Below are 144,179 nucleotides of genomic sequence, written 5' to 3' on the forward strand. Positions count from 1 at the left end.
TTTTTGTTTGTTCCTTTGTTTTCTCTCACCTTGGTAACTTTGACGTTTTTTGGAGCTTTAGAGGAAAGCAAACTGTCCCCAGATCTCCCTCTCAAAGAGAAGCCTCAGTCTGTTCCCCTCTGGGTGCTCCAGAGCACATAAATTCCCTCTCGGCTGCTGGCAGAGGACATTCCCAGTCATGGTTTCTGGGGTCACAAGAACTCCTGCTTGTACCCAAAACCACAAGAGCCACAGCTTTCTGGGCAGCTCCAGATCACCAGAGAGGTTCCAAGCAGTGATAGCGCACTGAGATTTTCTTGTTGGCCCTGGCTACAAGTGCTCAGACTCTCCAGGTCCAAGAGAGCATCTAAGAGAGCTCCAGCTGGTGCCTGCATACACCTCTCTCGGGGGGAGGAGGTGTTTATATAGTTAATTTTTTAACCTATTTACCATCACAGTGAGATGTCCAGTACACCAAATTCCATAATAACCTTTTAACCTGAAATTTTTGATACATATATCTGTGTTTTTCTTCTGCTTTTCTATTTTTTAAATTTTTTAAATTTAATTTTACTTTAGTTTATTATTTATTTATTTTTATTTTTTAATATTCATATAGAGTTGAACTTCAAGGTAATCCTCTTCCCCCAATCAATGCTACCCCTATAGGTAAACCAGTTTTTAATCCCCCTTTATCTTAGGAAAAGTGGGTTCTTTAACAAAGATATCAAGATACATCCAGGAAGAATCAAAATAACCCTCCTCGCCCACACTGAGAATTTACAACCACTCACCAATCTGTTTCCTCCACCAGTGTTTCTATGTATTTGTTTTTGTCCTGGTAGTATATAAATCTTACACTTGGGGTTCTTTTGAATAAGGTTCTTTTTCTTTCTTTCTTTCTCTTCTCATCTACGTTTATCAGTCTTTTTATTTCTCTATTTTTGTTTGTATACTTCATAAATTTTACCTTGGGGCCCATTTAGGCTGGGCCTTCTCTTTATTTTATCTTTCTTTTCCTGTATCCCTCTCTCTCTTTTTCTTTCTTTTTTCCTTCTTTTGGGTGGGGACACGTGATTGTTCAGAAGTGTTCCAGGGTACACCTTGACAGCACCACAGTCAATACATTCAGCTACATCTGTTCAGTCATCTCTCACCAAAATGATTAGGAGGAAGAATGCCCAACAGAAGAAAAATTCAGAGACTGGGCCTTCTGCAACAGAGCTAATGGCTATGGGCATAGGCAATATGTTGGAAAGGGAATTCAGGCTAACAATTATCCAGGCAATAGCTAGGTTGGAGAAATCCATGGATGAAAAAAATGGAATTGATTAGGGCAGAAGTGAAAACCACCAGGGATGATGTTCACAATGTTCTCAAAGAGTTCCAATGAAATCTAAATTGTCTAAAAGCTAGGGTAACAGAGACAGAAGATAGAATTATTGATCTGGAGGACAAACAGATAGAGAAAAAGGATCAGGAGGAAGTCTGGAACAAACAGCTTAGAAGCCATGAAAACAGAATTAGGGAAATAAATGACGCCATAAAACGTCCCAAAGTCAGAATTATTGGAATCCCTGAGGGGGAAGAGAAAGAAAGAAGACTAGAAGATATAGTTGAACAAATTCTCCATGAAAATTTTCCCAATCTTGCGAATGGAACCAGTATTCGTGTACTAGAAGCAGGATGGTCTCCCCCCAAGGTTATAGAACCTAGAAAGACCTCAAGACACCTGATAGTGAGAATGATGAATCATAATTGTAGACAGGGCTTTTGAAAGCAGCTAGGACAAAGAAATTCCTTACATACACAGGAAAGCCCATCAGAATAAGGTAAGACCTGTCCACAGAAACCTGTCAAGCCAGAAGGGGCTGGCAAGGCATATTCAGGGCACTAAATGAGGAGAACGTGCAGCCAAGAATTCTTTATCCAGCAAGAATGCCATTTTGACTGGCATTCAAAATGGATAGAGAGATAAAGAGCTTAAAGACCCACAAGTTTTAAAAGAGTATGCAGCCATCAAACAAACACTGCAAGAAATATTAAGGGGGGGGGTTATGAAAGAGGAAAAATCCTAAGAATATCATTGAATAGAAATATATGGAGGCAATCTATAGAAACGAAGACTTCACAGGTAAGACGATGTCAATAAAAACGTATCTCTCAATAATCACTCTCATGTGAAGGGCCTAAATGTGTCCATAAAACGACACAGGGTTGCAGATTGGATAAAACGCCAGGACCCATCCATATGTTGTCTACAAGAGACCCATTTTGAACCTAAGGATACACACAGACTGAAAGTGAAGGGATGGAGAAGCGTCTCTCATGCCAACAGGCCTCAAAAGAAGGTTGGGGTAATGATTCTCATATAAGATAAATAAGATTTTAAACTAAAGACTATAGTCAGAGATACAGAAGGACACTACATCATTCTTAAAGGGACTACCCACCAAGAAGATCTAACAATTGTAAATATTTATGCCCCCAATATGGGAGCAGCCAACTGATAACTGTTAATCAAGATAAAGAGTCATGTTGATATGAATACATTACTAGTAGGAGATCTTAACACACCACTTTCAGCAATATACGGATCATTCAAGCAGAAAATCAATAAAGAAACATGAGCGGGACGCCTGGGTGGCTCAGTGGGTTAAGCCGCTGCCTTCGGCTCAGGTCATGATCTCAGGGTCCTGGGATCGAGTCCCGCATCGGGCTCTCTGCTCAGCAGGGAGCCTGCTTCCTCCTTTCTCTCTGCCTGCCTCTCTGCCTACTTGTGATCTCTGCCTGTCAAATAAATAAATAAAATCTTAAAAAAAAAAAAAGAAAGAAAGAAACATGAGCATTGATCAACACATTGGACCCAATGGACCTCATAGATATATACAGAACATTCCACCCTAAAACAACAGAATACTTATTCTTCTTGAGAGCACAAGGAACCTTGTGCTATGTGGTCACATACTGGGACAAAAATCAGGGCTCAACTGATACCAAAGGATTGAGATTATTCCCTAAATATTCTCAGATCATAATGCTTTCAAACTGGAGTTCAACCACAAGGAAAAATTTGGAAGAAATGCAAACACCTGGAAGCTAAAGAAAACTTTGCTTAAGAATGCTTGGATCAACCAGAAGATCAAAGAAGAACTGAAACAATTCATGGAAACCAATGAAATTGAAGACACTTCAGTCCAAAACCTATGGGATACAGCAAAGGCAGTCCTAAAGGGGAAGTACATAGCCATCCAAGCCTCCTTCAAAAAAACTGAAAAATCCAGAATACACCAGCTATCTCTACACCTTAAAGAACGGGAGAATCAACAAATTAAGCCATCTCCACACACAAGAAGGGAAATAAGATTAGAGCAGAGATCAATGAAATAGAAGCTAGAGATACAGTAGAATAAATCAATAGAACTAGAAGCTGGTTTTTTGAAAGAATCAATAAGATCGATAAGCCATTGGCCAAATTAATCCAAAAGAAAAGAGAGAAGACCCAAATTAATAAAATTATGAATGAAAAGGGAGAGATCACAACTAACACCAAGGAGATAGAAACAATCATCAGAAGTTATTATCAACAGTTATATGACAATAAGTTAAGCAACCTAGATGAAATGGATGTATTCCTAGAAAACTATAAACTTCCAAAATTGAACCAGGAAGAAATTGACAACCTGAATAGACTGATACCTAGTAATGATATTAAAGCAGTGATCAAAAACCTCCCAAAATACAGGAGCCCAAGACCTGATGGATTTCCTGGGGAATTCTACCAAACTTTCAAAGAACAAATAACACCTATTCTCCTGAAGCCGTTTCAAAAAATTGAAGCAGAAGGAAAACTTCCAGACTCTTTTTAGGAAGCCAGCATTACTCTGATCCCCAAACCAGGCAAAGACCCTACCAAAAAGGAGAATTTCAGACCAATATCCCTGATGAATATGGATGCTAAGATTCTCAACAAGATCCTAGCAAATAGGATCCAATAGCACATTAAAAAGATTATCCACCATGACCAAGTGGGATTCATTCCTGGGTTGCAAGGATGGTTCAACATTGGCAAATCAATCAATGTGATAGAACAAATCAATAAGAGAAGAGAGAAGAACCACATGGTTCTATCAATTGATGCAGAAAAAGCATTTGACAAAATCTAGCATCGGTTCCTGATGAAAACGCTTCAAAGTATAGGGATAGAGGGAACATTCCTCAACTTCATAAAATCTATCTATGAAAAACCCAGCAAATATCCTCCTCAATGGAAAAAGCTCACAGCCTTCCCACTGAGATCAGAAACACAACAAGGATGCCCACTCTCACCACTCCTGTTCAACATAGTATTAGAAGTCCTAGCAACAGCAATCAGATAGCAAAGTGAAATAAAAGGTATTCAAATTGGCAATGAAGAAGTCAAACTCTCTCTTCGCAGATGACATGATACTTTATATGGAAAACCCAAATGACTCCACCCCCAAACTACTAGAACTCATATAGCAATTTAGTATTGTGACAGGATACAAACTCAATGCACAGAAATCAGTTGCTTTCTTATACACTAACAATGAAAACACAGAAGGAGAATTTAGAAAATCAATTCCATTTACTATACCACCAAGAACTATAAGATACCTGGGAATAAGCCTAACCAAGGAGGTAAAGGATCTGTGTTCGAGGAACTACAGAACATTCATGAAAGAAATTGAAGAAGACACAAAAAGATGGAAGACCATTCTATGCTCTTGGATCAGAAGAATAAACATTGTTAAAATGTCTACACTGCCTAGAGCAATCTGTACTTTTAATACCATTCTGATTAAAATTCCACCGCTACTTTTCAAGGAGCTGGAGCAAATAATCCTAAAATTTGTATGGAATCAGAAGAGACCACAAATCGCTAAGAAAATGTTGAAAAAAAGCAAAAATGGTGGCATCATGCTACCTGATTTCAAGCTTTACTACAAAGCTGTAAAAATCAAGACAGCATGGTACTGGCATAAAAACAGACACACAGACCAGTGGAACAGAGTAGAGAACCCAGATATGGACGCTCAACTTTATGGTCAAATAATCTTCAACAAAGCAGGAAAAAAAAATCTAGTGGAAAAAAGACAGTATCTTCAATAAATAGTGCTGGGAAAATTGGACAGCTATGTGTAGAAGAATGAAACTCGACCATTCTCTTACACCATACACAAAGATAAACTCGAAATATATGAAAGACCTCAACGTGAATCAGGAATCCATTAGAATCCTAGAGGAGAACATGGGCAGTAACCTTTTCGATATCAGCCACAGCAACTTCTTTCAAGATATGTCTCCAAAGGCAAAGGAAACAAAAGCAAAAATGAATTTTGGGGACTTCATCAAGATCAAAAACTTCTGCAAAGCAGAGGAAACAGTCAACAAAACAAAGAGGGAACCCACCGATTGGGAGAAGATATTTGCAAATGACAGTACAGACAAAAAAAGCTGATATCCAGGATCTATAAAGAATTTCTCAGACTGAACACACACAAAACAGATAATCATGTCAAAAAATGGGCAGAAGACATGAACAGTCACTTCTCCAATGAAGACATACAAACGGCTATCAAACGCATGAAAAAATGTTCATCATCACTAGCCACCAGGGAGATTCAAATTAAAACCACATTGAGATACCACCTTATACCAGTTAAAATGGCCAAAATTAGCAAAACAGGAAACAACGTGTGTTGGAGAGGATGTGGAGAAAGGGGAACCCTCTTATGTTGTTGGTGGGAATGCAAGTTGGTGGAGCCACTTTGGAAAACAGTGTGGAGATTTCTTAAGAAATTAAAAATAGAACTTCCCTATGATCTTGCAATTGCACTACTGGGTATTTACCCCAGAGATACAGATGTAGTGAAAAGAAGGGACATCTGTACCCCAATGTTCATAGCAGCAATGGCCATGCTCACCAAACTGTGGAAAGAACCAAGATGCCCTTCAACGGATGAATGGATAAGGAAAATGTGGTCCATATACACTATGGAGTATAAGGCCTCCATCAGAAAGGATGAATACCCAACTTTTGTATCAACATTGATGGGACTGGAAGAGATTATGCTGAGTGAAATAAGTCAAGCAGAGAGAGTCAATTATCATATGGTTTCACTTATTTGTGGACCATAAGACATAACACGAAGGACATGGGGAGATGGAGAGGAGAAGGGAGCTGAGGGAAGTTGGAGGAGGAGATGAACCATGAGATACTATAGACTCTGAAAAACAATCTGAGGGTTTTGAAGGGGCAGGGGTGGGAGCTTGGGGGATTCTGGTGGTGGATATTATGGAGGGCACATGGAACACTGGGTGTGATGCATAAACAATGAATTCTGTTACGCTGAAAAAAATTAAAGTAAAGAAAGAAAGAAAAAAGAAAAAGAAGAGCCATTGATATGCTGATTACAAGGGACTCATTTTAGACCCAAAGACACCTCCAGATTGAAAGTGAGTGGGTAGAGAGACATTTATCATGCTAATGGACATCAAAAGAAATCTAGGGTAGCCATATCCATATCAGACAAGTTAGATTTTTAAACCAGTCCTGTAATAAGAGATGAGGAAGACCTCTGTATCAAAAAAGGGGGCCTGTCCAACAGGAAGATCTAACACTTGTGAATATTTAAGCCCCTACCTTTGGAGCAGAAAATTAGATAAACTAATTAAGAACTAAATTAAAGAGACACATTGAAAATAATCCAATAATAGTTGGGACTTTAAAACCCCACTCACAGCAAGGGACAGATCATTTAAGCAGAAAATCAACAAGGAAACAAGGGCTTTGAATGACCCACTTGACCAGAAGGACTTAACAGATTATTCAGAGTGTTTCATCCTAAAGCAACAAAATCCACATTCTTCTTGAGTGCAGATGGAACATTCTCCATAATAGATCACATACTAGGTCACAAATAACGTCTAGCCAATACCAAATGATTGGGATCATTCCCTGCACATTTTCAGACCACAATGCTTTAAAACTTGAACTCAATTACAGGAGAATATTGGAAGGAACACCAATATATAAAGGTTAAAGAGCATCCTACTAAACAATGAATGGGACAACCAGGAAATTAAAGAAGAATTTGAAAAAATTCATGGAAAGAAAATGAAAACACAAGAGTTCAGAACCTTTGGGATGGAGCAAAGGCAGTCCAAATAGGGAAGTATACAGCACTACAGGTCTTTCTCAAGAAACAAGAAAAGTCTCAAATACACAACATAATCTTACACCTAATGGAGCTGGAACAAAAACAGCAAATAAAACCTAAATCCTGCAGAAGAAGAGAAATGATAATGATTAGAGCAAAAATCAATGAAATACAAATTAAAAGAACAGTAGAACAGATCTACAAAACTAGGAGATGGTTCTTTGAAAGGGTAAGATTGATAACCCCCTAGGAAGATTTTGAAAAAGAAAAGAGAAAGAATCCAGACAAATAAAATCATAAATGAAATAGGATAAATCACAACAAACACCAAGGAAAAACAGAAAATTTTAAGAACATATTATGAGCAACTATATGCCAACAAATTAGGCAATTTAAAGAAATGGGTGCATTCTTAGAAATATATAAACAACCAAAACTGAAACAGGAAGAAATAGGAAACCTGAACAGGCTAATAAGCAGCAAAGAAATTGTAGCAGTTATCAAAAATATCCCAACAAAAAAGAGTCTGGGGCCAGATGGCCTCCCAGAAGAATTCAACCAAACATTTAAAGAAGAATTAATACCTATCTCTCTGAAGCAGTTTTTAAAAGAGAGAAATGAAAGGAAAACTCCAAACTCATTCTGTGAGACCAGCATTACCTTAATCCCCAAACCAGGCAAAGACTCCATCAAAAAGGAGAATTTCAGACCAATATCACTGATGAATATGGTTGCCAAAATTCTCAACAAGATCCTAGCTAATAGGATCCAACAGTGCATTAAAAGGATTATCCACCACAACCAGGTGGGATTTATCCCTGGGATGTAAGAGTCGTTCAACATCTGCAAATCAATTAACGTGATACACCACATTAAGAAAAGATATGAATCATATGATCCTCTCAATTGATGCAGAAAATGCATTTGACAAATTATAGCATCCTTTCTAGATTAAAACTCTGTGGAATGTAGAGACTGAGGGAACATAGCTCGATATCATAAAAGCCATAAACAAAAAACCTATAGCAAATATCATCTTCAACAGAATGAAACAGAGCTTTTCCCCTAAGGTCAGGAACACAGCAGGGACGTACACTCTCACCACTATCGTTCAACATACTACTGGAAGTCCTAGCCTCAGCAATCAGGCAACAAAAAGAAATACATGGCATCCAAATCAGCAAGCAAGAAGTCAAAGAGTCCACCAAAAGACCAAAAGAGTCCACTCCAAAACTGTTAGAATTCATACAGGAATTTGCAAAGTGTCAGGATATATGATCAATGCAGAGAAGTCAGTTGTATTTCTATACACTAACAATGAGAGAGAAGAAAGAAATGAAAGAATTGATCCCATTTATAATTGCACCCAAAACCTTACTATGCCTACAAATAAACCTAACCAAGTTAAAAGATCTGTACTCTGAAAACTATAGAATACTTATGAAAGAAATGGAGGAAGAGGGAATCCTGGGTGGCTCAGTCATTAAGCATCTGCCTTTGGCTCAGGTCATGATCCCACATCCTGGGATCAAGATCTTTGTTAGGTTCTCTTCTCAGCGGGGAACCTGCTTCTCCCTCTACCCCTCCCCACTTTCACTCTCTGTCTCTCTCTCTCAGATAAATAAATAAAATATTTTTAAAAAAGAAATGGAGGAAGACACAAAGAAATTGAAAAACATTCTATGCTCATGGAATGGAAGAACAAATGTTAAAATCTGTATGCTTCCCAGAACAATCTACACATTCAATGCAATACCTATCAAAATCTCATAAACATTTTTCACAGTGCTGAAAAAAATAATCTTAAAATTCCTATGGAGGGGTGCCTGGGTGACTCAGTGGGTTAGGCCTCTGCCTTCGGCTCAGGTCATGGTCTCAGGGTCCTGGAATCAAGCCCCACATCGGGCTCTCTGCTCAGCAGTGAGCCTGCTTCCTCCTCTCTCTGCCTGCCTCTCTGCCTACTTGAGATCTCTCTCTCTCTCTCTGTCAAATAAATAAATAAAATCTTTTTTAAAAAATCGTATGGAACCAGAAAAGACCCCGAGTAGCCAAAGGAATGTTGAAAAAGAAAATAAAAAAACTGGGAACATCACAATTCCAGACTTCAAGTTGTATTATAAACTGTAGTGAGAAAGACAGGATGGTACTGGCACAAAAAAAGAGACATAGATCAATTGAACACAAAAAAGAACTCAGAAAAGGACCCTCAACTTTATGGTCAACTAATCTTTGGCAAAGCAAGAAAGAACATCCAATGGAAAATAGTTCTTGAAGAAATGGTGTTGAGAAAATTGGACAGCCACATGCAGAAGAATGAAACTGGACTATTTTTGTTACACTATACCCAAAAATAAAATCAAGATGGGTGAAAGACTTAAATGTGTGACAGGAATCCAACAAAATCCTAGAGGAGAACATAGGCAGCAACTTCTTTGACATTGGCTGCAGCAACTTCTTGATAGATCTCAAAGGCAATGGAAATGAAAGCAAAAGCGAATCACTGGAGCTTCATCAAGATAAAAAGCTTTTGCACAGCAAAGGAAACAGTGAACAAAACTAAAAGGCTACCTACACACTGGGAGAAGATATTTACAAATGTATTATCGGATAAAGGGCTAGTATCCAACATCTATAAAGAACTTATCAAACTCAACACCCCAAAAACAAATGAACCAGTCAAGAAATAGACAGAACACATGAGCAGACATTTTTCCAATGAAGACATGCAAATGACCAACAGACACATGAGAAAATGTTCTACATCCCTTTGTATCACGGAAATAGAAATCAAAACCACAATGACACACCACTGCTACATGAGTCAGAATAACTAAAATTAACAAGTCAGGAAACAGCAGATGTTGGTGAGGATGTGGATATAGAGGAAGCCTTTTATACTGTTGGTGGGAATGCAAACTGCTATCACCACTCTGGAAAACAATATGAAACAGAGTTACCATACAACCTAACAAATTTACTACTAGCTATTTATCCAAAAGATACAACATAGTGATTCAAAGGTACACATGCACCTCAATGTTTATACCAACAATGTACACAATAGCCAAAATATGGAAAGAGCCCAGAAGTCCCTAGACAGATGAACGGATAAAGAAGGTGTGGTGTGTATATATATACAATGGAATATTACTCAGCCACCAAAATAATGAAAACTTACCATTTGCAACAACACGGGTGGAACTAGAGGGTAATAGGCTAAGAGAAGTATGTTAGAGAAAGAAAAGTGCCATGTAATTTCAGTCGTATGAGGAATTTAAGAAACAAAACAGCATAGGGGATGGGAAGGAAAAATAAAACATAGGTGAAATTGAAGTAGGATTAAAAACCATAAAAAAACTCTTAACTATAGGAAATAAACTGAAGATTTCTGGTGGGAAAGTGGGTAGGCAGATGGGGTACGTGGGTAATGGGCATTACGGAGGGCACTTGATGCAGTAAACATTGGGCGTTACATGCAATTGATGAAACATTTAATTTTACCTCTGAAGCTAGTAGTACATTGTATTTTAATTAATTGATTTTAAATTTTAAAAAAGCAATTTAAATAAATTTAAAGAACTTGAAACTAACTAGCTAACTAAAGTCAGTCAGTCACTCAGTCAGTCCTGGGTACATAATGTATTACTTGTCGACTATACTTTAATGCTGTAGTACCAATTTGAGTATTGTTAAATGGAGTAAATCTCAGTTCTCATGACAAAAAAAATTAATTCTCTAAATATGTATGGGGATATTTTTAAATTTCTTAAGATTTATTTATTTATTTGACAGAGAGAGAGAGAGAGCACATGTGTACAAGCAAGCAGGGGGAGCGGCAGGCAAAGGGAGGAGCAAGCAGAGGGAGAGGGAGAACCAGGCACAGTGAGAGGGAGAACCAGGATCTCTGCTGAGCAAGGAGCCCGATGTGGGAATTGATCCCAGGACTGTGGGATCATGACTGATGTTTAACTGACCGAACTACACAGGCACCCTAATCGTGCTTCATTTTTCAAAAATGATTGTGAAGAAACAGCAAAAAAATGATGCATATCAAATAATAATAAAAATATAATAATAATAATAATAATAATAATAATTAATCCTTGGCAAGGTGATATTGCCCTGGTGATATAGAAGCCCTTGTGCACTCGGTGAAAATGTCAAAAGGTGCAACCACTATGGAAAATATTTCGGTGTTTCCTCAAAAAATTACATATTGAATTATTACTGCATGATCCATTAATTCCACTTCTGGGTCATATCCATAAAACTTGAAAGCAGGACCTTCGAGAGATATGTGTATACCCATGTTCTTGGAGGCATTATTCTCAATAGTCCAAACAAGGAAGAAACCCTAATGTAGAATAACAGGGGAATGGATGAATAAACTGTAGTATATACTTCCAATGGAATATTATTCAGCTTTTCAAAGGAAGGAAATCCTGGCACATATTCACCTTTTAAAGGGAAGATAATTCTGACACATGCTACAACATGAATGAACCTTGAGGGCATTATAAAAGCAAAATGAATCCTTCATAAGAAGACTAATATTGTATGATTCTATTTTAATGAGGTACTAGAGTAATTAAGCTTATAAAGACGGAAAGTAGAAAGGTGGTTGCTAGGGGTTAGGGGAAGTGGTGAGTGAGGAGTTGTTGCTTAATGGTTATAGCATTTCCATTTAGCAAGATGAAGACTTCTGGAGATCATTGCATAACACCTAATACTTCTGAGCTGTACACTTCAAAATTATTAAGATGATTAAGATTTTTCAAAATAAAAAATAAACTTTGTTATGTGCATGTACCATAATAATTTTTTAATTTTAAAAATGAAACACTGATTCATTGTACAAAATCATGAACCTGAAAAATATGCTTAGTGAAAGAATCCAAATGCATAAGACCATTTATCATATGATTCCATTCATATGAAATGTCCAGTATAGACACATCCATAGAGAGAGAAAATAAATTAGTAGTTTCCAGGGGCTGGGGTGGGGAGGATTAGAAGTGACCATTAAAGTGTACATGTTTTCTTTTTGGATTGATGAAAATGCTCTTGAATTAAATAGTGGAGATAGATGCACAATTTTGTGAATATACTTAAACATGTCAAATTACATACTATAAAAAGGTGAATTTTATGGAATATGGATAAAAAATCAACGTAAGTGCATATAATGGGATTGTGTACAGCCATTAAAAAAATTTAACAATGAGAAGCAAGATTATGTGGAAAAAGCAGCAAACTATATGGTGAAGTTAAAAACACCGAAAACCTATGTTCAAAAGCTGTGATTATATGATCCCCTTTTTGAAATAAAAAAACAACACATATACAGGTACATACATCTCACACACATGCATCTGCATATGTCAACATATACAAATTTACACTCTGTTCATCTCCCCCCAAGCATTTAAGGAGGTTTTCTAGGCAAAGAGCTAATATATCTTTTTGCTTCATTATTTTTATTTTATAGAATACTTTAAAAAATTCTAGTTTAACATTATATTAAAAACATAAAATAAAACAAAATAAATCATATGTCTAGTCTCACTCCAAATCATTCTTATTTTCCATTTTATGAAAATCTTACAAAAACTCCATGGTTTTTTCCTGAGATTGGTACTTAAAAACAATTAAGAAATTGCACATGTAAGAGAAAACTTCTTGGCCTTGAGATGAAAGTTAATTTCCAAAAGAAATCAGAAAATGTCTATTAGGATCCTCTGTCCATTTTTAAATCAGATTTTTGTTTTTGCTATTGAGTCGTATGAGTTCTTTATACACTTATGGATATTGGCTCCTTATCAGATATACAATTTGCAAATATTTTCTTCCATTGAGTACATTGCCTTTTTATTTTGTTGATGGTTTCCTTCACTATGCAGAAGCTTCTTAGTTTGATGTAGTCCCATTTGTTTATTTTTGCTTTTGTTCTCATTGCCTTTGGAGCCAGATTTAAAAAAAAAAAAAAAAAAAAAAAAAAAGGTATCACCAAGACTGATGTCAAGGAGCTTATAGCCTATGATTTCTTCAAGGAGCTTTATGGTTTATGGTCTTGCATTCAAGACTTTACTCTGTTTTGAGTAAATTTTTGAGTATGGTGTAACAGTGATCCAGTTTCATTCTTTTTTTAAGTTTATTTATTTTCAGAAAAACAGTATTCATTATTTTTTCACCACACCCAGTGCTCCATGCAATCCATGCCCTCTATAATACCCACCACCTGGTACCCCGACCTCCCACCCCCCCGCCACTTCAAACCCCTCAGATTGTTTTTCAGAGTCCATAGTCTCTCAAGATTCACCTCCCCTTCCAATTTACCCCAACTCCCTTCTCCTCTCTAACACCCCTTGTCCTCCATATTTGTTATGCTCCACAAATAAGTGAGACCATATGATAATTGACTCTCTCTGCTTGACTTATTTCACTCAGCATAATCTCTTCCAGTCCCGTCCATGTTGCTACAAAAGTTGGGTATTCATCCTTTCTGATGGAGGCATAATACTCCATAGTGTATATGGACCACATCTTCCTTATCCATTCGTCCATTGAAGGGCATCTTGGTTCTTTCCATAGTTTGGCGACCGTGGCCATTGCTGCTATAAACATTGGGGTACAGATGTCCCTTCTTTTCACTACATCTGTATCTTTGGGCTAAATACCCAGGAGTGCAATGGCAGGGTCATAGGGAAGTTCTATGTTTAATTTCTTGAGGAATCTCCACACTGTTCTCCAAAGAGGCTGCACCAACTTGCATTCCCACCAACAGTGGAAGAGGGTTCCCCTTTCTCCACATCCTCTCCAATACATGTTGTTTCCTGTTTTGTTAATTTTGGCCATTCTAACTGGTGTAAGGTGATATCTCAATGTGGTTTTAATTTGAATCTCCCTGAGGGCTAGTGATGATGAACATTTTTTCATGTGTCTGATAGACATTTGTATGTCTTGATGGGAGAAGTGTCTGTTCATATCTTCTTCCCATTTTTTGATATGTTTGCCTGTTTCGTGTGTGTTGAGTTTGAGGAGTTCATTATAGATCCTGGATATCAACCTTTTGTCATTCTTTTTCATGTGGCTATCCGATTTTCCATCACCATTTATAGAAAACACTCCCCTGTTGCACATCTGTTGTCATCTTTTGAGCACTTTAAATTATGAAAGAAATTCAGATCTGTAACACTTTTCAAATCTGGTATGCTAGCCCTTCAGCCTAAAGGTACCTCTTTTGGTTTTATGATTCACACTCACCTATTTCAACAATGTTTAAAAAAAAAGTTTAACTTGGAAAAGCTGATGGGGAAAAATCCTTTTGAGACCTAGCTGTAAAAGGTTTTAGTTCTCCATTTTAGTATAACAAAAATAAACAAACAAAATCCAGTTGGGAGTATAATGGTAGTAACCAAGGACTGGGAGAGGGGGAAAAGGAAGGCATTGTTTAATGAGTACGACAACATTCTGGAGATTGGTTTTACAACATTGTGAATATACTCAACTACTGAACTGTACACTTAAAAATGATTAAGATGGAAAATTTTATATTTTACCACAATTAAAAATAAAAATAAATAAATCCAGTTGAGATATAAATAATCCAGGTTGATGGCAGCAGCTTTACATTGGGACTGTTTTCACAAGTCAAATGTTTACCATAAATATAACACATCTGGATTTGATACAATTTTTAATTTTCATTATTTTACTAAAATAGGCAACATTTATCTTAATTTACTAAAGTAGTGGCTATAAAACAACTTAATTTCAACTTTTGCTCTTAAAGTCTCTAGTTTTACAGATTGAGAAGCAGATCTGAAAAGATTGCAAAAATGTTACTTAACTTACTTTGGAAAATAATGAAATAGTCTGCAGTATAAAGCATAGTAATAAGGTTTGACTTGTACAACTGGGTAGAAGGGATGACAGTCACTGAAATAAAGAAGACTAGAAAAGGAACAAGCTCGGTAGATTAGGAATAGGCCAATGGCTCTTAGTGTGGATGACTTTGTCTCCCAGAGGACATTTGGCAGTGTCTGGAGACATTTTTCGTTTTAAAGGTGGTGAGGATGTGCTACTGCCCTACATTGGTACACTGCTAAACATTCTACAAAGCACAGGGCAGGCCCCTCCCACAGACAGGAATCTGGCCTCAAATGTCAGTAGTGCCAAAAGTGAGAAACACTAGGTTAGAGTCCTCTCCTTTTACTTTGGCTACTCTTTCTCAGTCTTTGCAGTAGACTACTCTTCCTCTGTCTATAATTACTCAATATTCTGTCTTTAGCCTGCTTCCTTTTTCTTTATGTTTGTGTAAAGGGCTGCACTGGTACTTAGAGGAAGGCAGTGATGGTGAAGATGAGAGGCGATGATGGTTAACAAGTATTTTAAATACATGAAGCTTGATTATGGCAACAGTTTTAAAAGGAAGAAATTAATATCTCCTGGAAATTATAGCTCTAAGTGTTTAATCGACTACTTAAATATCACAGAGCTTATAAATAACAGAGTATTTTACTTATTTTTATTTTTTTAAAGATTTCATTTATTTATTTGACAGAGAGAGATCACAAGTAGGCAAAAAGGCAGGCAGAGAGAGAGGGGGAAGCAGGCTCCCCGCTGAGCAGAGAGCCTGATGCAGAGCTGGATCCCTGGACCCTGAGACCAGGGCCTAAGTGAAGGCAGAGGCTTAGACCACTGGGCTACCCAGGCATCCCTAACAGGGTATTTTAAAAGTCAGTTCTATTTTGACATTAAGGATTGAACTCTCTCTATTATAAAACACTAAGGACAATGATGTAAAATTGTGGTCTAGTTTGTGCATAGCCAAAGGTGGATGGACATGAATGAGAAAGGTCTAAGAAGTTCCAGTAGCCTTTTCTTCTAAACCACAGGGCACCCTTTTCTGATTACTTACCATATATCATAGAATATAATACACCATATAATAAGATGAATTATAATTTTCCATAACTCTGGGAAACAGAACAAAAATATTGCCAATTAAAGTATGACATTCCATCAATTGAGACTGAGATTCATCAACTGAAATTTTGTAGATGTTGAAATATTTTAAAATATTAGACATTTTAAAAAGTAAGCCTTCAGATATTTCTAAATTGTTAAAATACAAAGGAATAAGTGACATTACATTCTATGACATACGGTGAATTTATTTTACACATTCAATTACCATGGTCAATGCTGGTGTGCTATTTGGCACTTCAGTCAACTATCAGGTTCGCATATTGCTTTTTAAACTGTCCTAAATAGTTTCATGGCTCTGTGTTGCGCATGGGCAACTCTATAGTAAAGCCCTTAGGTTTTGAATAATTTCTTTGTTCTCCCCCTTCCCCCACACCTGCGCAACTTCCCTCCCCGCTCCGCGCTTTTCCACAATCTATGCAGAGTTTACCGTTTAGGAGTAAATCTAAATTTCTTTTAATCTTAAAATGGCATAGATTGTATAAAACAGAACATAGATTTAGTTACACTTGGGGGGGACGAGCAGAGGAAAAACATTAAATATTAAATATACGCCTCGTCTTAAGACCCTCCCCTGTAGAAACGTTAAAATAGGGTGGAGTAGAAAGGGGAGGGCGGAGGCGGAGAGGGGATATGCGTTTCAGGATACAGGAAATACGGTAAACGCGAAACCGGGAGGAAGCTCTGTGCCTGGAAGGGACTGGCCGCCATCTCAGGTCTCGGCCTCGCAGGGCCCACCAGAGAGAGCTGACGCCCAGTATTATAATCCTTATGGGGGACCAACCTTGCGCCTCCGGGACATCCACGCTCCCACCTGGAAATACGCGGGAAACCAGGCCTCCAAAAAAGCGCTGTCTCCTAGCTCCACGGTGGGATTATCCTGAAGGAACCCCCAACGGAGGTAGTAACCCTCTCCCCTCCGCACCCTCTCCTGCATCACCCGGCCTGAAATCGCACCCTCCTCCTCCGGAGAAGTAGTAGAATATACTTCTCCCACCCCAAACCAGGTCAGAATCTTTCTCATCCTTCACATCCAGGCTCCCTGCAACTTAATTATGCAATTTCCCAGATCTCCCCCCTCTTTCTCTATTCTTTCAACGATTTCAAAGTGGAAAAACAAAACAAACAACAACAAAAAAGGGGGCATTAAATAGCTCTTTCACGAAATATGTTTGGGTGAAATTATGGATATTTATTGACATTAAGTAGTTATTTTAATATATTAACTGTGGTAATTATTATATTTTTTAAGAACTAGATTTAAATCTTTTGATATGCTTAAAAGTAATTCAGTGGGGCCGAAGTGGGGGTTTACAAACAAAATGTTCATGATTTGATCATAACTGGGTGATTCATTATGCTGTTCCCACTATTTTTGTGTATATTTGAAACTTTCCCATTTAAAAAAAGTCATTGGTTCAAGATCAATAACATTTGGAAGGCCTCATTCATGTGCTAACAGACCTAATTCCTGTGGTGACAGAGAGTATTCTTAAAGTCTCAAGGAATGTATGTTGTCTCTGTGTGTGGCAGGAAAATTTACCAAGTTTAAAAAAAAAAAAAAGTTACACTGTGTAAACCCAAGTGCTTGTTTGGGGTATGCAGGGATCACTCAGGATGGACAAAGCCATTCTGCCTGGTGGTAATCATGACCCATCAATAAGGAAAGGGGAACTTTGGGTGGGCCTTAAAGGATGAGTGACATCTGTCTAGTGGAAAGCGAGAGAATGCTTTTCAGGCCTGGTGTTTCCAGTACAAAAGCCCCAAAGCAGCCTTCTTTGAAAAGCTTGGAGAAGCAAGAAGCAAGGAGAAAGACTTGGAGGTGCAACAGAGTGTTGCAGGACCTTTAATGTTATGCTAAAGAGTATGTAGTTTAATCCAAAAGTGGTGGTAACCGTTGAAGATTTTCAATCAAATGATGTATTTTAGGAGTCCAGTTTTTACTATCAGAAAAACAACCTTTTATTTAGATGACCTAGAATACAAAAAAGAAAACCAAATCTGACCCAAGCCTCACAGATTCTTGTAATCCAAGGAAACAGGGCATCCTTTCTTCATTCATGCAATAAACCTTTACGGAGCCCTTGAAAAGGACTAGGCATTGTGCGGGAAACTGTAGGGAATGGATGACAAGGCATAATGCCTGGTGAATAGTAGGAGTGAAACAGATATTTGAATAAAAAGGTCAATAAGTGCTAGGTTAACAGTGGAAACTAAGGAGGCTCTGGATTTAGGACTTAGAGATAGTGCATAGAAAAAAAATGAGCTCTGGTTTTGCTTGAAAGCATCATCCAGTCATTCATTCGTTTACACTCTGATTTGCCTCAACTCTACTTCAGTGTCCAAAAGGATAATGGTTGTAGGGGGTAGGACATAGGAATAACAGTGCTCAGATACAAAACAAAGGAGGTTGTGCAAGGCAAAAAGTTCAAGAGCTACATAATTTCCTCTAGTGATTCAAATCATTGAAAATAGTAATAATAGCACATATTTACTGAACATTTTTATGTGCTAGACCCTGTTCTAAAATGCTTCCAATATTTATGTTCTTAATTTACAATAGACCTCTCTTAATAATATCCATTTAACTGTTATACAGGAATATTATTATACAGAAATATAGAATAATATATCTATTATATAGAAATGAGAGCATGGTGGATAATAAGGACTTGAGGCCAGGGGAAAGAGATGGACCATAACAGAAGAAACCATTTTGCCTTACTTTATTATTTTTCAGTCTCTGAGGGATTGAGGAATGACTTCATTTCCTTGGTGCATTCATAAAATGCTTCATCTAGTGAAGAAAATGAAGATTATTGACACTGCTGCCCTGCTTTTTTCTGATGTCCTGCACCAGGTAATTGTGTTTTTTAAGGTTATTTGTTTACAAAAAAACTTAGTAATGGAGGAAGAGGACTAAGAGTTATAAAAAGAAATAGCCAAACAAACAACAAAGCTAGCACCAAATGGTAAAATAGAAACTTACTTTCTACATTATATGAAACCATATATACCATATAATAATAATGTAATTTATAAGCTCCTTTGTTAGATTCACTCCTAATTACCTTACAGTTTTTGTTGTTACTGGGAAATGTATAAATGTGTTTAAAACCACATTTTCTGAGGTGCCTGGGTGGCTCAGTGGGTTAAGTCTCAGTCTTCTGCTGAGGTCATGATCTCAGGGTCCTGGGATCGAGCCCCCACCCCAGCCCCCACTCCATTGGGCTGTCTGCTCAGCAGGGAGTCTACTTCTACACTGGGGGGGGGGTGGCGTCTGCTTGTGATCTCTGTCTGTCAAATAAATAAGTAAAATCTTTTAAAAAAATTTTTAAACCCCACATTTTTTGATATTTGGCTGGTAAATGGGAATGATTGATATTTTTGCATATTGATTTTATATGCCACGATCTTTCTGAATTCTGTTTTTTTCTGATAATTTACCAATTTTCTGAGATTATCTATTATATTGTGAATAATGGCAATTTCTCATCAATATTTATTTTTTAGCTTGTCTTACTATGAAGCTAGGATCTTCACTACAATGAGAAAGAGTAACAGTGGTAGCAGATTTCCTTCTCTTGCTTTTGAATTTTCAACGGAATTACACAAATGTTTCACCATTTTTAGATTTGTTTCTTCAGGATAAGGAAGTTCATTTGTAGCCTTAGTATGCCGAGACTTTTTAATTATGAAGGAATATGGAGTTTTTCTCCATTAATTTGAGAGTGTGACCATATGATAAATTACAGTAATCAATTTTCTAATGTATTTTCTGATATTGGTTTCATCACCCTCACCATTGAATATGTTGTTTTTAAAATTTTTGCTTTAATCTTTATTATTTTCTTTATTGCATTATATTTGCTCTTTTTCAAACTTATCTTCTGGACTTTTAGCCCAGTAATCATCAAGTTCTTCTAAAATAAGAATTTATGACTATAAATCTTCCACTGCATATCATGTTAAAAGGATTTCACAGATTTTTATATGTAGTACTTTATTGTCATTCAATTATAATTTCTCTCATGACTTCTTATTTGACTCATAAATTTGTTTAATTTGCAGACACATGGGGCTCTTTTGTAAAAATCAGACCATGAAATCATTAGTCCAATTATAATTAACTTCATCTTATTTTCCAAAAAAATCCTACAAAACTTCAACTTATTTTCTGCTTTAAAATATATTTTTAATCTTTCTGATAAGAAAAAGCAAAATTATATATGAGCTTCTCATTCTAAAAGATTTTAGCCATATAAGTTATTTCTTTCATTAACTACATGGAAATGTATGTGCATGCTATTGAATGATGGAATTATTCTTGGTATTTATATTTGAGTTTTTAAACTTTTTGTATATTTTTTGTTGTTGTTCTTTTTTTAATCTTAAAAAAAATTAAATTTTATTTAAATTGATTTAATTTTTTATTTAAATATATGTTATTTAACATACAGTAAAACATTAGTTTTAGGAAAAGAATTTAGTGATTCATCACTTACATATAATAATACCCAGTGCTCATCACAAGTGCCCTCATTAATACCCATCAACTATTTAGCCCATACCCCCAACCACCTCCCTCCATCAACCCTCAGATTATTCTCTATAGGTAAGAATCTCTTATGGTTTGCTTCCCTCTCTTTTTTTCCCCCCTTTCTATATGTTCATCTGTTTTCTTTCTTAAATTCTACATATTAGTGAAATCAATGGCTAATGGTATTTGTCTTTCTCTGACTTAATTCACTTAGCATAATATACTGTAGCTCCATCTACATCATTGCAAATGGCAATATTTTATTCTTTTTGATAGCTGAGTAATATTCCATTATATACATATATAGTATATGTGATATATATACATATACCACATCTTCTTTATCCATTCATCAGTAGATGGACATTTGGGCTTTTTCTGTAGTCTGGCTATTGTTGATAATGCTGCTATAAATATTGAGGAGCGTGTGCCTCTTTGAATCTGTATTTTTGTATCCTGTGGTTAAATACCTAGTAGTGCAATTGCTGGATCATAGGGTAGATCTATTTTTAACTTTTTGAGGAACCTCTATACTAATTTCCACGGTGAATGCCCTACTTTGCATTTCTATCTACAGTGTAGGAGGGTTCCCCTTGCTCCACATCCTCACCAATACCTCTTATTTTCTGTGTTGTTAATTTTAGCCATTCTGACAGTTGAGAGGTGGCGTATCATCATGGTTGTGGTTTGTATTTCCCTGATGATGAATGATATTGAGCATCTTTTCATGTGTCTGTTAGCCACCTGTATGTCTTCTTTGGAGAAATATCTGTTCATGTCTTTTGCCCGTTTCTTAACTAATTATTTTTTGGGTGTTGAGTTTGATAAGTTCTTTATAGATTTTTGATAATAGTGCTTTATCTGATATGTCCTTTGCAAAAATCTTCTCCCATAACATACAATGCCTTTTAGTGTTTTTTTGGTTGTTTCATTTACTGTGCTGATGGTCTTTATCTCGATGAAGTTCCAGTAGTTCAATTTGCTTTTGTTTTCCTTGCCTTTGGGGATTTATCTAGCAAGAAGTTGCCATGGCCAAGGTCATGGAGGTTGCTGCCTGTGTTCTTCTCTAGGATTTTGATGGATTCCTGTCTCACATTGAGGTCTTTCATCCATTTTGAGTGTATCTTTGTGTATGGTGTGAGAAAATGGTCCAGTTTCATTCTTCTGCAATGTGGCTGTCCCATTTCCCCAGCACCATTTATTGAAGAGACTGTCTTTTTTCCATTGGATATTCTTTCCTGCTTTTTCTAAGATTAGTGGACTATAGAATTGAGGGCCCATTTCTAGGATTTCTATTCTGTTCCATTGATGTATATGTCCGTGTTTGTGCCAGTACCATACTGTCTTGACTACAGCTTCATAAAACTCGAAGTCCAGAATTGTGATGTTTCCAGCTCTGCTTTTCTTTTTCAGAGTGTTGTGGGTATTCCGGGTCTTTTGTGGTTCCATAATTGTTCTGGCTCTGTGAAAAATGCTGGTGGTATTTTGATAGAGATTGCATTAAAATTGTAGGTTGTTTTGGGTAGTATAGACATTTTAACAATGTTTCTTTTGCTCTATGGGCATGGAATGTTTTTCCATTTATTTATGTCCTCTTCAATTTCTTACATAGGTGTTCTATACTTTTCAGAGTACAGAACATTTACCTCTTTGGTTAGGTTTATTCCTAGGCATCTTATTTTTTTTGGTGCAGTTGCAAATGGGATTGATGCCTTGATGTTGGTACATTTTTTATTACTGATATAATTTCTTTGCTGATTATGGGTCTATTCAAATTTTTAAATTCTTCCTATTTTAATTTTAGTAATTTGTATGTTTTTAGGAATTTTTACATATTTTCCAGATTGCCCATTTACTGCATATAGCTTTTTATAATATTCTCTTATAATTGTTTGTATTTCTGTGGTGTTGGTTGTGATCTCTCCTCTTTCATTTGTGATTTTATTTATTTGTTCCTTTCTCTTTTTGATAAGTCTGGCTAGGGAGTTACCAATTTTCTTAATTCTTTTGAAGAACCAGCTCTTAGTTTCATCGATCTGTTCTACTGTGTTTTGTTTTTGTTTTTGTTTTCTGTTTCTGTATCATTTATTTATGCTCTAATCTTTATTATTTCTCTTCTTCTGTTGGCTTTAGGCTTTATTTCCTTCTCCTTTTGTAGTTCCTTTAGATGTAAGAATAGGTTATATATTTGAGACTTTTCTTGTTTGGTGAGGTAGGCCTGTATTATAACATACTTCTCTTAAGACTGCCTTTGCTGTGTGTTTTCATTTTCATTTGCTTCCGTGTACTTTTTAATTTCCTCTTTAATTTCCTAGTTAACCCATTTATTCTTATTAGGATGTTTTCTCACCTCCATGAATTTGTGGTCTTTCCAAATCTTTTCTTCTGGTTGACTCTAAATTTTGTAGCATTGTCGTCTATTATGCACAGTATGATCTCAATCTTTTTTGTACTTGTTGAGGCCTAATTTGTGACCCAGTATGCGATCTATTGTAGAGAGTGTTCTGTCTGCACTCAAAAGGAATGTGTATTCTGCTGCTTGTGGATGAAATGTTATGAATATCTTTGTTAAGTCCACTGGTCCGTGTGTCATTCAAAGCCATTGTTTACTTTTGATTTTCTGCCTAGATGATCTGTCTATTGTTCTAAGTAGGAGTATTAAAGTCCTCTAGTATTATTGTATTATTGTCACTGAGTTTCTTCATGTTGTTTGATTTACATATTTAGGTCCCAAGTTGGGGGCATAAATATTTACAATTGTTAGAAATTCTTGTTTGATAGGTCCCTTAATTATGATATAGTGCCCTTCTTCATCTCTTCTTACAGTCTTTGGTTTAAAGTCTAGTTTTCTTTTCTTTTTTTTTTTTTAAAGGATTTTATTTATTTATTTGACAGAGAGAGAGATCACAAGTAAGCAGAGAGGCAGGCAGAGGGAGGGGGGAAACAAGCTCCCTGATGAACACAGAGCCTAATGTGGGGCTTGTTCCCAGGACCCTGAGACCATGACCTGAGCCAAAGGCCGCAGCTTAACCCACTGAACCACCCAGATGCCCCTAAAATCTAGTTTTCTTATATAAGTATTGTCACTGTGGCCTTCTTTTGACAATGAACGGCTCTCCATTCTTTCACTTTCAATCTGTAGGTGTCTTTAGTTCTAAAATGAGTCTCTGGTAAGCAGCATATAGATAGGTCGTGTTTTTTTTTTTTTAATCCATTCTGCTGCCCTTTGTCTTTTGATTGAATAATTTAGTCCATTTACTTTCAGACTGATTATTGATAAATATGAATTTAGTGCCATTGTTTTAACTGTAAAGTTGGTATTTCTGGATATTTTCTCTGTTACTTTCTAGTTTTTGTTGCTTTTGGTCTTTTTTTTCTCTACTCAGGACCCCTTAAAATTTCTTTCACACCTGGCTTAATGGTCACAAACTCCTTTAGTTTTTGTTCGTCTTGGAAACTCTTTTTCTCTCCTTTTATTCTGAATGACAGCCTTACCAGGTAAAGAATTATTGGCTGCATATTTTTCCCATTCAGTACATTGAATATATCATGCCACTCTCCTCTGGTCTGCTAAGGTTCTGCGGATCTATCTGATGCAAACCTGATTTGTTTTCTCTTCTAGGTTAAGGAATTTTTCCCCATGTTGCTTACAAGATTCTTACCTTATCTGTGTACTTTGAAAATTTTACTATGCTGTGTCTTGGTGTTGGGTTGCTTTTGTTGATTTTGATGGGAGTTCTTTTTTTTTTTTTTAAAGATTTTATTTATTTATTTGTCAGAGAGAGAGAGAGATCACAAGTAGGTAGAGAGGCAGGCAGAGGCAGAGGCAGAGGGAGAAGCAGGCTCCCTGCCAAGCAAGGAGCCTTATATGGGACTCGATCCCAGGACCCTGGGATCATGACTTGAGCTGAAGGCAGCTGCTTAACCAACTGAGCCACCCAAGCGTCCCTTGATGGGAGTTCTTTATGCCTCCTGGATTTCGATGTCTGCATCCTTCTCCAGATTAGGAAGTTTTCAGCTATAATACCCTCAAATAAACCTTCTGCCCCTTTCCCCTCTCCTCTTCTTCTGGGACTCTATGATACAAGTGTTATTACACTTTATGGAGTCGCTTAGTTCCCTAAGTCTACATTCGTGATCCAATATTTTTCTTTCCTTCTTCTTTTCAACTTTATTATTTTCCATAATTTTAACTTCTGTATGATTGATTTGCTCCTCAGCTTCTTCCATCCTTGTGGTCACTACATTCAGTCTGTTGTGCATCTTGGTTATAGCCTTTTTATTTCTGCCTGAGTAGTTTCTAGAATTTTATCTCTGCAGTAAGGTACTCCCTAGTGTATTCTGTGCTTTTCTCAAGTACAGCTAGCATCCCTTAGATTGTGTTTTAAATTCTTGTTCAGGCATATTACTTATATTGTTTTGATTAGATCACTAGCCATTACCTCTTGGTGTTTCTTGTGGGATAGATTCCTCCAACTTGGCATTTTGCTTAGATCTCTGTCTTCTGCGTTTTCAGAAAATCTGTTACATTTCCTGTTCCTGAGAGTAATGGCTAAATTAAGAAAGATCATATACTGTCCAAAGTTTGGCATTTCAGGAAGTTTTTGGTGTATTTTATGTGTACTCTGCTGCTGTGTTTTGGCTGCTCCTTCCCTTAGGTCAGTCCTCTACAGAGTTTCTCCTTCCCGCAGTAGGGAGTGTTCAGACGTTGGACATTGTGTGGTGGGTTTTAACTTGGTACCTTTTGGTGTGCTTGTTAGAAAAGGCTAGATTCTATTTCATTTCCCCCAAAGCTGAAGTTTTCCAGTACTCTATGATCAGTAGACTTAGTTTGTGCATGGGGTTTATGCTGGTCTTCTGGGGAAGGGGCCTGCCGTGCTGGTTCTCAGGTCAACTTGGCCTAGTGGAGATGCATCTTTAAAGTATGGTGGGGTGAGGATTACTATCAGCAACTGTAGCCTCCACTATGGGTGCTGTGTTGTTCACTGAAGTCTGTCTATGCTGATGGATGGAAGGGAAATGGCCTCACTTTACTCTCATGTCCCTAAAGAGGGGAGTTTGTGCCTGCTCCTATTCAGGAAGCCCTCACAGAAGAATGAACAATCTCCCCCTCTGTGTCCCAGGATTCCTTCAGAACCCTGTCTGTGTCTGCACCATCTGTCTGCATGGTGGCACTGTGTTCCTGTGTTTTATTTCAGGGGTGCAGCTGGGTTTCAAAACTCCAAATTTTAGGAACCTCATAAGGTGCAAACCTACATTAATTCTCTGGAGAGGGTCTTGCTGCACTGTGGCTCATGTCAGTTTGTTCCAGAAAAGCAGTTGCATGACTGTGCAGGGATTCAGCATTTATGATAAACCTTAGACAAAAGCTGGCATCCGGGTAACCTGCCTTCAGCAGGTCCCTCTGCTGATTTGCTAATTAACAGTGCTGCTCTATAGTGCCCATTTTCTGTTTCATCTCCTCTCAGGATATGCCATCTCTCCCAAATTCACTCCAAAGAAGGGAACTGTCTCTCCCGGTACAACCAAGGGTATCCTCAGACCATGCTGTCCACTTCTGGGGCTCTGAACTCTTCCCTAGATGAACACAACTGTACCCACCTGACACAGCCCCAGCAATGGCACAGACTTCTTAAACATCAGACTTTGAGCTCCACTGCTTGTAAAAACATAAAATAGTCAGCCCCTCTCCTTTTCACAGTCCGTGGTTTTGGGGAAGTGTTTTTCTTGCATAATCCCCTGCATATTGGATTCCCTCTTTCTCTTCCTCTCTCAGTCTTCTCTGTGAGAAGGTCTCCTTCCCCTCTGAAGCATCTGCAGTTCTCTTCTCCCCCCAAATCACCTGTCTGCAGCTCCTACCTTCCATGATGTGGCTTTTCTCCCTTTAAATGTACAGTTTGTTCTCAGTCCTCAGATCAATTTCTTGGGTGTTCAGAATGATTTGTTATTAACCTATCTGTGTTCAAGGGACAAGGCAGGCATAGGGTTCCCCATGTACTCCACCATCTTAACTCATCCTCCTCTAAACTTTATTTTTATCTAATTTTACAATTCAAAGAAATTGTTAGACTATTACAAAGAACTCCCATACGCTCTACCCAGATTCACCAATTAACATTTTTCCATGTTTGCTTTTATATTCTCTATTTCTTTTTCTCCCTCTTATACCCCTTCTCCCTCTACCAGCTCTTTTTTCCTTTCCTCCTCACTTATCCATTCTCCTCTTCTCTACCTTCCCCTTTTCCTTGGCCCTTTCCACTCATCCTCTCTCTCTCTGAGCTGTTTAAGAGTCTCTAGCAGATATTATGCTCCTTTACTTGGAAATATTTCAGTACTGTAAGTACGTCAGTGCATACTTCCTCAGAAAGATGACTTTCTCTTAAATAATCTTACTACATGTGTCAAAATAGAAATTTTATATTGTTCTAGTTTTTGTTACCTAAAGTTTTATTTTCAAGATTATCCACTTATAATCACTGAAAAAGGGATGTGTTTGGAAGAACATCTATTTTAAATGGATGATGCAAGCTATATTAATAATTCTTTTTTGTCTAGATTTATTGAAATATATTTGGCATATAACATTGTTGCAAGCTTATGGTATACAATAAGGTGATTTGCTATATCTATATGTTACAAAATAATTACCACAAGTTTTCACAGTCATCTCACGCAGTTATCTTTTTTTTATCTGTGGTGAGACTTTTTTTTTTTTTAATTATTTCTTGAGAGATAGAGAGCACATGAGCAGGAGGGGCAGAGAGAGAGGGAGAGAATTTTAAGCAGGATCCATGCTCTGCAAAGAGTCCAAAGCAGGGTTCAACCTCCTGACCCTGAGATCATGACCTGAATCGAAAACAAGAGTTGGACTTTTAACCGACTGAGCTAACCCAGTGACCCATGTGTGGCGAGAACTGTTAATATCTACTCTCAACAACTTTTAAGTATACAATATAGTATCATTAATTATAGTCAAACTATAGTTTTAATTATAACTATAATTGTATAAATACATATACTATAACTATATTATTAACTGTAATACAGTGTATATCATGCTATATATGTTGTAGATATCCAGAACTTAGTCATGTTAATAACTGAATATTTATGCCCTTTGAGCACTTTTACCAATTTCTCCCACCCTCCAACCTCAGGAAACTACCAACGTACTCTGTATTGATGAGTTTGTTTTCTTTTTAGTAAGATTCCATGTGTAAGTTCATGCAGTGTTTTTCTCTGTCTAATGTCTTTGACTTAGTATAATGCCCTCAAGTTTTATCCATTGGGTTGGAAATGACAGGATTTCTTAAGGCTGAATAACACATCATTTTATATTTACATCGTATTTTTTTTTATCTTTTCATCTGTCAGTGGAGACCTAGATTGTTTCCATGTCTTGCTTATTGTAAATAATGATGCAGTGAACTGGGGGTGCAGACGTCTCTTCAAGATTAGTGATTTTATTTCTTTCAGATATATACCTAAAGGGACTTGCTGAATCATATAATACTTTTTTTCTCAAATTTTTATTTAAGTTCTAGTTAGTCAATGTACAGTGCAGTATTGGTCTCAGAAATACAATTCAGGGGCGCCTGGGTGGCTCAGTGGGTTAAAGCCCCTGCCTTCGGCTCAGGTCATGATCCCAGGGTCCTGGGATTGAGCCCCGCATCGGGCTCTCTGCTCAGCAGGGAGCCTGCTTCCTCCTCCCTCTCTCTCTGCCTGCCTCTCTGCCTGCTTGTGATTTGTCTGTCAAATAAATACATAAAATCTTTAAAAAAAAAAGTGATTCATAAGTGATTCAGTGATTCATCACTTATGTACAACACTCAATGCTCATCGTAAGTGCCCATACCCCACCCACCTCCTCCATCAACCCTCAGTTTGTTCTCTATCTTTAAGAGACTGTTATGGTTTGTTTCTCTCCTTCTTTTTACTTTTTTATTGTCCCTCCCATATGTTCAGCTGTTTTGTTTCTTAAATTCCACATATGAGTGAAATCATGTTACTGATCTTTCTCTGACTGGCTTATTTTGTTTAGCATAATATACTCTACCTCCATCCATTTCATTGCAAATGGCAAGATTTCATGCTTTTGATGGATAAATAATATTCCATTGGAATAACATTCCATTCCAATGTAAATAACATTCCATTCCACCACATCTTCTTAACCCATTCATTAGTCAATGAACATTTGGACTCATTCTATCGTTTGACTATTGTTGATAATGCTGTTATCAACATCAGGGTACATGTGTCCCTTTGAATCTGTGTTTCTCTGTCCTTTGGTTAAACACCTAGTAGTGCAATTGCTGGATTATAGGGAAGTTCTATTTTCAACTATTTAAGGAACCTCCATACTGTTCTCTTGAATGACTGTACAACTTTGCATTCCTACCATCAGTGAAAGAGGGTTCCCCTTTATCCACAGCATTACTAACACCTGTTGTTTTTTGTTTTGTTAGTTTTAGCCATTCTGACAGGTGAGAGTTGCTATCTCATAGTGATTATTTGTATTTCCCTGATGATGAGTGATGCTGAGCATTTTTAATGTGTCTGTAGGCCATCTGGTTGTCTTCATTGGAAAAGTGTCTATTAGTGTCTTCTGCCCATGAAATATTTTTTGGGTATTGAGTTTGATAATTTCTTTATAGATTTTGGATACTAATGCTTTTTTGTCTGTCATTTGCAAATATATTCTCCCACTCTGTAGGCTGCCATTTAATTTTCTTGATTTTTTTTTCCTTCTTGAAGAAGTCCCATTAGTTCATTTTTGCTATTATTTTCCTTGCTTCCTGTGACATGACTAGTAAGAATTTGCTATGGCCGAGGTCAAAGGATACTGCCTGTGTTCTCTAGGATTTTGTTGGGTTCCTGTCTCACATTTAGGTCTTTCATCTATTTTGATTATTTTTATGTATGATATGAGAGAGTGGCCCAGTTTTATTCTTCTGCATGTGGCTGTCCAATTTTCATAACGCAATTTTTTAAAGAGTCTATATTTTTTCCATTGAATATTCTTTCCTGTATCATCAAAGATTAGATAACCATAGAGTTGAGGTTCCATTTTTGGGTTTTCTGTTCTGTTCAGTTGATCTCTGTGTCTGTTTTTGTGCCAGTACCACACTGTTCTGATGGTTATGGCTGTATAATTCACCTGGAAGTCTGGAATTGATGCCTCTCACTTTGGCTTTCTTTTCAACATTCCTTTGGCTCTTCTGGGTCTTCTGTGGCTCCATACAAATTTTATGATTGTTTGTTCCAGCTCTATGAAAAATGCTGAGGGTATTTTGATAGGGATTGCATTGAATGTGTACATTGCTGTGGGAAGTATAGACTGACTGACTTTCTTTCTTTCTTTCTCTATTTGTCAGAAAGAGAGGCTGAAAGAGAGACAGAGAGAGAGCACAAGCAGAGGGAGGGGCAGAGGGAGAGGGAGAAGCAGACTCCCCGCTGAGCAGGAAACGTGAATCAAGGATCAGTCCCAGGACCCTGGGATCATGACCTGAGCCAAAGGCAGACCCTTAACCAACTGAGCCTCCCAGGCACCCTGGTACAGACATTTTAACAGTGTTTGTTCTTCCAGTCCATGAATGTGGAATGATTTCCCATTTTTTTGTGAACTCTCCAGTTTTTTCATTAGTGTTCTGTAGTTTCCAGAGTATAAATTCTTGAACTCTTTGGTTAAGTTTCATCCTACTTATCATATCATATGGTTTTTGGTGCAATTGTAAATGGGATTGATTCCCTGATTTCTTTTTCTGTTTCTTCATTATTGTTGTATAGAAATACAACAGATTTCTGTTTTTTATTTCATAGCCTATGATTTTGCTGAATTTGTATACAAGATCTAGCAACTTTTTGGTGGAGTCTTTTGTGTTTTTTACATAGAATATCATGTTGTCTCAAATACTGAAAGTTTGACTTCTTCCTTATTGATTTGGATACCTTATTTCTTTTTCTTCTCTGATTGCTGAGGCTGAGTCTTCCAGTATGTTAAATGCGGTGAGAGTAGAAATCTGTATCTTATTCCTGACCATAGATGAAACACTCTGTTTTTCCTCTTTGAGGATGATATTAACTGTGTCTTTCACATATGGCTTTTATGATGTTGAAGTATGTTCCTTCTATCCCTACTTTGTTGAGGGTTTTTATCAAAAATGGTGGCTGCTGTATTTTGTCTTGCTTTTTCTGGCTTTATTAACTGGATTATCTGGTTCTTATCTTTTTGTATATTAAGGTGTTGTATCATATTGATTGATTTATGAATATGAACTACCCCTGAAACCCAGAAATAAATTCCAGTTGATTGTGGTAAATAGTCCTTATAATGTACTGTTAGATTCAATTTGCTAGTATCTTCTTTTTTAAAAAATTTTATTTATTTATTTGACACTCAGAGATCACAAGTAGACAGAGAGGCAGGCAGAGAGAGAGGAGGAAGCAGGCTCCCCGATGAGCAGAGAGCTTGATGCGGGGCTTGATCCCAGGACCCTGGGATCATGACCTGAGCAAAGGCAGAGGCTTTAACCCACTAAGCCACCCAGGGTGCCCCATCTTCTTTATTTTTAACATCTTAATTTTATTTTGTTTTTTTTCATGTTCCAAGATTCATTGTTTATGCACCACACCCAGTGATCTTCTTAAGAATTTTTGCATCTTCTTGAGAATTTTTGCATCCCTGTTCACCAGGGATAGTGTCTGTAATTCTCCTTTTTACTGGAGTCTTTGTCTGGTTTTGGAATCAAGGTAATGCTAGCCTTGTAGAAGGAGTGTAGAAGTTTTCCTTTCATTTCTATTTTTTGGAAGAATTTGAGAGGTATAGGTATTATCTCTTCTTTAATGTCTGGTGGAGTTCCCCTGGGAAGCCATCTGTCCCTGGAGTTGTTTGTTGGAGATTTTTGATTACTTTCAAAATTTTCAGTGTTCTTTTGATTTCTTTCCTGGCTATGGGTCTTCATAAATTTTTTATTTCTTCCTGTTTCAGTTTTGGTAGTTTCTATGTTTCTAGCAATTTGTCCATTTCTTCCAGATTGCCCATTTTGTTGGCATACAGTTTTTCATAATATAATCTATGATTATTTGTATTTTTGTGGTTTGGGGTACTATCTCTCCTTTTTCTTTCATGACTTTTTTCTATTTGGATCCTTTTATCTTTTTTTTTTTAATTTTTTATTTTTTATAAACATATATTTTTATCCCCAGGGGTACAGGTCTGTGATTCACCAGGTTACACACTTCACAGCACTCACCAAAGCACATACCCTCCCCAATGTCCATAATCCCACCCCCTTCTCCCAAACCCCCTCCCCCCAGCAACCCTCAGTTTGTTTTGTGAGATTAAGAGTCACTTATGGTTTGTCTCCCTCCCAATCCCATCTTGTTTCATTTCTTCTTCTCCTACCCACTTAAGCCCCCATGTTGCATCACATTCACCCATTTAGCATGTTGAATGTTTCCTGCCACTATCTTCTGGCCTTCCAGGTTTCTCTGGCAGATCTGTTGTGAACTTGAGCTGTCTTTCCTTGTAGGTTAAGGGCTTTCTTTCCCTTGTTTTCAGGATTCTTTCCTTACCTGTGTATTTTGTGAATGTATTATATGCCTGGGTGATGTTGAGTATTTTAATTTAATGGGAGTTCTCTGTCCTTTTTGGATTTTGAGGTCTGCGTCCTTCCCCAGATGAGGGAGGTTTTTCAGCTACAATTTGAACAATCCTTCTCCCTATTTTTCTCTTTCTTCATCATCTGGGTCTCCTATGATAAAAATGTTACCAGCTTTTAATAAGTCACTGAGTTCCCTAAGTCTACCTTCATTGGCCTACCTTCATGGTAGGCTTTCTTTCCCTCTTCTTGTCAGTGTCATTATTTTCCATAATTTTATTTTCTGTATCACTGACTCCTTCCTCTGTTTCATCCTTCCTCACTTTCTTGGAATCCATTCTAGTTTGAACCTTAGTTATAACATTTATTTGGGGGAGTGACTAGATTTTAGTTCTTTTATCTCTGATGTAAAAGAGTCTTTATTGTCTTCTATGCTTTTTTGAAGCCCAGTTGCTATCCTTATAATTGATGTTTTAAATTCTAGTTCAGACATCTTCCTTATGTCTCTTGATTAAATCCCTGGACATGAGTTATACTTCCTGCTTTTCTTTGGTGAATTTCTCCATCTCCTCATTTTGTTCTGAAACGAAAAGAAAGAAAACCAAAGCAAAAATCAAAAAACATAAAAACTAGATCCTGGGTGTGTTGGTCTCATTGTTAAAAGATCCCCCCCCCGAAATTAATAAGATAAAATGAAAGTAAACAAAAAATTAAGGAAACATTTATATAATATATATAAATAAAATTTAAAAATAATAAAAAGAGAAGATATTGAAAAAATAAGAAATTAATGAAGAATTAATACAGAATAAAAGTAAAAAGGAAGCAAGATCTTATTTCCCTTTTAGCATGAGTACCTTTGCAGTACTCAGTGATCAGTAGATTTGGTGAGAAGAAGGTGTTTGTGTTTGTCCTTTGGGGAAGGTGCCTATTGTGCTGATCTTCAGGTGGACTTGACCTAGCAGAAATTTGCCTCCAGCGTAGCTGGGGGTTGGGGCTTTGTGCGGGTGATTCTGGCCTCCACTATGTGGTGTTGCCTTTCTTCATGAAGGCTTACAGTGCTGATGGGCAAGATGAAAATGGTGGTGTCCTGATGTCTAGCCTTGGAGCTGAATGTTTAAGCCTCCCACTCTTCAGTGAGCCTTCAAAGAAGAGCAGTCAGTCACCCCTCTGGTGTCTCCAGTTTTCGTCAGAACCCTGTGTTCACCCCATCTGTGTCCAAGTTTTTATTTAATCTCAGGTGCACGACTGAGTTTCAGAATTCCAAATTTTAGGGACACCTGTGTTGTGCACCTATCCTGTTCCTCCAGGGGAGGGTCTTGCTGCACTTTTGTTGTTTGCCAGTCAATCCAAGTATGTAGTCACACAACCACTCTGTGGTTTGTAGCTTATAGCAAAATAGCAGAAAGCCAGTACAAAGACTGCCTAAGCAGGATTCACCTGGCCTGTTTCTGGGAACAGTGCAGTATGTTGGCATCACCTGTTCTTCTTGTGATCCAGGGGATCCTCAGACCACATTGTCATTGCTGGGATTCTGGCCTACTTCCCCACCTTAGCACCTTTAAGTGAACTTCTAAAGGTTCAGATTTTGCACTCTGTTGATTGTAATACTTTGCAATTGCCCCTATAAACAGGGCTCCCTCCTTGCCATTGTATCCACAGCTATATCTCCCCCAGGTCAACCAAAGGTGGTCACTTTTCTACTTGAAGATTTGCAGTTTTTGTTCTCTCGGACCTCTGAGTGACATTGTGGGTGTTCATAATGATTTGATAAGTATCTAGCTATATTTTGAGGGAGGACACAAGCTTAGAGTCCCCCTACTCTTCCATCATCTTAACTCTTCCCTCCAAAATCCACTGGTTTTAGTATCCATTGGTAAATCTGGACTGAAACAGTTATTAGTATGATGGCTGCAGTATGATAATTTTGAAGCTCCATCATTTTTGCTACAGATATAAATTTGAATAATGCTTTAAGGAAGAGCTTTATTCTCTATTTGTTTACTTATTTACGTTAGTTTGGACACATTCATTTTGATTCTTTCATGAATATCTTACTGCTATCATTATTTATTTTAATGTTCAGATTATCTCAGATTTAACCAGTGGCAACCAATTCAAGCTGGCTTCTCTGTCCATTCAATCTACTCCCATCATTCTGATACATATTTTGACATCAACATTTCCTTCACTTCCTTACTTTCAGGCTTGTTTTTTATTCCCGCCTTATGGACCATTTCTGTGTGGAGCTGCAATTACTTTTAGTGGGAGGTGATATTTAGAAACCAAGGCATGGGTACATGGATATATTTTAGTTTCACATTTTGTTATTCTCGTTTAATTATACTTAGTACAGACACTATGATACTATTTATTTAGTATTGAGATTTTATTTATATTCTAGAGAACATGATCAATTTTTAAGTATTTAATATGTGCCTGAAAAGATTTTGTATATTCTACCTCTTGAATATGGTGTTCTGTAAGTGCCCATTGAATTCATTGTATCATTTATCTGTCTTCTATATTTCTATTAATTTTGTTTGTTTGTTAGATCTGTCAGTTTCTGAAAGAGGTAAATTTAAAATACCCCACTATAATGGTGGATTTGTCAAATTATTGTAGTTCTCTAAATTTTTGCTTTTTATACATGGCACTTTGTTATGTCCATACAAGTCTAAAGTACATGCATCTTTTATCATTTCAATGACCCATTTTACCTCTTTTTGCACTTAAAGTCTATTTTGGTTGTTATACTTTTCTATGGATGGTATTTCTTTCTCAGTTCTTTTGATTACTCACTTTCTTTTTTTTCCTTTATTTTTCAGAATATATTCTATAAAAATAAAACAGTGGATGCATTGATTTATTTGTGAATTTATCAACAGATTTTATAATGAGCAATAAGGATAAGCTTTATATATGAAAACAAAAATGTTCTTCAGTTTTTTTTAATAAAATTTTTTTTAATAAAATTTCAACTCTTCAGAAAAGTCAAAAGACATCCTTCATGTAGATTCATCCATTTTTTATTTTGTTACATATAATTTCTTTGTTTATAAATGTATACATGTTTTTATGTTATATATTAATATTACATGTTATATATAATTATAAGTGTTGCTGAACCATTTGGAAGTAACGTGCAGATACTATGACACTTCAGCCTTGAACACTTCACTTCGTTACTTCTCAAGAACAAGGGCATTACTTTCATCACATTTAGAGAAATTTAACACTGATACAATTCTGTTATCTAACATAACTGTCCCGATCAAAATTTTAAAATTGTCCTAAGAGTGTCCTTCAAAGCTTTTTATTTGTTTTGGTACAGGATCCAGTCAAGGATCATGTACTGTATTTGGTTGCCATTGCGCCTTTAATGTAAATCTAGAAAAGAACTAACTCATCTTTTCTTAAAAATTTTTCAAAATATTGGCAGCTCTGATGGGTCCAGGCAGTTGTCCTACATGTGTGTCACAATTTGAGCTTGTCTGTTTCCCCATGATTAATTTAAGCATTTTTAGCAAAGGACTACATAGGTGATGCTGTGTCCTTGCATCACATCGGAAAGCACAAAAGCCTGTTTTATCCCACTCATTATTGATGGTGCTAAGTTTGATCTTTTTAAAAGATTTTTTTAAGAGCTGTTTACATTCACAGCAAATTTGAGAACATATAGAGATTTCTCATATATCTCCACCCCTACACATGCATAGCCTTTCCTGTTAACATTCCCTATCAGAGTGGTACATTTTTCACAATTAATGAAACTGTACTGACATACAATAATCACCCAAAGTCCATAGTTACATTATTTCACTCTTACTGTTAAACATTTTGTGAGCTTAGAAAAATGAATAATGACATTTAATCTCATTATAGTATCATATAGAGTATTTCCACTGCTTCAAAAGACCTCTGTGTTCTGCCTATTTGCCCCTTCCTCCAAGCCTCTGGCAACCACTGGTCTTTTTACTGTGTCCATAGTTTTACCTTTTACAGAATGTTAATAATTGAAATCATACAGTATATGGCCTTTCAAATTTACTTATATCCATTAGTAATATGCATTTAGGGTTTCTCCACATCTTTTAATGATTTGATAGCACATTTCATTTCAGAGTAACATTCCATTGTTTGTACCAGTTTATTTATCCATTCACCTACTGAAGGACACTGGTTGCATCTAAGATTTGGCAGTTATGAATAAAGTGCTATAAATACCTACATGCAGATTTTTGCGTAGACATGTTTTCAACTCCTTTGGGTAAATATCAGGAAATATAATTGTTTATATTTGGTTTTTCATATTTATACTTATATATTTTATGTACATATTGTATATGTGTATACATGTACATATTTTTTCTAAACAATTTGACAATAAGTTGCCTCATGAATCCTGTGTAATTCAGTATGTATTTCCTAAAACTGTATTCATTTTTCACCCATTATACCATTAAATGTCATTTATTTAAAAAAAGAGAAAAGAATCTGGTCCAGGGTCCAATCTATCTATAATCATGTCGCATTGAACTGTCATATTTGCTTAGTTTCCTTCAATCTGCAGTAGTTTCTTAGATTTTCTTTATGTAGAAAAAATAGTTTTGAAGAAACAATAATTTTTTAGAATGTCCTTGAATTTCAGTTTGTTTGATGGTTTTTCATGATTACATTCAATTTATACACTTTTGTCAAGGATATGACTGAATTGATGTCTGTTTCTCAGTATATTGTGTAAGGAGGCACATGGTATCATTCTGTTCTATAACTTTTAGTTTCTTGTTACAGAATTTTGTTTAGGAGATTGAAGAATGTTAGGTTGTGTCCATTGGTGATGTCATGGATAGCTAGGCAGGTACTCTTCTCTTTTCCCATGGGAAACAATAGCTTTTTTTTTTTTAAAGAAGGTTTTTTTTTTTTTAAGACTTTATGTATTTGTTTATTTATTTATTTAGTTACATCATGTGAGTGGGAGTCGGATGAGGGGCAGAGAGAAAGGGAGAGAATCTCAAGAAGATTTTGTGTTCAGCACGAGCCTAACATGTGGCTTGATCTCATGACCCTGAGACTGTGACCTGAGCTGAAATCAAGAGGTGGATGCTGGGGCACCTAGGTGGCCCAGTCGTTAGGCGTCTGCCTTTGGCTTGGGTAATAATTCCAGCGTCCTGGGATTGAGCCCTGCATCATGCTCCCTGCTCAGTAAGGAGTCTGTTTCTCCCTCTCCCACTCCCCCTGCTTGTGTTCCCTCTCTTGCTATGTATTAAATAAGTAAAGTCTTTAAAAAAAAAAAAAAACAACCAAAAAAGAGTTGGATGCTAAACCACCTGAACCACCAAGGAGCCCAAAACATGTTTTTATGGACATGTTATTATGATGGATTTAGGTTTTCCTAATAGGCAGCCTGTTTTTTTGTCTACTTTACCTGTTTATAGAAGTGCTTATCATTAAATAGAGTTGCCATGTCTATTCTACAATCATATTTTCTTGCCTTAGAGTATTTATTACTCTGCCTATTGGTCTGTTTCTCTCTCTCAGAAGAGTTTTTTCAGCAGCCTCACATGCACATTGTCCTTAGGCACATTTTTCTGTAATGTTAGCCAGTTTTTTTCCCCTTACCATTCATTGCTTTCCTGTACTACTTTCTTATTTTATAATTATTTCAAAGACTTTATTCTGTGAAACCAATTCATCATATTCCTTATTTTATATTTTTTAAATTCCAGTATAATTAACATACAGTTTTATAGTTCTAGGTGTACAATATAATGATTGAACGATTCCATACATTATTCAGTGATGATCAGGATGAGTGTGCTTTTAATCACCCTCACCTGTTTGACCCATTCCCCTTCCACCTACCATCTGTCAACGTGTTTGTTTCTGTATAGTTACTCTAGATTTTGGTCTCCTTTTTCCTAGTTTATTTTATTTCTTAAATTGCATATATGATTGAAATCATATGGTACTTATCTTTCACTGACTTTTTTTTAACTTAGCATTATACTCTCTAGCTCCATCTGTGTTATTGCAAATGACAAGAGTTCATTCACTTTTATGGCTGAGTAATACAATGTGTATATAAACCACATCTTCTTAAATCAGAGAGAGAGAGACAAACCATGAGAGACTCTTGACTCTGGGAAACAAACTGAGGGTTGTGGAAGGGGAGGTGGGGGCAGAATGCCCCTTGTCCCACTCACATGATATAAATAAATAAATGCAGAAATAGATAAAATCTTAAAAACAACAACAACAACCCCGAGGAGGCAAGGTGGCGGAGAAGTAGGAGGCGCTGTTTCAACCTGTCCCCTAAAGTGAGCTGATTATCTACCAAAGAACTCTGATTACCCATGAAATCAGCCTGAAATTAGAATTATACACTTCTGGATCTCTACGGGGGCAGATGACACCAGTGCCCAGGTAAAGCGGAGTGTGAACATCGGACTGATACCAGAAGATCAACAAAAGGGGGAGGGAGTCACCAGAAGACCCATTGGAAAATAATACCCCAATACGAGTTCCCTGTGATTGGGGACCAGCATTAACTTGGAGTCTGGTTGAAAGCACTCAAAAAGAGCAGAAGATCTTAAGGGGAAATTGGTGGAATCAGGTGGTTAGGGAGAGGGTCTTAAGCCCACAGACCCAGGACTACCACCGCTGGTGCTGAGCCAGAGACAGTGTGGCAAATAAGTCAGGTGTTGGTGCCTGAGCCGCTGGCGCTTGTGAAAGGGTCTGGGTGGTGGCATGCATGAGAGTCTGGTGTGGACCCCCACCGGCGCTCTCTAGAAGCACAGCCTTTTGCACTCTGCAGGTGCGCTGCACTACCAGGGTCTGAGTTGTGCTCCACATGCTCCTGTGAGAGAGAACCATGCAGGTGCTAGCCAGTACTCTCTAGGGCTGGGAGAATCTGACCACTCCCAGCCTGGGCCAGCATGAAAATCTCACTGTGCTCTCTCTGGTTGGGACCTCTCCAGCGGTCTGGACCTGCCCAGAAAGCCACAGAGGAGGCAGCCACTGGAAGCCAGCTCTCTGGACTAGTACTTCTCATGGTTTTGGTAATAGCGACCCCTGAGTCTGTGACTGGGGACGTGCTCTGCCGGCGGCAGAGGGCTTGTTTATGTGCTCTGGAGCACCCAGAGGGGAACAGGCTGGGGCTGCTCTCTGAGACGGAGGTCTGGGTACAGTTTGATTTCCTCTATACCTCCAAAGAACCACCAAAAATGGCCAAGGGGAGAGAAGAAAAAATGGGGGGGGGGGGCCTCCAGAGAACAAAAGCTTGAAAAGATGGTTTCCTCAGAGCCCAGCCTCTTGATAGGGGGCAGGAGGACTCTAGCAAGACTGTCTGAAAAACCATACAGTAGGCCCCTCTCCCAGAGAGCCAGCCAAACAAAAAACCAAAACCAAAACCAAAAAAAACACAAAAGGACAACCACCACTACTTCATGCGTACTACTTTTATTTTTAATTTGTGCCCACTATTCTCATTCTTTGTAGTTTTCTTATAATTTTTTAACCTAGTTACCATCACAATGAGATGTTCAGTACAACAAATTCCATGATAACCTTTTAACTTGAACTTCTTTGACACATATACCTGTGTTTTTCTTTTTCTTTTCTATTTTTTTAATATTCATATAGAGATAAGCTTCAAGGTAATCCTCTTTCCCCAATCAATACTACCCCTATATATAAACCAGTATAAATGACCATTTATCTCAGGGAAGTTGAGTCCTTTAACAAAGAGAACAAGATACACCCAGGAAGAATCAAAATAACCTTCCTTGCCCACAATGAGAATTTATAACGACTCTCCTATCTTTTTTTTTTTTCTGTCAGTATTTCTGTGTATTTGTTTTTGTTCTAGTAGTATCTAAATCTTACACTTGGGGTTCATTTTGGCTGGGTTATTTTTATTTTTTTTTCTTGTCATTTACTTCTGTTAGTCTTTTTGTTTGTTTTTTGTTTGTATACTTTATAAATCTTATATTTGGGTCCCATTCAGGGTGGGTCTTCTCTTTTATATTTTTTTCCTCTCTCTTTCTTTTTCTTTTTTCTTTCTTTTTGGTGGGAACTCCTGATTGCTCAGTAGCATTCCAGGGTGCACCTTCCCTGCATCATGGTTGATACATTCAGCTACACATCCCCTTAGCCATCTCTTACCAAAACGACTAGGAGGAGGAATGCCCAACAGAGGAAAAATTCAGAGACTGTGCCCTCTCCATCAGAGCTATTGGATGTGGAAATAAACAGTATGTTGGAAAGAGAATTCCAGGTAACACTTATCCAGGCAATGGCTAGATTGGAAAAAATCATTAATGCCAAAATGTAATTGATTAGGGCAGAAGTCAAAGTCACCAGGGAAGATGTTAACAATGCTCTCAATGAGTTCCAATCTAATCTAAATTCTCTAACAGCTAGTGTAACTGAGGCAGAAGATAGAATTAGTGATCTAGAGGACAAACTGATAGAGAAAAAGGATCAGGAGGAGGCCTGGAACAAACAGCTTAGAAGGCATGAAAACAGAATTAAAGAAATAAATGACTCCATGAAACGTTCCAATGCCAGAATTATGGGAATCCCTGAGGGGGAGGAGAAAGAAAGAAGACTAGAAGATATAGTTGAACAAATTTTCCATGGAACTTTTCCCAATCTGGTGAATGGAATGAGCATTTGTGTCCGAGAGGCAGAAAGGTCTCTCCCAAGATCACAGAATCTAGAAAGACCTCAAAACACCTGATTGTGAAAATGATGAATCATAATTTTAGACAGGAGCTCTTGAGAACAGCTGGGGGGAAGAGATTCCTTACATACAGAGGAAGGCTCATCAGAATAAGGGGAGACCTGTCCATAGAATCCGGGCAAGCCAGAAAGGGCTGGCAAGATGTATTCAGGGCACTAAATGAAAAGAACGTGCAGCCAAGAATATTTTATCCAGCAAGACTGACATTCAAAATGGATGGAGAGATATAGAGCTTCCAAGACGGGCAAGGTTTAAAAGAGTATGTAACCACCAAGCCAGCACTACAAGAAATATTACGGGAGGTTCTATAAAAGAGGAAAAAAACCAAGAATATCATTGAACAGAAATTATGGAGACAATCTGTAGAAGCAAAGACTTCACAGATAACATGATGTCAATAAAAATGTATCTCTCAGTAATCACTCTCAACATGAATGGCATTAATGTGCCCATAAAATGGAACAGGGTTGCAGACTGGATAAAATGACAGGATCCATCCGTATGATGTCTACAAGAGACCCATGTTGAACCTAAGGATACATCCAGACTGAAAGTGAAGGGATGGAGAAGCATCTTTCATGCCAATGGGCCTCAAAAGAAGGCTGGGGTAGTAATTCTCATATCAGGTAAATTAGATTTTAAAGTAAAGACTGTCATCAGAGATACAGAAGGACACTGCATCATTCTTAAGGGGACTATCCACCAAGAAGATCTAACAATTGTAAATACCTATGTCCACAATATGGGAGCAGCTAACTGCTTAATACAACTGTCAATAAACAAAGAGTCATATTGATATGAGTACAGTAATAGTAGGGCATCTTAACACAATACTCTCAGCAGAAAATCAGTAAAGAAACAAGAGCATTGAATGACACATGGAACCAGATGGACCTCATAGATATATACAGAACATTCCACCCTAAAACAAAAGAATAATCATTATTCCAGACTAGGCCACATACTGGGACAAAAATCAGGGCTCAACTGATACCAAAGGATTGAGATTATTCCTGAATATTCTCAGATCACAGTGCTTTGAAACTGGAGCTCAACCACAAGAAAAAGTTCGGAAGGAATTCAAACACCTGGAAGCTGAAGACCATCTTCCTTAAGAATTCTTGGATCAACCAGGAAATCAAAGAAAAATTTAAACAATGAGACATTGTGAAGACATTTCTGTCCAAAACTATGGGATACAGCAAAGTTGGTCCTAAGATGGAAATACATAGTCATCCAAACCTCCCTCAAAAAAACCTGAAAAATCCAGAATACAACAGCTGTCTTTACACCTTAACAAACTGGAGAATCAACAACAAAGTAAGCCAATTCGACACACAAGAAGGGAACTAATCAAGTTTAGAGCAGGGATCAATGAGATAGAAACTAGAGGTACAGTAGAATGGATCAATGAAACTAGAAGCTGGTTTTTGGAAAAAACCAATAAGATCAATAAACCATTGGCCAAACTAATCCAAAAGAAAAGATAGAGGACCCAAATAATAAAATTATGAATGAAAACGGAGAGGTTACAACTAACACCAAAGAAAGAATAACAATCATCAGAAATTATCAACAGTTATGCCAATAAATTAAGCAACGTAGATGCAATGGATGCATTTTTTGAAAACTATAAACTTCCAAAACTGAATCAGGAAGAAATTGACAACCTGAATACATCAATATCTAGTAACGAGATTGAAGCAGTGATCAAAAAACAAGAGCCCACTACCTGACGGATTCCCTGTGGAATTCTATCAGACTTTCAAAGAAGAAATAATACCTATTCTCCTGAAGCTGTTTCAGAAAATTGAAGCAGAAGGAAAACTTCCAGACTCTTTTTAGGAAGCCAGCATTATCCTGATCCCCAAACCAGGCAATGACCCCACCAAAAAGGAGAATTTCAGACCAATATCCCTGATGAATATGGTTGCTAAGATTCTCAACATGATCCTAGCTCACAGGATCTAACAGCACATTAAAAAGATTATACACCGTGATGAGGTGGGATTTATCCCTGGGTTGCAAGGGTGGTTCAACATTCGCAAAACAATTAATGTGATAGAACAAATCAATAAGAGAAGAGAGAAGAGCCACATGGTCCTCTCAATGGATGCAGAAAAAGCACTGGATAAGAAACAGCATCCATTCCTGATGAAAACATTTCAAAGTATAGGGATAGAAGGAACATTTCTCAACTTCATAAAATATACCTCTGAAAAACCCACAGCAAATATCATTCTCAATGGGGAAAAGCTGACAGCCTTCCCTTTGAGATCAGTAACACAACAAGGATGCCCACTCTTGCCACTTTTGTTCAACATAGTACTTGAAGCCCTACTCACAGCAATCAGACACCAAAGAGAAATAAGATGTATTCAGATATCCAAGATCTATAATGAACTCCTTAAACTGAACACACATACAATGGATAATCATGTCAAAAAATGGGCAGAAGACATGAACAGACACTTCTCCAATGAAGACATGCAAATGGCTAACAGACATATGAAAAAATAAATGTTCATTATCTTTAGCCATCAGGGAGATTCAAATCAAAACCACATTGAGATACCACCTTGCACTAGTTAGTATGGCCAAAATTAACAAGACAGTAAACAACGTGTGTTGGAGAGGATGTGAAGAAAGGGAAACCCTATTACACTGTTGGTGGGAATACAAGTTGGTGAAGGCACTTTGGAAAACAGTGTGGAGATTCCTCAAGAAATTAAAAATAGAGCTTCCCTATGACCCTGCAATGGCACTACTGGGTATTTACCCCAAAGATACAGATGTAGTGAAAAGAAGGGCCATCTGTACCCCAATGTTCATAGCAGCAATGGCCACAGTCCCCACACTGTTGAAAGAATGAAGAAGCCCTTCAATGGACAAATGGATAAGGAAGATGTAGTCCTTATATACTATGGAGTATTATGCCCCCATCAGAAAGAATGAATACCTAACTTTTTGTCAACATGGACTGGACTGTAGGAGATTATGCTGAGTGAAATAAGTCAAGCAGAGAGAGTCAATTATATGGTTTAGCTTATTTGTGGAGTATAAGGAATAACACGGAGGACATGTGGAGATGGAGAGGAAAAGGGAGTTGGAGGAAATTGGAGGGGGAGATGAACCATGAGAGACTGTGAACTCTGAAAAACAGTCTGAAGGTTTTGGAGGTGTTGGGGGTGGGAGGTTGGGTGACCCTGGTGGTGCGTATTATGGAGGGCGTGTATTGCATGGAGCACTGGGTGTGGTGCATAAACAATGAATTCTGTTATGCTGAAAAGAAATTTAAAAAAAAATCGGTGGGGGCACCTAGGTAACTCAGTGAGGTAAGCCTCTGCCTTTGGCTCCGGCCATGATCCCAGGGTAGTGGGATCAAGCCCCACATCAGGCTCTCTGCTCAGTGGGGAGCCTGCTACCACCCCCCATCCCCGCCTGCCTCTCTGCCTACTTGTGATCTCTGTCTGTCAAGTAAATAAAACCTTTAAAAACAAAACAAAACAAAACAAACAAACAAAAATCCCACTATTTTTTCTTGTGGGAAAAGAGAAAAGTACCTGCCCAGCTATCCACGACATCACCAAAGGACAAAGCCTTACATTCTTCAATCTCCTAAACAAAATTCCTAACAAGAAATTAAAAGTTTAAGTTCTAGAAAAAATTGATACCATGTACCTCCTGACACAGTATACTGAGAAACAAACATCACTTCAGTCATATCCTTGACAAACATGTATATACTGAATGTAATTTGGTGATAGGCATTAAGGAGGGCATGTGATGTGAAGAGCACTGGGTGCTAAACACAATTGATGAATCATTGAACACTATATCTGAAACTAATGATGTACTATGTGTAGGTTCATTTAAGTTAAAAAAAAAGAATTAAAAAAATAAACCACATATTGTTTATCCACTCATCAGTTGATACACACTTGGGTTGCTTTCATATCGTGCTGCTGTAAATACTGTATTTTGCGATAAATCTAGGGGTGCAATATATCTTTTTCAAAATAATGTAATAACATACGGGTGCATTTTTTTCCAAAATAATGTTTTCATATTCTATCAGTAAATACCCAAAGGAGAAATTATTGAATCATATGACAATATTATTTTTAATTTTTGGAGAAACCTCTACTGTATCCAGAGTGGATGCACCAGTGTGCATTCCCACCAACAGTGCATTAGTGTTCCATTTTCTGAATATACTTGCCAGCAATTCTTTCTGTTTTTGTTTTGGCCATTCTGACAGATCTAATATTTCATTGTGGTTTTGATTTGCACTTCCCTGATGATGAGGGATATTGAGCATCTTTCCATTTGTCTCTTGACTATCAGTATGTCTTCTTTGGAGAAATGTATTTTCATTTCTTCTGTCCATGATTTATTTGGATTATTTCTTTTTTGGGTACTCATAAGTTTTTTAGATATTTTGGAGAGTAACACTTTATCAGATGTGTCATTTTATTTTTCTGATTGTTTCCTTCATTGTACAGAAGCTTTTTATTTTGATGAAGTCCCAGTGGTTTATATTGGTTTTTGTTTCCCTTGCCTCAGGAGACATATATAGAAAGAAGTTGGAGATAGTCAATGTCAAAGAGATGACTGCTGGTATCTACTCTAGGGTATTTATGGTTTTATGTCTCACATTTAGGTCTTTAATACATTTTGAATTTATGTCTGTCTTTGTTGTAAGAAAGCGGTTAGTTTAATTGTTTTGCATGTTTCTGTCTGGTTTTCCCAGTCCCATTTGTTGAAGAGACTGTCCTTTTCCCACTAGTTATTCTTTCTTGCTTTGATGAAGATTAATTGACCATATAATTGTGGGTTCATTTCTGGGTATTCTATTCTCTTCCATTGATTTATGAGTCAATTTTGTGCCACTACAATACTGTTTTGATCGCTAGAGCATTTGCAATATATCTTGAAGTCCAGAAATGTGATGCCGCCAGCTTTCATCTTCTTTTTCAAGATTATTTTGGCTATTTGGCTTTTGTGGTTTCATACAAATTTTAGGATCATTTGTTCTAGCTCTTTGCAGAATGCTTTTGGTATTTTATAGGGATCAAATTAAATATGTGTATTGCTTTGGGTAATACAGGTATTTTAACAATATTTGTACTTCAGATCCATGCACATGGAATGTCTTTCCTTTTTTGTGTGTCATCTTCAATTTCTTTCTTCAGTGTTATGTACTTTTCAGAGGACAGGTCTTTTACCTCTTTCATTAGGTCTATTACTAGGTATCTTACTGTTTTGCTGCAGTTATAAATGGGATAGATCCTTTGACTTTCTGTTGCATAATTACTGATCTATAGAAATTCAAAAAATTTTTGTAGGTTGATTTTGTATCCTGCATTTTTACTGATTCATATATCAGTTCTAGAAATTTTTTTGTAGAGTCTGTCAGGTTTTCTACATAGATTACCATGACATTTGTAAATAGTAAAATTTTCACTTCTTCCTTGCTGAATGAATGAATGCTTTCTATTTCCTTTTCTTGTCCAATTGCAAGGCTAAGACTTCCAGTACTATATTAAATAGTAATGGTAAGAGTGGACATCCCTATCTTCTTCCTGACCATAAAGAAAATGCTCTCAGTTTTTCCCCATTGAGGATGATACTAGCTATGGGTCTTTCATATATGGCCTTTATCAAGTAGAGATATGTCCTTTCTATCCATACTTTATTGATGGTTTTTGTCATGAATGGATACTGTACTTTATCAACTGAGTTTTCTGCATCTATTGAGAAGATCATATGGTTCTTGTTTCATTTACTAATGTGGTGTAACACATTGATTGATTTGTGAATATTGAACCGCCCTTGTAATGCAGGAATAAATCCCACTTGGTTATGGTGATTAATTTTTCTAATGATTTGTTGGATTCAATTTGCTATTAATTTATTGACAACTTTTGCATCTCTGTTCATTAGGAATATTGGTCCTTAGTTCTGTTTTTCAGTGGAGGTTTTATCTGTTCCTGATATGAGGGTGATGCTGGCTTCATAGAATGAATATGGAAGTTTTCCTTCCCTTTTTATTTTATTGGAATAGTTTGAGAAGTTTAATTCTTCTTTAAATGTTTGCAAAAATGTACTTGTGAAGCCATCTGTTCCTGAATTTCTGTGTCTGAAGAGATTGTTGATTACTAATTCAGTTTTCTTGCTGGTTATCATGCTGTTTAAGTTTTCTGTTTCTTCCTGTTTCCGCTTTTGTAGATTATGTTTCTAGGAATTAATTCGTGTCTTCCAGGTTGTCCAATGTGTAGCCATATAGGTTTTCATAATCTCTTATACCTTTATTTCTCTGATATTGATTGTTATTTCTTTTCTCTTATTTGTGATTTTATTTATTTGGGTCCTTTCTCTTTTCTTTTTCAATAGTTTGGCTAGGTGATTAATTTCATTAATTTTTTTCAAAGAAACATCTGATTCCACTGACCTGTTCTAATGTATTTTTTGTTTGTTTGTTTTAGTTTCTATTTCATTATCATTTTATTTCTACTCTTAATATTATTTCCCTCCTTTAGCTGCTGTGAGGCTACTTTTATTGTTCTGTTTCTAGCTTCTTTCTAGGCTAAGGGTGTTTATTTGAGATTTTTCTTGGCTCTTGGGACTGTTTCGCTACGTACTTCCCACTTAGAAAAACTTTTGCTGTCTCCCAATGGTTTTGGACCATTGTGTGTTCACTTTTTTTGGTTCCATGTTTTTTTAAAATTTCTTCCTTGATACTGTGTTTTACACATTCATTGTTTTGTAGCATGTTGTTTAAACTCCATGTATTTGCTTCCAAATTTTTTTCTTGCATTTGACTTCTATTTTCATAACATTATATTCAGAAAAGCTGCATGGTATGATTTCAATTTTTATATTTGTTAAAACCTGTTTAATACATGACCTAAATATTTTTTAAAAGACATTTATTTGAGAGAGAGAAAGCATGAATAGAGGGAAAGAGCAGAGGGAGAGAGAAGCAGGCTCCCAACTGAGGAGGGACCACAATATGGGACTTGATCTCAGGACACTGGGATGGTGACCTGAACCAAAGGCAGATACTTAACTGAGGCACTTTCTCTCTCCATCTGTTCATAGCTGAGAACTTCCTTAATCTGGGGAAGGGAACAAGCATTCGTGTCCAAGAGACAGAGAGGACCCTCCCAAAATCAATGAAAATTGATCAATACCCCAATATATAATAGTGAAGCTTGCAAATCATAGAGCTAAGGATGCTACCTAAGAGCAGCAAGAAGGAAGAAATTTCTTATGTACAGAGGAAGGAACATCAGAATAACATCAGACCTGTCCAGAGAGACCTGGTAAGCCAGAAAGGACTGGCAAGACATATTCAAGGTACGAGATGAAAAGAACATGCAGCCAAGAATACTTTGTCCATCAAAGCTGTGACTCAGAAGAGTTGGAGAGAGAAAGTACTTTCAGGAAAAACAAAAGCTGCAAATATGTGAACCCAAGCTAACCCTGCAAGAATTATAAAGCAGGGTTATTTAAGTGAAGAGATCTAAAGAGTCACATAGACCAGGTATTAACAGAAACTACATGAACAGGGACTTTATAGGCAATACAATGGCACTAAATTCATATCTTTCTGTAGTTACTCTGAATGTAAACAAGTTAAATGGAGCCACAAAAAGACAAAGGGTTTCAGATTGGATTAAAAAAAAAAAAAGTAGGACCCATTTATATGTTGTCTACAAGAGATGCATTTTGAATTTAAAGACACTGCCAGATTGAAAGTGAGGGGATGAGGATACATTACCATGCTAATGAACCTCAAAAGAAAGCTAGAGTAGAAATCCTTTTAACAGACAAATTACTTTTTATTTTTATTTTTTAAATTTATTTTATTTTCAGCATAACAGTATTCATTATTTTTGCACCACACCCAGTGCTCCATGCAATCCGTGCCCTCTATAATACCCAACAGCTGGTTCCCCCAACCTCCACCCCCTACCACTTCAAACCCCTCAGATTGTTTTTCAGAGTCCATAGTCTCTCATGGTTTGTCTCCCCTTCCAATTTTCCCCAACTCCCTTCTCCTCTCTAACACCCCATGTCCTCCATGCTACTTGTTATGCTCCACAAATAAGTGAAATCATATGATAATTGACTCTCTCTGCTTTACTTATTTACTCAGCATAATCTCTTCCAGTCCCGTCCATGTTACTACAAAAGTTGGGTATTCATCCTTTCTGATGGAGGCATAATACTCCATAGTGTATATATGGACCACATCTTCCTTATCCATTCGTCCGTTGAAGGGCATCTTGGTTCTTTCCACAGTTTGGCAACCGTGGCCATTGCTACTATAAACATTGGGCTACAAATGGCCCTTCTTTTCACTACATCTGTATCTTTGGGGTAAATACCCAGGAGTGCAATTGCAGGGTCATAGGGAAGTTCTGTTTTTAATTTCTTGAGGAATCCACACTGTTCTCCAAAGAGGCTGCACCAACTTGCATTCCCACCAACAGTGGAAGAGGGTTCCCCTTTCTCCACATCCCCTCCGACACAAGCTGTTTCCTGTCTTGCTAATTTTGGCCATTCTAACTGGTGTAAGGTGATATCTCAATATGGTTTTAATTTGAATCTCCCTGAGGGCTAGTGATGATGAACATTTTTTCATGTGTCTGATAGCCATTTGTATGTCTTCATTGGAGAAGTGTCTGTTCATATCCTCTGCCCATTTTTTGATATGATTATCTGTTTTGTGTGTATTGAGTTTGAGGAGTTCTTTATAGATCCTGGATATCAACCTTTTGTCTATACTGTCATTTCAAGAAATCTTCTCCCATTCCGTGGGTTGCCTCTTTGTTTTCTTGATTGTTTCCTTTGCTGTGCAGAAGCTTTTGATTTTGATGAAGTCCCAAAACTTTAATTTCGCTTTTGTTTCCTTTGCCTTTGGAGACATATCTTGAAAGAAGTTGCTGTGGCTGATATTGAAGAGATTACTGCCTATGTTCTCCTCTAGGATTCTGATGGATTCCTGTCTCACGTTGAGGTCTTTTATCCATTTTGAGTTTCTCTTTGTGTATGGTGTAAGAGAATGGTCCAGTTTCATTCTTCTACATGTAGCTGTCCAGTTTTCCCAGCACCATTTTTTGAAGAGACTGTCTTTTTTCCACTGTATATTTTTTCCTATTTTGTTGAAGATTATTTGACCATAGAGTTGAGGGTCCATATCTAGGCTCTATACTCTGTTCATTGGTCTATGTGTCTGTTTTTATGCCAGTACCATGCTGTCTTGGTGATCGCAGATTTGTAGTAAAGCTTGAAATTAGGTAACGTGATGCCCCCAATTTTATTTTTGTTTTTGAACATTTCCTTAGCAATTCGGGGTCTCTTCAGATTCCATACAAATTTTTGGATTATTAGCTCCAGCTCTTCAGAGAATACTGGTTGAATTTTGACTGGAATGCCATTAAAAGTATAGATTGCTCTAGGCAGTATAGACATTTTAACAATGTTTATTCTTCCGATCCAAGAGCATGGAATGGTCTTCCATCATTTTGTGTCTTCTTCAGTTTCTTTCATGAGTGTTCTGTAGTTCCTCGAGAACAGATCTTTACCTCTTTGGTTAGGTTTATTCCCAGGTATCTTATGGTTCTTGGTGCTATAGTAAATGGAATCGATTTTCTAAATTCCCTTTCTGCATTTTCATTGTTAGTGTATAAGAAGGCCATTGATTTCTGTACATTGACTTTGTAACCTGCCATGTTGGTGAATTGATGTATAAGTTCTAGTAGTTTGGGGGTGGAGTCTTTTGTGTTTTCCATATAAAGAATCATGTCATCTGCGAAGAGACAGAGTTTTACTTCTTCATTGCCAATTTGGATACATTTTATTTCTCATTGTTGTCTGACTGCTGTTGCTAGGACTTCTACTACTATGTTGAACAAGAGTGGTGAGAGCGGGCATCCTTGTCATGTACCTGATCTCAGCGGGAAGGCTGCAAGCTTTTTCCCATTGAGGATGATATTTGCTGTGGGTCGTTCATAGATAGATTTGATGAAGTTCAGGAATGTTCCCTCTATCCCTATACTTTGAAGCATTTTAATCAGGAACGGATGCTGGAATTTGTCAAATGCTTTTTCTGCATCAATTGAGAGGACCATGTGGTTCTTCTCTCTTCTCATATTAATTTGTTCTATCACATTGATTGATTTGCAAATGTTGAACCATCCTTGTAGCCCAGGAATGAATCCCACCTGTCATGGTAGATAATCTTTTTAATGTGCTGTTGGATTCTGTTCGCTAGGATCTTGTTAAGAATCTTAGCAACCATATTCATCAGTGATATTGGTCTGAAATTCTCCTTTTTGGTAGGGTCTTTGCCTGGTTTGGGGATCAGGGTAATGCTGGCTTCATAGAAAGAGTCTGGAAGCTTTCCTTCTGCTTCAGTTTTCTGAAACAGCTTCAGGAGAATAGGTGTTATTTCTTCTTTGAAAGTTTGGTAGAGTTTCCCAGGGAATCTGTCAGGTCCTGGGCTCTTGTGTTTTGGGAGGTTTTTGATCACTGCTTCAATCTCGTTACTATATATCGGTCTATTCAGGTTGTCGATTTCTTCCTGGTTTAATTTTGGGAGTTTTTAGTTTTCCAGGAATGCATCCATTTCATCTAGGTTGCTTAGCTTATTGGCATATAACTGTTGATAATAACTTCTGATGATTGTTTCTATTTCCTTGGTGTTTGTTGTGATTTCTCCCTTTTCATTCATAATTTTATGAATTTGGGCTTTCTCTCTTTTCTTTTGGATTAGTGTGGCCAGTGGTTTATCGATCTTATTGATTCTTTCACAAAACCAGCTTCTAGTTTCATTGATACATTCTACTGTATCTCTGGTTTCTACCTCATTGATCTCAGCTCTAATCTTGATGATTTCCCTTCTTATGTGTGGAGTTGGTTTGATTTGTTGCTGATTCTCCAGTTCCTTAAGGTGTAGAGACAGCTGCTGTGTTCTGGATTTTTCAGTTTTTTTGAGGGAGGCTTGAATGGCTATGTATTTCCCCCTTAGGATCGCCTTTGCTGTATCCCATAGGTTTTGGACTGAAGTATCTTCATTCTCATTGGTTTCCATGAATTGTTTCAGTTCTTCTTTGATCTCCTGGTTGATCCAAGCATTCTTAAGCAAGGTGGCCTTTAGCTTCCAGGTGTTTGAGTTCCTTCTGAACTTTTCCTCGTGATTGAGCTCCAATTTCAAAGCACTGATCTAAGAATATGCAAGGAATAATCTCAGTCTTTTGGTATCGGTTGCGTCCTGATTTGTGACCCAATATGTTGTCTATTCTTGAGAAGGTTCCATATGCACTTGAGAAAAATGAGTATTCTGTTTTTTAGGGTGGAATGTTTTGTATATATCTATTAGGTCCATTTGGTCCAATGTATTATTCAATGCTCTTGTTTCTTTATTGAATTTCTGCTAAGAGAGGTGTGTTAAGATCTCCTACTATTAATGTATTCATATCAATATGACTCTTTATCTTGATTAACAGTTTTCTTATGTAATTGGCTGCTCCCATATTGGGGGCATAGATATTTACAATTGTTAGATCATCTTGGTGGATAGTCCCTTTAAGAATGATGTAGTGTCCTTCTGTGTCTCTGACTACAGTCTTTAGTTTAAAATCTATTTTATCTGATATGAGAATCACTACCCCGGCCTTCTTTGGAGCCCCATTGGCATGAAAGATATTTCTCCATCCCTTCACTTTCAGTCTGGGTGTATCTTTAGATTCAAAATGGGTCTCTTGTAGACAACATATGGATGGGTCCTGTCATTTTATCCAATCTGCAACCCCGTGCCGTTTCATGGGCGCATTTAGGCCATTCACATTGACAGTGATTATTGATAGATACGTTTTTATTGACATCGTGTTACCTTTGAAGTCTTTCTTTCTGTAGATTGTCTCTATATTTCTGTTCAGTGCTACTCTTAGGATTGTTCCTCTTTTATAGAACCGCCCTTAATATTTCCTGCAGTGTTGGCTTGGTGGTTGCACAGTCTTTTAAGACTTGCCGGTCTTGGAAACTCTTTATCTCTCCATCCATTTTGAATGTCAATCTTGCGGGATAAAATATTCCTGGCTGCATGTTCTTCTCATTCAGTGCCCTGAATATATCTTGCCAGCCCTTTCTGGCTTGCCAGGTCTTTGTGGACGGGTCTGATGTTATTCTGATGGGCTTTCCTCTGTAAGTAAGCAGCCTCTTTGTCCTAGCGGCTTTCAAGAGATTATACCTACAATTATGATTCCTCAATTTGACTGTCAGTTGCCTTGATGTTTTTTTGGAATCTGTAATCTTGGGTGGAGACCGTTCGGCCTCTAGTACATGAACACTGGTTCCAGTTGTGAGATTGGGAAAATTTTCATGAAGAACTTGTTCCTCTATATCTTCTAGACTTCTTTCTTTCTCCTCCCCTTCAGGGATTCCAATAATCCTGACGTTGGAACGCTTCATGGCATCATTTATTTCCCTGATTCTGTTTTCGTGGCTTCTAAGCTGTTTGTTCCAGGCTTCTTCCTGATCCTTTCTCTCTATCTGTTTGTCTTCCAGATCACTAATTCTATCTTCTTTCTCAGTTACCCTAGCTTTGAGAGAATTTAGATTAGATTGGAACTCATTGAGAGCATTGTGAACCTCATCCCTGGTAGCTTTCAGCTCTTCCCTAACACTGAAAACATGATCTCTAGTCATTTTCAGTTCAGCCCTAATCAATTCCGATTGGTCATCCATGCCTTTCTCCAACCTAGCTATTGCCTGGATAATTGTTAGCCTGAATTCTCTTTCCGACATATTGCCTATGTTGATAGCCATTAGCTCTGTTGCAGAAGGTCCATCCTCTGTATTTTTCTACTGTTGGGCATCGCTCCGCCTAGTCATTTTGGTGAAAGATTACTGAACATATGTAGCTGGATGTATCGACTGTGGTGCAGTCAAGGTGCACCCTGGAACACTTCTGAGCAATCAGGATTCCCCACCCAAACGAGAGAAAAAAGAAAAAAAGAGAGAGAGAGAGACAGGAAAGAAAGGGAAGATAAAAGAGAAGGTTCAGCTCAAATGGGCCCCAAGGTAAGATTTATGAAGTATACACACAAAAACAGACAAACAAAAAGACTGATAAAAGTATATGACAAGAGAAAAAATATATATATGTGCAAATATAGGAAGAACCTCGTCAAAAAGAACCCCAAGTGTAAGATTTATATAATATCAGGACAAACACAAAAACACAGAAACAGTGGTGGAAGAAAAAGATTGGAGAGTGGTTATACATTCTCAGTGTGGGCAAGGAAGGTTGTTTTGATTCTTCCTGGATGTATCTTGATATCTTTGTTAAAGGACTCAACTTTCCTAAGATAAAGGGGGATTAAAAATTGTTTTACCTATAGGGGCAGTATTGATTGGTGAAGGGGGATTACTTTGAAGTTTAAGTCTATATGAATATTAGAAAATAAAAATGAAATATGAATAAACTAGACTAACCTAAACTAAAATTTAAAAAAAGAAATTTAAAAAATAGAAATGCAAAAGAAAAACACAGGTGTATGTATCAAAAAGTTCAGGTTAGAAGGTTATTATGGAATTTGATGTACTGCACAGCTCACTGTGATGGTAAATAGGCTAAAAAGTTATCTATATATAAAAAAAAGGAGCCAGAATAGTGGGAACAAATTAAAAATAAAAGTTGTCTTATGAAGTAGTGGTAGTGGTTCTCTTGTAGTCTTTTTTTTTTTTCTTTCCTGGTTGGTTTTCTGGTGGAGGGGCCTGCGACGTGGGTTTTCAATCAATGATGTTCCCTGAGTTAAGTCCTTCAGTCCCGCTCAAGGGTTTGGGCTCTGAGAAAACCATTTTTTTCAGGCTTTTGTTCTCTGGAGGTTTTTATGATTGTTCCCTTTTTTTTTCCTTTTGCCTTGACTGCTTTTGATGGTTTTTGTAGGTTTAGAGGAAAGCAAACTGCACCCTGACCTCCCTCTCAGAGAGAAGCCTCAGTCTGTTCTTCTGTGGGTGTTGCAGAGCCCATATAAATTTCCCCTTGGCTGCTGGCAGAGCAGGTTCCGAGTTGCGGCCCTTTGGGACACAGGATCTTCTGCTTGTCCCCAAAACCATGGCAGCAGTAGCTGTCTGGGCAGCTCCAGACTGCCATAGAGGTTCCAAGCAGCGATCGCACACTGAGATTTTCCTGCTGGCCCAGGCTGGGAGTGCCTGGTCTTTTTGGGTCTCAGAGCACCTGGATTGCACACACCTCTCTCAGTGGAGGCCTGCGGGTCACGTGCGCATCTCAGGCTCTGAGAGTGGGGCACAGGTCCAAAAGTACCAGGCTGGGCCTTCACACACCTCTCTCCGGGGAGGGTTTGGGGCGCATGTCTTAGGCTCTGAAACAATGGCGTGCGTCTAAGAGCGCCAGCTGGGCCTTTGTGTACCTCTCTTAGGGGAGGAGGAGAGGCACGCACATCTCAGGCTTTGTAGCAGTGCTCCCGCCTTCTGCTGTCTGGTGTGGATCCTATCCCCTCACAGGAGCCAGACCCCACACAATCTCGGGCGCTCTCGTGGCTCAGGGACCAAGACCTGGTTTCTCTGCTGCATTCTCTCTGGCTCAGTGCCAGGGGAGGCTGTCCTGGGGCCGGGGACTTAACCCTTAAGCTAGCCCCAGGGTCCCTAGCCACCCTGATTCCCACAATTCCCCCCCCCCCCCCGCCACAATCCTTTGCTCTTTTGGAGTGCTTTCAACCAGTCTCCAAGTTAATGCTGGTCCCCAGATGCAGGGCATTCTCGCTCATATTAGGTGTATTACTTTCCAAGCCGTCGCCTCTGGTGGCTCCCTCCCCCTTTTGTTTATCTTCCGATATCAGTCCGCCATTCCCCGCCGCTTTACCTGCCCGCTGGCATCTTCTGCCCCTGTAGAGATCTAGACATGTATAATTCTGATCTCAGGCTAATTTCATGGGTGATCGGAGTTCTTTGGTAGGTAATCAGCTCACTTTAGGTTACAGGTTGAAAAGGCGCCTTCTCCTACTTCCCCGCCATCTTGTCCCCCCAACAAATTACTTTTTAAACCAAAACTGTAGTAAGAGATGTAGATGTAGATGTATCATACTTAAAGGGTCTATTCAACAAGAAGATCTAAGAGTTGTATGTATCTATGCACCTAACATGGGAGCACCCAGTTGTATAAACCAATTAATCACCAATGTAAAGATACATCAATAATAGTACATTAATAGCAAAGACCTCAACACTCCATTCACAACAATGGACGGATAACTAAGCAGAAGATCAACAAAAAAACCACCACTTTGAGTAAAACATTGGGCCAGATGGACTTCGCAGAAATATACAGAACATTACATCCTAAAACAGAATATTATTTCTTCTCAAGTACACATGGAACTCTCTCCAGAATAGATCACATAACTAGATCACAAATCAGGTCTTAACTGATATCAAAAGATTGGGATTATTCCCTGCATATTTTCAGACCAAAATGCCCTGAACTGGAAATCAATCACAGGAAGAAGTTTGGAAGGAACTCAATCACTTGGAAGTTAAAGAGCATCCTGCTAAAGACTGATTCTATTAACCAGGAAATTAAAGAAAAAAAGAAAAAAAAACACAAGTCATTGAAACTAATGAGAATGAAAACACACTGGGCCAAAACCAGTGGGATACTGCGAAGGAGTTCCTAAGAGGGAAATACATAGCCATTCAAGTCTCTCAAAAAACTAGAAAAATCTCAAGTGCACAAGCTAACCTTACACCTAATGGACCTGGAGAAATAACGTCAAATCATGCCAAAAGCAAGCAGTAGCACATGAATAATAAAGATTAGAGCAGAAATCAATGAAATAGAAACCAGAAAAATAGTAGAACAGAACAACGAAACTAGAAGCTGGTTCTCTTAAAGAATTAACAAGCTCTATAAACCTCTCACCAGACTTATTTAAAAGAAAAGGGAAAGGACACAAATTAGTTAAGTCTTGAATGAAAGTGGAGCGATCAGGACTGACACCAAGGAAATAGAAACAAGTATTAGAAATTATTACCAGCAACTATATGCCAAGAAATTAAGCTATCTAGAAGAAATGGATGCATTCCCAGAAACTTAAAAACTACCAAGAATGGAACAGGAAGAAACAATCTGAACAGACACATAAGCAGGAAGGAAATTGAGGCAGTAACCATAAAACCCCCAAAACACAAGAGTCCAGGACCACATGGCTTCCCAGGGGAATTCTACTAAACTTTTTTTTTTAATTATTTATTTATTTATTTTAATTTTTATTATGTTATGTTAGACACCATGGAGTACACCATTAGTTCTTGATACAGTGCTCCATGATTCATTGTTTGCATATAAAACCCAGGGTGCCATGCAATCCATGCCTTTCTTAATACCCAACACCAGGCTCATTCATCCCCCCCACTGCCCTCCCTTCATAATCCTCAGTTGGTTTCCCAGAGTCCATAGTTTCTCATGGTTCATCTCCTACTCCAATTATCCCCCTTTCATTTTTCCCTTCCTTCTCCTAATGTCTTCCATGCTATTCCTTATGTTCCACAAATAAGTGAAACCATATGATAATTTACTCTCTCAGCTTGATTTATTTAACTCAGTATAATCTCCAACAGTCCAATCCATGTTGATGCAAATGTTGGGTATTCATCGTTTCTGATGGGTGAGTAATATACTATTGTGTATATGGCCCACATCTTCTTTATCCATTCATCTGTTGAAGGGCATCTCGTCTTCTTCTCAGTTTGGCTATTGTGGACATTGCTGCTACGAACATGGGGGTGCATATGACCCTTGTTTTCATGACCTCTGTCTTATTGGGGGAAATACCCAATAGTGCAATAACCAGGTCATAAGGTAGCTCTATTTTTTTTTAATTTTAACTTATTATTTATTTATTTTTTAAATTTCTTTTCAGTGTTACAAAGTTCATTGTTTATGTACCATGCAATACGTGCCCTCCCTAATATCCACCACCAGACGCACCCAACCTCCCACCCTTGCCTCTTCAGAACCCTCAGATTGTTTTTCAGAGTCCACAGTTTCTCATGGTTTGTTTTGATGAATCTCCACAGTTTTCCACAGTGGCTGCACCAACTTGCATTCCCACCAACAGTGTAAGAGGGTTCCCAACCTTTCTCCACATCCTTTCTGACATTTGTTGTTTCTTGCCTTGTTAATTTTTTTCCATTCTAACTGGTGTAAGGTGGTATCTCAATGTGGTTTTGATTTGAATTTCCCTGACAGCTAATGATGAAGATCATTTTTGTTATGTCTGCTAGCCATTTATATGTGTTCATTGGAGAAGTGTCTGTTCATTTCTTGTGCCCATTTTTTTTTCACTTGATTATCGGTTTTTTGGGTGTTGAATTTGAGAAGCTTTTTGTAGATCTTGGATATCAGCCCTTGGTCAGTAAACCTCTCCCCAGACTTATCCAAAAGAAAAGAGAAAGTACCCAAATCAATAAAACCATGAATGAAAGGGAAAAGATCCCAACTAACACCAAGAAAATAAAAACAATTTTTAGAAATTATTACCAGCAACTATATGCTAACGAATTAAGAATCTGGGAGAAATGGATGTATTCCTGGAAACATATAAACTGCCAAGACTTGAAACAATCTGGGTAGACCAGTAACCAGCAAGGAAACTGAAATAGGAATCAAAAACAAAAACAAAAAAAACAATGGTCCAGGTCAGCTTCCCAGGGGAATTCTACCAAACACTTAGAGAAGAAATCATACCTATTCTACTGAAGATGTTTCACAAAAATAGAAATAGAAGGACAACTTCCAAACTCTATGAGGCCAGCATTACCCTGATACCCAAACTGGACAAAGACCCCATTACAAAGGAGAATTAAGGACCAATCTTCCTGTGAATTTGGATTCCAAAATACTCAAGAAGTTCTTAGCCAAGAGGACTCAACAGTGCATTGAAAGGATTATTCACCACGACTAGGTGGAAGTTAATTTTGGGATGAAATGGTAGTGGTTCAACATTCACAAATCAATCATTGTGATAGAGCACATTGATAAAATAAAAGATAAGAATTATATGATCCTCTCAGTTGTTGTAGAAAATGTATTTGACAAAATATATCATCTTTTCCTGATTAAAATTCCTCAGGATGTAGTAGTAGAGGGAACATACCTCAATATTATAAAACCCATATATGAAAAGGCCATAGTTAATATCATTCTCAGTGGGGAAAAATTTAGAGCCTTTCCTTTAAGGTCAGGAACACAACAGGGATACCCACTCTTCACCATTATTGTTCAACATAGTACTAGAAGTCCTAACCTCAGCAACCAGACAACAAAGATAAATCAAAGGCATTCAAATTGGTAAAGAAGAAGTCAAAATCTCTCTTCTCACAGATGATATCTTACTTTATGTGGAAAACCCAAAAGACTCCACCCCCAAATTACTACAACTCCTACATCAATCAGTAATGTGGCAAGATACACAATCAATGCACAGAAGTCAGTGGCATTTCAATACACTAACAATGTAATTGAAGAAAAAGAAATTAAGGAATCAGCTCCTTTTACAATAGCACCAAAACCCATAAAATACCTAGGAATAAACCTAACCAAAGAGGTCAAGGATATATATAAATTGCAGAACACCTATGAAAGAAATTGAGAAGACAAAAAGAGACGGAAAAACTTTCCATGCTCATGGCTTGGAACAGTAAACACTATTAAAATGTCTCTGTTGCCCAGAGTAATCTACACACCCAGTGCAATCCTCATCAAAATACCATCAACATTTTTCACAGAGCTGGAACAAACAATCCTAAAATTAGTATGGAACCAGAAAAGACCCCAAATCACCAGGAGCATGTTGAAAAAGAAAACCAAAGCTTAGGGCATTATGATGCCTGATTTCAAGCTATATTACAAATTTGTGATCATTAAGAAAGCATGGTATTGGCAAAAGAAGTAACAGACTTATTTATTAGTGTAACAGAATAGAGATCCCAGATATGGACCCTTAACTCTATGGTCAAACTCTCTTCGACAAATCAGGAATGAACATCCCATTGATAAAAGGCAGTCTCTTCAATAAATGGTGCTAGGAAACCTGGACAGCCACATGCGGAAGAATGAAACTGAACCATTTTCTTACATCATACATAGAGATAAATTCAAAATGGTTGAAAGACCTCAATGTAAGACAGGAATCCATCAAACTCCTAGAGGAGAACATAGGCAGTAACCTATTTGACATCGACTGCATTCACTTCTTTCAAGACATGTCTCCAAAGGCGAGGGAAACAAAAACAAAAATAAACTATTAGGACCACATCAAGATAAAAAGCTTCTTCGCAGCAATAGAAACAGTCAACAAAACAAAGAGGCAACCCACAGAATAGGAGAAGATATTTGCAAATGACATTCCAGACAAAAGGCTGGTATTTAAAATCTATAATTTTCTCAAACTCAACACCCAAAAAACAAATAATCCAGTCAAAAAACTGTCAGAAGACATGAATACATACTTCTCCAAAGAAGACATACAGTATCCAAGAATAGTGGTTATCACATTTGCCTGACAAAGAAGACATACAAATGGTTAATAGGCTCATGAAAAAATGTTACATATCAGTAGCCATCAGGGAAATTCAAATCAAAGCCTCAGTGAGATACCATCTTGCACCAGTTAGAATACCTAAAATTTGCAAGACCGTTAACAACAAATGTTGATGAGAATGTGGAGAAAGAGGAACCCTCTTACACTGTTGGTGAAAATGCAAGCTGGTGCAGCCACTCTGGAAAAGAGTATAAAGGTTCCTCAAGACATTATGACCCAGCAATTGCAGTACTAGATATTTAGCTAAAGATATAGATGTAGTGAAGAAGGGGCACCTGAACCCCAGAATTCATAGCAGCAATGTCCACTATAGCCAAACTGTGGAAGGAGCCTAGATGTCATTCAACAGATGAATGGAGTAAGAAGATGTGATTCATGTGAAATATTGCTCAGCCATCAGAAAAGATGAATACCTACCATTTACATCTACATGGATGTAACTGAAGGGGATTATGATAAATGAAATAAGTCAAGCAGAGAAAGACATATTGTCATATGGTTTCACTCTTCTGTGGAACAGAAGGAAGAGTGTGGAGGACCACAAGAGAAGGGAGGAGAAACTGAATGGGAAGAAATCAGAGAAGGAGACAAACCATGAAAGACTCTGGACTCCTGAAACCAAACTGAGGGGTACAGAATGGAGTAGTATGCAGGGTTGGGGTAAGTAGGTGGTGACTATTGAGGTGGTCTTGTGTTGTGAAGACCAGTGGATGTTACACACAACTAATGAATCATTGAACACACCATCAAAAACTAATGATGTAGTAAATGTTGGCTAACTGAACATAATAAAAAACAATAGAAAACAAAGTCAAAAAAGAATAAGAACAAGAACAAGAACAGACGGCAATAAGCATTCCTCCACCTCAAAGAATAAACCCCCTCATTTGTGGACACCAAAAACAAAAACAAAACAGACAAACACAAAAATAGAAGTTGGTAAATTTAAGAATGTAGTTAAAACCAGTAAAAAAGGTAAAGAGAGAAAGAGAGAGAAAGAAATGAAAAATTTTATCCTGAAGGTAAACGGGTCATGAGGAAACCCTGGGGTTCAATATACTATTTTACCATGGCGCTGGAGTTTTACCGTATTGTGGTATCCATAAAGCTTTTCATTCACCTGTTCTTCCAGTCAGTCTTCTGGGGAAGGAGCTTGCGGTGCTGGCTCTCAGAATCTTTGCCTGGGCATACTTGTCCCACCCTTTGTCAGAGGGATGTGCTCAATTTAAGCTGGTCATTTGTAAGGTTTTTTTCCCCTGGAGGCTTTCCATGCCTCTTCAGAATCAGAGCAAACATGGCCAGCTCAGAGCCATAAGATCGCAGTGCCCCCTCTTCAATAAACCCTCCAGGTCAAAGGGTCTCCACTTCTGTGTGGCACAAACTCCTCAGACTCTTGGGGTTCATGCCCACTGCAATCCTCCTGGTGGGGGGAGGGGAGCAGGGACCTACTGTTGTTACCATGCTTTGCATCTTTGCGACTTTGAGTGGTTGTGGGCTCACACACATACCCTGCTCTTCAAGGTCATGGCTGGGTGCTGCTCTGTGGTGCTTTCGGGGCCACCAGTGCCCTGAGAGCTGTTGCCCAGTCCTGGGTGCAGCCATTTTGTCCCTCCCAGGGGATGGTACATGGCCTGCAGGTTCCAGTCCTTTTCAGGGTGCTCAGGCAAACAGCAGTCTCCCTATTGTCTGTCTCACAATTTATGGCAGCCTGAGCTGAAAGTCCCTCCTAGGCTCAGTGACCATAATAATTTTTTCCTCTCCGCTGCTTGGGCACTGTATCAGTTCCAGCCCTCCCATTCTTTCTGCATCTCCTTGGATCCTGAGACCACAATGATCCACCTAGATTTCTGCCCTTTTCATCCCCTGACCCCCTTTCAGAAAGGGATGTCTCTCACTGGAGCAGATTTCTTAGGGTTCTGATTTTGCACTCTGGTGTTATAGCACTTTCTGGTAGCCAGCTTATATAGCCTCCCTGCCCCCTTGTGTTTATCTTCTGATATTTCCCCATAGATTCATGACTCTGCACCACCAACCTTGCAAAAAGCAATTGTTTTTCTGCTTGTAGAGTTCCAGATAAATTTTCTTGCCATTTCAGGCTGAATTCATGGGTGTTTGGAATGGTTTGCTAGATATCCACCTAAATTCGAGGGACCAGATTAAAGAAACCAGGTCCCTTACTGCTCTGCCATCTTGCCTCCCTTCTCATTCAATGTAATTATTGATGGATGTATATTTATTGCCATTCTATTACTTGTTTTCTCATTTCTGGAGGTTTTCTCTCACCTTATCTTTGTCACATTGGTGACAAATTGTTACCTTTGCACCCAAAGTGCCTTCTCTAATATTTCTTGCAGGACTGGTTTAGTGGTCACAATTTCCTTTAGATTTAGATTTTGTTTGTCTGGTAAACTGTTTCTCTCTCTTTCTATTCTGAATGACAGCCTTGGTGGATAGAGTATCCTTGGCTGTGGATCTTTCCCATTCAGCACTTTGAATATATTCTACTCCATTCTTATTTGGAAAGTTTCTTTGGGAAATCTCCAACTAAATTTATGAGTTTTTCGTTGTAAGTTAAGGGCTTCTATGCCTTGCTGCTTTTAAGATTTTTTTCTTTATCACTAAATTTTCAAATCTAATTACAATATGTCTTGGTGTTGGCCTGCTTTTGTTGATTATGATAGGAGTTGTCTGTGCCCCCCAGATCTAGATTTTTGTTTCCTCCTCCAGATCAGGGACATTTTCAGTTGTTATTTCTTCAAATAAATTCTCTCTTTTTCTTTCTCTTCTTCTGGGACTCTTATTATACAAATGTCATTACATTTGATGGTCAGTGACTTCCATGTGTCTGTTCTCATACTGCATAATTCTTCTGTCTTTCCTCTTTAGTGTCATTACTTTCCTTTGTCTGTCTTCTTGGTCACTAATTCATTCTGCTTCTTCCAGCCTGGTGTTCATTGCATGAAGCCTGTTTATGAATCTTGTTTATTGAACTCTTCATCTCTAATCAATTCTTTTATCTATTTTCTGTGTTAAGGGTCTGACTAATGTCTTCTTTTCTTTTCTCAAGCCCACTGAGTATCCTTATGGTTGTCATTTTAAATTCTCCATCAGTTGTTTATATCAGCATTATCAACAATAGCCAAATTATGAAAGAGTCCAAATGACTTATGAATTGATAAAGATGATGTACTATACATATATGTGTGTATACACATATGTGTGTGTTGTATACATTGGAATATTACTCAGCCTTCAAAAAGAATGAAACTTTGCCGCTGCTGACATTGTGGGTGGATCTAGAGAGTATTATGCTAAGTGAAATAAGTTAGTCAGAGAGATAAATACCATGACTTCACTCATATGTGGAATTTCAGAAACAAAAGAGATGAATATAGTTGGATGACAGAGAGGCAAATTATGAAACAAATGCTTAACTACAGAGAGCAAACAGGATTACTGGAAAGGACATTCATGGGGGATGTGTTAAATAGGTGATGGATATTAAGGAGGACATTTGTGATGAGCACTCTTTAGTTTATGTAAGTGATGAATTACCAAATTCTATACATAAAGCTAATATTACACTGTATGTTAACTGACTGGAATTTAGTTAAGAAGTTGAAGGAATAAAAATTCTCCATCAGGTATGTTATTTTTCTCTCTTTTGCTTATATCTCTGCCTATGGCCTTGTTTTTTTCATTTGGGATAAATTCTTTCTTTGCATTTTGTCAAAGTCTCTGTATTTTTCTCTGAGCTATGTTAAGGCAGATATGCCTCCTGCTTCTGAAAGTAAGGCCTTGTGAAGAAAAAGCCATGTAGTGCCCAGACCATGGTGCTTCAGGGAGTTTCTCTGATGTGTGCCGCATGTTTACTGCTTTTGTGTTTTGGCTGCTTTATCCTTTAGGGCAGTTGGCAGAGGTTCTCTGTGCCTGCTGTGAGCAGTGTTTGGACTCTGGCCTGAACATGGTTTGTTTTAACTAGGTGTGTTGTGTTCTGCTAATCAAATGAGTTTTGCCATCACCTCCGCCAGAGCTGAGGCACTGCAGAACTCTCTGTTTGGGAGACATGGCATGGGTGGGGGTTATGCTGTCTTCTGGGGGATGGGCCGACCATGCTGGGACTGAGGCAAGTTTGAGAAGTGCAGTCACACCAGAGTGGAGGGTGGTGGATACTGGTGTATGCAAGCTATGCAGCCAGTTTGGGCACTGCTCTGCTTTTCCCAAGTGGCTCTGTGTTTATGCTGAGGGGTCGGTTGGGAAATGGTGCCGGTCAGCTCCTGTGTTTCTGAAGAGGTGTCCTTGTGAACAGTGCCTCTTACAGACATGCTCCAAGAAGAAGAAATAATGTCCCCACTGTGTGCCTCAGGTGCTCTTCAGATTGTTGTGTCCATGCTCTCTGCCCCTGTGTTGTTTGCTTGCCTTCTCTTCAAGCACAGCCTACTGCCCTCTGGGCTTTATTCCATCCAAACCCACTAACATTTAAACTTCAGGCTTTAAGCCCATCTGGTTGCAAGAACTCACCAAATTTAGCCCCTCTCTTTTTCCAAGCCAGTGGCTTTAGGGAAACATTCTTGTTGTGAGTTCCCCTGTGTGCCCCCCTACCCCACCATATCATCCTTCTCTGTGACTGTATATCCTTCCCTTCTACATCCCCCATGATCTGTTTCTCCCTTAAACCATATATCCACACTTTCTACCTGCTTTGATGTGGCCTCTTATCTCTCTTTAGTTTTGGAGTTTGTTCTGTCAGAATTTAGATCAACTTCTGGAGTATTTAGAATGATTTGATAGTTATCTAAGTGTGTTCATGGGGCGAGGGAAGCATAGGGTTCTCCTACTGTGCCACCATCTATCTCTCCAAGCTTATTGTAGTATATTTTTAATTTTAGTTACTGAGTTTTTCACTGCTGATTGATTTTTTTTATCTTTTCTATCTCTTTTTGAGGATCTCACTGAGATCCTCCACTCTTCTTAAGTCCAGTGAATATCTTTATGACCATTACTTCAAATTCTCCATCAAACATATTGCCTATCTAGATTTCATTTAGCTCTCTTGGTGTGTTTTTTTCTTGTTCTTTCATTTGGGCCACATTCCTCTGCCTCCTCTTTTTATGTAACTCTCTGCATCTGTTTCTTTGTTTTAAGAAAGTCTTCTTATGTGCTTGTGTTCCCTGCTTTTCAAAATAGTAGCTTTATGAAGAAGTCCTGTAGTACCCTATAGCACAATATCCACTGTTCACTAGGACCTGATGATTTAGGAGTATCTCCTATGTGTGTTGCTGCACTCTACTTTTGTAGATTAGCTGTGTTTGCCTTCAGACCCGTGTTTCACAGGGGCTCTGTTTGCCTGCTGATTTATTCCCAGGTATATTGTATGGAGCCAGCCTAGGGACCTCTTGGGCTTGAATTTGTTCCAGCCAGATGTTTGCCAGAGTTGTGGTTGCAGCAAACTACAGGGTGCTCTTCCTGTGTTGTTCCCTGAGAGGCTTTCACTGATGGGTGAGGACTGCAGTCAATCCAGGTAACTATCCCCAGTCCACTGCTGGGGCTTCTCTCTTTAGAGTGTTGCTTGGCACCTTTGGGGCTGGTTGCAGAATGCGACACTTGTGGTGTGGCTTTGGATAAACCCTAAAGTTATTATGCTAAGTAGAGTGGGTTGAGTGAGGTATATCCAAAGGAGAATGCTAGGGTATGTTGCACTCTTAGGAAATTTTGCCCTTGTCTGCTTATGGGTGGTGACCTGGTGCTGCTTCGGAGAACACCTGTGGAGAGCAGGTTGGATGAAGCAGGTCAGTATGAGAGCATAGAGGTATAGAACATTGCTAGCAGGCAAGTTGGAGAGTGTTTGTACTGGTTCCTCCAGGTGTCTGTGCATCTAGGCTGGGTGTTGGTGGAAAAAATGGCTCCTGCCAGTGCTTTCCTTTTGGAGAAGTCTCTAAAGACTCCTGCCTCTCTTACACATGTTCTGAGATTAGTAAACAAATCTCCTTCCCATATACTATGCAGGTATTTTTCCAAACTAATGCTTCTATACTTTATGTTAGTGGGATTGTTTGTTATATTATTTCTTTAAGGGTGGGGACTCAGTTTCTTATTCTCCTCATGTTCTCCCAGAGCTGACCCTACTGATTTTTAAAGTTTCTGTAAAATTCCTGGTGTTAAGCTTCATTGACTATAAAAACTCTCAAAGTTAAGCCCCTCTGGTTTTCAAAACCAAATGTTATACTGATTTGTCTTCCCAGCTGGGGGGTGCCTGGTGTGGGGTCTTCTCCTTTCCCTTCTCTGTACTTGCACTGCTCCTCTTTCCCCTGGTCAGTCTCACAGGTCACTTTGTTTCATGACCAGTTCTGTGCCCTTCCTATTATTTTTGATGTGGCTTCTCTACAATTAGCTGTGGAGAATCTGTTCTTGCAGTCTTCAGGTTGTGTTCTGAGTTACTTAAACTGATGTGGGTGTTACATAGGTGGATCTGTGGGGTGAGTTAAGTTTAGGATCCTCCTACTCTGCCATCCTACCCAGAAGTCCTTCCTATACTACTTTAGATTGATCATTTTTAAAAGGAACATATGATACACTCAAGTTCTTGGTAATCTTCCTTCCTGATGTGTTATCACTTCATTTCAGTGTTTTGTTTTTCTTGGAAGTGCACCAACTTTTCTTGCATTGATTTCATGTAAGTTTTCTACTATTGCCTTAACAAATTTATCACACGTGTAGGGGCTTAAAACAATACCTGCACTGTTTTACCATTGTGTATGTCAGAAATCTGGTACAGGTCTCATTGGATGAAAATCAAGGTATTGGCAAGCTGCATTCCTTTCTAGAGGGTCTGGGGAAAATTCATGACTTACTCATTTGGTTATTGGCAGAACTCAATTTCTTATTACTGTAAGTCTAGAATTTCTCTTTCCTTGCTAGCCATAAACCTTCATTCTTTGGTTCATTGCATCTTTTTTCCATCATCAGAATGAACAACAGATCTCCTTTTACCATAGAATTTCTCTACTTTCTTTTTTCTTATTTCTGAGAGATATTTTGGAAATTTATATCACCTAGGATATATGTGTATGTTTGAAAAACATTGCACAAATATATATATATATATATATATATAATATATATTTACACTATATGTATACACATACTATATATATACTATATATATACTATATATATACTATATATATACTATACTATATATATACTATATATATATACTTTATATATACTAAAAGAATGTAAAGTTATTTTTCTTTTTAAAATAATGGTTATATGACTCAGTTTTGAGGGAAAAAATAGGGAACATAGGCATTTTGATGTTGTTAAAAGACAATTTTTTCTGAAATCACAGAATCTGTGTTCAAATATGATTTCTTCATTTTCTGACTATAACACCTGAGGCAAGTCATTGAACTTTTGAGTCCAATTTTTACTTCTATAAATGAGGATAATGAATACCTGTCACAGTTGATTTATAGATTATGACTATTAAGTGACATAAATAATTTTTTATAAAGCTATGTGCATGTAATGATATATTAAAATGAACCCATTACAATTTTAATTTTGGCAGAGGTCCCAAAATGATACATCATCTCCTCTAAGCTACCAAAGTCAGCCATGACACCATCACACTTGACCTGCAAAAAAGTGAAAGAAAAAATTTTTCTATTATCCTCAACTGCAAAGATATATAAAATTATTCTCATGAAAATAAATAAATGAAATAAATAAGTAAATAAATAGTGTCCTCATGGATAATAGATGCAAAGATTTTTCTACATATGGAATGTATGTACCCCACACCCTCTAATAAGGATGGGTATTGATGGTGTTTTTAATCCTCATCTCACAATTTTTTTCATCTTTATTGGTGTTTAATTGACAAATAAAATTATAAGATATTTAAATTGTACCTTATGGTGATTTGGTATACATATACATTTTGAAAAGATTTCCACCATCTTGTTAATTAAGACACCCATCACCTCCCATATATTTATTGGGTCTTTTTGGTGAGAACATTTAAGTTCAACTCTCTTAGCAAATTTCAATTATACAGTACATTGTTATCAACTATAATCATCATGTTTTACATTTAATCTTCAGACCTTGTTCATCTTATAGTTCAAAGGTTGTACCCTTTGGCCCACCTCTTCCTATTTCCCCCAATTACCAATCCCTGGCAACTAATTTTATAATTTTTGTTTCTAGGAGTTTGACTTTTTTTTTTTTTTTTTTTTTAGATTCCACATATAAATGACAACAGGCAGTATTTGTCTTTGTCTGGCTTATTTCACTTAGCATAATGCCCTCAAGGTTCATCCACATTGTCAAAATGGCAAAGTTTTTTTCTTTCTCATGACTAAATATTTATATGTATGTATATTTATGTACGTGTGTATGTATTATGTCTTCTTTAGCCTTTTGACTGATTGACACTTGTGATTTCTGTATCTTGGCTATGATGAATAATGCTGCAGTGAACACTGGAGTGCAGCTGTCCCTTCAGTATTCTGTTTTCACTACCTTTGGATATGTACCTGTAAGTTTTCATTTTCTTTTCTCTTTTCTTTTTGTCTTTACATCTCTCTCTGACTCAGCTGGGGAAAAAATCCTCTGCTTTTAAGGAATTATGCTGTTACTCTGTGTGCAGCCAGGTAATCCAGAATAATCTCCCCCATCTCAAGTCCCTTTTCTTAATCACATCATCAAAGTTCTTTTTTCCATTTAAGGAACATAGTAGTTGTAGGTTCTGGGAATTAGGGTGTGGCCATTTTTGGGTAGTCATCATTATGCTTACCTTTGGGTAGTCATCATTCAGCCTTTTCTTGTTGAAGGATGAAGATGGTTGGTGAGCAGATCTACACATCATATGATTTTCCTAGATCAGAGAGATGAAGCTAGATAAGCAAGTTGGAGCTTGAACCTTGTATGCCATGCTAGGTAGGTTTGAAATAAATCTAGGAAATGGAAAGTCATTGAAGATTTTTTTTTAAGGAGGGTAGTATATTCACATTCATGTTTTATATAGATTATACTAGTGAGCCTATGGAAAATGGTGTAGAAGGTGTTTGGGGTAAGAAGACCATTTACGATGTTTTTGTAATAATCTTGACAAGTAATGATGAAAGCCTGAAGTCAGTCATAATTGGGATGTATCACAGAGGAATGGATTTGAGAATGTTTAAGGAAATATTACTGATTAGTTGATATAATCAACCAGGGATCAACTAGAGAAACAGAACTAGTAGGAGCTAGATATTAAAAATGTTTCAAAGAATTGGCTTATGTCATTGCAGGGACTGACTAGGCAAGTCTGAAATACATAGAACAGTCTCTCAGGAATGCAGACTGAAATTTTTCAGCATGGCCTGAAGCTAGTTTTCAGAGATAAAGTTTCTTCAAGGAAGCCCCATTTTGCTCTTAAGACCTATCAGCTGATTGAATTAGTTCCACCACAATATATAGGATAATTTCCTTTACTTAAGTGATATCACAGACATTAATTACATGTACCAAATGGCTTTACAGCAGCAGCTAGATGAGTGCTTGATTGAATAACTGGGGTATCTAGTCTAGCCAAGTTTACTTATAAAAGACCGTCACTGATGGGATGGAGGCCAATGGGGACAGAATAATAGGGAATGACTTAAGTATCTGGCATGAGTATTAAGTGATATCACTAATATAGATAGAGAATACAAGAGAAGGAGCGGGTTTTCAACACTTTTAGTAAACTTTTAGTAAAGTTTAATTAAAAAAAACTTTTAGTAAAGTTTTGAGATTGCAAGAAAGGTTTCAACCAGATAAATACATTTAGAAGCCATCAGATAAAAGTGATAGTTGAACCAGGGGACTAAATTAAATAATCTACAAGAGGACATATATAGGGAAAAGTTATGAGGAGGAAATTCTGAGGACCACCAACATTTAAGAATTATCTAGAAAAAAAATTAGAAAAATAGGATGAAGAGAGAACCCAGAAGTGTTTGATGCCCAGTTCTAAGAAAAATGTAGTGAACAGCAGCATTATAGATACTAGAAGGTTCAATAAGTTCAGCTCAATGAGAAAAAATCCATTAATTTGTGAATTAAGTTCATTAGTGAATTTAGCATGAACAGTTTCAGTGTTGTTAGAACAGAAGCAATACTGCAGTGGGTTGAAGAATGACTAGAAGGGGGTGTCTGAGTGGCTCAGTCATTAAGTATCTGCCTTTGGCTCGGGTCATGATCCCAGGGTCCTCGGATCAAGGGAGCCTGCTTCTCTCTCTCCCACTCCCCCTGCTTGTGTCCCTTCTTTCGCTGTGTCTTTCTCTGTCAAACAAATAAATTTTTAAAATCTTTAAAAAAAAGAATGACTAGAAGGTGTCAAATTGAAGCCAATATAGATCACCCAGAGATGTGTAGATAAGGAGGAAAGATACAAATTGAATGATTTAAGAAAATGGATAATAATTATAAGAGGATTAAGTGCCAAGGAAGGATGTTAAAAATGGCACAAACTTGAGAAAGTTTATTGGCAAACAGTTACAAGAAAGGAGGGAGAGGTTGGTGTTCTAGAAGAGAAGAAAATTCCTAATAACTGAGAAAGAAAATAAATAACCCAGTTATTAAACAGGGATGTAATACTAAGGAAAGTCTTGTCGTCTTCTTTGCATGAGAATAAAGTAGGGGCTGTCAATTATGGTAGTATAAACCCAAGGAGATGGTTTGAAAGTTTGTGAGAGGTTTTGTAGACCATCGTAATGACTGGAGAACTTCCTTGCCTATTATGAACAGGGTTTTGTGTCAGGATAGGCTTCACAGAAAAAAAAAAATAATTTTTCTATATCTCCTATAACTTTTGATTATCCCATTGGTTGTCTATATAGATAAAAAAAGCCTGTTTATATTGATCTAAGCCTTGAATCAAACTTCCATTTTATATACAAAGAAGAAAGTTTTAGTATACAGACTTCTCCAGGAATGCATCTACCATGTAAATCAACATACAACCTTACTTTGTTTTGTTCAGAATGTTACAAAGAATGTTCATCATTTTGGAAAATCATTTTACCTACAAAAATACTGCTCTTGGTTATTTGAAATAATAGTAATAACAGACCTGTACCAGTCAGCATTCATAGATATTATATTTATAAGCATTCTCTGTATACTTGTCTACATATCTTTTAGTTTTGTCATGCCCCAGCATTTCCATGTTGAAATGCATTTTGATTCATCATAAACTACTTCCTTTGTATTTCTCTTTCATGTTATATGTATCATATATTTGGCATTATGTGTATTTTATTTCAGCATAGTAAAATAGGTATTAAAATGTTTAAGAAATAGGGTCAGATAGACTTGAGAACCACTAGCTTAGAGGAAAGAAGATAGGAATGGGCAAAAATGCTGAAAATTTTCATGTAGAGATGCAGGAACTTGTTAGAATGGCTATGCATTATGCTTTATGGTAGAGGTTACCATAGCTCTGATTGCCAGATTTTTAGCTTTTATCATGACTCTATAGTATTTAAAATTCTCTCCTCTTTTTCTTTCTATGACATCCTTCTTCTTCAGTTCTTCTCTTACATATCTGGGCCTCATTTCTGACTCTTTCTCTGAGTACTCCTCTGCCTGGATCTTTAGATTTGGTGATTCCTAAAGCTCCCTGTTTGAATTCTCAGTTCTGCTTGGCAGTCTCACTCATACCTTGGATCTAATTAAACATACATATGTAGATGATTCCCAAATCTGTACTGCCAGCACAAGTCTTTATGCCAGGTTTCAGACTCATGAAGCCAACTGCCTGCTGATTTTTTTCTTTGTGGATGCCTTATCAGCACCTCAAACTGAATATAGCCAAAACTGAACTCTTCATTACTCCACCAGCAACACCATAAACCTCTTTCTTATTATTTTTGGTACTAATATTCCCAAGGTAAATGACTAGGGCATAATGTCATATTTTTCCTTTTTTACCTCCACTTTTTAGTCTGATGCAAAATCATAATGATCATTCCTTCAGAATATCTCATGAATTTGTCTTCTTTTCCATTTTCTAAACTCCATTCCAATATAGTTTAGACCCTTACCATTTCACTTGATAACGATAGTAATCTAACTAAATCTGCTACCTCCACTAATTCCTGATGACTTTTGGTACAGTTTCTAGAATAAATATCTAACCATATTTTTTTCTACTTAAAACCCTTTAATGACTTTCTATTTCCAATGATAAAGTCTTACTGTGACCTAAAACATTCTCTGTGGCATCTCTTACTCAAACTTGTCTGTTACTGCTAATCCCTATATCCTACCCCAAATTTATATAATCCTTTTCTTGTAATTTATGTTTCACCGGGGTTTTCTTGAACCTACTATGTTTGTCTCCCATTTGTTTGGACATTTGTTTTCCTCTAATATCTTTATACGCTTTACCTCAGGAACTTCATTTTTCAAGTCCTGCTCAGTTGTCTTAACCTTAACAAAATTTTCTTTTATTTCCTGTTATTTGTTCCTAGAGGCAATTACTTCCTCTCTGCTATTTCTCTGCCTGGTATTTATATATTATTGTACATATCATATACAGGCTTAGTAGATGCACATTGATACATATTGAAATCTCAGTATATCATCTTTCTATCTTGTTGATTAGGAATGTAAAAAATAAAATATGCAACAGAAGTTCATAGGTTTGTTTCTTTTGTATTGCTTATTAATTGATATATAACACATAGTAAAGCATATAAATCTTAAGTATATAGCTCTGGTAATTTTATACCCATATTTATATGTTCATGTAACCACCACCTAGATCAAAACATAGAACATTTTAGTAACCCAGAAGATTCATTTGTACCATTTCCAAGTCAGTACCCTTAAGAAGTAACCATTATGGGGCACCTGAGTGGCTCAGTGTGTTAACGCCTCTGCCTTTGGTTCAGCTCATGATCCCAGGGTCCTGGGATCGAGCCCCACATCGGGCTCTCTGCTCAGCAGGGAGCCTGCTTCCCTCTCACTCTGCTTGCCTCTCTGCCTACTTGTGATCTCTGTCAAATAAATACATAAAATCTTTAAAAAAAAAAAAAAGAAGTAACCATTATTCTGACTTCTGTCGCCATCTATTAGTTTTCCTTGTGCTTCAACTTTATATACATGGAATCACAGAGTATGTGTTCTCTGGTCAGGCAGGTTTGTATAAAAACCTTGGAACTTTGGTGCATTCTAATGTTGTCAATGAGGAAAGAGATTCTGAAAGCCTGTGAGAGGATGTTCCAAGAATGAGGCAAGGCGTCAACCACTCCTGAGTCACAAAAATTAGAAAAGTCTATGAACATTTGGATGGGTGCCCTCATTGCAAAATAAAATATTGTTACACATATATATTAACAAGAACAAGAAAAAATGAAATCTCAAGAATTTTGAAGAAACTGTAGAGGGAAGAGATCCTTAAAATTTTCTAGAAAAGAAAAGATGTTAATTTGAAACTAAGTCAGTTCTATTCAACCAGCACTTACTGAGAACGTCTGTGTATCAGGCACACAGAGTACTAAACTATGCACCTGCCATTGAAGACTACAGACTCTAGTGCTAGAGACAGAATCATCTTCTAAGGAAGAATTGAATTAAACATACGCTATAAGTGGGAGACACTCAAGAAAGTTGAAGAGGTACATTTCATTTTCAGCCATGATTAATCTGAGATTCCTGTGGAACATTTAAGTGTAGATGTTCTTTAGAATGTCAAAATTATAGATCAGGGATGCAGATTTGGATATTACCAGCATATAGATGGGAATTCAGATTACATAAATAGGAACTGAAGTCATGAGGAGTGTATTCTGTGAGACAAGACAGTGAAAATGGAATTCTGAAGGCTTCGACAACTCCTGAGTCACAAAGGATAGAAAGGAAAGTCTATGAAAATTTGCCCTCACTGCAAAATAAAATGTAGCACATATATATTAACAAGACCTGGGGAAAATGAAATCTCAAGAATTTTGAAGAAACTGTAGAGGGTCCTGAAAATGAAACTGCATAACCAAAGATGTAAGGAAGGAGTATAGGACATGAAGTGTCCTTAAAAAAAAAAAAAAAAAGTGCCCTAGGTTACTAAGGGAAAAGAGTATCTCAAGAGGCGGTAATGAACAGTGTCAACAGGTTTTTGTTTTTGTAAAAGACTTTAAAGTGTCCATTGATGTTGGGAATGGAAGGGAGAGAACAATCATTGAATCTGTCAAAGAAGGTCCTTGATTTGGCATGTAAGAAATAAAAAAAAAAAAATGTTGTGGTTTGAGTGTATGGAAGGAGAGTGGGGAAGTGGTCAAAGAGAGTACAGACTGTTTTCAAGAAACTGAGCTATGATACCTAGGAAGAAGGAGAAGAGATTTATAATGAAGGGAATATAAGGTTAAATCAAACTTTATTTTGAAGGAAAAGACTTGAGAATATTAAAATATTTATGGGAATGTCAAATAGGAAGCTGAAGGGACAGGAAAAAGTGGTTATAATTAATGGTTTGAAGGAGGTGAGATCAAGTGCAGAGATGGAAGGATATGACTTAGGAAAGGAGAAAACTAAAGGGAGAAATACTCCACTCTCAATTATGGGTAGAATATGTAGACAGATCAATAAAGAAATAGCAGATTTACTCACAGATTGAAAGTGAGATAGAGAAGCATTTATCATAGACCTCAAAAGAAAGTGGGGTTAAGGGGCACCTGGGTGGCTCAGTTGGTTAAGCGGCTGCCTTCAGCTCAGCTCATGATTCCAGGGTCCTGGGATCGAGCCCTGCAGCAGGCACCCTGCTCAGCAGAGCCTGATTGTCTTTCTCCTTCTGCCTGCCGCTCTGCTTACTTGTGTTCTCACTCAATCTGTCTAACAAATAAATAAAATCTTTAAAAAAAAAAAAAAAAAAAGAAGGTGGGGTTAACAGTATTTATATTTTAAGCCAAAAACTGTAATACATGAAGAAGACTACTATATCATAATAAAGGAAACTATCTAACAAGATATAACAATTTTAAATATTTATGTACCCAACATAGGAACATCCAAATATATAATATAGTTAATAATAAACATGATGGAACTCATTAATAATAATGCACTAATATTAAGCAACAATAACAGTCCACATTAATCAGTGGGTGGATCATCTAAACAGAAAATCAACAAGGAAACAGTGGCTTTGAATGATTCACTGGACCAGAGGGACTTAACAGTTATATTCAGATCATTCTATCCCCAAACTGCAAAATATGCATTCTTGTCAAGTTCACATGGGATATGCTCCACACTCAATCTCATATTAGGTCACAGATCACACCTCAACAAGTACAAAAAGATTGAGATCAAACCGCGCATATTTTCTGACCATAATGCTATGAAACTTGAAGTCAACCACAAGAAAAAAAATTTAGAAATACCAAAAATACAGTTAAACAGCATTCTGTGAAACAGTGAATGGGTCAATCAGTAAATAAATACAAGGAAATAAATGAAAATGAAACACAATGGTCCAAAATAATTGGAATGTAGCTAAAGCAGTCATAAGAGGAAAGTATATTGTAATGCAGGCCTACTTCAAGAAGCAAGAAAAATCTCAAATAAACTACCTAACTTTATACCTAAAGGAGTTAGAAAAAGAACAACAAATGAAGCCTAAAGCCAGCAGAAGAATAGAAATAATGAAGATTAGGGAGAAAAAAAATGACATAGAAACTAAACAAACAAACAAAAAACCCCTCAGAACAGATCAATAGATTCAGAATGTGATCCTTTGAAAAAATAAATAAAATTGATAAACCTCCAGCCAGACTTATCAAAAAGAAAAGACAAAGGACCCAAAATAAAATCATAAATGAGAGAGCAGAAATAACAAGCAACATTACAGAAATATATACGGCTATAAGATAATATGATGAAAAACTATATGCCAACAAATTGGGCAACATGGAAGAAATGGATAAATTCTTAGAAACATGTAAGCTACTAAAACTGAAACAGGAGGAAATAGAAAACTTGAACAGACTGATAACCAGCAAAGAAATTGAATCAACAATCAAAAATTTCCCAAGAAACAAAGTCAAGGACCAGATGGCTTCACAGGTGAATTCAAGAAAACATTAAAAGAGGAGTTAATATCTATATTTCTAAAACTATTGCAAAAAAATAGAAATGGAAGTATAACCTAATTTAATTCTATGAGGCCAGCATTACCCTTATAATAAAACCAGACAGACTCAACTAAAAAAGAGAATTGTATAGGCCAGTACCCTTGATGAACATGGATGCAAAAATTCTCAATAAATTACTAGTTGATCGAATCCAACAGTACATTAACAGAATCATCATCATGATCTAGTGGCATTTATTCCTAGGCTGCAAGAGTGGTTCAACCTTCAAAAATCAATCGTGGTGATACATCATATGAACAAAAGAAAGGACTAAAACCATATGATCCTTCCAACAGATGCAGAAAACTCATTCACAAAGTACAACATCCATTCATGATAAAAACTGTCCACAAAGTAGGGACGGAGGGAATATAGTTCAACATCATAAAAGCCATTTACAAGAGACCCATAGCTAATATCCCCTACAGGGAAAAACTGAGAGTTTTTCCTCTTTGTGCAGAAATAAGACAGGGATGTTCAGCCTCACCATTGTTATTTAACATAACATTGGAAGTCCTTGCCACAGTAATCAGACAAAAAAAAAAAAAATACAAATTGATAAGGAAGAAGTAAAACTTTCACTATTTGTAGATGACATGATATGCTATATAGAAGACCCAATGCTCTACCAAAAAACTGGTAGAAGTGATAAATGAATTTATTGAAGTTGCAGGACATAAAATCAACATATAAAAATCTTTTGCATTTTTATACACCACTTATGAAGTGCAGAAAAAGAAATCAAAGATCAATCCCACTTATAAATCAAAAACAATGAGACATGTAGGCATATACATAACCAAATAGGTGAAAGGCCTTTATTCTGAAAACTAAAATTGATTAAAAAAAAAAAAATTGAAGATGACACGAAGAAGAGGAAAGTCATTCATGCTCATGGATTAGAAGAACAAATATTTTTAAAACGTCTACACAAAGCAATCTACATATTTGATGCAAGCTTTATCAAAATACGAACAGAATTTTTCACAGAGCTAGAAAAAAATCATAAAAATTGTATGGAACCACAAAAAATCCCTCAATAGCCAAAGCAACCTTGAAAAAGAAAAAAAAAACAAACACACCAGAAACAACAACAACAAAAAAGGCAAACATGGACGCATCACAGTTCCAGACTACAAGTTCTCTTACGAAGGTATAGTGATCAAAACAGTATGGCACTTGCACAAATATAGACACGTAGATCAGTGGAACAGTATAAAAGTCCCAGAAATGAACCTATAAGTATATGGTCAGTTAATCTTTGACAAAGCAGAAAAGACTATCCAATGGGCAAAAGACAGTCTCTTCAAAAATTGGTTTTGGGGAAACAGGACCACAACATGCAAAATAATGAAAGTGGACCACTTTGTTACACTATACACAAACATAAATTCAAACTGGATGACATACCTACGTGTGAGACAAAAAAAAAAACCCTTAAAATCCTAGAGAAGACAGGCAGTAACCTCTTTGTCATTGGCAATAGCAACTTCTTAAATTGTGTCCTGAGATAAGGGAAACAAAACCAAAAATAAACTATTGGGATTTCATTAAAATAGGAAGCTTCTGTATAGTGAAGTAGACAATCAATAAAAGTAAAAGACAACATTCAGAATGGGAGAAGATATTTGCAAATGACATATCTGATAAAACATTAGTATCTAAAATATGTAAAGGAATTATACAAGTCAACAACCAAAAATATGTATAATCCATATTAAAATATTGGCAGAAGACATCAGCAGTACTTTTTTCCAAAGAAGACATAGAGATAACCAACAGACACATGAAAACATGCTTAACATTACTCATTATCAGAGAAATACAAATCAAAACTACAATGAGATATCACCTCACACCAGTCAGAATGGCTAAAATTAGCAACACAAGAAACAACAGGTTTTGGAAAGGATGTGGAGAAAGGGCAACCGTCTTGGACTCTTGTTAGGAATGCAAGCTGGTGCAGCCACTGTGGAAAATAGTATGGCATTTCCTCAGAGAGTTACAAATATCAATACCCTATGTTCCAGCAATGGCATTACTTGGTATTTATCCCAAGAAAATAAAAACACACAAAAATACTAATTCAAATGGATACATGTACCATGATGTTTACAGAAGCATTATCTACAATAGCCAAATTATGGAAATATCTCATGTCCATTGACTTATGGATAGATAATGATGTATATACAGAAAAATGAAACTTGACCCTTCTCTTAAACCACACACAAAGATAAACTCAAAATTGAGGAAAGGACCTCAATGTGAGACAGGAATGCATTAAATTCCTAGAGAACATAGGTAGTAATCTTTTTGACATCAGCCACAGCCACTTCTTTCAAAACACATTTCCAAAGGCAAGAGAAACAAAGCAAAAATGAACTTTTGGGACGTCATCAAGATCAAACGCTTCTGCACAGCAAAGGAAGCAGTCAACAAAACAAAGAGGCAACCCACAGAATGGGTGCAAATATTCGCAAATGACACTATAAAGGGCTGATATCCAAGATCTATAAATAACTCCTCAAACTCAACACCCCAAAAAAACAAATAATCAAGTCAAAAATTGGCCAGAAGACGTGAACAGACACTTCTCCAATGAAGACATACAAATGGCTAACAGACACATGAAAAAATGTTCATCATCATTAGCCATCAGGGAAATTCAAATCAAAACCACATTGAGATACCTCCTTACACCAGTTAGAATGGCAAAAATTGACAAGCAAGAGACAACAAATGTTGGAGAGGTTGTGGAGAAAGGGGAACACCCTTACACTGTTGGTGGGAATGCAAATTGGTGCAACTATTTTAGAAAACACTGTGGAGATTCCTCAAAAAGTTAAAAATAGAGCTACCCTATGACCCAGCAAATGCACTACTGGGTATTTACCCCAAAGATACAGATATAGTGAAAGGAAGGGCCACATGCACCCCAGTGTTCATAGTAGCAATGGCCACAATAAACAAACATCTTCAATGGGAGGAATGGAGATATATATATATATATATATATATATATATATATATATATATATATATATACACACACACACACACACACAATTGAATATTACTCAGCTATCAGAAAGGATGAATACCCAACTTTTGTATTAACATGGATGGAACTGGAGGAGATTATACTAAGGGAAATAAATCAAGCAGAGAGAGTCAGTTATATGGCTTCATTTATTTGTGGAACATGCACAGAATGCTGGGGCAACCTGGGTGGGATAACTGGAGATTAGGTAGGTGGTGGGAGCTGTCTTGGAGGGATGACTGTGGCTACTATGAGCTAAGGGTTCAGGCCTCACCAAGGCAGGCAGCTATTTAGATTGCCTGTTCCTGTCTCCATTATCAAGGTGGAAGGGGTACAGTACTTTTTGGAACTTAAGGAACTTAAGTGGAGGGCATTAGGGGAAGGGAGGGAAAAATGAAGGAGTGAGGAATCAGAGGAGGAGACAAACCATGAGAGACTATGGACTCCAGGAAACAAACTGAGGATTTTAGAAGGGGTGAGGGTGAGGATCGATTAGCCCAGTGATGGGTACCAAGGAGGGCACAGGGTGTTATATGCAAACAATGAATCATGAAACATTACATCAAAAACTAATGATGTATTTTATGGTGACTAACATAACATCATCATCATCATTTTCATTATCATCATAAAAGAAATGGTATATATGTATATAAAGTAGAATATTATTCAGCCATAAAAATGAATGGAATCTTGCTATTTTCAATGCTATGGAGACTTAGAGTATTATGGCAAGTGACATAAGTGAGTCAGATAGAGACGTATACCATATGATTCCACTCATATGTGGAATTCAAGAAACAAAGGGGAAAAAAGGAGATAGGCAAATGAAGAAATAGACCCTTGACTATAGATTACAAACTGATGGTTTTAAGTCGGGATGGGTTAGATAGATAGGTGTTGAGGATTAAGGATTGTACTTGTGATGAACACCAGGTGTTGTATGGAAGTATTGAATCACTGTATTGTATACCTGAAACTAATACTACGCTGTTAGTTAACTAACTCAAATTTAAATAAAAACTTAAAAAGAAGTGTTAAAATATGTTAGTCTTTATAAGAAGATAAAATTTAGGGCAGGATCCAAGAATACAACATAGGAAGACCCTGAACTCATTGCCACAGATAGACCAAATCACCTATATATAGATCAATTCCTCCAGAAGAATTGCAGGCTAACTGAACATCTTCTCCACAACAAAGGATAGAGAGACTACATAGATGATGACAGGAGAGACAGACACAAGGAAACTATGAGAACCCTGTCCCCAATTCTGTGAACAGCAGTTATACCTTGGAGGTATAACACTGACAAGCTTGGAGCAGATTCTCTACCCTAGGTCACAGGGGAAGAACAAACAATCAAACAAACTGGTTTAAAAGAGCAACTAGAATTTAAAAGTTGAAGCCCTTCAGTACCTGCAAAATTCTGGAGGACCTGTAGAATGCTCTCTGGAATGAGAGTGGCTGATGAATACTACTGTTTATGCTCCCCCTCCACCTTGATAGCAAAGATAAAAACAGAATCTGGGCACTCTCACTGGCATGATGTTTTAATGATTCCCCAGATTCCTTGGCCAAACCATCTTTCACCAAAAAACTGTGATTTGAAAGAACAAGTGGGGCACCTGGGTGGGTCAGTCATTAAGCATCTGCCTTCGGCTCAGGTCATGATCCCAGTTTATCAGGCTCCCTGCTTGGTGGGAAGCCTGTTTCTCCCTCTCCCACTTGCCCTGCTTATGTTCCCCTCTCTTGCTATGTCTCTGTCAAATAAGTACAATCTTTAAAAATAGATAGATAGATAGATAGATAAAAGAACAACTAACATATAAAGAAAACAACCCTAGAAGCACTGTGGGAACAGTGCTGTATTGGAGGGGCTTGTGAGTGCCATTGTTTATGCACCCCCTCCACCTTGATAATGGAGACAGGAACAGGCAATCCAACCAGCTGCCTGCCTTGGTGAGGCCTGAACCCTTAGCTCATAGTAGCCACAGTCATCCCTCCAAGACAGCTCCCACCACCTACCCAATCTCCAGTTATCCCACCAGGTTGCCCCAACATTCTGTGCATGAGGACCTTCCTGGCCACTGCTCACTACAGCTCCAGCCATCTCACAGGAGCAAATCACCCCAAGACACCCCAAGTCCACACCCACTTTGGATCCAGGTGCCCTGCCAAAGTACTCTCTACTGAATGCACTAAGAACCCCCAGCCTGTACCTGCTGCAGCTCCAGCTGCTCTGCTAAAGCAAATCTGCACAGAATGCCAAGAGTCTCCCTGAGAACAGTCCTTTTAGTTTCACCTGTCCTATCAAGAAGCCCTTTTTATGTAGTGCCCTGGGACCTTCCAGTCTGCACCCAGTTCGCCTCAAGCCATCCTATGAGGCAGCCCCTAAATGGACTTTCCTGGGTCATCTCACTTGTGCCTTCTACAGTGCCAGCCAGGCAACAAAAGGTGTTAAACTGGCTGAGCCACCCAGGTGCCTGGGTGGCTTAGTCATTAAGTGTCTGCCTTTGGCTCAGGTCATGATCCCTGGGTCCTAGGATTGAGTGCCTCATCAGGCTCCCTGCTTAGTGGGAAGCCTGCTTCTCCCTCTCCCACTCCCCCTGCTTGTGTTCCCTCTCTCACTGTGTCTCTCTCTGTCAAATTAATAAATAAAATCTTTAAAAACAAAACAAAACAAAAACTACTAAACCAACACTGTCAGCACAAGGGCAGTCCTTCAAGACTAGGAGAAATAGCTGATCTATTTAATTAATGGAAACAAAGTCAAATAAAATGAGGTAATAAAGGAATGAGGAAAGACTGAGGCAAAAGTTTAGAAAATAACTAAATGAAATGGAATTAAATGATCTTTCTAAAAACAACAATTTAACGTAATGTCATAAAAATGGTCACTGGACTGGAGAGGAGTGGATGAACTCAGAGAGAACTTCAAAAAAGCAATAGAAAGTATTTAAAAGAACCAATAGGGTTCCTGGGTGCCTCAGTGGGTTAAGCCTCTGCCTTTGGCTCAGGTCATGATCTCAGGGTCCTGGGATCAAGCCCCACATCTGGCTGTCTGCTCAGTGGGTAGCCTGCTTCCCCCTCCCCTCTGCCTGTCTCTCTGCTTGCTTGTGATCTCTCTCTCTCTGTCAAATAAATACAATCTTTTTTTTTTTTTTTTTAAGAACCAATCAGTTGAAGAATACTGCATCTGAAATGGGGGGAAAAAAAAAAAGAAATGGAAAAAAATATCCGCTACATGGAACTAAAAGCAGATTAGAAGATATAGAAGTACAGACCAGTAATCTGTAAGAGAGCTCTGGAAAGTGACCAAACTGAACAGCAAAAAATTTTAAAAAATTAAAATGAGGAAAGATTAAGGGTCCTTCTGAGACAGCATCAAGTCTATTAATATTCTAATTATACAAGTTCCAGAAGGAGAAGTGAGAGAGAAAGGGGCAGAAAACTTATCTGAAGAAATAATGGCTAAAAATTTCCATAATCTGGGGAAAGAAACATGTGATCCAGGTCCGGGAAGCATGTATATCTCTAAATAAGGTGAATGGAAGGATGTCCACACTGAGAACATAATAATTAAAATGTCAATGATTAAAGATAAAGGTAGCAAGGGAAAAATCAACTAGTTACATAAAAGAGAAACACCAGAAGGCTATCAGGTGATTATACAGCAGCAGCTTTGCTCAAGAGAAGGCAGTGACATGATATATTCATAATGCAAGAAGAAAAACCTACAATGAATAATCCCCTACCCAGCAAAGTTACATTCAGACTGGAAGGAGAGAGAGTTTCCCAAACAAAAGCTAATGAAGTTTATCCCCACTGAATCTGTTTTAGAAAAAAAAAAAAAAATATATATATATATATATATATATATATATATATATATGTGTGTGTGTATATATATATATATATATGTGTGTGTGTGTGTGTGTGTATACACACATATATATATTTTTTCTAAAGTGCCTTTTTTTCTGAAGTGCCTATATATATATATATATATATATAGGCATTCATTATTTATTTTTAAAGTCACTTCATTAACTGGGAAAAGGGAAACATCATAATTAAAAGAAAACCAAGTTATGAGTAAAAGGAAACATACAATGAAAATTAGATTACTCACTTATAAACTAGTGTGAAAGTTAAAAAAACAAAAACATTGAAATTAATTATATCAAAAAATACTTCAGAGAGTCACCAAATTTAAATACACACACGTAAAAACTAGAGAGAGGAGAAGTAATGCAGTACTTTTGGAATGTGTTTGAACTTAAGTGACCATCAACATAACATAGATAAGACTACTACAGATTACTACAGATGTGGATCCTGAGAAGATATTAGAGTAGTGGGACCCTAAGCTCACCTTGTTCCATGGATACAACTAGTTAACACTCAAGTGTAGATAAACTAGAAAACAACCAGTAGAGTAAATAAACACTACAGTGAAAGGTAAAGAGGCAACATCAAGCAAAGTAGGAAAGTTGGAGACATAGTTTTGGTGCTAAATGGCCCTTGGCCATTTACAGAGGGAGGGAGCCTTGAGCCTTGAAAGGGGAGTCATCCAGACTATCACATCATGGACTCCACACTGGAAAGAATAATTCCCATAACATTTGGCTTTGAAAGCGAGAATGACCAAATTCCATGAGTTCTTAAAACCAGCGGGACTTAAAAGCCTAGAATTTTAAAGATCAGTGGGATTGGATCTGTAAAAACAGGCAGGACAAGAGGAAGTTGTGTCTCTACCCTTAGAGAGCACAACAAAAAGACCCTAGAGGACCATCCTAGAAGCAGCTCTTTGAAAAACAGCTGGGGAATACAGGAGGGAGAGTTATTTACTGAATTTACACTCTGTCATGGAGAGACAGAGATTACTGATGGACTTCTGCAGGAAACAAAGGAGCTAGCAGGTGTCTTCTACTCCCCCATTCCCCAGGATAAATATACTACCACCAGCAGGAATCAATCTGGCACCTACCTAACTTACTTATATCTAGTCCTGTATCTTGCACTGTAATGGACCTGCTCTTCCCAGTCACCTTTCCTTCTATCATGTTGCTACAGTTCCTTTAACCAGAAGACCAGTGCAGACCTTGTCAACACCATGTCTCCCAAACCACACATTTTATATGGGGCTTTTGTCCTTGTGGCAGTGGCAACAGCAGCAGTGGCAGGCCATGTAGAAGCTTGAGGTGCACCTAGACAAAATTGTGTGCTGTGGCAAATTTGCATAGTTTCTGGATGAACCTAGGGTGACCCAAGTTCTGGGAGTGACAGCAGATCTCATTTTGCAAGCATCAGAGTACACCTTGTTAAAACCGTGTGCCCCACCATGCCCTGGGACCAATTCACAACAGGCAAAGGGAGACTCTGTATATGATTGGACTAAAGGAGAAAGTGGACAGGACACAACTGCAGGGCACATGTAACACACATGAGACAGCCCATGAAGTACCATGTTCTGTGGAATAGGGCATATGCACTGCAGGGCATTATAACACCTCTTCTTCGTAAGGCCATTACCCTCAAGAAGAGAAGACATCTGACTTCCTAACACACACAAACACACAGAGTAAGACAAAATGAGACAGAGGAATATGTCCCAAATTAAAGAACAGGGCAGCACCACAGCAAGAGACCTATGTGAAACAGATAAAAATAATATGCCTGATAGAGGACTTAAAGTAATGATCATAAAGTTACTCACTGGACTTCAGGAAAGGGTGGAGGACATCAGTGAGACCCTTGATAAAGAGATTAAAAAATAACATCAGAGTTAAGAGCTCTATAATTTATATATAAAATACAATAGATGGAATTAATAGTGGACTGTTGGAAGGAGAGGAACTTATAAGTGACCTAAAGGATAGAGTAATGGAAAGTAATCAAGGTGAAGAGGTGAAAGACAAACAAATACTGCATAATGAGAATAGACTTAGGGAACTCAATGACTGCATCAAAAGCAATAGCATTCTCGGGACGCCTGGGTGGCTCAGTTGGTTGGACGACTGCCTTCGGCTCAGGTCATGATCCTGGATTCCTGGGATCGAGTCCCGCATCGGGCTCCCAGCTCCATGGGGAGTCTGCTTCTCTCTCTGACCTTCTCCTCGCTCATGCTCTCTCTCACTGTCTCTCTCTCAAGTAAATAAATAAAATATTAAAAAAAAAAAAAAGCAATAGCATTCTCATCATAGGGTTCCCAGAAGAGAAGAGAGAGAAGTGGAGGGTCAAAAACTACTTAAATAATAGTTGAAAACAACCTGAATATGGGGGAAAAACAGAGATCCAGATTTAGAAGGCACAGAAATCCCCCAAGAAATTGAACCCAAGAAGATATATGTCAAGACACATAGTAATAAAAATGGCAAGTAGTGAAAATGAGAGAATTTCAAAAACAACAAAAGAAAGATAGTTACATACAGGGGAAACCACATAAGGATATCATTGGATTTTACAGCAGAAACTTTGAAGGCCAGAAAGAAGCAGTGTGATATATTCAAAGTGCTGTAAAGTGAAAATCTGCACACATGAATATTCTGTCCACCAAAGCTATCATTCAGAATAGAAGGAGTGATAGTTTCTCAGGCAGACAAAGGTAAAGAAGTTTATGACCACTAAATGAGTCCCACAAGAAATATTAAAGGGGACTCTGGAAAGACCATAAGTAAGAGTATGAAAAGTAGTAAACACAAAACCAGTAGTAAGTATATCTGTAAAAATCAATCAAAGGAATCACAAAATACAAGGATGTAAAATGTGACACCATATATCGAAAACATGGAGGGAAGAAGAATAAAGAGTGGGTTCAAACTTAAGCAACCATTGCTTTAATATAGGCTACTATATTCAGAAGATGTCATATACAAACCTATTGGTAACCAGAAATTTAAAAAAAAAAAAATAGTAAGAGATATAAAGTAATAAAGAGAATGTACTCCAAGTATATTACTAAAGAAAGGCAATAAACCATGAAAGCTATTAAAGGATCAGAGAACTATAAAAACAATAACAAAAGTGCCACAATGGTAATAAATAATTATCAGTAATTACTTTGAATGTAAATTAGGACTAAATACACCAATCAAAACACTTATGGTGACACAATGGATAAAAAACCCAATACCCATCTATATGCTGCTTAGAAGGGACTCATTTTAGATGAAGAATCCTGCAGATTGAAAGTGAGAGGATGGACAAAGATTTGTCGTGATAATGGATGTCAAAAGAAAGCCAAAGTAGGCAGCATATATATTAAATATTCACTATATCAGCATATAGATGGGTATTGAGTTTTTTATCCATTTTGTCACCATAAGTGTTTCAATTGGTGTATTTAGTCCTAATTTACATTTGAAGTAATTATTGATAGATAATTATTTATTGCTATGGGGTATTCTCCAGGATAGATCACATACTTATTTCAGACAGACTAAATTTGAACCAAAGACTGTAATGAGAGATGAATAAGGACACTTTATTACAATAAAGTTGTCTACCCAACAAAAAGATCAAACAATTGTAAATATTTATGCCACCAACTTGGGACCATCCAAATATATAAATGAATTAACAACATACATAAAAGACATAATTATTAATAATCCAAAAATAGTAGGGGACTTTAACACCTCACTTACAGCAATGAACAAATGACTGAAACAGGAAATCAAGAAGGAAACAATGGCTTTGAATGACACATTGGATCACTTAACAGATCTATTCAGAACATCTCATCCTAAAGCAGCAGAATACACATTCTTTTTTAGTGCAATGGGGTATTCTCCAGGATAGATCACATACTAGGTCACATATCAGGCCTCAAAAGATATAAATAGATGGAAATCATACCATGTGTATTTTCTCACCATAATGTTATGAAACTTGAAGTCAACCACAAGCAAAAATTTGAAAAGATCACAAATACATGGATGTTAAACAACATGCTACTAAACAGTGAAACGAATCAACCAGGAAGTAAAAAAGGAAATAAAAACAACATTGGACAATGGACCAAAGTCATTTGGATGCAGGAGAAGCGGTCTTAACAGGGAAGTATATAGCAATACACCTTATCTTAAGAAGCAAGAAAAATCTCAAACAGTCTAAATTTACACATAAAGGAGCCAGAAAAATAACAACAAAAGAAGCCCAATGCCAGAAGAAAGGGAATAATAAAGAAGAGAGCAGACATAAGTGATAAAGAACAAACAAAAAAAAAACCAGTAGAATAGAACAAATAAACCAGGAGATGGTTCTTTGAAAATCTCAGTAAAATTGATAACCTCTAGCCAGATGCATCAGAGGGAAGAAAAAGCATCCAAAGAAATAAAATCACAAATGGAGAGGAGAAATAGTAACCAACACCACAGAAATACTAACAGTTATAAGAGATTATTATTAAAAACTATGCACAACAAATTGGGCAACATGGAAGAAATGGATAAAATTCTAGACACATGTAAACTGCTAAATCTAGGTTAAGATGGTGGAATAGTAGGAGGACGTTATGCTTCCCTCAACCCTTGAACACAGCAGGCAAATATCAAATCATTCTTAACACCTAGGAAATCAATCTGAGGACTGAGAGAATAAACACAGACAAGAAAAGATTCTTGAAAGCCAAAAGGTGAAAAAAGTTGTTAGCCTACAAAGGAGGACAGGTAAAGTTTGCAGCAGATCTGTCCACAGAAACATAGGCCAGAAGAGAGTGGCAGGATATGTTCAACATGCGAAATGTGAAAAGTATTCAGCCAAGAATACTTTATACAGCACGGTTGTCATTCATCATAGAAGGAGAATTAAAGATTTTCTCAAACAAAAACCAAAGGAATTTGTGATCACTTAACTAGCCCTGCAGGAAATATTAAAGGGGACTCTTTGAGTATGGGGTGAAAAAAAGACCAAAAGCAACAAATTAGAAAGGAACAGAGAAAACCTCCAGAAACACCAACTTTACAGGTAACACGATGGCACTAAATTAATATATTTCAATGATCACTCCAAAAGTAAGTGGACTAAATGCTCCAGTCAAAAGGCATAGGGTATTGGAATGGATAAAAAACAAGACCCACCTCTATGCTGCCTACAAGAGAGTTGTTTTAGTCATAAATGCACCTAAAAATTGAAAGTGAGGAGATAATTATTTATCATGCAAATGGATGTGAAAAGAAAGCCAGAGTTTCAATACTTATATTGGACAAAATAGACTTTAAAACAAAGATTTTAAGAATAGACAAAGAAGGAACCTATGTAGTAATAAAGGGGACATTCCAAAAAGAAAATATAACATGTAAAGATTTGTGCAGCCAACATGGGAGAAGCAAAATACATAAAATGGTTAACAGGAATCTTAAAGGCACTAATTCATAGTAACACAGTCATAGTTGGGGACTTTAACACTCCATTTACATAAACTGATCATCCCCACAGAAAATCAACAAGGAAACAGTTGTGTTGAATGATACATTGGACCAAGTGGACTTAAATGTACTCAGAACATCTATCCTAAAACAGTGGAAGGTGGCTCCATGGCACAATGGATAGCGCATTGGACTTCTAAAACAGTGGAATACACATTCTTTTCAAGTGCACATGGAACATTCTTCAGACTAGATCACATATTAGACCACAAAGAAAGTTTCAACAAGTTTAACAAGATTGAAGTCATACCGTGCATCTTTTCAGACCACAATGCTATGAAGCTAGGAATCAATGACAAGAAAAACACTGGAAAGAATGCAAATACATGGAGGTTAAATAACAGGCTACTAAACAATGAAACCAAGAAATCAAAGATGAAAGAAATACTACATGGAGAGAATTTAAAATGAAAGTACAGTGATCCAATGCTTTTATGAAGCAGGAAAAGGAGCTCTAAGGGGTAGATTTATAGCAAATAAAGGTTAACCTCAAGAAGCAGGATAAGCATTTATTTAAACAACATAACCTTAACCTAAATGAGCTACCAAAGGAACAACAAACATAACCCCAAACTAGGAGAAGGATGAAAATAATAAGATTGGAGCAGAAATAAATGATATAGAGTAAAAATAATAATAATTTTAAAAGATCAATGAAACCAGGAGCTGGTTCTTTAAAGGATCAACAAAATTGATAAATCTTTAACCAGGCTCATAAAAAAATGAGAGAGACGATTCCAGTAAAATCATGTGTTAAAGAGGAGAAAAACAACTGACTTCACAGAAATACTAAAGACTGTAAGAGACTATTATGTGAAAAGTATATACCAACAAATTGGACAGCCTGGAAGAAATCCTAGAAAGATATAACCAACCAAAACTGACCCAGAAACAAACAGTCCAATTACCAGTAAAGAAATTGAAAACAGTAGGGCGCCTGGGTGGCTCAGTGGGTTGAGCCGCTGCCTTCGGCTCAGGTCATGATCTCAGGGTCCTGGGATCGAGTCCCGCATCGGGCTCTCTGCTCAGCAGGGAGCCTGCTTCCTTCTCTCTCTCTCTCTGCCTGCCTCTCAGTGTACTTGTGATTTCTCTCTGTCAAATAAACAAATAAAATCTTAAAAAAAAAAAATAAAAAAAAAAAAAAAAAAAAAAAGAAATTGAAAACAGTAAACAACAAATCTACAACCAGATATCTTCACAGTGAAATTCAAACATTTAAGCAAGAGTTGATACCTATTCTTACAAAACTTTTCCAAAACTTGGAAGTGGAATCAAGACTTCCAAATTCATTCCATGAGGCCAGAATTACCCTGATAACAAACCAGATGAAGACACCACAAAAAAACGAGAACTACTGGCCAAGATCCCTGAAGAGCATAAATACAAATCTCTCAATAAAGTCGCAGTAAAATGCTAGCAAACCAAATCCAAGAATTTATTTTAAGAAAAAAATTCAACAGGATCAAGTAGGATGTATTTCTGGGAGGGGGGTTCACTAAACAATGTTATGCATCCTGTCAGTAAGAGCAAGGATAAAACTGATACAGTAATCTCAAATTTTTATTTATTTATGTATTTGTTTGTTTGTTTGTTTGTTTTGACAGAGAGAGAAGGAGATCATAAGTAGGCCAGCAGAGAGAGGGGGAAGCAAGCTCCCTGCTGAGCAGGGAGCCCAATGTGGGGCTTAATCCCAGGACCCTGATATCATGACCTGAGCCGAAGGTAGAGGTTTAACCCACTGAGACACACAGGTGCACCAATACAGTCATTTCAAGAGATGCAGAAAAAGCAATAGAGAAAGTACAACATACATTCATGACAAATACCTCAACAAAGTAGGTTTAGAGGGAACATACCTGAACATAATCAAGGGTGTATATGAAAAACACAGTTAACATCATGAGGAAAAACTGAGAGCTTTTCCTTTAAGGTCAGGAACAAGACAAGGATGTCCAGTCTTACTACAGCAATCAGAAAGCAAAAAGAAATAAAAGGCATCAAAATCAATAAGGAAATAGTAACACTTCACTATTTGCAGATGATGTGATACTCTAAATAAAAATAAATAAATAAATAACATAAAAAACTCAAAAAGACTCCACCACAAAACTACTAGAATTGATAAATTAATTCAGTGATGTTGCAAGATGTAAAATCATTGTGCAGAAACCTATTGCACTTCTAGAAACTTACTAATAAAGCAGCAGATAGAGAAATTAAGAAAATAATCTTGTTTACAGTTGCACCAAATATAATAAAATATCTAAGAATATAATTAACCAAAGGTGAAAGACCTGTACACTGATAACTATAAAACTCCAATGAAAGAAATTGAATATGAGAAAGAGAAATGGAAAGACATTCCATGCTATGGATTGGAATAACAAATACTGGTAAATGTCTGTATTATGCAAAGGAGTCTACACATTTAATGTATGCCTTAACAAAATACCAGAGCGTTTTTCACAGAAGTATAACAGACAATCCTAAAATTTGTGTGGAACTGCAAAAGAACTGGAATGGCCAAGGCAATCTTGGGCAGGGGGTGGGGGTGGGGGCAAACTATGGGAATATAGGTATCCCATTTCGAGATTCCAAGTTATACTAAAAAGCTGTAAAATTAAAGCAGTATGGTAGTGCCACAAAAATAGAAACATAGATCAATAGAACAGATTACAAAACCCAGAAATAAACAATTACATGCTCAATTAACTTTCATATTTATTTTTTAATTTTTTATTTTTTTATAAACATATCATGTATTTTTATCCCCAGGGGTACAGGTCTGAGTCACCAGGTTTACACACTTCACAGCACTCATGATAGCACATACCCTCCCCAATGTCCATAACCCCACCCCTCTCTCCTGACCCTCCTTCTCACTGCAACCCTCAGTTTGTTTTGGGAGATTAAGAGTCATTTATGGTTTGTCTCCCTCCCGATCCCATCTTGTTTCATTTATTCTTCTCCTACCCCCCTAACCCCCCATGTTGCATCTCCACTTCCTCATATCAGGGAGGTTATATGATAGTTGTCTTTCTCCGATTGACTTACTTAACTAAGCATGATACCCTCTAGTTCCATTCATGTCGTCGCAAATGGCAAGATTTCATTTCTTTTGATGGCTGCATAGTATTCCATTGTGTATATATACACCACATATTCTTTATCCATTCATCTGTTAATGGCCATCTAGGTTCTTTCCATAGTTTGGCTATTGTAGACATTGCTGCTATAAACATTCAGGTGCACATGCCCCTTTGGATCACTACGTTTGTATCTTTAGGGTAAATACCCAGTAGTGCAATTGCTGGGTCATAGGGTAGTTCTATTTTCAACTTTTTGAGGAACCTCCATGCTGTTTTCCAGAGTGGTTGCACCAGCTTGCATTCCCACCAACAGTGTAGGAGGGTTCCCCTTTCTCCACATCCTCACCAGCATCTGTCATTTCCTGACTTGTTAATTTTAACCATTCTGACAGGTGTGAGGTGATACCTCATTGTGGTATTGATTTGTATTTCCCTGATGCCGAGTGATGTCTGTTGGCCATCTGGATGTCTTCTTTGCAGAAATGTCTGTTCATGTCCTCTGCCCATTTCTTGATTGGATTATTTGTTCTTTGGGTGTTGAGTTTGCTAAGTTCTTTATAGATTTTGGATACTAGTCCTTTATCTGATATGTTGTTTGCAAATATCTTCTCCCATTCTGTCAGTTGTCTTTTGATTTTGTTAACTGTTTCCTTTGCTGTGCAAAAGCTTTTGATCTTGATGAAATCCCAATAGTTCATTTTTGCCCTTGCTTCCCTTGCCTTTGGCGTTGTTCCTAGGAAGATGTTGCTGAGGCAGAGGTCGAAGAGGTTGCTGCCTGTGTTCTCCTCAAGGATTTTGATGGATTCCTTTCGCACATTGAGGTCCTTCTTCCATTTTGAGTCTATTCTCGTGTGTGGTGTAAGGAAATGGTCCAATTTCATTTTTCTGCATGCGGCTGTCCAATTTTCCCAACACCATTTATTGAAGAGGCTATCTTTTTTCCATTGGACATTCTTTCCTGCTTTGTCAAAGATTAGTTGACCATAGAGTTGAGGGTCTATTTCTGGGCTCTCTATTCTGTTCCATTGATCTATGTGTCTGTTTTTGTGCCAATACCATGCTGTCTTGATGATGACAGCTTTGTAATAGAGCTTGAAGTCCGGAATTGTGATGCCACCAACTTTGGCTTTCTGTTTCAATATCCCTTTAGCTATTTGAGGTCTTTTCTGCTTCCATATAAATTTTAGGATTATTTCTTCCATTTCTTTGAAAAAATGGATGGGATTTTGATAGGGATTGCATTAAATGTGTAGATTGCTTTAGGTAGCATAGACATTTTCACAATATTTGTTCTTCCAATCCAGGAGCATGGAACATTTTTCCATTTCTTTGTGTCTTACTCAATTTCTTTCATGAGTAGTTTATAGTTTTCTGAGTATAGATTCTTAGCCTCTTTGGTTAGGTTTATTCCTAGGTATCTTGTGGTTTTGGGTGCAATTGTAAATGGGATTGACTCCCTAATTTCTCTTTCTTCTGTCTTGTTGGTGGTGTAGAGAAATGCATCTGATTTCTGTGCATTGATTTTATATCCGAACACTTTACTAAATTTCTGTACAAGTTCTAGCAGATTTGGAATGGAGTCTTGGGTTTTCCACATATAGTATCATATCATCTGCAAAGAGTGATAGTTTGACTTATTCTTTGCTGATTTGGATGCCTTTAATTTCTTTTTGTTGTCTGATTGCTGAGGCTAGGACTTCTAGTACTACGTTGAATAGCAGTGGTGATAATGGACATCCCCGCCATGCTCCTAACCTTAGCAGAAAAGCTTTCAGTTTTTCTCCATTGAGAATATTTGCAGTGTGTTTTTCATGGATGGCTTTGATAATAGTGAGGTAATTGCCCTCTATCCCTACCCTTTGAAGAGTTTTGATCAGGAAGGGATGTAGTACTTTGTCAAATGCTTTTTCAGCATCTATTGAGAGTATCATATCGTTCTTCTTCTTTCTTTGCTTAATGGGTTTTATCACATTGATTGATTTGTGGATGTTGACCCAAACTTGCAGCCCTGGAATAAATCCCACTTGGTCGTAGTGAATAATCCTTCTAATGTACTGTTGAATCCTATTGGCTAGTATTTTGGTGAGAATTTTCGCATCTGTGTTCATTAAGTATATTGGTCTGTATTTCTCTTTTTTGATGGGATCCTTGTCTGGTTTTGGGATCAAGGTGATGCTGGCCTCATAAAATGAGTTTTGAAGTTTTCCTTCCATTTCTATTTTTTGGAACAGTTTCAGGAGAATAGGAATTAGTTCTTCTTTAAATGTTTGGTAGAATTCCCCTGGGAAGCCGTCTGGCCCTTGGCTTTTGTTTGCTTGGAATTTTTTTTTTAATTTTTTTTTTTAAGGTTTTATTTGACAGAGGTCACAAGTAGACAGGCAGGCAGAGAGAGAGGAGGAAGCAGGCTCTCTGCTCAGCAGAGAGCCCGATGCGGGGCTCGATCCCAGGAGCCTGGGGTCATGACCCGAGCCAAAGGCCGAGGCTTTAACCCACGGAGCCACCCAGGCGCCCCTGCTTGGATATTTTTGATGACTGTTTCAATCTCCCTACTGGTTATGGGTCTGCTCAAGTTTTGTATTTCTTCCTGGTTCAGTTGAGGTAGTTTATATGTCTCTATGAATGCATCCATTTCTTCCAGATTGTCAAATTTGTTTGCATAGAGTTGCTCATTGTATGTTCTTATGATTGTGTGTATTTCTTTGGTGTTAGTTGTGATCTCTCCTCATTCAGCATGATTTTATATATTTGGGTCTTTTCTCTTTTCTTTTTGATAAGTCTGGCCAGGGATTTATCAATCTTGTTAATTATTTCAAAGAACCAGCTCCTAATTTCATTGATTTGTTCTATTCTTTTTTTTTTTTTTTATTTGTTTCTATTTCATTGATTTCTGCTCTGATCTTTATTATTTCTCTTCTCCTGCTGGGTTTAGGCTTTCTTTCTTGTTCTTTCTCCAGCTCCTTTAGGTGTAGGGTTAGGTTGTGTATTTGAGACTTTTCTTGTTTCTTGAGAAAGGCTTGTACTGCTATATATTTTCCTCTCAGGACTGCCTTTGCTGTGTCCCACAGATTTTGAACCGTTGTGTTTTCATTAACATTTGTTTCCATGAATTTTTTCAATTCTTGTTTAATTTCCTGGTTGACCCATTCATTCTTTAGAAGAATGCTGTTTAGTCTCCATGTATTTGTGTTCTTTCCAAATGTCCTCTTGTGATTGAGTTCTAGCTTCAGAGCATTGTGGTCTGAAAATATGCAGGGAATGATCCCAATCTTTTGATACTGGTTGAGATCTGATTTAGGAACGAGGATGTGATCTATTCTGGAGAATCTTCCATGTGCACTAGAGAAGAAATGTGTATTCTGTTGCTTTGGGATGGAATGTTCTGAATATATCTGTGATGTCCATCAGGTCCAGTGTGTCATTTAAGGCCTTTATTTCCCTGTTGATCTTTTGCTTGGATGATCTGTCCATTTCACTGAGGGGAGTGTTAAAGTCCCCTACTGTTAATGTATTATTGTTGATGTGTTTCTTTGATTTTGTTATTAATTGGTTCATATAGTTGGCTGCTCCCACTTTAGTAGCATAGATATTTAAAATTGTTAAATCTTCTTGTTGGACAGACCCATTGAGTATGATATAGTGTCCTTCCTCATCTCTTATTATAGTCTCTGGCTTAAAATCTAATTGATCTGATATAAGGATTGCCACCTCAGCTTTCTTCTGATGTCCATTAGCATGGTAAATTCTTTTCCTACCCCCTCACTTTAAATCTGGAGGTGTCTTCGGGCTTAAAATGAGTTTCTTATAGACAACATATTGATGGGTTTTGTTTTTTATCCATTCTGATACCCTGTGTCTTTTGATTGGGGCATTTAGCCCATTAACATTCAGGGTAACTGTTGAGAGATATGAATTTAGTGCCATTGTATGGCCTTAAGGTGATTGTTACTGTATATTGTCTCTGTTCTTTTCTGACCTACTACTTCTGGGCTCTCTCTTTGCTTAGAGGACCCCTTTCTATATTTCCTGTAGAGCTGGTTTGGTGTTTACAAATTCTTTTAGTTTTTGTTTGTCCTGGAAATTTTTTATCTCTTCTTCTATTTTCAATGATAGCCTAGCTGGATATAGTAATCTTGGCTTCATGTTTTTCTCATTTAGTGCTCTAAATATATCATGCCAGTTCTTTCTGGCCTGCCAGGTCTCCGTGGATAAGTCTGCTGCCAGTCTAATATTTTTACCATTGTATGTTACAGACTTCTTTTCCCGGGCTGCTTTCAGGATTTTCTCTTTGTTGCTAAGACTTTTAAATTTTACTATCAGTTGACGGGGTGTAGACCTATTCTCTTTCATTTTGAGGGGAGTTCTCTGCACCTCCTGGATTTTGATGCTTATTCCCTTTGCATATTAGGGAAATTCTCTACAATAATTCTCTCCAATATACCTTCTGCTCCCCTCTTTCTTCTTCTGGAATCCCAATTATTCTAATGTTATTTCGTCTTATGATGTCACTTATCTCTCTAATTCTCCCCTCGTGGTCCAGTAGCTGTTTGTCCCTCTTTTGCTCAGCTTCTTTATTCTCTGTCATTTGGTCTTTTATATCACTAGTTCTTTTTTCTGCCTCATTTTTCCTAGCAGTGAGAGCCTCTATTTTTTGATTGCACCTCATTAATAGCTTCTTTGATTTCAACTTGGTTAGATTTTAGTTCTTTTATTTCTCCAGAAAGGGCTTTTATATGTATCCCGAGAGGGTTTCTCTAATATCTTCCATGCCTTTTTCAAGCCTGGCTAGAACCTTGAGTATTGTCATTCTGAACTCTAGATCTGATATATTACCCATGTCTGTATTGATTAGGTCCCTAGCCTTCGGTACTGCCTCTTGTTCTTTTTTTTTTTTGTGATGAGTTTTTCTGCCTTGTCATTTTGTCCAGATAAGAGTATATCAAGGAAGGGCAGCCGCATCTCCGCCTGCCCACGGGTCCTGTCCCCGTGCTCTAATAAATCACCTTTTGCACCAACGATGTCTTAAGAATTCTTTCTTTAGGGGCGCCTGGGTGGCTCAGTGGGTTAAGCTGCTGCCTTCGGCTCAGGTCATGATCTCAGGGTCCTGGGATCGAGCCCCGCATTGGGCTGTCTGCTCAGCAGGGAGCCTGCTTCCCTCTCTCTCTCTGCGTGCCTCTCCATCTACTTGTGATTTCTCTCTGTCAAATAAATAAATAAAATCTTTTTAAAAAAATGAGTATATCAAGGAGCAAATAAAATACTGAAAGGGTGGAAAAGACCCTAGGAAAATGCGCTTTAACCAAATCAGAAGAGACCCCAAATCATTGGAGGGAGAAAGGGGATAAAAAGACGTTCAGAAAAAAAAAAATTAAAAAAGAAAACAAAGAAAAAATACAAAAGAATATATATATATAGATAGATAGATAGATAGATAAACTAGTTAAAAAACATTAAAAAAGAAAAGGGTAAAAGTTAAAAAAAATTAGGAGAAGAAAAAAAAATTAAATTAAAAATAAATTAAATTAACCACAAGACTAAAGAATCATGGGGAGAAAGCCATGAGTTTCGTGCTTTGCTTTTACCTCCTCTGGAATTCTGCTGCTCTCTTTAGTAGGTGAACTTTGTCTTGGCTGGATTTCTTGTTGATCTTCTCGGGGAGGGGCCTGTTATAGTGATTCTCAAGTGTCTTTGCATGAGGCGGAATTGCACCGCCCTTACCAGGGGCCAGGCTAAGTAATCTCAGGTTTCCTTTCGGGAGCATTTGTCTCCTGAATGCTTTCCCTAGAGTTCTGGAGGACGGGAATGAAAATGGCGGCCTCACAGTCTCTGGCCTGGAGGAGCCGAGAGCTTGGGGACCCGCTCCTCTATATGCCCTCAGAGAAAAGAGTCCAATCACTCCCATCTCCCTGGCCTCTCCCGCCCTCCAAGCTCACCCAGCCTGGAACTGGCTCAAGGTAACCCCGAGCTGAGAGCTCACTCCTCGGCTCTGTCTCTGTAGCCGGCTTCCCTGGTCTAATACCTGCAAGCTCTGTGACACTCAGACACCCCCAATCTTTCTGTAACCCTGCGGGACCTAGAGCCACACTGGCCCCGTGTGGGCTTCACCTCGGTGTAGCCTCTGGAGCTATGTCCCTCAGTGGAGCAGACTTTTAAGAGTCCTGATTTTGTGCTCTGTTGCTCTGCCGTTTGCAGGGAGCCGGCCCCTCCCCCCACGGTCTATCTTCCCATTGCTTTGAATTCACTTCTCCGCTGGTCCTACCTTTCAGAAAGTGGTCAATTTTCTGTTTCTAGAATTGCTGTTCTTCTTCTCTTCTATCTCCCGTTGGATTTGTAGGTGTTTGCAATGGTTTGATAAACTATCTAGGTAATCTCCTGCTACCTGATGTAGTCTCAGACTGCTATTTCTCTGCCATCTTGACTCCTCCTCTCATATTTATTTTTTGATTAAAAATATTTATTTATTTGAAAGAGAGAGTGTAGGAGTGGAGGGAAAGAGCAGAGAAAAGGAAGAAGCAGGTTCCATGCTGAGCAGGGAGCCCAATATGGGGCTCAATCCCAGAATCCCAAGATTGTGACTTGAGCCAAAGGCAGACACTTAGCTGACTCAGCCACCCAGGCACCCCAGTCGATTAAATTTCAATAAAGGAGGCAATAATATGCAATGGGGAGAAGATAGTCTCTTTAACAAATGGTGTTGGGAATACTGGCTAGGTCCATGCAAAATAATGAAACTGAGCCATTCTCGTACACCATAAACCAAAATGAGCTTCATAATGTATTGAGGGCCTAAATAGGAGACCTGAAACCATAACAATCCTAAAAGAGGACATAGTAGTTTCTTTAACATTGGTCATAGCAGCATCCTTCTGTATATATTTTTTGAGAGCAAGGGGAAATAAAGGAAATAAACTATTGGGAATATATCAAAATAAAAAGCACAGCAAAGGAATAAACTAAAAATACTAAAATTCAGCCTATCGATTGAAGGAGATACTTGCAAATGACATATCTGATAAAGGGGAAATATCCAAAATATACAAAGAGATACTCTTTTTTTTTTTTTTTAATATTTTATTTATTTATTTGACAGAGAGAAATCACAAGTAGATGGAGAGGCAGGCAGAGGGAGAGGGAAGCAGGCTCTCCGCCGAGCAGAGAGCCCGATGCGGGACTCGATCCCAGGACTCTGAGATCATGACCTGAGCTGAAGGCAGCAGCTTAACCCACTGAGCCATCCAGGCGCCCCAAAGAGATACTCTTAAGCACCAAAAACCCCCTAAATAATCCAATTAAAAGTTGGCAGAAGACATCAACAGACATTTCTCCGCAAAGAAGACATCCATATGGCCAACAGACACATAAAAAGATGCTTATCATCAGTTATCATCAGGGAAATACAAATTAAAAGCACAATGAGATATCACCTCACATCTGTCAGAATGGCTAAAAACAAGAAAAGAACATTTTATCAAGTATGTGGAGGAAAGGGAACACTTGTGAACAGTTGGTGGTACAAACAGTTTGGAAAACAGTATTATGGTTTCTCAAAAAGTTAAATATAGAACTACTATGAGCCAGCACTCTAACAACTGGGATTTTATATAATTAGTGCACATCTATTAATTCAAAGGGATACAGACACCCCCTGTGTTTATAGTAGCAGCACCAAAGGGATACAGATACCCCCTGTGTTTATAGTAGCATTATTTCCAATAACGAAGATATGGAAGCTGCTCAGGTGTACATCAATTGATGATGGATAAAAAAGAAATGGTGTATGTATATATGATGTAATATTATTCAGTCATAAAAATGAAATTTTCCATTTGTAGCGACATGACTAGAGCTAGACAATATAATGTTAAGCCAAACGAGTCAATCAGAGAAAGAGAAATACCATATAATTTCATTTATCTGTGAAATTTAAGAAACAATCAACATAGAGGGAAAAAAGGAGAGAGACAAACCATAAAATAGGCACTTAACTCAAGACAACAAAGTCAGGGTTGCTAGAGGGTCAAATGGATGATGGGCATTAATACCCATCCTTAAGGAGGACATGTGTGCTGAACACTGGATGTTGTAAGTGATGAATCACTAAATTCTACACCTGAAACTAATACTAAACTCTATGTTAAATAACTGGAATTTAAATAAAAATTTGAAACAGAACAAAAAGTGTGATATGTTTGTGTGGGAGGATGGGTGAAATAGGTTATGGATATTAAAGAGTATACTTACCATGATGAAAAAAATAATAAAAAAATAATGTGGCAAAAATAAGGAATAAAAGGCATCCAGTTTGGTAAGTAAGAAGTCACACTCAGTATTTGCAGAAGTCTTGATACTATATAATGAAAACTCTAAAGACTTCACCAACAAAGGATTAAAACCAATAAAGTTCAGTGAATTTATAAAATATAAAATTAATATACTGTAATTCATTGTATTTTTAATGATTTACCTTGTGGGGGTGTGGATGGGGGAGAGGGAGAGAATCCTCAAGCAGACTCCCTCTTGAGGGTGGAGCCCAATATGGGGCTCAATCCATGACCCCGAGACCCTGACCTGAGCTGAAATCAAGAGTCAGATGCTTAACTGACTGAGCTACCCAGGTGCCCCTGTTGTGTTTTTAGACATTATTAAGGCAGAAATAGCAGAAAGACAAATTAAGAAAATAATCCCATTTACAACTGCACCAAGAAGAATAATATTCCTAGGAATAAATTTAACCACAGAAGTAAAAAGGATATACTCTAAAAACTAAGATACTGATGAAAAAAACTGAAGACAACACAAATAAATGGAAACCTAGCCAATTTTCATGAATTGGAAGAATTCAGATTGTTAAAATGTTTATACTACTCAAAGCAGTCTAGAGTTTCAGTGAAATATAACAATGGCATTTTTCACAGAACTAGAACAAATAATAGTAAAATTTACATGGAACCACAAGAAACCTTGAATAGAGGAAGCAATCTTGAAGAAGAAAAAAAGCTGAAGGCATGACACTCCCAGATTTCAAGATAACTAAAATGCCATTGTAATCAAAATACTATGGTACTGGCATAAGAATAGACATATAGATCAATTGAAAGGGATAGGGAGGGGCACCTGGGAGACTTAGTCATTTAAGCATCTGCTTTCACCTCAGGTCATGATTTCAGGGTCTTGGGATGGAGCCCTGTATGCTTCCTACTCAGGGGAGTCTGCTTCTCTCTCTTCCTCTGCCCATCCCTCCTAGTTGTGCTCTTTCTTGACCTCTCTCTCTCTCTCAAATAAATAAAATCCTTAAAAAAATAAAAGGATAGGGAATCCAGAAATAAAATCACTTATATACATTAAATAATCAATCTATGTTAATAGAGACATAAATATACAATGGGAAATGACAGTCTACAACAAATGCTATTGGGAAAACTGGACAGCTACATGCATAGTAATGAAACTGTATTACCTTATTATGCCATATACAAAATTAAATATAAAATGGTTTAAAGACCCAACATCTGAAAGCTGAAACCATAAGTATCTTCAAAGAAAAGGGGCAGTAATCTGTTTGACATCAGCCTTGACAAAATATTTATTGATGTGTCTCCTCTGACAAAGGAAACAAAAGCCAATATAAACTATGGGGACTCCACCATGATAAGAAGCTTTTGCACAGCAAAGAAAGTTATGAACAAAACAAAAAGTGAACCTATTGAATGGGAGAAGGTATTTGCAAATAATATTATCTGATAAGGGACTAATATCCAAAATCCCTTATAAAAACAGATTTTTTTTAAAAATGGGCAAAGGATGAAATAGACATTTTTCTAAAAAAGATGTACAGATGGCCAACAGTCACATGAAAAGTTGCTCAACATCACAAATCATCAGGAACTTGCAAATCAAAGCCAAGATGAGAGATCAACTCACACCCAGCAGAAAAACTAGAATCAAAAAGAAATCACTAATGTTGATGAGATTGTGGAGAAAGGGGAACCCTCATGCACTGTTGGAATGTAAATTGCTCTAACCACTGTGGAAAACAGTATGGAAGATCCTTAAAAAATTAAAAATCAAAATACCGTATGATCCAGTAATTTCAGTACTGGTAGTTGGTTCAAATAAAACAATAACACTGATTTGAAAAGATATATGCATTCCTTTGTTCATCACAGTGTCATATATGATAGCCAACTCATGTCAGCAACCTGGGCAATACCACCAATAGATGAATTATGAAGAGGGGGTGTACATATATACAATGGAATATTCCTTAGCCATAAAAAGAATGGCATCTTGACATTTGCAAAGACACGGATGGACCAATAGGGTATTATGCATAGTAGAGTAATTAAGACAGAAAAACACCATATGATTTCACCTATATGTGGAATGTAAAAAACAAAAACAAATTTGCAGACAAAAGCAGATACAGACACAAATACATAGAACAAACTGATGGTTTTCAAAGAGAATTCGAGGATAAACACAACAGTTGTAGGGGATTAAAAGGTACAGATTTGCAGTTATAATATAAAAAAGTTACAGGGATAAAAAAAATACATCATACTAACTATAGCCATTGATTTTGTAATAACATTTGTTTGTTGACAGATGGTAACTACACTTACCATGGTTAACATTATGTAATGTATACAATTGTTGAATAACTATGTTGTGCACCTGAAACTAATATAATGTATGTTAGCTATATTTTAATAAAGGAAAATAGGGGTGCCTATGTATCGCAGTCAGTTAAGTTTCTGTCTTCAGGTTCAGATCATGATCCCAGGGTCCTGGGATCGAGCCCCACATACAGCTCTCTGCTTAGTGGTGAGGTTGCTTCTCCCTCTCCCTCTGCCTACCGCTCTGAGTATTTGTGCTTGCTCTCTGTCCATTAAATAAATAAAATCTTTCAATTTTTATTTTTTTAAAGATTTTGTTTATTTGTCAGAGAGAGAGAGAGAACACAAACAGGGGGAGCAGCAGACAGAGGGATAGAGAGCCTGATGTGGGACTCCATCCTAGGACCCTGGGGTCATGACCTGAGCCACAAGCAGATGCTTAAATGACTGCGACACCGAGGTGCTCCTAAATAAAAGCTTAAAAGAAAAATAAATTTTAAAAAAAATGAAAATTTTTCAAAAGTGAAATTTGTAAGCACAAAGAGACAACATGGGTGCATATACACAGAGAAAAGGCCATCATCTGGGGACATAGGAAATGACCCATCACCCATCTGCAAACCAAGGATCAAGGCCTCAGAAGAACTCAGACCTGCCCACACCCCCATGTTTGACTTCTGGCTAGAAGTTTCTCTAACTGAGAAACAGTTTCTCTAACTGAGAAACAAATTTCTGCTGTATTTTTTTAAGTGTTAAAGTATATAAAAGATAACCTCTTCGTGAGATGGAAGTCAACAACATATTAATAGGCTGTATGAAGAAAACAACAGATAAATAGAAAATGGAAAATATTTATATTCAGTTTGAAAAATGAAAGGATCTAGACTGCCTTGAAACAACAAGTGCTAGAGAAGTAAAAATGACATAATAGGAATTTTCTCAGTGACCCTTATTAAACTGATTATTATGTTAAATGTAAATGATACCATTTATTATTAGGAATGGTTTTCTCATACATGGGTAGTATAAGAATATAATGATGATGAAATATTAGATGTAATTTGCTACAAATTTTTGACATTTATCTTGGCTCTCCACATAAGATATATTATATTTCATGTTGCATTCATTTTTATTTTTCCAAATTTTTTCATTATTTGGAAAAAATTATATATATTTAAAGTGTGCAAATGATCTTTGTATACATTATGAAATGATTATTAAAAACATGCTAATTAACAAAGTCATCACTTCACATAGTAACATTTTGTTCATTTACAGATAATGATATAAAAAGTTTTAGAAGATTCTAAAAGTTAACTTATGTAAGTTTTCAAATTATTTTTCACTATTAGCAACTAGACAGGAGTACTCCCTATTATTGTACATCTAGACCTTACACAACTTAGTAAAAAAAACTTGGAGGTAGTGAACATCTTGACATTTCTGATACTACACGCATTTAATAAACACCATTCCATGCTCTGCTGTAAGACTTGTTGAAATTACTTATAACTAAAATTCTACAGTATTTCCCATTTATTGTATATCATATGTCAATAAAATTTTATACTCCAAAATCAACATTTTATTGAAACTAACATTTTTTTCAGTAAGATATATATTATTCTCTTACATACATATAACATAATTTTTGATTCTATGACTCCATTCACATGTGGGTTATGAGCACAACTGGGCTAATATGAAAAATACTACAGAAATTGTGAAAAAATATGTATCTTTGAGAAACAGAAATCATTTCAGTTTTATATGTACTCAGATTTCTAAAAAAATAGGTATTGATATCTGATATACTAGGTGGAAAATATATGATAATTTTCAATAATTTCTTGACTCTTTCTATAGAAACAAAATAAAACATGGGATTTAAAAAAAAAAAAAAAAAGTTGCCTGGATTAATAAATCTAAATCAAATTCTTACTAGAGAAAAAAAAAATGTTTCCAATAGAAATAATGATCAACCTCATATAAATACCTACTGAGTTTATAAACATATCTACACAACCATTAACAACAAAAAAACATACCTCAGTTGTAATATATCCAGTTCATACCGAAAAATTCACCTGAGGAAAGTAATGAAAACCAAAACAGCCATAAATACTATGTATACTATAATTGATTCTGCAACAGAAAGTAAGCTAAAATATATAAGACAACTTATACTGAGTAATTAATTTTAAAAAATGATCATTTCTATGGAATATAAAAAATCTGTGAACAGGCCTGCTCAAGCGAGGGCTGTGAACCCGGAGCCTGGCCTGTTTACCCAGATAGATGGGGACTCCCCCACTGGAGGAGAGTCGGGGGGCCATCCATCCTCCACGGGAGGTGGCCCTGTGTGGGGCCTGCTCCCTGACTTCCTGACTGGGCAATGTCTGGTGGCTTTGCCAAGGCCCCTGGGTGAGAGCAAGGGCTGCCTGCCTGCCCCGAGTCGGGGCTTGTGTGAGTGCTGGGTTCCCCTTTCCAGGGAGCCTCCTGGATGTGGCCCTGTGGGCTGCAGGTGGGGCCAGCCATTTCTGGCGGTGGGGCCAGCCGTTTCTTTCTCGGTGGGGCTTGTGGTGGGGCTTGTCGGGTCAGCCCAAGGTGGGGGTGACCTCAGCCTGTAGCCCCAGGCCTTGGGACGAAGCACAAAAGTGACTTGCAAGCCAGCGAGGTGGGTGGCCGCCAGCTTGTCCAGGACAGGTCCTGTCCACGTAAAGCCTCAGGCAGAGTCACAGAGGCCGGTTCCTGTGTCCTTTGCCCTTCATTTCTCCCAAGAGCAGGAGCCAAGAAAAATGGGGCAGCACAAAAGGAAGGAAGAAGGCCTGCAGGGTGTGTGTCCTCCTGGGAGGTGGTCATTTGGCCCTGTGTACTTATTTGGTGGTCCCCTTGGGTCCCCTTGGCTGGTTTGTTTCTCTTTCTCTGGTTCGTCATGCCCAGTTATGGTGTCCAGTGGTGGTGGTAGTGGTAGTGGTGGTCCTGGTGGTGGTGGGTTTTCTCCAGGGTGTTTTTGCCTTGTGGTGGGGGTGGGGGGGGGGGCGGGCTGGTGGGGGGATGGTAGTGGGGAAAGTCAGGTGGGCGGTGGTGGGGGTTTGTTTAGGTTTTCCTTTTCCTTTGTGCTTTCCCTTTCTTGGTTGGTGTGTGGGTGGGGTGGGGGCAGTGTGTAGGGGTTGAGATGTGATGTGTGTGTTGTGGTTGTTGCCGGTTTTGTTTGTCTGTTTTGACTTTAGAAGGTGCTGAGGCCCAAGGTCCGCAGGGGGAGGGCTACGGGTTCAGCTGGCATTCGTGGAGCCATACTGCCATCAAGCGGAAATCGTTTCTGTCCCGGGGAGGTGCCTGGGCTCTCCTGCTGAGGGGAGCCCAGGAGCAGGAAGGAGAAGGCTCCAGTGTGTCCCTGTGTGTACTGTGGTGGGGAGGTGGCGGTTGGCGGTGGGGCCAACGGGAAGCGGTGGGTCCTGTGCACGCACCTGGACACCTGGCTCCCGGTCCTGTCTTCCCCGCTCTGCTGGATCCGAGACTGGAGCTGAGGAAGTCACTCAGAAACCCCGGGGGCAGCCCGAGATGGCTGCCTGGGAACCCCCTACACCTCCCCCGCCCAGCCCCCTACCCCCTCCCCCGGAGCTGCCTGGGACTGCCAAGCACCAGTGGCCCCGAACCCAGGGCCTCTAAACGCCTCCGCTCCCGGGGAGGCCAGGGATGGCCCCAGGCAGGGCACCCTGCTGCTCCCCAGAAAGGACAGCAGAAGAAATGTCCGCCTGGTCCCTGTGGACAGGGGTGAGTTGCTTCCCCTGGGCCCACCCCAAAATGGCTGACGGGGAAGCTCCGCCCCCCTGGGCTGTTTGGTCTTGGGGCTGCCTGCTGTGTCCCCAGGGCCCCTAGAGCTCCTGCTTCCTCACTGGGTCCCAGCAACAGGCACACTTCCCTCTAGGCCTCAGAGCCCAGATCGGGGAAACCCTGGCTTGAGCCCAGCACAGCCCACCCAGCGCATCCCTTCTGACCCCTGTGCCTGGCAGAAGGCGCCATGCTGCTGCTGGGCTTTTCAGAGACCTTTTCCGCTGGATGGCACTGTGGCTGCAGAAATGACAGTCACCCCTCTCCCTGCCCCCCACTGGGCTTTCTGCCCTCCACTCCCCTGCTCCTCACCTTTGCTGCCCGGCACAGAGAGGGGAACAGCAAGGACCACCACACAAATCATCCATCCTCCTCCTGCAGCCTCCTCCAGCCTCTGCCTCTTCCCCCGCTCCCCCTCCCTAGGCTGGGCTCCTGGCCAACTTGACCACTTTGTGGTAAACCTGCAAGAGTATGCAGGCTTTGCTTTTTCTTTTTCTTCAGGGGTTTAGTGTAATTGCGGTAACTGAACATGCGGTGTTATATTGGTTTCAGGTGTCCAGTATAGGGATTCATCAGCTACTTAGGTCACCTGCTGCTCAGCAGGACAAGTGCACTCCCTAATCCCCATCACCCCTTTCAGGCAACACTCCCTCCCCACTGGTAACCATCAGTTTTCTCTAAGACTCTATTTCTTGATCTCTCTCTCTCTCTCTCTTTGTGTGTGTGTGTGTGTGTGTGTGTGTGTGTGTGTGTGTCCGCACGCTCATTTGTATTCTTTTCTTGAAATCTGCATAGGAGTGAAATCATATGGTATTGTCTTTCTTTGACTGATTCACTCACCTAGCATTATACTCTCTGTACCACCCCTGCCACCACCACCCCATCCGTGTGAATGGCAAGAAGATTATTTCATTTTCATTTCAAGGGTGAATAGTATTCCCCTGACTCTGTGTGTGTGTGTGTGTGTGTGTGTGTGTCTGTGTCTGTGTCTGTGTGTATCTTTGCGTGCCTATGTACCACTTTGTCCATATGTCTTCTTTGTCCATTCGTCAATGCAAATGGCACGTGGGCTGCTCCTGTCTCTTGGCTATTGTAATGAATACTGCTGTAACATGGGGTTGCACGTATCCCTTTGAATACGTGTTCTTGGGCAATTATCCCGTATGCGATTGCTGGGAGCATAGGGTGCTTGTAGTTTCCCCTTTCCGAGGAACCTCCATAGTGTTTTGCAGTGCGGCGGCCTTCTCAGTTTGTGTTGCCAGCAACAGTTTAGGAGTGTTCCTTTTCCTCCACATCCTCGCCAACGCCTGTTGTTTCTTGTGTTATTGCATTTTGGCTGGGCATTTCTTGACCCTGTCCATCCTCTTAGGCTCCCTGTGAAGACAGACGGGCCCTCAAGCGATCCCACCAGTGGGCTTGCAGATTTCTCTTTGACTTTGAATCTTCAGACTCCCCTGGCCGCTTGCTTGTCTCCACCGCACCTGTCCCTTGGCAGCAGACTCCCGTCTCTCCAAGCCTCGTGGTTCAGGGGACCACGGATTGGACCAGCGGGCAGCCAGGTGCCACAGGGGTCCAGAACCTGGTGACCAGTCCTGCAGCACGGGGTCCTGCCAAGTGTCACCCGGCTCTGAGGGCCCAGGCTACCTCCCTCCATGGAGGCCCCGGGCACTGGTTTGTGCCCTGGGGTGGGCCCTTTCAGAGATGGGATGGGTTGCAGAGGTGGGTGTCCCGGGAGGCCACTCGGCATCTCTTAGGGAGCTCGGTGCACGCTTGCCTAGAATGCCTCTGTTCTTGAGTTCCTGGCGCTGGGGGTGGGGGTGGGGGGCTTTCTGCCCCCTGGCGTTGGTGGCCCGGCTTCCCTGGATTCAGGTCTGCCCAGGAATCTTTTCCATGGGAATTGCTCAGTTTTCTTCCAGGGCTCCTGCAAATTTTGTCCCTTGGGCATGGGTGATGGAGGTCAGGAGGCCAGTGGAGTGGGAGGTGGGGGCGGGGGCGTTGCAGTTTGGAGAGGGGTGTGTGGCTGAAGAGGGTTTGGGGACTTGGTCTGGTATGTAGCTCTCTCTGATTCTCAGCCTCACCTGTGGTTGATGCTCTAGTACCCAGGCCCTGTATTCTCCCGGGAAAACGAATGAGCTGGAGGACCGGCGAGCAGAGGAGGAGGAAGGAGGGGTGTGTGTGTGTGTGTGTGTGTGTGTGTGTGTGTGTGTTTGCGCGCGCGCGCGCAGGCCTGGGAGTGTGCTTGTGTGTGTGTGCGTGTGGCAGGAGGGTCCGGGATCCCCCTACCTCCAAACACCACCCCCTTCTGAGGAACCACGGAACACCTTAATGCTGCCCCGCGTTTCCAGGCAGGCAGGCAGGCAACACCAGGGATAAGGGCCTTGCCTTGAATCCAGCAGCAGGCTGGGATGCAAAGCAAAGCAGTGGTCACCTCCGTGTGATTGTTTAAAGTCGTACCCTCCTAGCCATGCCACCCCGTGCCTGGACAACGTGATCCTGAGGCTTTCTACGGGTTCTCAGGTGGCTCCCTTCCTGGCCCTTTTGGGAAGGCTTCCTAGACGCCTGGGCCCATGAGAGCTCCGGTGGAGGGAAAATCCACACCCGCAGGGCAGGGAATTCCAACACTCCAACACTGGGTAGTATCTTAAGGACTCTTAGAATGGAGGACTCCTGTTTCGGACACTCTTCCACGCCAGGCTCTCCCAGGAATCGCGCAGACGTTTTGAACCTGGTGAGAGGAAAGAACACGCCAAAGACAACCCACAAACACTTTTGAAAGTCGCCACCGTCCTGCCAAGTAGGGCCTGAGGTGGATCTTCCGCACGTATGCCAGGGCAGGGAGCGACCACAGCACAACTTCTTGGGAGAAATGCAGGGAGAAAGAAGGGCCGGGATTGGGTCCCCCAAGTGGTGGAATCCCCACTCTGCAGCATCTGGGGTCATCCTTGTTTTCTCACATCTGGATGCAGCCCCTCCACACCTTTCCCCGTAGTCCTGCCCATGCTTACCTTTGAAAACTCGGGCACATACCTACACGCCCGCACACGCCCGCACACACGCACAGACACGCACATCCAGCCACACGGGGGCAGGCACACAGGCCCGCGGGCTCCTGTGCACGCGCGCGCGCGCGCGCGCACACACACACACACACACACACAAACACACACACACAGAAACAGAGACACACAGGCCTACGTGCCTACGGGTAGACCCATCTGGGCTGGCACCCACACTCGCACACCGAGAATCTCTGGGCAAGGAGGCTCAGTGGACCCCACGGACGCCCTTCCTTGTTTCCTTTCCTTCCTCCTTGCCCCTTTGTGTTTGGCCTCCCACTCCTCATTTGGGTCATAGAGCATGGTCAGAGAGCAGGCCTCTCTCTGGACAGGGTTCATTCAAGTGGCTCGCCTAAGTGGCTGAGACTTTGTCTTGGCACATGGCTCTTCCCCTAGGAGGCCACTGCTGGTTTCCCCCGGTCCCCCCCCCCCCGCCCCTCCCCGCACTCCCCCCCCCCCCGCCCCTCCCTAGGTCGCATTCGTTCTCCTCCTCCACCAGGATTCCTTCTTTGCCTGCGCTTTGCTCTCCCCACTTTTGGCTCCTTATCTGGACGTCTTCACTGGCCCTGCTTCCCCTGTGGCTGTCCCCAGATTCACCTTCACGTGTCCCGTGGAAGGGAAAATGGCCCGCGTGGATTGGGGGAGCAAAGGGGCATCCCCTCACAACCATCCCTTTCTTACCCTGGGAGAGTAACTCCCCCTTCTCCTCTCCTGTCACCACGCACGCCACCGCCCACCCGCCGCTCCCCGCCAGCCCTGGTTTCCGGGGTTTCCTCCTACGCACTCTTGGCCCTGTGTGCGTAGCCGGGACTCTTTGGCTCTTTGGGCCCTGTGGAGTGTGCCCATGACATATTTAAGGTGTGGCTCAGCCTGCCCTTTTACCCTCCTTAGGGCCTACAGGCCGACCTCTGGGTCAGGACCCTTGATGGCCTCAGGAGGGATCCTGTGGCAAGAGGCGGCCTGGCCAGGCCGTTGCGCCCTTCCCTGGCGAGGCCGCCTGTAGCTTGTGTCTCCTTGCTGTAGCTTGGGTCTCCTTGTCATTCCATGTGCCTGTTACCCCCACAGTGAGGCGCGCCTGGACTGCGCCCACGTCCACGAGGGCCCTGGCCCTGGCCCTGGCGCGGTGGCTGGTGGTGACATTGTGCTTCTCTCTTTTCCTTTCCCTTTGCATGCTAAGGCTAGGGGCCAGGATGGGTGGGGGGTGAGGGGCGTGGTGGGAGGGGGGAATGGGTGGGGATGGGTGTGCTAGGGGCAGAGGGGAGGTGTGCTGGGAGGTGGGGGTGGGCTTGCGGGGCAGGGGCTGGGGGCGGTGCAGGGGCTGGGGCAGCAGGGCCCTGTGTGATTCCGAGGGTGGGGAGGGGCGGCTGGAGGCAGCCGGGGACCCAGGGATCCTCCTTCTACCCCTGGTCTCCGGGGTATGAGGGAGACACAGGTGCAGCAGAAGGCAGGAGTGAGGAGGTGCCGCCGTTTGCGAACTTTGTGACCCCGTGGCGGTGGCAGTCAGGCTCATCCTTGAAAAACACGATCCAGAAGTTCCTTTGCAAGGGAACCACATCAGGAAGTCAGGACTCGGCAAAAGATGCCTTGGCTTTCCAGTCCTTGCAGTTCTTGTCCTTACCAAAGCTCTTAAAGTCAGTGCTTGGACCCGTTGGAACCTCACCAAGTTGTGCCCTCCTTCCCCTGATTTCAGGGAGTGCCTGCGAGCTGGGGTCCTCCAGTTCCGCAGGCCAAGGCGGGCCGAGCAAGCACAGCCCACCGGCCAGCGCCCCCACCCGCCGCACACGCACGGGTACACAGGCCCACAGGCACCCTCCCACAGGCACGCACCGTGCACACACTGAGCATACTCCCAACACGCCACACGCTCACTCCCACCGGGACGCGGACACACACACACTCTCAGGCGTGTCCCTCAGAGAGGGACACGCAGCCGGCCGTTCTGGTCATGTGTGAACAGGCCTGCTCAAGCGAGGGCTGTGAACCCGGAGCCTGGCCTGTTTACCCAGATAGATGGGGACTCCCCCACTGGAGGAGAGTCGGGGGGCCATCCATCCTCCACGGGAGGTGGCCCTGTGTGGGGCCTGCTCCCTGACTTCCTGACTGGGCAATGTCTGGTGGCTTTGCCAAGGCCCCTGGGTGAGAGCAAGGGCTGCCTGCCTGCCCCGAGTCGGGGCTTGTGTGAGTGCTGGGTTCCCCTTTCCAGGGAGCCTCCTGGATGTGGCCCTGTGGGCTGCAGGTGGGGCCAGCCATTTCTGGCGGTGGGGCCAGCCGTTTCTTTCTCGGTGGGGCTTGTGGTGGGGCTTGTCGGGTCAGCCCAAGGTGGGGGTGACCTCAGCCTGTAGCCCCAGGCCTTGGGACGAAGCACAAAAGTGACTTGCAAGCCAGCGAGGTGGGTGGCCGCCAGCTTGTCCAGGACAGGTCCTGTCCACGTAAAGCCTCAGGCAGAGTCACAGAGGCCGGTTCCTGTGTCCTTTGCCCTTCATTTCTCCCAAGAGCAGGAGCCAAGAAAAATGGGGCAGCACAAAAGGAAGGAAGAAGGCCTGCAGGGTGTGTGTCCTCCTGGGAGGTGGTCATTTGGCCCTGTGTACTTATTTGGTGGTCCCCTTGGGTCCCCTTGGCTGGTTTGTTTCTCTTTCTCTGGTTCGTCATGCCCAGTTATGGTGTCCAGTGGTGGTGGTAGTGGTAGTGGTGGTCCTGGTGGTGGTGGGTTTTCTCCAGGGTGTTTTTGCCTTGTGGTGGGGGTGGGGGGGGGGCGGGCTGGTGGGGGGATGGTAGTGGGGAAAGTCAGGTGGGCGGTGGTGGGGGTTTGTTTAGGTTTTCCTTTTCCTTTGTGCTTTCCCTTTCTTGGTTGGTGTGTGGGTGGGGTGGGGGCAGTGTGTAGGGGTTGAGATGTGTGTGTTGTGGTTGTTGCCGGTTTTGTTTGTCTGTTTTGACTTTAGAAGGTGCTGAGGCCCAAGGTCCGCAGGGGGAGGGCTACGGGTTCAGCTGGCATTCGTGGAGCCATACTGCCATCAAGCGGAAATCGTTTCTGTCCCGGGGAGGTGCCTGGGCTCTCCTGCTGAGGGGAGCCCAGGAGCAGGAAGGAGAAGGCTCCAGTGTGTCCCTGTGTGTACTGTGGTGGGGAGGTGGCGGTTGGCGGTGGGGCCAACGGGAAGCGGTGGGTCCTGTGCACGCACCTGGACACCTGGCTCCCGGTCCTGTCTTCCCCGCTCTGCTGGATCCGAGACTGGAGCTGAGGAAGTCACTCAGAAACCCCGGGGGCAGCCCGAGATGGCTGCCTGGGAACCCCCTACACCTCCCCCGCCCAGCCCCCTACCCCCTCCCCCGGAGCTGCCTGGGACTGCCAAGCACCAGTGGCCCCGAACCCAGGGCCTCTAAACGCCTCCGCTCCCGGGGAGGCCAGGGATGGCCCCAGGCAGGGCACCCTGCTGCTCCCCAGAAAGGACAGCAGAAGAAATGTCCGCCTGGTCCCTGTGGACAGGGGTGAGTTGCTTCCCCTGGGCCCACCCCAAAATGGCTGACGGGGAAGCTCCGCCCCCCTGGGCTGTTTGGTCTTGGGGCTGCCTGCTGTGTCCCCAGGGCCCCTAGAGCTCCTGCTTCCTCACTGGGTCCCAGCAACAGGCACACTTCCCTCTAGGCCTCAGAGCCCAGATCGGGGAAACCCTGGCTTGAGCCCAGCACAGCCCACCCAGCGCATCCCTTCTGACCCCTGTGCCTGGCAGAAGGCGCCATGCTGCTGCTGGGCTTTTCAGAGACCTTTTCCGCTGGATGGCACTGTGGCTGCAGAAATGACAGTCACCCCTCTCCCTGCCCCCCACTGGGCTTTCTGCCCTCCACTCCCCTGCTCCTCACCTTTGCTGCCCGGCACAGAGAGGGGAACAGCAAGGACCACCACACAAATCATCCATCCTCCTCCTGCAGCCTCCTCCAGCCTCTGCCTCTTCCCCCGCTCCCCCTCCCTAGGCTGGGCTCCTGGCCAACTTGACCACTTTGTGGTAAACCTGCAAGAGTATGCAGGCTTTGCTTTTTCTTTTTCTTCAGGGGTTTAGTGTAATTGCGGTAACTGAACATGCGGTGTTATATTGGTTTCAGGTGTCCAGTATAGGGATTCATCAGCTACTTAGGTCACCTGCTGCTCAGCAGGACAAGTGCACTCCCTAATCCCCATCACCCCTTTCAGGCAACACTCCCTCCCCACTGGTAACCATCAGTTTTCTCTAAGACTCTATTTCTTGATCTCTCTCTCTCTCTCTCTTTGTGTGTGTGTGTGTGTGTGTGTGTGTGTGTGTGTGTGTCCGCACGCTCATTTGTATTCTTTTCTTGAAATCTGCATAGGAGTGAAATCATATGGTATTGTCTTTCTTTGACTGATTCACTCACCTAGCATTATACTCTCTGTACCACCCCTGCCACCACCACCCCATCCGTGTGAATGGCAAGAAGATTATTTCATTTTCATTTCAAGGGTGAATAGTATTCCCCTGACTCTGTGTGTGTGTGTGTGTGTGTGTCTGTGTCTGTGTCTGTGTCTGTGTGTATCTTTGCGTGCCTATGTACCACTTTGTCCATATGTCTTCTTTGTCCATTCGTCAATGCGAATGGCACGTGGGCTGCTCCTGTCTCTTGGCTATTGTAATGAATACTGCTGTAACATGGGGTTGCACGTATCCCTTTGAATACGTGTTCTTGGGCAATTATCCCGTATGCGATTGCTGGGAGCATAGGGTGCTTGTAGTTTCCCCTTTCCGAGGAACCTCCATAGTGTTTTGCAGTGCGGCGGCCTTCTCAGTTTGTGTTGCCAGCAACAGTTTAGGAGTGTTCCTTTTCCTCCACATCCTCGCCAACGCCTGTTGTTTCTTGTGTTATTGCATTTTGGCTGGGCATTTCTTGACCCTGTCCATCCTCTTAGGCTCCCTGTGAAGACAGACGGGCCCTCAAGCGATCCCACCAGTGGGCTTGCAGATTTCTCTTTGACTTTGAATCTTCAGACTCCCCTGGCCGCTTGCTTGTCTCCACCGCACCTGTCCCTTGGCAGCAGACTCCCGTCTCTCCAAGCCTCGTGGTTCAGGGGACCACGGATTGGACCAGCGGGCAGCCAGGTGCCACAGGGGTCCAGAACCTGGTGACCAGTCCTGCAGCACGGGGTCCTGCCAAGTGTCACCCGGCTCTGAGGGCCCAGGCTACCTCCCTCCATGGAGGCCCCGGGCACTGGTTTGTGCCCTGGGGTGGGCCCTTTCAGAGATGGGATGGGTTGCAGAGGTGGGTGTCCCGGGAGGCCACTCGGCATCTCTTAGGGAGCTCGGTGCTTGGTGCGCGCTTGCCTAGAATGCCTCTGTTCTTGAGTTCCTGGCGCTGGGGGTGGGGGTGGGGGGCTTTCTGCCCCCTGGCGTTGGTGGCCCGGCTTCCCTGGATTCAGGTCTGCCCAGGAATCTTTTCCATGGGAATTGCTCAGTTTTCTTCCAGGGCTCCTGCAAATTTTGTCCCTTGGGCATGGGTGATGGAGGTCAGGAGGCCAGTGGAGTGGGAGGTGGGGGCGGGGGCGTTGCAGTTTGGAGAGGGGTGTGTGGCTGAAGAGGGTTTGGGGACTTGGTCTGGTATGTAGCTCTCTCTGATTCTCAGCCTCACCTGTGGTTGATGCTCTAGTACCCAGGCCCTGTATTCTCCCGGGAAAACGAATGAGCTGGAGGACCGGCGAGCAGAGGAGGAGGAAGGAGGGGTGTGTGTGTGTGTGTGTGTGTGTGTGTGTGTGTGTGTTTGCGCGCGCGCGCGCAGGCCTGGGAGTGTGCTTGTGTGTGTGTGCGTGTGGCAGGAGGGTCCGGGATCCCCCTACCTCCAAACACCACCCCCTTCTGAGGAACCACGGAACACCTTAATGCTGCCCCGCGTTTCCAGGCAGGCAGGCAGGCAACACCAGGGATAAGGGCCTTGCCTTGAATCCAGCAGCAGGCTGGGATGCAAAGCAAAGCAGTGGTCACCTCCGTGTGATTGTTTAAAGTCGTACCCTCCTAGCCATGCCACCCCGTGCCTGGACAACGTGATCCTGAGGCTTTCTACGGGTTCTCAGGTGGCTCCCTTCCTGGCCCTTTTGGGAAGGCTTCCTAGACGCCTGGGCCCATGAGAGCTCCGGTGGAGGGAAAATCCACACCCGCAGGGCAGGGAATTCCAACACTCCAACACTGGGTAGTATCTTAAGGACTCTTAGAATGGAGGACTCCTGTTTCGGACACTCTTCCACGCCAGGCTCTCCCAGGAATCGCGCAGACGTTTTGAACCTGGTGAGAGGAAAGAACACGCCAAAGACAACCCACAAACACTTTTGAAAGTCGCCACCGTCCTGCCAAGTAGGGCCTGAGGTGGATCTTCCGCACGTATGCCAGGGCAGGGAGCGACCACAGCACAACTTCTTGGGAGAAATGCAGGGAGAAAGAAGGGCCGGGATTGGGTCCCCCAAGTGGTGGAATCCCCACTCTGCAGCATCTGGGGTCATCCTTGTTTTCTCACATCTGGATGCAGCCCCTCCACACCTTTCCCCGTAGTCCTGCCCATGCTTACCTTTGAAAACTCGGGCACATACCTACACGCCCGCACACGCCCGCACACACGCACAGACACGCACATCCAGCCACACGGGGGCAGGCACACAGGCCCGCGGGCTCCTGTGCACGCGCGCGCGCGCGCGCGCACACACACACACACACACACAAACACACACACACAGAAACAGAGACACACAGGCCTACGTGCCTACGGGTAGACCCATCTGGGCTGGCACCCACACTCGCACACCGAGAATCTCTGGGCAAGGAGGCTCAGTGGACCCCACGGACGCCCTTCCTTGTTTCCTTTCCTTCCTCCTTGCCCCTTTGTGTTTGGCCTCCCACTCCTCATTTGGGTCATAGAGCATGGTCAGAGAGCAGGCCTCTCTCTGGACAGGGTTCATTCAAGTGGCTCGCCTAAGTGGCTGAGACTTTGTCTTGGCACATGGCTCTTCCCCTAGGAGGCCACTGCTGGTTTCCCCCGGTCCCCCCCCCCGCCCCTCCCCGCACTCCCCCCCCCTCCGCCCCTCCCTAGGTCGCATTCGTTCTCCTCCTCCACCAGGATTCCTTCTTTGCCTGCGCTTTGCTCTCCCCACTTTTGGCTCCTTACCTGGACGTCTTCACTGGCCCTGCTTCCCCTGTGGCTGTCCCCAGATTCACCTTCACGTGTCCCGTGGAAGGGAAAATGGCCCGCGTGGATTGGGGGAGCAAAGGGGCATCCCCTCACAACCATCCCTTTCTTACCCTGGGAGAGTAACTCCCCCTTCTCCTCTCCTGTCACCACGCACGCCACCGCCCACCCGCCGCTCCCCGCCAGCCCTGGTTTCCGGGGTTTCCTCCTACGCACTCTTGGCCCTGTGTGCGTAGCCGGGACTCTTTGGCTCTTTGGGCCCTGTGGAGTGTGCCCATGACATATTTAAGGTGTGGCTCAGCCTGCCCTTTTACCCTCCTTAGGGCCTACAGGCCGACCTCTGGGTCAGGACCCTTGATGGCCTCAGGAGGGATCCTGTGGCAAGAGGCGGCCTGGCCAGGCCGTTGCGCCCTTCCCTGGCGAGGCCGCCTGTAGCTTGTGTCTCCTTGCTGTAGCTTGGGTCTCCTTGTCATTCCATGTGCCTGTTACCCCCACAGTGAGGCGCGCCTGGACTGCGCCCACGTCCACGAGGGCCCTGGCCCTGGCCCTGGCGCGGTGGCTGGTGGTGACATTGTGCTTCTCTCTTTTCCTTTCCCTTTGCATGCTAAGGCTAGGGGCCAGGATGGGTGGGGGGTGAGGGGCGTGGTGGGAGGGGGGAATGGGTGGGGATGGGTGTGCTAGGGGCAGAGGGGAGGTGTGCTGGGAGGTGGGGGTGGGCTTGCGGGGCAGGGGCTGGGGGCGGTGCAGGGGCTGGGGCAGCAGGGCCCTGTGTGATTCCGAGGGTGGGGAGGGGCGGCTGGAGGCAGCCGGGGACCCAGGGATCCTCCTTCTACCCCTGGTCTCCGGGGTATGAGGGAGACACAGGTGCAGCAGAAGGCAGGAGTGAGGAGGTGCCGCCGTTTGCGAACTTTGTGACCCCGTGGCGGTGGCAGTCAGGCTCATCCTTGAAAAACACGATCCAGAAGTTCCTTTGCAAGGGAACCACATCAGGAAGTCAGGACTCGGCAAAAGATGCCTTGGCTTTCCAGTCCTTGCAGTTCTTGTCCTTACCAAAGCTCTTAAAGTCAGTGCTTGGACCCGTTGGAACCTCACCAAGTTGTGCCCTCCTTCCCCTGATTTCAGGGAGTGCCTGCGAGCTGGGGTCCTCCAGTTCCGCAGGCCAAGGCGGGCCGAGCAAGCACAGCCCACCGGCCAGCGCCCCCACCCGCCGCACACGCACGGGTACACAGGCCCACAGGCACCCTCCCACAGGCACGCACCGTGCACACACTGAGCATACTCCCAACACGCCACACGCTCACTCCCACCGGGACGCGGACACACACACACTCTCAGGCGTGTCCCTCAGAGAGGGACACGCAGCCGGCCGTTCTGGTCATGTGTGAACAGGCCTGCTCAAGCGAGGGCTGTGAACCCGGAGCCTGGCCTGTTTACCCAGATAGATGGGGACTCCCCCACTGGAGGAGAGTCGGGGGGCCATCCATCCTCCACGGGAGGTGGCCCTGTGTGGGGCCTGCTCCCTGACTTCCTGACTGGGCAATGTCTGGTGGCTTTGCCAAGGCCCCTGGGTGAGAGCAAGGGCTGCCTGCCTGCCCCGAGTCGGGGCTTGTGTGAGTGCTGGGTTCCCCTTTCCAGGGAGCCTCCTGGATGTGGCCCTGTGGGCTGCAGGTGGGGCCAGCCATTTCTGGCGGTGGGGCCAGCCGTTTCTTTCTCGGTGGGGCTTGTGGTGGGGCTTGTCGGGTCAGCCCAAGGTGGGGGTGACCTCAGCCTGTAGCCCCAGGCCTTGGGACGAAGCACAAAAGTGACTTGCAAGCCAGCGAGGTGGGTGGCCGCCAGCTTGTCCAGGACAGGTCCTGTCCACGTAAAGCCTCAGGCAGAGTCACAGAGGCCGGTTCCTGTGTCCTTTGCCCTTCATTTCTCCCAAGAGCAGGAGCCAAGAAAAATGGGGCAGCACAAAAGGAAGGAAGAAGGCCTGCAGGGTGTGTGTCCTCCTGGGAGGTGGTCATTTGGCCCTGTGTACTTATTTGGTGGTCCCCTTGGGTCCCCTTGGCTGGTTTGTTTCTCTTTCTCTGGTTCGTCATGCCCAGTTATGGTGTCCAGTGGTGGTGGTAGTGGTAGTGGTGGTCCTGGTGGTGGTGGGTTTTCTCCAGGGTGTTTTTGCCTTGTGGTGGGGGTGGGGGGGGGGCGGGCTGGTGGGGGGATGGTAGTGGGGAAAGTCAGGTGGGCGGTGGTGGGGGTTTGTTTAGGTTTTCCTTTTCCTTTGTGCTTTCCCTTTCTTGGTTGGTGTGTGGGTGGGGTGGGGGCAGTGTGTAGGGGTTGAGATGTGTGTGTTGTGGTTGTTGCCGGTTTTGTTTGTCTGTTTTGACTTTAGAAGGTGCTGAGGCCCAAGGTCCGCAGGGGGAGGGCTACGGGTTCAGCTGGCATTCGTGGAGCCATACTGCCATCAAGCGGAAATCGTTTCTGTCCCGGGGAGGTGCCTGGGCTCTCCTGCTGAGGGGAGCCCAGGAGCAGGAAGGAGAAGGCTCCAGTGTGTCCCTGTGTGTACTGTGGTGGGGAGGTGGCGGTTGGCGGTGGGGCCAACGGGAAGCGGTGGGTCCTGTGCACGCACCTGGACACCTGGCTCCCGGTCCTGTCTTCCCCGCTCTGCTGGATCCGAGACTGGAGCTGAGGAAGTCACTCAGAAACCCCGGGGGCAGCCCGAGATGGCTGCCTGGGAACCCCCTACACCTCCCCCGCCCAGCCCCCTACCCCCTCCCCCGGAGCTGCCTGGGACTGCCAAGCACCAGTGGCCCCGAACCCAGGGCCTCTAAACGCCTCCGCTCCCGGGGAGGCCAGGGATGGCCCCAGGCAGGGCACCCTGCTGCTCCCCAGAAAGGACAGCAGAAGAAATGTCCGCCTGGTCCCTGTGGACAGGGGTGAGTTGCTTCCCCTGGGCCCACCCCAAAATGGCTGACGGGGAAGCTCCGCCCCCCTGGGCTGTTTGGTCTTGGGGCTGCCTGCTGTGTCCCCAGGGCCCCTAGAGCTCCTGCTTCCTCACTGGGTCCCAGCAACAGGCACACTTCCCTCTAGGCCTCAGAGCCCAGATCGGGGAAACCCTGGCTTGAGCCCAGCACAGCCCACCCAGCGCATCCCTTCTGACCCCTGTGCCTGGCAGAAGGCGCCATGCTGCTGCTGGGCTTTTCAGAGACCTTTTCCGCTGGATGGCACTGTGGCTGCAGAAATGACAGTCACCCCTCTCCCTGCCCCCCACTGGGCTTTCTGCCCTCCACTCCCCTGCTCCTCACCTTTGCTGCCCGGCACAGAGAGGGGAACAGCAAGGACCACCACACAAATCATCCATCCTCCTCCTGCAGCCTCCTCCAGCCTCTGCCTCTTCCCCCGCTCCCCCTCCCTAGGCTGGGCTCCTGGCCAACTTGACCACTTTGTGGTAAACCTGCAAGAGTATGCAGGCTTTGCTTTTTCTTTTTCTTCAGGGGTTTAGTGTAATTGCGGTAACTGAACATGCGGTGTTATATTGGTTTCAGGTGTCCAGTATAGGGATTCATCAGCTACTTAGGTCACCTGCTGCTCAGCAGGACAAGTGCACTCCCTAATCCCCATCACCCCTTTCAGGCAACACTCCCTCCCCACTGGTAACCATCAGTTTTCTCTAAGACTCTATTTCTTGATCTCTCTCTCTCTCTCTCTTTGTGTGTGTGTGTGTGTGTGTGTGTGTGTGTGTGTGTGTCCGCACGCTCATTTGTATTCTTTTCTTGAAATCTGCATAGGAGTGAAATCATATGGTATTGTCTTTCTTTGACTGATTCACTCACCTAGCATTATACTCTCTGTACCACCCCTGCCACCACCACCCCATCCGTGTGAATGGCAAGAAGATTATTTCATTTTCATTTCAAGGGTGAATAGTATTCCCCTGACTCTGTGTGTGTGTGTGTGTGTGTGTGTGTGTCTGTGTCTGTGTGTATCTTTGCGTGCTTATGTACCACTTTGTCCATATGTCTTCTTTGTCCATTCGTCAATGCGAATGGCACGTGGGCTGCTCCTGTCTCTTGGCTATTGTAATGAATACTGCTGTAACATGGGGTTGCACGTATCCCTTTGAATACGTGTTCTTGGGCAATTATCCCGTATGCGATTGCTGGGAGCATAGGGTGCTTGTAGTTTCCCCTTTCCGAGGAACCTCCATAGTGTTTTGCAGTGCGGCGGCCTTCTCAGTTTGTGTTGCCAGCAACAGTTTAGGAGTGTTCCTTTTCCTCCACATCCTCGCCAACGCCTGTTGTTTCTTGTGTTATTGCATTTTGGCTGGGCATTTCTTGACCCTGTCCATCCTCTTAGGCTCCCTGTGAAGACAGACGGGCCCTCAAGCGATCCCACCAGTGGGCTTGCAGATTTCTCTTTGACTTTGAATCTTCAGACTCCCCTGGCCGCTTGCTTGTCTCCACCGCACCTGTCCCTTGGCAGCAGACTCCCGTCTCTCCAAGCCTCGTGGTTCAGGGGACCACGGATTGGACCAGCGGGCAGCCAGGTGCCACAGGGGTCCAGAACCTGGTGACCAGTCCTGCAGCACGGGGTCCTGCCAAGTGTCACCCGGCTCTGAGGGCCCAGGCTACCTCCCTCCATGGAGGCCCCGGGCACTGGTTTGTGCCCTGGGGTGGGCCCTTTCAGAGATGGGATGGGTTGCAGAGGTGGGTGTCCCGGGAGGCCACTCGGCATCTCTTAGGGAGCTCGGTGCTTGGTGCGCGCTTGCCTAGAATGCCTCTGTTCTTGAGTTCCTGGCGCTGGGGGTGGGGGTGGGGGGCTTTCTGCCCCCTGGCGTTGGTGGCCCGGCTTCCCTGGATTCAGGTCTGCCCAGGAATCTTTTCCATGGGAATTGCTCAGTTTTCTTCCAGGGCTCCTGCAAATTTTGTCCCTTGGGCATGGGTGATGGAGGTCAGGAGGCCAGTGGAGTGGGAGGTGGGGGCGGGGGCGTTGCAGTTTGGAGAGGGGTGTGTGGCTGAAGAGGGTTTGGGGACTTGGTCTGGTATGTAGCTCTCTCTGATTCTCAGCCTCACCTGTGGTTGATGCTCTAGTACCCAGGCCCTGTATTCTCCCGGGAAAACGAATGAGCTGGAGGACCGGCGAGCAGAGGAGGAGGAGGAGGGGTGTGTGTGTGTGTGTGTGTGTGTGTGTGTGTGTGTGTGTTTGCGCGCGCGCGCGCAGGCCTGGGAGTGTGCTTGTGTGTGTGTGCGTGTGGCAGGAGGGTCCGGGATCCCCCTACCTCCAAACACCACCCCCTTCTGAGGAACCACGGAACACCTTAATGCTGCCCCGCGTTTCCAGGCAGGCAGGCAGGCAACACCAGGGATAAGGGCCTTGCCTTGAATCCAGCAGCAGGCTGGGATGCAAAGCAAAGCAGTGGTCACCTCCGTGTGATTGTTTAAAGTCGTACCCTCCTAGCCATGCCACCCCGTGCCTGGACAACGTGATCCTGAGGCTTTCTACGGGTTCTCAGGTGGCTCCCTTCCTGGCCCTTTTGGGAAGGCTTCCTAGACGCCTGGGCCCATGAGAGCTCCGGTGGAGGGAAAATCCACACCCGCAGGGCAGGGAATTCCAACACTCCAACACTGGGTAGTATCTTAAGGACTCTTAGAATGGAGGACTCCTGTTTCGGACACTCTTCCACGCCAGGCTCTCCCAGGAATCGCGCAGACGTTTTGAACCTGGTGAGAGGAAAGAACACGCCAAAGACAACCCACAAACACTTTTGAAAGTCGCCACCGTCCTGCCAAGTAGGGCCTGAGGTGGATCTTCCGCACGTATGCCAGGGCAGGGAGCGACCACAGCACAACTTCTTGGGAGAAATGCAGGGAGAAAGAAGGGCCGGGATTGGGTCCCCCAAGTGGTGGAATCCCCACTCTGCAGCATCTGGGGTCATCCTTGTTTTCTCACATCTGGATGCAGCCCCTCCACACCTTTCCCCGTAGTCCTGCCCATGCTTACCTTTGAAAACTCGGGCACATACCTACACGCCCGCACACGCCCGCACACACGCACAGACACGCACATCCAGCCACACGGGGGCAGGCACACAGGCCCGCGGGCTCCTGTGCACGCGCGCGCAGCGCGCGCGCACACACACACACACACACACAAACACACACACACAGAAACAGAGACACACAGGCCTACGTGCCTACGGGTAGACCCATCTGGGCTGGCACCCACACTCGCACACCGAGAATCTCTGGGCAAGGAGGCTCAGTGGACCCCACGGACGCCCTTCCTTGTTTCCTTTCCTTCCTCCTTGCCCCTTTGTGTTTGGCCTCCCACTCCTCATTTGGGTCATAGAGCATGGTCAGAGAGCAGGCCTCTCTCTGGACAGGGTTCATTCAAGTGGCTCGCCTAAGTGGCTGAGACTTTGTCTTGGCACATGGCTCTTCCCCTAGGAGGCCACTGCTGGTTTCCCCCGGTCCCCCCCCCCCCGCCCCTCCCCGCACTCCCCCCCCCTCCGCCCCTCCCTAGGTCGCATTCGTTCTCCTCCTCCACCAGGATTCCTTCTTTGCCTGCGCTTTGCTCTCCCCACTTTTGGCTCCTTACCTGGACGTCTTCACTGGCCCAGCTTCCCCTGTGGCTGTCCCCAGATTCACCTTCACGTGTCCCGTGGAAGGGAAAATGGCCCGCGTGGATTGGGGGAGCAAAGGGGCATCCCCTCACAACCATCCCTTTCTTACCCTGGGAGAGTAACTCCCCCTTCTCCTCTCCTGTCACCACGCACGCCACCGCCCACCCGCCGCTCCCCGCCAGCCCTGGTTTCCGGGGTTTCCTCCTACGCACTCTTGGCCCTGTGTGCGTAGCCGGGACTCTTTGGCTCTTTGGGCCCTGTGGAGTGTGCCCATGACATATTTAAGGTGTGGCTCAGCCTGCCCTTTTACCCTCCTTAGGGCCTACAGGCCGACCTCTGGGTCAGGACCCTTGATGGCCTCAGGAGGGATCCTGTGGCAAGAGGCGGCCTGGCCAGGCCGTTGCGCCCTTCCCTGGCGAGGCCGCCTGTAGCTTGTGTCTCCTTGCTGTAGCTTGGGTCTCCTTGTCATTCCATGTGCCTGTTACCCCCACAGTGAGGCGCGCCTGGACTGCGCCCACGTCCACGAGGGCCCTGGCCCTGGCCCTGGCGCGGTGGCTGGTGGTGACATTGTGCTTCTCTCTTTTCCTTTCCCTTTGCATGCTAAGGCTAGGGGCCAGGATGGGTGGGGGGTGAGGGGCGTGGTGGGAGGGGGGAATGGGTGGGGATGGGTGTGCTAGGGGCAGAGGGGAGGTGTGCTGGGAGGTGGGGGTGGGCTTGCGGGGCAGGGGCTGGGGGCGGTGCAGGGGCTGGGGCAGCAGGGCCCTGTGTGATTCCGAGGGTGGGGAGGGGCGGCTGGAGGCAGCCGGGGACCCAGGGATCCTCCTTCTACCCCTGGTCTCCGGGGTATGAGGGAGACACAGGTGCAGCAGAAGGCAGGAGTGAGGAGGTGCCGCCGTTTGCGAACTTTGTGACCCCGTGGCGGTGGCAGTCAGGCTCATCCTTGAAAAACACGATCCAGAAGTTCCTTTGCAAGGGAACCACATCAGGAAGTCAGGACTCGGCAAAAGATGCCTTGGCTTTCCAGTCCTTGCAGTTCTTGTCCTTACCAAAGCTCTTAAAGTCAGTGCTTGGACCCGTTGGAACCTCACCAAGTTGTGCCCTCCTTCCCCTGATTTCAGGGAGTGCCTGCGAGCTGGGGTCCTCCAGTTCCGCAGGCCAAGGCGGGCCGAGCAAGCACAGCCCACCGGCCAGCGCCCCCACCCGCCGCACACGCACGGGTACACAGGCCCACAGGCACCCTCCCACAGGCACGCACCGTGCACACACTGAGCATACTCCCAACACGCCACACGCTCACTCCCACCGGGACGCGGACACACACACACTCTCAGGCGTGTCCCTCAGAGAGGGACACGCAGCCGGCCGTTCTGGTCATGTGTGAACAGGCCTGCTCAAGCGAGGGCTGTGAACCCGGAGCCTGGCCTGTTTACCCAGATAGATGGGGACTCCCCCACTGGAGGAGAGTCGGGGGGCCATCCATCCTCCACGGGAGGTGGCCCTGTGTGGGGCCTGCTCCCTGACTTCCTGACTGGGCAATGTCTGGTGGCTTTGCCAAGGCCCCTGGGTGAGAGCAAGGGCTGCCTGCCTGCCCCGAGTCGGGGCTTGTGTGAGTGCTGGGTTCCCCTTTCCAGGGAGCCTCCTGGATGTGGCCCTGTGGGCTGCAGGTGGGGCCAGCCATTTCTGGCGGTGGGGCCAGCCGTTTCTTTCTCGGTGGGGCTTGTGGTGGGGCTTGTCGGGTCAGCCCAAGGTGGGGGTGACCTCAGCCTGTAGCCCCAGGCCTTGGGACGAAGCACAAAAGTGACTTGCAAGCCAGCGAGGTGGGTGGCCGCCAGCTTGTCCAGGACAGGTCCTGTCCACGTAAAGCCTCAGGCAGAGTCACAGAGGCCGGTTCCTGTGTCCTTTGCCCTTCATTTCTCCCAAGAGCAGGAGCCAAGAAAAATGGGGCAGCACAAAAGGAAGGAAGAAGGCCTGCAGGGTGTGTGTCCTCCTGGGAGGTGGTCATTTGGCCCTGTGTACTTATTTGGTGGTCCCCTTGGGTCCCCTTGGCTGGTTTGTTTCTCTTTCTCTGGTTCGTCATGCCCAGTTATGGTGTCCAGTGGTGGTGGTAGTGGTAGTGGTGGTCCTGGTGGTGGTGGGTTTTCTCCAGGGTGTTTTTGCCTTGTGGTGGGGGTGGGGGGGGGCGGGCTGGTGGGGGGATGGTAGTGGGGAAAGTCAGGTGGGCGGTGGTGGGGGTTTGTTTAGGTTTTCCTTTTCCTTTGTGCTTTCCCTTTCTTGGTTGGTGTGTGGGTGGGGTGGGGGCAGTGTGTAGGGGTTGAGATGTGTGTGTTGTGGTTGTTGCCGGTTTTGTTTGTCTGTTTTGACTTTAGAAGGTGCTGAGGCCCAAGGTCCGCAGGGGGAGGGCTACGGGTTCAGCTGGCATTCGTGGAGCCATACTGCCATCAAGCGGAAATCGTTTCTGTCCCGGGGAGGTGCCTGGGCTCTCCTGCTGAGGGGAGCCCAGGAGCAGGAAGGAGAAGGCTCCAGTGTGTCCCTGTGTGTACTGTGGTGGGGAGGTGGCGGTTGGCGGTGGGGCCAACGGGAAGCGGTGGGTCCTGTGCACGCACCTGGACACCTGGCTCCCGGTCCTGTCTTCCCCGCTCTGCTGGATCCGAGACTGGAGCTGAGGAAGTCACTCAGAAACCCCGGGGGCAGCCCGAGATGGCTGCCTGGGAACCCCCTACACCTCCCCCGCCCAGCCCCCTACCCCCTCCCCCGGAGCTGCCTGGGACTGCCAAGCACCAGTGGCCCCGAACCCAGGGCCTCTAAACGCCTCCGCTCCCGGGGAGGCCAGGGATGGCCCCAGGCAGGGCACCCTGCTGCTCCCCAGAAAGGACAGCAGAAGAAATGTCCGCCTGGTCCCTGTGGACAGGGGTGAGTTGCTTCCCCTGGGCCCACCCCAAAATGGCTGACGGGGAAGCTCCGCCCCCCTGGGCTGTTTGGTCTTGGGGCTGCCTGCTGTGTCCCCAGGGCCCCTAGAGCTCCTGCTTCCTCACTGGGTCCCAGCAACAGGCACACTTCCCTCTAGGCCTCAGAGCCCAGATCGGGGAAACCCTGGCTTGAGCCCAGCACAGCCCACCCAGCGCATCCCTTCTGACCCCTGTGCCTGGCAGAAGGCGCCATGCTGCTGCTGGGCTTTTCAGAGACCTTTTCCGCTGGATGGCACTGTGGCTGCAGAAATGACAGTCACCCCTCTCCCTGCCCCCCACTGGGCTTTCTGCCCTCCACTCCCCTGCTCCTCACCTTTGCTGCCCGGCACAGAGAGGGGAACAGCAAGGACCACCACACAAATCATCCATCCTCCTCCTGCAGCCTCCTCCAGCCTCTGCCTCTTCCCCCGCTCCCCCTCCCTAGGCTGGGCTCCTGGCCAACTTGACCACTTTGTGGTAAACCTGCAAGAGTATGCAGGCTTTGCTTTTTCTTTTTCTTCAGGGGTTTAGTGTAATTGTGGTAACTGAACATGCGGTGTTATATTGGTTTCAGGTGTCCAGTATAGGGATTCATCAGCTACTTAGGTCACCTGCTGCTCAGCAGGACAAGTGCACTCCCTAATCCCCATCACCCCTTTCAGGCAACACTCCCTCCCCACTGGTAACCATCAGTTTTCTCTAAGACTCTATTTCTTGATCTCTCTCTCTCTCTCTCTTTGTGTGTGTGTGTGTGTGTGTGTGTGTGTGTGTGTGTGTCCGCACGCTCATTTGTATTCTTTTCTTGAAATCTGCATAGGAGTGAAATCATATGGTATTGTCTTTCTTTGACTGATTCACTCACCTAGCATTATACTCTCTGTACCACCCCTGCCACCACCACCCCATCCGTGTGAATGGCAAGAAGATTATTTCATTTTCATTTCAAGGGTGAATAGTATTCCCCTGACTCTGTGTGTGTGTGTGTGTGTGTGTGTGTCTGTGTCTGTGTCTGTGTGTATCTTTGCGTGCCTATGTACCACTTTGTCCATATGTCTTCTTTGTCCATTCGTCAATGCGAATGGCACGTGGGCTGCTCCTGTCTCTTGGCTATTGTAATGAATACTGCTGTAACATGGGGTTGCACGTATCCCTTTGAATACGTGTTCTTGGGCAATTATCCCGTATGCGATTGCTGGGAGCATAGGGTGCTTGTAGTTTCCCCTTTCCGAGGAACCTCCATAGTGTTTTGCAGTGCGGCGGCCTTCTCAGTTTGTGTTGCCAGCAACAGTTTAGGAGTGTTCCTTTTCCTCCACATCCTCGCCAACGCCTGTTGTTTCTTGTGTTATTGCATTTTGGCTGGGCATTTCTTGACCCTGTCCATCCTCTTAGGCTCCCTGTGAAGACAGACGGGCCCTCAAGCGATCCCACCAGTGGGCTTGCAGATTTCTCTTTGACTTTGAATCTTCAGACTCCCCTGGCCGCTTGCTTGTCTCCACCGCACCTGTCCCTTGGCAGCAGACTCCCGTCTCTCCAAGCCTCGTGGTTCAGGGGACCACGGATTGGACCAGCGGGCAGCCAGGTGCCACAGGGGTCCAGAACCTGGTGACCAGTCCTGCAGCACGGGGTCCTGCCAAGTGTCACCCGGCTCTGAGGGCCCAGGCTACCTCCCTCCATGGAGGCCCCGGGCACTGGTTTGTGCCCTGGGGTGGGCCCTTTCAGAGATGGGATGGGTTGCAGAGGTGGGTGTCCCGGGAGGCCACTCGGCATCTCTTAGGGAGCTCGGTGCTTGGTGCGCGCTTGCCTAGAATGCCTCTGTTCTTGAGTTCCTGGCGCTGGGGGTGGGGGTGGGGGGCTTTCTGCCCCCTGGCGTTGGTGGCCCGGCTTCCCTGGATTCAGGTCTGCCCAGGAATCTTTTCCATGGGAATTGCTCAGTTTTCTTCCAGGGCTCCTGCAAATTTTGTCCCTTGGGCATGGGTGATGGAGGTCAGGAGGCCAGTGGAGTGGGAGGTGGGGGCGGGGGCGTTGCAGTTTGGAGAGGGGTGTGTGGCTGAAGAGGGTTTGGGGACTTGGTCTGGTATGTAGCTCTCTCTGATTCTCAGCCTCACCTGTGGTTGATGCTCTAGTACCCAGGCCCTGTATTCTCCCGGGAAAACGAATGAGCTGGAGGACCGGCGAGCAGAGGAGGAGGAAGGAGGGGTGTGTGTGTGTGTGTGTGTGTGTGTGTGTGTGTGTGTGTGTGTTGCGCGCGCGCGGCGCAGGCCTGGGAGTGTGCTTGTGTGTGTGTGCGTGTGGCAGGAGGGTCCGGGATCCCCCTACCTCCAAACACCACCCCCTTCTGAGGAACCACGGAACACCTTAATGCTGCCCCGCGTTTCCAGGCAGGCAGGCAGGCAACACCAGGGATAAGGGCCTTGCCTTGAATCCAGCAGCAGGCTGGGATGCAAAGCAAAGCAGTGGTCACCTCCGTGTGATTGTTTAAAGTCGTACCCTCCTAGCCATGCCACCCCGTGCCTGGACAACGTGATCCTGAGGCTTTCTACGGGTTCTCAGGTGGCTCCCTTCCTGGCCCTTTTGGGAAGGCTTCCTAGACGCCTGGGCCCATGAGAGCTCCGGTGGAGGGAAAATCCACACCCGCAGGGCAGGGAATTCCAACACTCCAACACTGGGTAGTATCTTAAGGACTCTTAGAATGGAGGACTCCTGTTTCGGACACTCTTCCACGCCAGGCTCTCCCAGGAATCGCGCAGACGTTTTGAACCTGGTGAGAGGAAAGAACACGCCAAAGACAACCCACAAACACTTTTGAAAGTCGCCACCGTCCTGCCAAGTAGGGCCTGAGGTGGATCTTCCGCACGTATGCCAGGGCAGGGAGCGACCACAGCACAACTTCTTGGGAGAAATGCAGGGAGAAAGAAGGGCCGGGATTGGGTCCCCCAAGTGGTGGAATCCCCACTCTGCAGCATCTGGGGTCATCCTTGTTTTCTCACATCTGGATGCAGCCCCTCCACACCTTTCCCCGTAGTCCTGCCCATGCTTACCTTTGAAAACTCGGGCACATACCTACACGCCCGCACACGCCCGCACACACGCACAGACACGCACATCCAGCCACACGGGGGCAGGCACACAGGCCCGCGGGCTCCTGTGCACGCGCGCGCGCGCGCGCGCCACACACACACACACACACACACAAACACACACACACAGAAACAGAGACACACAGGCCTACGTGCCTACGGGTAGACCCATCTGGGCTGGCACCCACACTCGCACACCGAGAATCTCTGGGCAAGGAGGCTCAGTGGACCCCACGGACGCCCTTCCTTGTTTCCTTTCCTTCCTCCTTGCCCCTTTGTGTTTGGCCTCCCACTCCTCATTTGGGTCATAGAGCATGGTCAGAGAGCAGGCCTCTCTCTGGACAGGGTTCATTCAAGTGGCTCGCCTAAGTGGCTGAGACTTTGTCTTGGCACATGGCTCTTCCCCTAGGAGGCCACTGCTGGTTTCCCCCGGTCCCCCCCCCCCCGCCCCTCCCCGCACTCCCCCCCCCCCCGCCCCTCCCTAGGTCGCATTCGTTCTCCTCCTCCACCAGGATTCCTTCTTTGCCTGCGCTTTGCTCTCCCCACTTTTGGCTCCTTATCTGGACGTCTTCACTGGCCCTGCTTCCCCTGTGGCTGTCCCCAGATTCACCTTCACGTGTCCCGTGGAAGGGAAAATGGCCCGCGTGGATTGGGGGAGCAAAGGGGCATCCCCTCACAACCATCCCTTTCTTACCCTGGGAGAGTAACTCCCCCTTCTCCTCTCCTGTCACCACGCACGCCACCGCCCACCCGCCGCTCCCCGCCAGCCCTGGTTTCCGGGGTTTCCTCCTACGCACTCTTGGCCCTGTGTGCGTAGCCGGGACTCTTTGGCTCTTTGGGCCCTGTGGAGTGTGCCCATGACATATTTAAGGTGTGGCTCAGCCTGCCCTTTTACCCTCCTTAGGGCCTACAGGCCGACCTCTGGGTCAGGACCCTTGATGGCCTCAGGAGGGATCCTGTGGCAAGAGGCGGCCTGGCCAGGCCGTTGCGCCCTTCCCTGGCGAGGCCGCCTGTAGCTTGTGTCTCCTTGCTGTAGCTTGGGTCTCCTTGTCATTCCATGTGCCTGTTACCCCCACAGTGAGGCGCGCCTGGACTGCGCCCACGTCCACGAGGGCCCTGGCCCTGGCCCTGGCGCGGTGGCTGGTGGTGACATTGTGCTTCTCTCTTTTCCTTTCCCTTTGCATGCTAAGGCTAGGGGCCAGGATGGGTGGGGGGTGAGGGGCGTGGTGGGAGGGGGGAATGGGTGGGGATGGGTGTGCTAGGGGCAGAGGGGAGGTGTGCTGGGAGGTGGGGGTGGGCTTGCGGGGCAGGGGCTGGGGGCGGTGCAGGGGCTGGGGCAGCAGGGCCCTGTGTGATTCCGAGGGTGGGGAGGGGCGGCTGGAGGCAGCCGGGGACCCAGGGATCCTCCTTCTACCCCTGGTCTCCGGGGTATGAGGGAGACACAGGTGCAGCAGAAGGCAGGAGTGAGGAGGTGCCGCCGTTTGCGAACTTTGTGACCCCGTGGCGGTGGCAGTCAGGCTCATCCTTGAAAAACACGATCCAGAAGTTCCTTTGCAAGGGAACCACATCAGGAAGTCAGGACTCGGCAAAAGATGCCTTGGCTTTCCAGTCCTTGCAGTTCTTGTCCTTACCAAAGCTCTTAAAGTCAGTGCTTGGACCCGTTGGAACCTCACCAAGTTGTGCCCTCCTTCCCCTGATTTCAGGGAGTGCCTGCGAGCTGGGGTCCTCCAGTTCCGCAGGCCAAGGCGGGCCGAGCAAGCACAGCCCACCGGCCAGCGCCCCCACCCGCCGCACACGCACGGGTACACAGGCCCACAGGCACCCTCCCACAGGCACGCACCGTGCACACACTGAGCATACTCCCAACACGCCACACGCTCACTCCCACCGGGACGCGGACACACACACACTCTCAGGCGTGTCCCTCAGAGAGGGACACGCAGCCGGCCGTTCTGGTCATGTGTGAACAGGCCTGCTCAAGCGAGGGCTGTGAACCCGGAGCCTGGCCTGTTTACCCAGATAGATGGGGACTCCCCCACTGGAGGAGAGTCGGGGGGCCATCCATCCTCCACGGGAGGTGGCCCTGTGTGGGGCCTGCTCCCTGACTTCCTGACTGGGCAATGTCTGGTGGCTTTGCCAAGGCCCCTGGGTGAGAGCAAGGGCTGCCTGCCTGCCCCGAGTCGGGGCTTGTGTGAGTGCTGGGTTCCCCTTTCCAGGGAGCCTCCTGGATGTGGCCCTGTGGGCTGCAGGTGGGGCCAGCCATTTCTGGCGGTGGGGCCAGCCGTTTCTTTCTCGGTGGGGCTTGTGGTGGGGCTTGTCGGGTCAGCCCAAGGTGGGGGTGACCTCAGCCTGTAGCCCCAGGCCTTGGGACGAAGCACAAAAGTGACTTGCAAGCCAGCGAGGTGGGTGGCCGCCAGCTTGTCCAGGACAGGTCCTGTCCACGTAAAGCCTCAGGCAGAGTCACAGAGGCCGGTTCCTGTGTCCTTTGCCCTTCATTTCTCCCAAGAGCAGGAGCCAAGAAAAATGGGGCAGCACAAAAGGAAGGAAGAAGGCCTGCAGGGTGTGTGTCCTCCTGGGAGGTGGTCATTTGGCCCTGTGTACTTATTTGGTGGTCCCCTTGGGTCCCCTTGGCTGGTTTGTTTCTCTTTCTCTGGTTCGTCATGCCCAGTTATGGTGTCCAGTGGTGGTGGTAGTGGTAGTGGTGGTCCTGGTGGTGGTGGGTTTTCTCCAGGGTGTTTTTGCCTTGTGGTGGGGGTGGGGGGGGGGCGGGCTGGTGGGGGGATGGTAGTGGGGAAAGTCAGGTGGGCGGTGGTGGGGGTTTGTTTAGGTTTTCCTTTTCCTTTGTGCTTTCCCTTTCTTGGTTGGTGTGTGGGTGGGGTGGGGGCAGTGTGTAGGGGTTGAGATGTGATGTGTGTGTTGTGGTTGTTGCCGGTTTTGTTTGTCTGTTTTGACTTTAGAAGGTGCTGAGGCCCAAGGTCCGCAGGGGGAGGGCTACGGGTTCAGCTGGCATTCGTGGAGCCATACTGCCATCAAGCGGAAATCGTTTCTGTCCCGGGGAGGTGCCTGGGCTCTCCTGCTGAGGGGAGCCCAGGAGCAGGAAGGAGAAGGCTCCAGTGTGTCCCTGTGTGTACTGTGGTGGGGAGGTGGCGGTTGGCGGTGGGGCCAACGGGAAGCGGTGGGTCCTGTGCACGCACCTGGACACCTGGCTCCCGGTCCTGTCTTCCCCGCTCTGCTGGATCCGAGACTGGAGCTGAGGAAGTCACTCAGAAACCCCGGGGGCAGCCCGAGATGGCTGCCTGGGAACCCCCTACACCTCCCCCGCCCAGCCCCCTACCCCCTCCCCCGGAGCTGCCTGGGACTGCCAAGCACCAGTGGCCCCGAACCCAGGGCCTCTAAACGCCTCCGCTCCCGGGGAGGCCAGGGATGGCCCCAGGCAGGGCACCCTGCTGCTCCCCAGAAAGGACAGCAGAAGAAATGTCCGCCTGGTCCCTGTGGACAGGGGTGAGTTGCTTCCCCTGGGCCCACCCCAAAATGGCTGACGGGGAAGCTCCGCCCCCCTGGGCTGTTTGGTCTTGGGGCTGCCTGCTGTGTCCCCAGGGCCCCTAGAGCTCCTGCTTCCTCACTGGGTCCCAGCAACAGGCACACTTCCCTCTAGGCCTCAGAGCCCAGATCGGGGAAACCCTGGCTTGAGCCCAGCACAGCCCACCCAGCGCATCCCTTCTGACCCCTGTGCCTGGCAGAAGGCGCCATGCTGCTGCTGGGCTTTTCAGAGACCTTTTCCGCTGGATGGCACTGTGGCTGCAGAAATGACAGTCACCCCTCTCCCTGCCCCCCACTGGGCTTTCTGCCCTCCACTCCCCTGCTCCTCACCTTTGCTGCCCGGCACAGAGAGGGGAACAGCAAGGACCACCACACAAATCATCCATCCTCCTCCTGCAGCCTCCTCCAGCCTCTGCCTCTTCCCCCGCTCCCCCTCCCTAGGCTGGGCTCCTGGCCAACTTGACCACTTTGTGGTAAACCTGCAAGAGTATGCAGGCTTTGCTTTTTCTTTTTCTTCAGGGGTTTAGTGTAATTGCGGTAACTGAACATGCGGTGTTATATTGGTTTCAGGTGTCCAGTATAGGGATTCATCAGCTACTTAGGTCACCTGCTGCTCAGCAGGACAAGTGCACTCCCTAATCCCCATCACCCCTTTCAGGCAACACTCCCTCCCCACTGGTAACCATCAGTTTTCTCTAAGACTCTATTTCTTGATCTCTCTCTCTCTCTCTCTTTGTGTGTGTGTGTGTGTGTGTGTGTGTGTGTGTGTGTGTCCGCACGCTCATTTGTATTCTTTTCTTGAAATCTGCATAGGAGTGAAATCATATGGTATTGTCTTTCTTTGACTGATTCACTCACCTAGCATTATACTCTCTGTACCACCCCTGCCACCACCACCCCATCCGTGTGAATGGCAAGAAGATTATTTCATTTTCATTTCAAGGGTGAATAGTATTCCCCTGACTCTGTGTGTGTGTGTGTGTGTGTGTGTGTGTCTGTGTCTGTGTCTGTGTGTATCTTTGCGTGCCTATGTACCACTTTGTCCATATGTCTTCTTTGTCCATTCGTCAATGCGAATGGCACGTGGGCTGCTCCTGTCTCTTGGCTATTGTAATGAATACTGCTGTAACATGGGGTTGCACGTATCCCTTTGAATACGTGTTCTTGGGCAATTATCCCGTATGCGATTGCTGGGAGCATAGGGTGCTTGTAGTTTCCCCTTTCCGAGGAACCTCCATAGTGTTTTGCAGTGCGGTGGCCTTCTCAGTTTGTGTTGCCAGCAACAGTTTAGGAGTGTTCCTTTTCCTCCACATCCTCGCCAACGCCTGTTGTTTCTTGTGTTATTGCATTTTGGCTGGGCATTTCTTGACCCTGTCCATCCTCTTAGGCTCCCTGTGAAGACAGACGGGCCCTCAAGCGATCCCACCAGTGGGCTTGCAGATTTCTCTTTGACTTTGAATCTTCAGACTCCCCTGGCCGCTTGCTTGTCTCCACCGCACCTGTCCCTTGGCAGCAGACTCCCGTCTCTCCAAGCCTCGTGGTTCAGGGGACCACGGATTGGACCAGCGGGCAGCCAGGTGCCACAGGGGTCCAGAACCTGGTGACCAGTCCTGCAGCACGGGGTCCTGCCAAGTGTCACCCGGCTCTGAGGGCCCAGGCTACCTCCCTCCATGGAGGCCCCGGGCACTGGTTTGTGCCCTGGGGTGGGCCCTTTCAGAGATGGGATGGGTTGCAGAGGTGGGTGTCCCGGGAGGCCACTCGGCATCTCTTAGGGAGCTCGGTGCTTGGTGCGCGCTTGCCTAGAATGCCTCTGTTCTTGAGTTCCTGGCGCTGGGGGTGGGGGTGGGGGGCTTTCTGCCCCCTGGCGTTGGTGGCCCGGCTTCCCTGGATTCAGGTCTGCCCAGGAATCTTTTCCATGGGAATTGCTCAGTTTTCTTCCAGGGCTCCTGCAAATTTTGTCCCTTGGGCATGGGTGATGGAGGTCAGGAGGCCAGTGGAGTGGGAGGTGGGGGCGGGGGCGTTGCAGTTTGGAGAGGGGTGTGTGGCTGAAGAGGGTTTGGGGACTTGGTCTGGTATGTAGCTCTCTCTGATTCTCAGCCTCACCTGTGGTTGATGCTCTAGTACCCAGGCCCTGTATTCTCCCGGGAAAACGAATGAGCTGGAGGACCGGCGAGCAGAGGAGGAGGAAGGAGGGGTGTGTGTGTGTGTGTGTGTGTGTGTGTGTGTGTGTGTGTGTGTTGCGCGCGCGCGCGCGCAGGCCTGGGAGTGTGCTTGTGTGTGTGTGCGTGTGGCAGGAGGGTCCGGGATCCCCCTACCTCCAAACACCACCCCCTTCTGAGGAACCACGGAACACCTTAATGCTGCCCCGCGTTTCCAGGCAGGCAGGCAGGCAACACCAGGGATAAGGGCCTTGCCTTGAATCCAGCAGCAGGCTGGGATGCAAAGCAAAGCAGTGGTCACCTCCGTGTGATTGTTTAAAGTCGTACCCTCCTAGCCATGCCACCCCGTGCCTGGACAACGTGATCCTGAGGCTTTCTACGGGTTCTCAGGTGGCTCCCTTCCTGGCCCTTTTGGGAAGGCTTCCTAGACGCCTGGGCCCATGAGAGCTCCGGTGGAGGGAAAATCCACACCCGCAGGGCAGGGAATTCCAACACTCCAACACTGGGTAGTATCTTAAGGACTCTTAGAATGGAGGACTCCTGTTTCGGACACTCTTCCACGCCAGGCTCTCCCAGGAATCGCGCAGACGTTTTGAACCTGGTGAGAGGAAAGAACACGCCAAAGACAACCCACAAACACTTTTGAAAGTCGCCACCGTCCTGCCAAGTAGGGCCTGAGGTGGATCTTCCGCACGTATGCCAGGGCAGGGAGCGACCACAGCACAACTTCTTGGGAGAAATGCAGGGAGAAAGAAGGGCCGGGATTGGGTCCCCCAAGTGGTGGAATCCCCACTCTGCAGCATCTGGGGTCATCCTTGTTTTCTCACATCTGGATGCAGCCCCTCCACACCTTTCCCCGTAGTCCTGCCCATGCTTACCTTTGAAAACTCGGGCACATACCTACACGCCCGCACACGCCCGCACACACGCACAGACACGCACATCCAGCCACACGGGGGCAGGCACACAGGCCCGCGGGCTCCTGTGCACGCGCGCAGCGCGCGCGCACACACACACACACACACACACACAAACACACACACACAGAAACAGAGACACACAGGCCTACGTGCCTACGGGTAGACCCATCTGGGCTGGCACCCACACTCGCACACCGAGAATCTCTGGGCAAGGAGGCTCAGTGGACCCCACGGACGCCCTTCCTTGTTTCCTTTCCTTCCTCCTTGCCCCTTTGTGTTTGGCCTCCCACTCCTCATTTGGGTCATAGAGCATGGTCAGAGAGCAGGCCTCTCTCTGGACAGGGTTCATTCAAGTGGCTCGCCTAAGTGGCTGAGACTTTGTCTTGGCACATGGCTCTTCCCCTAGGAGGCCACTGCTGGTTTCCCCCGGTCCCCCCCCCCGCCCCTCCCCGCACTCCCCCCCCCCCGCCCCTCCCTAGGTCGCATTGATTCTCCTCCTCCACCAGGATTCCTTCTTTGCCTGCGCTTTGCTCTCCCCACTTTTGGCTCCTTACCTGGACGTCTTCACTGGCCCTGCTTCCCCTGTGGCTGTCCCCAGATTCACCTTCACGTGTCCCGTGGAAGGGAAAATGGCCCGCGTGGATTGGGGGAGCAAAGGGGCATCCCCTCACAACCATCCCTTTCTTACCCTGGGAGAGTAACTCCCCCTTCTCCTCTCCTGTCACCACGCACGCCACCGCCCACCCGCCGCTCCCCGCCAGCCCTGGTTTCCGGGGTTTCCTCCTACCCACTCTTGGCCCTGTGTGCGTAGCCGGGACTCTTTGGCTCTTTGGGCCCTGTGGAGTGTGCCCATGACATATTTAAGGTGTGGCTCAGCCTGCCCTTTTACCCTCCTTAGGGCCTACAGGCCGACCTCTGGGTCAGGACCCTTGATGGCCTCAGGAGGGATCCTGTGGCAAGAGGCGGCCTGGCCAGGCCGTTGCGCCCTTCCCTGGCGAGGCCGCCTGTAGCTTGTGTCTCCTTGCTGTAGCTTGGGTCTCCTTGTCATTCCATGTGCCTGTTACCCCCACAGTGAGGCGCGCCTGGACTGCGCCCACGTCCACGAGGGCCCTGGCCCTGGCCCTGGCGCGGTGGCTGGTGGTGACATTGTGCTTCTCTCTTTTCCTTTCCCTTTGCATGCTAAGGCTAGGGGCCAGGATGGGTGGGGGGTGAGGGGCGTGGTGGGAGGGGGGAATGGGTGGGGATGGGTGTGCTAGGGGCAGAGGGGAGGTGTGCTGGGAGGTGGGGGTGGGCTTGCGGGGCAGGGGCTGGGGGCGGTGCAGGGGCTGGGGCAGCAGGGCCCTGTGTGATTCCGAGGGTGGGGAGGGGCGGCTGGAGGCAGCCGGGGACCCAGGGATCCTCCTTCTACCCCTGGTCTCCGGGGTATGAGGGAGACACAGGTGCAGCAGAAGGCAGGAGTGAGGAGGTGCCGCCGTTTGCGAACTTTGTGACCCCGTGGCGGTGGCAGTCAGGCTCATCCTTGAAAAACACGATCCAGAAGTTCCTTTGCAAGGGAACCACATCAGGAAGTCAGGACTCGGCAAAAGATGCCTTGGCTTTCCAGTCCTTGCAGTTCTTGTCCTTACCAAAGCTCTTAAAGTCAGTGCTTGGACCCGTTGGAACCTCACCAAGTTGTGCCCTCCTTCCCCTGATTTCAGGGAGTGCCTGCGAGCTGGGGTCCTCCAGTTCCGCAGGCCAAGGCGGGCCGAGCAAGCACAGCCCACCGGCCAGCGCCCCCACCCGCCGCACACGCACGGGTACACAGGCCCACAGGCACCCTCCCACAGGCACGCACCGTGCACACACTGAGCATACTCCCAACACGCCACACGCTCACTCCCACCGGGACGCGGACACACACACACTCTCAGGCGTGTCCCTCAGAGAGGGACACGCAGCCGGCCGTTCTGGTCATGTGTGAACAGGCCTGCTCAAGCAAGGGCTGTGAACCCGGAGCCTGGCCTGTTTACCCAGATAGATGGGGACTCCCCCACTGGAGGAGAGTCGGGGGGCCATCCATCCTCCACGGGAGGTGGCCCTGTGTGGGGCCTGCTCCCTGACTTCCTGACTGGGCAATGTCTGGTGGCTTTGCCAAGGCCCCTGGGTGAGAGCAAGGGCTGCCTGCCTGCCCCGAGTCGGGGCTTGTGTGAGTGCTGGGTTCCCCTTTCCAGGGAGCCTCCTGGATGTGGCCCTGTGGGCTGCAGGTGGGGCCAGCCATTTCTGGCGGTGGGGCCAGCCGTTTCTTTCTCGGTGGGGCTTGTGGTGGGGCTTGTCGGGTCAGCCCAAGGTGGGGGTGACCTCAGCCTGTAGCCCCAGGCCTTGGGACGAAGCACAAAAGTGACTTGCAAGCCAGCGAGGTGGGTGGCCGCCAGCTTGTCCAGGACAGGTCCTGTCCACGTAAAGCCTCAGGCAGAGTCACAGAGGCCGGTTCCTGTGTCCTTTGCCCTTCATTTCTCCCAAGAGCAGGAGCCAAGAAAAATGGGGCAGCACAAAAGGAAGGAAGAAGGCCTGCAGGGTGTGTGTCCTCCTGGGAGGTGGTCATTTGGCCCTGTGTACTTATTTGGTGGTCCCCTTGGGTCCCCTTGGCTGGTTTGTTTCTCTTTCTCTGGTTCGTCATGCCCAGTTATGGTGTCCAGTGGTGGTGGTAGTGGTAGTGGTGGTCCTGGTGGTGGTGGGTTTTCTCCAGGGTGTTTTTGCCTTGTGGTGGGGGTGGGGGGGGGCGGGCTGGTGGGGGGATGGTAGTGGGGAAAGTCAGGTGGGCGGTGGTGGGGGTTTGTTTAGGTTTTCCTTTTCCTTTGTGCTTTCCCTTTCTTGGTTGGTGTGTGGGTGGGGTGGGGGCAGTGTGTAGGGGTTGAGATGTGTGTGTTGTGGTTGTTGCCGGTTTTGTTTGTCTGTTTTGACTTTAGAAGGTGCTGAGGCCCAAGGTCCGCAGGGGGAGGGCTACGGGTTCAGCTGGCATTCGTGGAGCCATACTGCCATCAAGCGGAAATCGTTTCTGTCCCGGGGAGGTGCCTGGGCTCTCCTGCTGAGGGGAGCCCAGGAGCAGGAAGGAGAAGGCTCCAGTGTGTCCCTGTGTGTACTGTGGTGGGGAGGTGGCGGTTGGCGGTGGGGCCAACGGGAAGCGGTGGGTCCTGTGCACGCACCTGGACACCTGGCTCCCGGTCCTGTCTTCCCCGCTCTGCTGGATCCGAGACTGGAGCTGAGGAAGTCACTCAGAAACCCCGGGGGCAGCCCGAGATGGCTGCCTGGGAACCCCCTACACCTCCCCCGCCCAGCCCCCTACCCCCTCCCCCGGAGCTGCCTGGGACTGCCAAGCACCAGTGGCCCCGAACCCAGGGCCTCTAAACGCCTCCGCTCCCGGGGAGGCCAGGGATGGCCCCAGGCAGGGCACCCTGCTGCTCCCCAGAAAGGACAGCAGAAGAAATGTCCGCCTGGTCCCTGTGGACAGGGGTGAGTTGCTTCCCCTGGGCCCACCCCAAAATGGCTGACGGGGAAGCTCCGCCCCCCTGGGCTGTTTGGTCTTGGGGCTGCCTGCTGTGTCCCCAGGGCCCCTAGAGCTCCTGCTTCCTCACTGGGTCCCAGCAACAGGCACACTTCCCTCTAGGCCTCAGAGCCCAGATCGGGGAAACCCTGGCTTGAGCCCAGCACAGCCCACCCAGCGCATCCCTTCTGACCCCTGTGCCTGGCAGAAGGCGCCATGCTGCTGCTGGGCTTTTCAGAGACCTTTTCCGCTGGATGGCACTGTGGCTGCAGAAATGACAGTCACCCCTCTCCCTGCCCCCCACTGGGCTTTCTGCCCTCCACTCCCCTGCTCCTCACCTTTGCTGCCCGGCACAGAGAGGGGAACAGCAAGGACCACCACACAAATCATCCATCCTCCTCCTGCAGCCTCCTCCAGCCTCTGCCTCTTCCCCCGCTCCCCCTCCCTAGGCTGGGCTCCTGGCCAACTTGACCACTTTGTGGTAAACCTGCAAGAGTATGCAGGCTTTGCTTTTTCTTTTTCTTCAGGGGTTTAGTGTAATTGCGGTAACTGAACATGCGGTGTTATATTGGTTTCAGGTGTCCAGTATAGGGATTCATCAGCTACTTAGGTCACCTGCTGCTCAGCAGGACAAGTGCACTCCCTAATCCCCATCACCCCTTTCAGGCAACACTCCCTCCCCACTGGTAACCATCAGTTTTCTCTAAGACTCTATTTCTTGATCTCTCTCTCTCTCTCTCTTTGTGTGTGTGTGTGTGTGTGTGTGTGTGTGTGTGTGTGTCCGCACGCTCATTTGTATTCTTTTCTTGAAATCTGCATAGGAGTGAAATCATATGGTATTGTCTTTCTTTGACTGATTCACTCACCTAGCATTATACTCTCTGTACCACCCCTGCCACCACCACCCCATCCGTGTGAATGGCAAGAAGATTATTTCATTTTCATTTCAAGGGTGAATAGTATTCCCCTGACTCTGTGTGTGTGTGTGTGTGTGTGTGTGTGTCTGTGTCTGTGTCTGTGTGTATCTTTGCGTGCCTATGTACCACTTTGTCCATATGTCTTCTTTGTCCATTCGTCAATGCGAATGGCACGTGGGCTGCTCCTGTCTCTTGGCTATTGTAATGAATACTGCTGTAACATGGGGTTGCACGTATCCCTTTGAATACGTGTTCTTGGGCAATTATCCCGTATGCGATTGCTGGGAGCATAGGGTGCTTGTAGTTTCCCCTTTCCGAGGAACCTCCATAGTGTTTTGCAGTGCGGCGGCCTTCTCAGTTTGTGTTGCCAGCAACAGTTTAGGAGTGTTCCTTTTCCTCCACATCCTCGCCAACGCCTGTTGTTTCTTGTGTTATTGCATTTTGGCTGGGCATTTCTTGACCCTGTCCATCCTCTTAGGCTCCCTGTGAAGACAGACGGGCCCTCAAGCGATCCCACCAGTGGGCTTGCAGATTTCTCTTTGACTTTGAATCTTCAGACTCCCCTGGCCGCTTGCTTGTCTCCACCGCACCTGTCCCTTGGCAGCAGACTCCCGTCTCTCCAAGCCTCGTGGTTCAGGGGACCACGGATTGGACCAGCGGGCAGCCAGGTGCCACAGGGGTCCAGAACCTGGTGACCAGTCCTGCAGCACGGGGTCCTGCCAAGTGTCACCCGGCTCTGAGGGCCCAGGCTACCTCCCTCCATGGAGGCCCCGGGCACTGGTTTGTGCCCTGGGGTGGGCCCTTTCAGAGATGGGATGGGTTGCAGAGGTGGGTGTCCCGGGAGGCCACTCGGCATCTCTTAGGGAGCTCGGTGCTTGGTGCGCGCTTGCCTAGAATGCCTCTGTTCTTGAGTTCCTGGCGCTGGGGGTGGGGGTGGGGGGCTTTCTGCCCCCTGGCGTTGGTGGCCCGGCTTCCCTGGATTCAGGTCTGCCCAGGAATCTTTTCCATGGGAATTGCTCAGTTTTCTTCCAGGGCTCCTGCAAATTTTGTCCCTTGGGCATGGGTGATGGAGGTCAGGAGGCCAGTGGAGTGGGAGGTGGGGGCGGGGGCGTTGCAGTTTGGAGAGGGGTGTGTGGCTGAAGAGGGTTTGGGGACTTGGTCTGGTATGTAGCTCTCTCTGATTCTCAGCCTCACCTGTGGTTGATGCTCTAGTACCCAGGCCCTGTATTCTCCCGGGAAAACGAATGAGCTGGAGGACCGGCGAGCAGAGGAGGAGGAAGGAGGGGTGTGTGTGTGTGTGTGTGTGTGTGTGTGTGTGTGTGTTTGCGCGCGCGCGCGCAGGCCTGGGAGTGTGCTTGTGTGTGTGTGCGTGTGGCAGGAGGGTCCGGGATCCCCCTACCTCCAAACACCACCCCCTTCTGAGGAACCACGGAACACCTTAATGCTGCCCCGCGTTTCCAGGCAGGCAGGCAGGCAACACCAGGGATAAGGGCCTTGCCTTGAATCCAGCAGCAGGCTGGGATGCAAAGCAAAGCAGTGGTCACCTCCGTGTGATTGTTTAAAGTCGTACCCTCCTAGCCATGCCACCCCGTGCCTGGACAACGTGATCCTGAGGCTTTCTACGGGTTCTCAGGTGGCTCCCTTCCTGGCCCTTTTGGGAAGGCTTCCTAGACGCCTGGGCCCATGAGAGCTCCGGTGGAGGGAAAATCCACACCCGCAGGGCAGGGAATTCCAACACTCCAACACTGGGTAGTATCTTAAGGACTCTTAGAATGGAGGACTCCTGTTTCGGACACTCTTCCACGCCAGGCTCTCCCAGGAATCGCGCAGACGTTTTGAACCTGGTGAGAGGAAAGAACACGCCAAAGACAACCCACAAACACTTTTGAAAGTCGCCACCGTCCTGCCAAGTAGGGCCTGAGGTGGATCTTCCGCACGTATGCCAGGGCAGGGAGCGACCACAGCACAACTTCTTGGGAGAAATGCAGGGAGAAAGAAGGGCCGGGATTGGGTCCCCCAAGTGGTGGAATCCCCACTCTGCAGCATCTGGGGTCATCCTTGTTTTCTCACATCTGGATGCAGCCCCTCCACACCTTTCCCCGTAGTCCTGCCCATGCTTACCTTTGAAAACTCGGGCACATACCTACACGCCCGCACACGCCCGCACACACGCACAGACACGCACATCCAGCCACACGGGGGCAGGCACACAGGCCCGCGGGCTCCTGTGCACGCGCGCGCGCGCGCGCGCGCACACACACACACACACACACAAACACACACACACAGAAACAGAGACACACAGGCCTACGTGCCTACGGGTAGACCCATCTGGGCTGGCACCCACACTCGCACACCGAGAATCTCTGGGCAAGGAGGCTCAGTGGACCCCACGGACGCCCTTCCTTGTTTCCTTTCCTTCCTCCTTGCCCCTTTGTGTTTGGCCTCCCACTCCTCATTTGGGTCATAGAGCATGGTCAGAGAGCAGGCCTCTCTCTGGACAGGGTTCATTCAAGTGGCTCGCCTAAGTGGCTGAGACTTTGTCTTGGCACATGGCTCTTCCCCTAGGAGGCCACTGCTGGTTTCCCCCGGTCCCCCCCCCCCCGCCCCTCCCCGCACTCCCCCCCCCTCCGCCCCTCCCTAGGTCGCATTCGTTCTCCTCCTCCACCAGGATTCCTTCTTTGCCTGCGCTTTGCTCTCCCCACTTTTGGCTCCTTACCTGGACGTCTTCACTGGCCCAGCTTCCCCTGTGGCTGTCCCCAGATTCACCTTCACGTGTCCCGTGGAAGGGAAAATGGCCCGCGTGGATTGGGGGAGCAAAGGGGCATCCCCTCACAACCATCCCTTTCTTACCCTGGGAGAGTAACTCCCCCTTCTCCTCTCCTGTCACCACGCACGCCACCGCCCACCCGCCGCTCCCCGCCAGCCCTGGTTTCCGGGGTTTCCTCCTACGCACTCTTGGCCCTGTGTGCGTAGCCGGGACTCTTTGGCTCTTTGGGCCCTGTGGAGTGTGCCCATGACATATTTAAGGTGTGGCTCAGCCTGCCCTTTTACCCTCCTTAGGGCCTACAGGCCGACCTCTGGGTCAGGACCCTTGATGGCCTCAGGAGGGATCCTGTGGCAAGAGGCGGCCTGGCCAGGCCGTTGCGCCCTTCCCTGGCGAGGCCGCCTGTAGCTTGTGTCTCCTTGCTGTAGCTTGGGTCTCCTTGTCATTCCATGTGCCTGTTACCCCCACAGTGAGGCGCGCCTGGACTGCGCCCACGTCCACGAGGGCCCTGGCCCTGGCCCTGGCGCGGTGGCTGGTGGTGACATTGTGCTTCTCTCTTTTCCTTTCCCTTTGCATGCTAAGGCTAGGGGCCAGGATGGGTGGGGGGTGAGGGGCGTGGTGGGAGGGGGGAATGGGTGGGGATGGGTGTGC

At 43.4% G+C, this 144,179-nt stretch overlaps 1 protein-coding gene and 1 long non-coding RNA gene across 5 annotated transcripts; one reads left to right on the forward strand and one right to left on the reverse strand.

Moving 5' to 3' along the window:
* Positions 1 to 16,787: 16,787 nt before the first annotated feature.
* NBDY (negative regulator of P-body association) lies at positions 16,788 to 67,728 on the forward strand. Of its 3 annotated transcripts, none has more exons than XM_059158720.1 (3): positions 16,788 to 17,158; positions 18,892 to 19,011; positions 66,043 to 67,728. In XM_059158720.1, exon 1 carries the CDS (start codon positions 16,923 to 16,925, stop codon positions 17,127 to 17,129), a length of 207 nt encoding a protein of 68 aa, XP_059014703.1. In that variant the 5' UTR covers positions 16,788 to 16,922; the 3' UTR covers positions 17,130 to 17,158; positions 18,892 to 19,011; positions 66,043 to 67,728. The 3 variants fall into 3 exon arrangements, with proteins under 3 accessions (XP_059014703.1, XP_059014702.1, XP_059014701.1); XM_059158719.1 differs by lacking the exon at positions 66,043 to 67,728 and adding an exon at positions 35,123 to 37,204; XM_059158718.1 differs by lacking the exon at positions 66,043 to 67,728 and adding an exon at positions 19,665 to 35,111.
* A 349-nt stretch (positions 67,729 to 68,077) lies between these two features.
* Positions 68,078 to 107,839, reverse strand: LOC131822229 (uncharacterized). 2 transcript variants are annotated; one of them, XR_009350137.1, is made up of 4 exons: positions 107,172 to 107,839; positions 105,074 to 105,112; positions 69,481 to 69,561; positions 68,078 to 68,317 (listed from the first exon to the last, which is right to left on the reverse strand). It is a non-coding gene; the product is annotated as an uncharacterized LOC131822229 (long non-coding RNA). The 2 variants fall into 2 exon arrangements; XR_009350138.1 differs by lacking the exon at positions 105,074 to 105,112 and having other exon boundaries at positions 107,172 to 107,838.
* Between the last annotated feature and the right edge of the window lie 36,340 nt (positions 107,840 to 144,179).

This window comes from Mustela lutreola, chromosome X, assembly GCF_030435805.1.
Source record: "Mustela lutreola isolate mMusLut2 chromosome X, mMusLut2.pri, whole genome shotgun sequence".
NCBI lineage: Eukaryota > Metazoa > Chordata > Mammalia > Carnivora > Mustelidae > Mustela > Mustela lutreola.

Bases quoted from the DNA above. Each gene is read 5' to 3' on its own strand.
- NBDY (XM_059158720.1), top strand. From the start codon at position 16,923: ATGGGGGACCAACCTTGCGCCTCCGGGACATCCACGCTCCCACCTGGA.